At 45.2% G+C, this 144,179-nt stretch overlaps 1 protein-coding gene across 1 annotated transcript; it reads right to left on the bottom strand.

Annotated features, from left to right (window-relative positions):
* Nucleotides 1-25,904: 25,904 nt before the first annotated feature.
* On the bottom strand, nucleotides 25,905-142,496 carry LOC121547082 (zinc finger matrin-type protein 4-like). Its single transcript, XM_041858183.2, has 7 exons — nucleotides 142,129-142,496; nucleotides 106,005-106,109; nucleotides 103,631-103,723; nucleotides 83,669-83,846; nucleotides 64,531-64,812; nucleotides 53,111-53,207; nucleotides 25,905-27,343 (listed from the first exon to the last, which is right to left on the bottom strand). The coding sequence occupies exons 2-7, from the start codon at nucleotides 106,107-106,109 to the stop codon at nucleotides 27,322-27,324; spliced, it is 777 nt and encodes a 258-aa protein (XP_041714117.1). The 5' UTR covers nucleotides 142,129-142,496; the 3' UTR covers nucleotides 25,905-27,321.
* Nucleotides 142,497-144,179: the final 1,683 nt, after the last annotated feature.

The following is a 144,179-nucleotide window of genomic DNA, read 5'->3' as shown; positions in this document are numbered from 1 at the left end:
CTTTGAGACTTCAAAAGTCTCAACAAAATCTAGGAATTTTTAAAACCAACCAGTGAAAACATAATTTCATACAAATATCAGTTGACTTTGCACTTACATTATCTTTTTCAAACAGTAAGATTCAAAAGTTTCTACTCGAAATAAACAATTTAAGTGTATCCTAACACATTAAAAATATTTTAGCTTTGTTTTAACCATAATATCTATTTAAAGCAGTTTCTTGCGATTGTATAAGCAATAACAGGGCATGCTGAGAATGGTGTCAACATCTTTAGTTATTAACATACTAATAACTTACTCAAATCAATCAGTCAGTTTACAAATCATAATCAAAACCAAATTAATTATCCAAACCTAATTTAGAATGTGTCACGATCGTTGAGAGAGGGGTCAGACCAAGGCGCAGCATGAAATGCATACATGTTTATTAACGAATAAACACTCACGACAAAACAACGTAACGTGAAGTCCAAGGCTATACACAATACAAACCTAACACGGAACAAGATCCCACAAACATAATAGGCAACTGGGCTACCTAAGTATGATCCCCAATCAGAGACAACGAGCGACAGCTGTCTCTGATTGGGAATCACACCCGGCCAAACATAGAAACACAATCCCTAGATCACAAACATAGAATGCAACACACAGATTTCCACACCCTGACTCAACATACAAGAGTTCCATACGTCAGGGCGTGACAACACCCCCCCCACCCCCCCACCCCAAAGGTGCGGACTCCGACCGCACAAACCTGACATAACAGTGTAGGGTCCGGGTGGGCATTCCGCCTCGGAGGCGGATCCGGCTCCGGGCGTGCCGACCTCTCCTGACATCGGGGCCTGGATCGGCAATCCCCCCACGATGCACCAAGCCCTGTCTGGACCCTGGTGTGGGAGACCCCGAACCTGGAGAGGGGCTGACGTCTGGACCTGGATCGGCAATCCTCCCGCGATGCACCAAGCCCTGTCTGTACCCTGGTGTGGGAGGCCCCGACCCTGGAGAGGGGCTGACTTCTGGGTCTGAAGTGGAGCCGCTGACCGGAGCTGAACTGGCCCCCGGTGGAGCGGACTGCTCTGGCTCCGGAGTGTACCCGCTGACCGGAGCTGGACTAGGCACCGGTGGAGCGGACTGCTCTGGCTCCGGAATGGATCCGCTGACCGGAGCTGGACTGAGCACTGGTGGAGCGGACTGCTCTGGCTCCGAAGTGGAGCCCCTGACCAGAGCTGGACTAGGCACCGGTGGAGCGGACTGCTCTGGCTCTGGAGTGGAGCAGCTGACCGGTGCTGAACCAGACACCGTTGGAACGAGCACGGGCCGTGCCTGACTGGGAACACGCACCACTGGCTTGGTGCGAGGAGCAGGCACGGGCCGGGCCGGACTGGGAACACGCACCACTGGTCTGGTGCGGGGAGCAGGAACGGGCCGGGCCGGACTGGAGACACGCACCACAGGTCTGGTGCGAGGAGCAGGAACGGGCCGGACTGGGGACACACACCACTGGTCTGGTGCGAGGAACAGGAACGGGCCGGGCCGGACTGGGGACACGCACTACTGGTCTGGTGCGAGGAGCAGGCTCGGGCCAGGCCGGACTGGAGACACGCACCACTTGCCTGGTGCGGGGAGTAGGTACGGGGCGTACCGGGCTGGCGACACGCACCACTGGTTTGGTGCGAGGAGCAGGGACGGGCCGTACTGGACTGGGAACACGCACCACTGGCCTGGTGCGAGGAGCAGGCACGAGGCGTACCGGACTGGGAACCGGCGCTGGAGGTCTACGACTGTACCAGTCCCTTACTCTCCAGGCCCAGTCCTCCTCCAGTGAGGACTCCTCCCTGAGCCCCCACGAGTGCAGTGGTCGGGGCTCTTCTCTATCGATCCCCGACCACCCTTTTAGCCCCCCCAAAAAAAAATATTGGGGCTGTCTCGCGGGCTTCCTCCTCGGCCGACGCCTTCTGTGTTCCTCTCCTGCCTGGGCCTCCTCCTTCGCCCAGGGTCTTTTTCCTGACAAAATCTCCTCCCATGTCCAAAAACTCTTCCCCACCTGTGTCCAGGGTGTCGCTGCTTGGTCTGTTTTTGGTGGGATCTTCTGTCACGATCGTTGAGAGACGGGTCAGACCAAGGCGCAGCGTGAAATGCATACATGTTTATTAACGAATAAGCACTCACGACAAAACAACAAACCAACGTAACGTGAAGTCCTAGGCTATACACAATACAAACCTAACACGGAACAAGATCCCACAAACATAGTAGGTAACTGGGCTACCTAAGTATGATCCCCAGTCAGAGACAACGAGCAACAGCTGTCTCTGATTGGGAATCACACCCGGCCAAACATAGAAACACAATCCCTAGATCACAAACATAGAATGCAACACATAGATTTCCACACCCTGACTCAACATACAAGAGTTCCATACGTCAGGGCGTGACATAATGACAATTCTTAGTGATTCATTGGTCCTATCACTCAACGTTAAAACCCTCAACTTAGCACACATCGACACTGGCGGAATGTACATTTATATTAACATACATTATAATTATCCATAATTCTAGTATTAACTTCCTCATCAGGAGAATAACCACAGATCAGTATCTCAATGCATTCGTAGTCTAAATTACTATAAATTTAGCAGTGTGTAGAACTCCTCAATTAACCTGATACCCCCAAATAATCAATTACGGGCACAGTTGACCAACCTCTTCCTTCCCCAGCACTCAATCTTATGGCGTCTCTTCATTTTCTTCCTCAGATAGCTTTATAGTTCAAAATGGATAGCCCATGATAATGTCCCTATTTCAATGTCTCACCTGAGCTGCCACCACCTCTACCCCCTATTCTGTCGTGTCTATTTGCCAACCAGTATACCAGCAACATGAGAGATGTTTTGGAACGGATCTCTCTCCATGCTCACTGCACGTGGACTCCTGTCGTACTCCCGAGAGAAAAGGCAGTTAATAGCTTCGATGCTGGTAGAAGTGGTGCTGGACTGGGCCGTATTGAATACCTTTGTTGAACCTCTTCAGCCGGTTAGAGGGGGTTTTGAGGTTCACACCGTTCTTGACTGAATTATCCCTGCTATGCATCAAGACACCATCTGTAGTAACCTCGAGAGAGAAAAGATCAGAACAGTTTAGTTGAGTTCATTTCTGATTCAGGAAATCCAGATAAACATTGACTATATGGCGAATTACTATGTTTACCAATTATTCTTAATACCAATTTCTAATATACTCCTCTTATCACACTGTTGACTTCACCACAGAGTCACAGGATCAGCAAGTAAGACATCAATTTCTGTTAGGGGGACTAGTCAAGGGTAGAGAAATCTGGAAGATCTTGAAGTTCTTGGAGGTCTTGTAACAGGCCCCCTCTGCACCCCGCCTCCTGCAACAAATACACTTGCACATAAAACATTCCATCTATCCCATAACACATTAATTACTACCGGTCATATTCTTAATACAATTTGTATATTTACCAGAAGGCCCCAGGGGACCGGTAATTCCACCTTTGGACCAATGACTCACATCGTGATTCATGTGTCCAGTAAAACAAAACAACACTGCCCGTTAAATCAAAATAACAAATCAAATTTGAATGACAACCCTTGATAACATCTTAACTTAATTGTATCCCCTAAGGTAATTCAAGGAATAGTAAAAGTGACTAGCGACAGGTGTCCCTCGTTCAGGGGTAACGCTCTCTCTCTGTCCTCGTCATGGTCCGAATCATATATAGGACTATTGCTAAATTATAAACATCTTCCTAATCATTAGTGTTTACATATTACATGTAAATCTCACCCAATGTCTCTAGGCTCTCTAGTGAGGGTGATCAGGCCTCACCAGAAAGTCAGAACAGAGGTCAGAGGTCATTCAACCCCACTAAGTGAGTGTCTCCTTCCTTTTTTCCCCCTTGTACCTCAGACATTATTTAAAGACATTTCAATAATTTCAAACATTTTGTGTACCAGGTTTACATTGGGTTTTTCAGTACATCTCTTATCAAAGTAAATCACAGGTGTTTAATTAAAACTCACTCATAAAATAAAAACTTTAGAAGATTCCATGTGATATATAATTTCTAACCCGTGAAAAACAAACCAAAAACAAAATGAAAGACCCTACCCAACTAACAAATATTCATAACAGGTGAGTTGTGTGTGCTGGTGTGTGTGGTAAAACATGGGGTAAAAACAAACAAATGGCCTTATTTAATTTGGTAGCTCCCTTTTACGGCCTAATTATAAGACTGCTGAATTTTACTAACTGCTCCCCCCAGCCCACAGACTCGGGAAACATTCCAATGAGAGATAATGAAATCCCCATTCTCCTGGAAGAGAAAGTATGCATATCATTAACATTCACTTTTAATCAGCCATCGTGTATGTACATTGCTGTCAATTGTAAGTAAACGCAAACAAGTACATTCTTTCTTCTGCTAAAGGTACACTAAAAAATGCTCCACATAAGTCTATTATTGAGAACCATTTTGCATCTGGTGGAATGTTTGCTAACAGTGTGTGCGGATTGGGCACCTCTGCTTGGTAGTCTTGCCTGTTTTATAGTTATTTATTAGGGTATCCATTTCCTCACACACTGTCACATCAAACGTCCCTTCCTTTGGCCATTTTGTTGCTATTTTTCTGTTGTTGTTTTTTGTTGTTTTTTCACCTTTATTTAACCAGGTAAGCCAGTTGAGAACAAGTTCTCATTTACAACTGCGACCTGGCCAAGATAAAGCAAAGCAGTGCGATAAAAACAACAACACAGAGTTACATATGGGGTAAACAAAACATAAAGTCAAAAATAGAAATAGAAAATATATATACAGTGTGTGCGAATGTAGTAAGTTATGGAGGTAAGGCAATAAATAAGCCATAGGGCAAAATAGTTACAATTTCGTATAATACTGGAATGATAGATGTGCAAAAGATGATGTGCAAATAGAGATACTGGGGTGCAAATTAGCTAAATAAATAACAATATGGGGATAAGGTAGTTGGGTGGGCTAATTTCAGAAAGGCTGTGTACAGGTGCAGTGATCGGTAAGCTGCTCTGACAACTGACGCTTAAAGTTAGTGAGGGAGATAAGAGTCTCCAGCTTCAGAGATTTTTGCAGTTCGTTCCAGTCATTGGCAGCAGAGAACTGGAAGGAATGGCGGCCAAAGGAGGTGTTGGCTTTGGGGATGACCAGTGAGATATACCTGCTGGAGCGCAGACTACGGGTGGGGGTTGCTATGGTGACCAGTGAGCTAAGATAAGACGGGGATTTGCCTAGCAGTGATTTATAGATGACCTGGAGCCAGTGGGTTTGGCAATGAATATGTAGTGAGGGCCAGCCAACAAGAGCGTACAGGTCACAATGGTGGGTAGTATATGGGGCTTTGATGACAAAACGGATGGCACTGTGATAGACTACATTCAATTTGCTGAGTAGGGTGTTGGAGGCTATTTTGTAAATGACATCGCCGAAGTCAAGGATCGGTAGGATAGTCAGTTTTACGAGGGTATGTTTGGCAGCATGAGTGAAGGAGGCTTTGTTATTTCCCATTTATCAGATATTTTTCCACTCTCTTCTATATTCTCTGGGCCAGGTCGCAGTTGTAAATGAGAACCTGTTCTCAACTGGCTTACCTGGTTAAATAAAGGTGAAATAAAAAATTAATAAAAAATTTCTACTGGTGTTCCTGCCATCTCTATTCCCTGTATTCTTTGTCTCCCTGATGCTAGCCTTATGTTTGGTTCAGTGTCTATGTTAGGGTGTAAGGTCAACAATATTTTCCGTACTGTTTTCCTCGTGCCTAATTGTTCCCTTATTATTGTTGCTCGTATTTTGGAATAATCCACTGAACCTCTATCAATACTATAGTCACTGCTTTAGATTGTGCCCCTTTGCGATAATGTTATCATTGCAACATATTGCATTCATTTAGTCAGAATATAAATGTGTGGTTTAACAAATCTAGAACCTATAAAAAGTTGGTGTTGTCCCATCATCGTAATAGTCAAAGCTACCTGCAATCCACTATTCCATGTAACGGAAACAGATTATCGTTTTAAAATTCATTAACTGTTTGCATAAATCACTGGTGTTACGCAAACTATAGAATTGAGTAATAATAATTAGATATTGTCAAATAACGTTTCCGATTCAACTTCCCTATTAACTTACTTTCCTTTGTTATCAATTAAGATCATGGCCACAGCTCTATCCCAATTGCCAGTCCGCTATTATTAGAAGTCAGTAGATTTAGGTAACTGTCCGTTCTGATTAGGCTACAGGTAACAAAACAAACACTTGCTGTGGTTTACAATCACATATTCAATTAATATACATATTCAATTCAATATTTTAAATTACAACCTCATTCAAACAATTGGGCCACATAAAAAACCGTATTTCCTCGAAATTGTTCCGCTATTCATGTTCAATAACTTTGCCTCTTAATTTGAACTAAGCAAGCTGCTAAATTGTTCAGTTTACATCTTAAAATAAACACTGGCTGCTATATCAATTTAAGTAACCCATGGCCATAGTCGAATTATAATCAGAAACCCAGATTTTAGTCAGTAACACAGAACCTATGCCTATTGAAATGACAAGTAAATCCCGCAAATATCCCAATTACATTGATTTGTAGTCTTAACATCAAAGGCACTGCATTGGTAGTTAAGACATGTCTCTACTATTGTTAAGCATATTAATTGTTAACTATTAATATTAAACAAATCAGGCAAATACGTGTATTCCCCATCAAAACGGAGGAACGGTGTCCACATCACTAAGGACCTATCATGGTCCAAACACACCAAAACAGTTGTGAAGAGGGAACAACAACGCCACTTCCCCCTCAGGAGGCTGAAAAGATTTGGCATGGGCCCTCAGATCCTCAAAACGTTATACAGCTGCACCATTGAGAGCATCTTGACTGGCTGCATCACTGCTTGTCAACTGTAGCTGTATGTCAACCGTATGTCCAGGACATCTGTCCAGGCAGTGTCAGAGGAAGGCCCTAAAAATTATAAAAGACTCCAGCCTCCCAAGTCATAGACGCATGGAAAGCGGTACCAGAGCACCAAGTCTGGGACCAAAAGACTCCTGAACTGCTTCTACCCACAAGCCATAAGACTGCTGAACAGTTAATCAAATGGCTACACTGACTATTTGCATTGACCCCCTTTTTATTTGCACTGACTCTTTTACACCAGCTCTATGCATACTCACTGGACTCTACCCACACACTCACACATACTACACTGACACTCCAACAGACACACACACACACACACACACACACACACACACTACATACGCTCACACACACAAAACACACATATGGATATTGACGCCAAACACACACCCTCACACACTCACACATTGACACACTTTCACACTCTTTCACACTCTTCACCTACGCTGCTGCTACTCTGTTTATTATCTATCCTGATTGCCTAGTCACTTTTACCCCTACTTACATGTACATATTAACTCAATTACGTCAACTACTTCGTACCCCGGCACATTGACTCGATACAGGTACATTGTTATGACTTGCCCTCATGGGCTGAGGATCAAAGATTCCTGCTAGGCAAAGGTTTGAACACCCCCTTTCCTGGGGGCCAGTTTTATGACCGGTCGTAAATTCCTTGCAGAGAATTTCTCTTCCTTGCCATGAAGTATTGGGAGAAAGGACCCCTTTGTTAACAAAGGAAGTCTTCCCGTCAAAACTCCAACATCCAAAAGTGGATAATGAAACAACATTCCTACTTAAAAGTATGTGGGAAATGGTTGGTGGGGACTTAAAGAACAATCTTGTCAAATGTGTTACTATGTTGTGATGTCATTAAAGATGGTGGAACAACATAACTGTATCTCTGGGGGGGGGGGGTACACTTCCCAGTTATGAGGTTTGCATCTATTTGTTGTATAAAATAATGATTAAGTATAATAATACTTTTGTGAAGGTAACAATGTGATTTTAGCATTGTAGATGAGATGATTGTTTTCCATATTGATTTGTTCTCAGTCAGTGGCCACGCCCAGATGAGCACAAACATGATTATGCCCCTTTTACCCAGAGGGCATAAAAAGCCTTGAAAAACAAATCAACCTTTAGACCAGCAGACGTGAAGCGTGAGCCAAACGTTGCAAATTGTTGTTTTCTACTAGACGAGTAAGCCCCATGGTTTAAAATGGTTGACACTCTACAAGACCAAGAAGCGTGAAGCTGAAGCTATACGTTACAAAATGGTTAGACTAGAAAGACCAGAAACCGTGAGACGTTAGTCCACACGTTTGAAATGGAGAAACTCTGAAACTCTCAACCTCTACACGAGGTGAAGATGAAGACAATGCACTAGACCTTATCATCTCAGTCTGCAGCTGGCATGTATAGTCGTCTAGAGAACTTTCACTAAAGACACGAAGTGGGAAGGACAATCCCTCTCAGAAAACCGCTGGTACATCTGAAGTATTCGTTCTAACCACCACTACGACCAGAAACTCTACCAAGGACATTGAGATCTTTGGTGGGCAAACCAGAGTCCTACATCTACTATCAAGGACAGCAACACGTAAATATATGTTGGATTTCTAATCCGAATTAGCGTTATTAGGGTGCGTAAGTATTATGATTACTGTGAGCATAGTCTCCAAAAGTAACCACGATAGCTTGAATCTCTCTCTCCCTTCCATTCTGACCCTCCTTCTACCCAAGCGGTCATGCGATTGTTAGTCCAGTCCACTAGGGACCTGTTTTCATTGTATTACATGAATAATCAATAACCTACAGTGGCTTGTGAAAGTATTCACCCCCTTGGCATTTTTCCTATTTTGTTGCCTTACAACATGGAATTAAAATGGATGTTTTGGGGATTTGTATCATTTGATTTACACTACATGTATACTACTTCGAAGATGCAAAATATTTTCTATTGTGAAACAAACAAGAAACAAGAAATAAGACAAAAAACAGAAAACTTGAGCGTGCATAACTATTCACCTAGAGCCACCTTTTGCAGCAATTACTGCTGCAAATCTCTTGGGATATGTCTCTATAAGCTTGGCACATCTAGCCACTGGGATTTTTGACCATTCTTCAAGGCAAAACTGCTCCAGCTCCTTCAAGTTGGATGGGTTCCGATGGTGTACAGCAATCTTTAAGTCATACCACAGATTCTCAATTGGATTGAGGTCTGGGCTTTGACAAGGCCATTTCAAGACATTTAAATGTTTCCCCTTTCTCCCGAGTGGTGCAGTAGTCTAAGGCACTGTATTGCAGTGCTAGCTGTGCCACTAGAGATCCTGGTTCGAATCCAGGCTCTGTCGTAGCCGGCCGCGACCGGGAGACCCATGGGGCGGCGCACAATTGGCCCGGCGTCGTCCAGGATAGGGGAGGGAATGGCCGGCAGGGATGTAGCTCAGTTGGTTGAGCATGGTGTTTGCAACGCCAGGGTTGTGGGTTCAATTCCCAAGGGGGGCCAGTAAAAAAAAATATATATATATATAAAATAGAATAATGTAAGTCGCTCTGGATAAGAGCGTCTGCTAAATGACTCAAATGAAATGAAAATGAAACCACTCGAGTGTTGCTTTAGCAGTATGCTTAGGGTCATTGTCCTGCTGGAAGGTGAACCTCCATCCCAGTCTCAAATCTCTGGAAGACTGAAACAGGTTTCCCTCAAGACTTTCTCTGTATTTAGCGGCATCCATCATTCCTTCAATTCTGACCAGTTTCCCAGTCCCTGCCGATGAAAAACATCCCCACAGCATGATGCTGCCACCACCACACTTCACTGTGGGGATGGTGTTCTCAGGGTGATGAGAGGTGTTGGGTTTGCGCCAGACATAGCATTTTCCTTGATGGCCAAAAAGCTCAATTTTAGTCTCATTTGACCAGAGTACCTTCTGCCATATGTTTGGGGAGTCTCCCACATGCCTTTTGGCGAACACCAAACGTGTTTACTTATTTTTTTTCTTTAAGCAATGGCTTTTTTCTGGCCACTCTTCCGTAAAGCCCAACTCTGTGGAGTGTACAGCTTAAAATGGTCCTATGGACAGATACTCCAATCTCCGCTGTGGAGCTTTGCAGCTCCTTCAGGGTTATCTTTGGTCTCTTTGTTGCCTCTCTGATTAATGCCCTCCTTGCCTGGGCCGTGAGTTTTGGTGGGCGGCCCTCTCTTGGCAGGTTTGTTATGGTGCCATACACTTTAAATTCTTTAATAATGGATTTAATGGTGCCCCATGGGATGTTCAAAGTTTCTGATATTTTTTTATAACCCAACCCTGATCTGTACGTCTCCACAACTTTGTAGTGTAAATCAAATGATACAAACCCCCAAAAAATCCATTTTAATTCCAGGTTGTAAGGCAACAAAATAGGAAAAATGCCAAGGGGGGTGAATACTTTCACAAGCCACTGTATGTAGTATTGCTATTGTTATTTTATTGTGTTGCAAATTCCTTTTAAAGTTTTTGCAAATATTTCTTACTTTTTAAATCTGCGCTGTTGGGAAAGAGCTTGTAAGTAAGACTTTCACAGTAAGGTCTACACCTGTTGTATTCGGCGCATGTGACAAATACAAATAGATTTTATTTTAAATCAGCCTGAATATCAGGACGCACAACTGCAACGTGTTTCGACTACTAAATCATATGACTATTGCATCTGAAATTGTTCTTCAGAGATTGCAACCCCTCTGTCCCCTAGGAAAGCAGACAAGAGATGCGCTCTTACTGTAGAAGACTACACTGTCTAGAAGACTGAAGTACTCAGGCAACTGAATGATCAGATGATCCATGTATAAGAGACTCACTACCATCCACACAAAACAGTTTTGGCTGTAATCGAATAGACCGTCACAGAGGTATGGTGCGCAATGGTGATAATGGTGATATCACCAAAAGAGAACACAGATTATTGATGCGTAAAAACAGCTCCACACCGTTAATCTTTAGTTCTTAAAATACTGTTTAATCATGTAAATCACCAAAGGACAGGACGAATATTCTTTGCGATATCAGACCAGGTTTAGCCAAAGGGATCAAGATCTCTTCTCGGCTTCAAATGCCCTGATTGATAAATACCCACTGGGCAAATGTTATTTAAATCAACGTTGTTTCCACGTCATTTCAACAACAAACATTTTATGTGATGACTTTGAATCAATGTGGAAAACTGATTGGATTTGAAAAATGTAATCAACGTAAGGGAAGTTCGTCTTTTTTTCATGCAACTTTTAACAAAGATGCAATGACGTGAAATTTTTTGTTGATTTCACATTGAATTCACATTAGTTGACAACTCAACTAAATGTAAATCAAAATTAGACTTTGAACTGACACCTGTGCCCAGTTGGCATGCCGCTATATATTGTGACACTTTTGTTTACCAAAGACCCCACAATTAGATATTAGTTAAAATTCTTCACGCTAATAAAAACGACTCCTCACAACATTATTGTCCAAATAATCTGTGTGCACCTCAGAAATGTTTTGCCCAGTTTGTGGCTTTTGACTCCTGGTAGCTTGAAGTGTTTAAAATAGCCTTATTGGTCTGTGTCAGCCTGCGCAGAATAGTAAGGTAGTAATCATTTTTTAATTATTATTTTGTATTATTATTATTATTATTATTATTATTATTATTATTATTATTATTACTGCTACTACTGCATGAGGCTATAAAACTGCCACAGCGAGTTGATCTCTGCAATGCAATAATTTATTTTGCAACCCGTCCGCCAAATCCATCCATTATGCACAGTTCTCCCTCTCAAGCGCTCCTTCTCGAGGATGCTTTAAAAACAATATTTTTTGCTTTGCCTTATTATCAAATTAATAGGTTGTTGTCATCGGTGCTATTGAAATTCGGATATATTTCTTATGTTTCAGTAAACCATTAGCCAACGCTTCAAAGATTAAACAAAGTGTCATCATTCAAGTTTATTATCTCTTAATTTTATTTTGGTGTTTAAATGTATTTTTCCTGTTACTGTGAACTGTAGACTATAAAAAGTTAAACCATTCAATTGAAGGCCTATTATGGAGCGATTTGAATTGTATTCGAATTTTATAATTTTGAATTTGTATTAGATATTGAATTTGAATTTCATATTTTTTCATGTTTAATGCACACATTTAATCATTGAATTCATGAATTGAACTTGTATTTCATGACTGGAAACTGAATTGAATGAATATTGCATTCAGTTTTTGAATAAAATGGTCCTCTGTAGCTCAATTGGTAGAGCATGGCACTTGTAACGCCAGGATAGTGGGTTCGATCCCCGGGACCACCCATACGTAAAAATGTATGCACACATGACTGTAAGTCGCTTTGGATAAAAGCGTCTGCTAAATGGCATATTATTAATTATACTGTATATTCAGTTTCAATATGGTACATATTGCATTCATTGTTTGTGCATCAAGTTTACAAACTATCGTTTCAAGTTATTCAAAGTTTCATATATTAAACTTCTCAGATGCATTCAGATCAGTGGAGGCTGCTGAGGGGAGGACGGCTCATAATAATGGCCGGAACGGAGCAAATGGAATGGCATCAAACAAATGGAAACCATGTGTTTGATGTATTTGATACTATTCCAATTATTCCACTCCAGCCATTACCAAGAGCCCATCCTCCTCAATGAAGGTGCCACCAACCTCCTGTGATTCAGATTCAGTTTTCAAATCCAGTTTTCTAAATTCCCATTCAAACCAGAGAAAACATCCTACTTTGCCATCCAGGAAAGGTAGAGGAGAACAGATAGAATCAAACGCTGTCTGTGGTAAACAGAAGCTTCTGGCGGTTTCTAAAGCCAGGCATAAAGCATGTATTTTCTTCCTATGAACCGCATTAGCTATAAGCTATTATGACCCCATTCCTGAAAGCTAAGACTCTCTGGAGCATGGATGTGCTTTCTGTTCCTCTCTATGACGATAATAAGCAATAAAAACGCAATTTGGCCCCCATAAGAATATAGTTGAATAGCCCTGTCATAGCCCTTCTAAGGATAGCCTTTCCACTCCCTATTTAATCTTGCTCTTGTGACTGACTGTGTTCGAACGGGCCGATGTGTTAGCTAAGTGGTTTAACACAGTCTTGTGACAGTCTTGTGACTAGATTAAATAGGGAGTGGAAAGGCTATCCTTAAAGGTGCTGCATGGTCAATCCGACATCTGCATTGGCCGTGCAGCATTTACAGTAATATGGCCTCTGCAGTAGTCAGGGCATTCATAATGCTTGCGCTTCGCCGAGCTGCGCAGAGCTGTTGTGAAGGAAGTTGTCAAGGAAGTGAGATTGTGGTTAAACAGGACCTCCCGCCCTCACCTACCGTCAACCAATCATGTCAATGCGGAGCTATACGGAGCCCTCCGCATTGTTAAAACATTTTAGAGGTGCACGGCGATGCAGTATGGAGCTCAATTTGGCCTCTGCGTGCCTTCGGAGGCTACGCAATTGTGTCAGACCATCTAATCACATTTTCAGATCAAGCATAAATTGGCTCTTAGAAGGGCTATGACAGGGCATTTCATGTATACTTAATATACAAAACATTAGGAACACCTTCCTAATATTGAGTTGCACCCCCTTTTGCCCTCAGAACAGCCTCAATTCGTCGGGGCATGGACTCTACAAGGTGTTGAATGCGTTCAACAGGGATACTGGTCCATGTTGACTCAAATGCTTCCCACAGTTGTGTCAAGTTGGCTGGATGTCCTTTGGGTGGTGGACCATTTTTGATACATACAGGAAACTATTGAGTGTGAAAAACCCAGCAGCGTTGCAGTTCTTGACACACTCAAACCAGTGCACTTGGGACTTACTACCATACCCCATTCAAAGGGACTTAAATATTTTGTCTTGCCCATTCACCCTCTGAATGTCAGACATACACAATCCATGTCTCAATTGTCTCAAGGCTTAACAATCATTCTTTAACCCGTCTCCTCCCCTTAATCTACACTAATTTAAGTGGATTTAAAAGGTGACATCAATAAGGGATCATAGCCTTCACCTGGAATTACCTGGTCAGTCTATGTCATGGAAAGAGCAGGTATTCCTAATGTTTTATACACTCAGTGAATATTCTTATGGGGGCCAAATGTTGTTTTTTGTGACACTCACTTCCTGTGATCATCATAGAGGGGAACAAAAAGCACATCCATGCTCCATAGAGTCTTAGCTTTCAGGAATGGGGTCATAATAGCTCATAGCCAAAATGGTTCAAATGCTAGTGTCACGTTCGTTGAATGACAGGTCAGACCAAGGCGCAGCGTGATATGCATACATGTTTATTTTAACTGAATAAACACCACGACAAAACAATTAACTAAACGAAACGTGAAGTCCAAGGTAGTACAGAAAACAAACCTTACACAGAACAAGATCTCACAACTCAATAGTGCCCATAGGCTGCCTAAGTATTGCCCCCAATCAGAGACAACGAGCGACAGCTGCCTCTGATTGGGAACCACACCGGCCAACATAGAAATACACGTACTAGATAATAAACATAGAAAACGCACAACAAAGAATATACACACCCTGACTCAACATTTAAGCGTCCCCTGAGTCAGGGCGTGACAGTAACCCCCCCCCCCAAAGGTGCGGACTCCAACCGCACAACATAAACATAACAGGGTAGGGGCCACTGGCTTGGTGCGAGGAGCAGGAACAGGCCGGGCCGGGCTGGCGACGCGCACCACTGGCTTGGTGCGAGGAGCAGGAACAGGCCGGGCCGGACTGGCGACGCGCACCACTGGCTTGGTGCGAGGAGCAGGAACAGGCCGGGCTGTGGAGGCGGACTGGAGGTCTGGAGCAGAGCGCTGGCACAACCCGTCCTGGCTGGATGCCTACTTCCGCACAGTATGTGTGAGGCATCAGCACAGGACGCACTGGGCTGTGCACGCGCACTGGCGATACAGTTCGTAGAACTGGCGCAGGATATGCGGGACAGAGGAGGCGTACTGGAGACCAGGAGCGTTGAGCCGGCACACCCCGTCCTGGCTGGATGCCCATCTTCGCACGGCACGTGCGTGGTGCAAGCACAGGACGTACAGGACTGTGCCGGCGCACTGGCGACACAGTACGTAGCTCCGCATAACACGGAGCCTGCCCAGTCATACGCTTCCTCGCGTGAGTATGGGGAGTTGGCTCTGCTCTGACACTAGGCTCCGCCAACCACCCCGTGTGCCCCCCCAATTTTTTTTATTGGGGCTGCTTCTCGGGCTTCCTCCTCGACCTGCCTCCTCCGTGTTGCCGTTGCTCCTCTCCTGCCTGGGCATTTACCTTAGCCCATGGTCCTCTCCCCGGCAAAATATCTCTTCCCATGACCACAAATTGCCCACCTGTGACATGGCTACTCGCTCCGCCTGGGCACGCCGCTTGGTCCTCGTTTGGTGGGATCTTCTGTCACGTTTGTTGAATGACGGGTCAGACCAAGGCGCAGCGTGATATGCATACATGTTTATTTTAACTGAATAAACACCACGACAAAACAATAAACGAAACGTGAAGTCCAAGGTAGTACAGAAAACAAACCTTACACGGAACAAGATCCCACAACTCAATAGTGCCCATAGGCTGCCTAAGTATGGTCCCCAATCAGAGACAACGAGCGACAGCTGCCTCTGATTGGGAACCACACCGGCCAACATAGAAATACACGTACTAGATAATAAACATAGAAAACGCACAACAAAGAATATACACACCCTGACTCAACATTTAAGCGTCCCCTGAGTCAGGGCGTGACAGCTAGAGCCAAATTAATTGGAAGAAAATAAATTAAATATACCACATTGGCTTCAGAAACCGCCAGAAGATTCTGTTTAGCTCAGTGAGCTGGCAAAATACCAGGATGTCGTCTCTGGTTTTGAATCTGAATTTAGATAACTGAATTTGAAAACTGAATCTGAATGCATCTGAGTACTTGAATATTATGAAACTTTAATAAAATTGAAATTATAGTTGGAAACTTGATAGACAGACAATGAATGCAATATCTACCATATTGAAACTGAATATATAAATATTGAACTTGAATATTCAATTACATTTCAATTTAATTTTAAAACTCAATTCAATTGAGTTTCAAATCATGAAATACAAGTTCAATATATGAATTCAATGATTACATTTGTACATTACAGATTCAAAAATATTAAATTCAAATTCAATATCCTAATACAAATTCAAAATTATGGAATTCAAATACAATTTATGTTGGCACTGAAATCGCTCCATAGCCTATCACAAAACGTATTTTGTAGGCAATTCTAGTAGGCAAATAAAAGCATGTTGTTCACAGCATAAACCAGCCTATTATCTCTGAAGTTAATTCATTTATTGGTGATGGATACCAGTAGTGTGTATTCATGGATGCCAAGGGAAGCCAGGCTTCCCCCAAAAAATTTACAAGAAACATTTTTTTTACAAATAAAATAATAATTTATCTTTCGTTTCTCTGTGTTTCATAATTTTCCTTCAATTTGCAAGAGGCTGAATGTATCTCACCATTACAAAGCATCCAAGCGAGCGAAATAGCGCCACTCTGTCTCTGTATGTGTAGGCCATCTATCTGATGATGTCTGGTCAAAAAGAGTATGACAGCGAGCAATTGGCCTCCATTGATAAAAAATTATAAAATAATAGCCAATCAGCGTTGAGCTAAACTGAGTGAGCTCAACTGTGGATGGTCCTGGCGCACCCAAAAAAAGTGTAAAGGGAAGCCAGTTTGGATTTGGCTTCACTCCAATCAAATCACATCAAAAGCAATACATAATTGACAGAAACTTCTTGAATTATTGCATCTCATTGTGTTGTTGTACTCCGGTGGCTCGCTAGCTAGCTAAAATTGCCCCTTTACTAAATTAGCCATGGCTGGAGATAGGGATTTGGACTTGTGGTTTTACTTAATTCTCCGTACTGGCCAATGATTATAACGGTGATTCTGATCCAACCATAAATTCATACATTGTGCCCCTGGCCTGAGAGGATGGAAGTTCAATATGTAGCTACATGTAGATGTAGAAGGCTAATGTTAACTAGCTAACATTGCCCATGAAGTTAGGCCAGAAAGGAAGCATTTTAGCCAGGTAGCCTAGGACAACAAAAAATAAAAGTGTGTACTGTAAGTCATGGACTGTTTCGTCAACATGAAAGTGAGGAGGATGGCATTGGCGTTTCTCTACAAGTAGGGTGAGTCAACGTTTTTTCTACTTGCGGTAACTCTCCGTGGTTCTAAATGTCGGAAACATTAACATCCTTGACCATGCTGTAGGTCATGTAACTGTTTGTTACATGCAATATGCTTTGTGGACTTCACCGGACAGAGGTTGCTCTCCAGTTTTGTGATGAAACAAAAGTGTGGTTGAATTTATTCAGCCACTGTGTCTTCTTATTGTCTCAGCCTTAGAACTATATATTACGGTTGCAAGGCATATGAACTAACAGGTTATAGAACAAACAAAGCAATTATCACAACACATATGTTGTAATATGACATTTCCTTCTGGTTTGGCATCACTAGTGATTTTACCCATGCACGGCTGCTGATGGATACTTTAACTGTACGTTTAGGCTACTGTTAAAGCACTCATATAGGCTACATCTCTGCCAGAGTGCGTGAGATAACTAGTCCTATCGGTAAGTGCGGTCTTAGCAATTCCCTTGTGAAATCACGTTGCTACATTGATTCTATTGATGGAAAACCGTTTTTTACCTCTTGTGTTGCACACATTTCATTCAACATTTAATTCTAGCTCACAATCAAGGACAGCTGTGTATTCCCTCCAGCAGTGAAGTGTAGGCCTATGACTATGTAGCCTTGTGACACTGTCCTACTGGACTCTGTGCCGGTCCCTACTTAAATGTAATAGAGTACTGTGGTATAAAGATGACAGTATTGAGTCATGATCTGAGGGCCTACTTGTTTTCTTTCTCCAAAAAAAAAGCTCAATGGACACTGTAAGAAATATCAAACATTTTCAGAAATAGCATCCACACTTGAGCAGCTTCATCACAATGTATTTTTAAACTTTAGGCTTTTCAAATAAATTCCATTCTCCTTTCTCTTGTTTATATTATGGCTATATTCCCACTAATATTCATTTATGTAATTAAGCTTTTACATGTGTATTTTTCTGTCTTTATAATAATAATAATATTTAATTAGTAGAGAAAATGTCCCACACTCAATGCACATGTAAAGCTTTTTGGTCCTTGCTTCTGTGCGCAAACCTTTTGACTCCTGCAGTTTGAGATGATTTATTCCCTTTTATTTATGAAAAGAATTTGATACTGGCCTTTATTATTTACACTTAATTAAATTGATTTATATTATGGTGTTTCTATTCCAAGAAGAAAAGAAAAAAACATTTTACAGTAGCCTATGTATTGCCTACCTAAAAGTCCTTCAAAATAGAAATTACATATCCTAATGTTAGAAAGTAGAATATATCAACTATATATAGGCTACTGTGGGTGGGGTATGTTAAATCATTACAATTGAATAGGTGTAATTAAAAGAATAGTGATAAAGGAAATGAAAAATGCTAGGCAGAGCATGCCCAGAGCCTGTGGCTGAGCAGTAGCAGAGCGAAATTAGACAGGAGAGAAAGCCAACACAATTTTTTAAAATCTGTTTGAATTATGCTTTGCTCCTCGCTCCACACTCGCCCACTTACATGCTCTGGCATTCAAAAGCAGCCTTGCTTTAGGCTATCAAAGAACTGTCAATGAATAATCTGACACAGTCTGACAAACTGCATAACAAATTAGGCCTAATTTGACAAAATTAAGTTGTTCAAACAAGATAATAAGTTGTTCAAACAACTTAGTATCTCATTTGAATGACTTAGTATCTTGTTTGAATGACTTAGTAAATAAATAAATAAAAATACTACGTCGTTCAAACGAGATACCCAGAAGCCCAAGGTAAAAAAAAGTTTGAACGACTTACTATCTTGTTTAAACAACTTAGTATCTCGTTTGAATTACTTAGTATCTCATTTGAATGACTTACAAGATACTAAGTTGTTCAAACAAGATACTAAGTCGTTTTAATGATATACTAAGTTATTCAAACGAGATAATTCCAAGAGTCTACTTTGATGCCTTGGGCTTCAGGGCTTCCGTATCAACCCCTACAAAAATGTCTATTAACATAATAATCCACATTTCCTGTTGCTGCTGTATTATTTTCCTGCTGTAGAAAACTGGTTTAAATTACATCTGTAGTGATAGGGATAAAGGAGAGTAGGAGAGGATCATTTCTAATGAAGAAGTAAGAGTAAGGTAATGGTTTAGGAGTGTCATTACATCCAGAAATGGACTGGCCATAGATACACAAACACGCAGGCACGCACGCACACACACACAAACACACACACGTTATGTTATTCTATCCTTATGGGGACCTAAAATTAAACACACACACACACACACACAGGAGGCTTTTTTCTGTGTATGTGTTCCTGTGTGTGTGTGTGTGTGTGTGTGTGTGTGTGTGTGTGTGTGCGTGTGTGTGTGCGTGTGTGAACCCGAGAGTGTGACATTTGTAGAGTAGTAGGGGGAAAAACACTGAAAAGGAAAAGGAAGAAACATGAAAATGCAAAACCATGGCCAATTTATTCTGATCAAGCAGTAGTATTCAAAGATGTGCTTTCTGCCAAATTTTCCAAAGTAACATGAAAAGTTGTAACAAGACAGGAGAGGAGTAAGCTGCAGTTCAGGGCTGCTGAGGGGAGGGATACACACTCTCACACACATGTCAAATAACAGAGCTATTTCAAATACGTCAGTTGAGATATAACTTATAACTGAAATATAAAAGCGAGACATCACATTTTCTGTTTTGCACAAGATGAATTTATAGATTGATTTGATGAAAGTGTTAAAAATGGTGTATATTAAGTGCCCTTCTTTAATTAATCTTACATTAAATGGTGTCAAAATATTGACTGGGAAATATGGTTTATCTTATTAACCTCTATCCAGCCCACTTCATCTCTGTGAAATGAATTTTGTTTTATTTTAATCGTTTATTTGATACATATAAAACATTCACACACTGGATGATAAAAAGCCAAGTGCATTGCACCAACATTTGTGTTAGTTTACAGCATGAACTCCTCCATGTAAAATAAATTAGTGAGACCTGGTCCAAGACAGAAAAAGCTCCAATATTGTTTCCTTACTTTAATATAACATGTGCAGAACATTTGCAGACTGACAGACATTAGATAGGAGTAAAATAGTACTTCCATGTCACTATAAAAAAAGATAGTTTTTTATACAATAGGTAACGGTATAATGGATGTATATGACATATGTGTGTCATGAAACAACCACTGTGAATGACGTTTACTGAAAATCTCACGAAGAAGACAACAATTGACAAGGTAGCTTGACCTACAGTATGCTTCGATTCTGAGATGAGCAAGAGGGATAAAGTTGAGTATTAGAGAAAGAAGTATACTGTACGGATGTCAGGGAAAACGTATGGGAGTAAACAGTACATATTTTCTTTAAGAATGTAGTGGAGTAAAAGTAAAAGTTGTCAAAAATATAAATAGTAAAGTAAAGTACAGATACCCAAAAAAACTACTTATGTGTGTCTGTGTCTGTGTGTGTGTCTGTGTGTGTATGTGTTCCTGTGTGTGTGTATGTGTTCCTGTGTGTGTGTATGTGTTCCTGTGTGTGTGTGTGTGTGTGTGTGTGTGTGTGTGTGTGTGTGTGTGTGTGTGTGTGTGTGTGTGTGTGTGTGTGTGTGTGTGTGTGTGTGTGTGTGTGTGTGTGTGTGTGTGACTCGAGAGTGCTCTGACAGGAACAAAGCTCCTTGCTGTTTGATCTCTTCTTTAGAAGTCCCAGTCTCAGAGAGACACAGAGGATATAGGCCTCTGTCACAGAGCGTTGCCTTGGGAACACCTGTACACAGACATCACAGAGAAGCTATTACCCTGCATGGCTTTTCACACTACAGAGCCGAGCCAAGCTGAACTTGGCTGGCTGGCCTGGTTATGCTTAAAAAAATAGCTGCTGGAACCTTGCTGAAAAGGAAAATATCAGTGCGACCCTATACTGTGGAAAGAGTCTGTCCTTCATCCCTGCTATCTACAAGATGTAGGCTCACCCTCTAAGATAAAGCGATGGTATATTTAACAGAGATATTCACAGAACAGGTGATGCCTAACTTATGTCTAACATAACTGTCACTGTCAATGACAAAATATACCACGTTTCTTTGCAATAGTCTCTGTCGATATGTTACAGAAGTGGTCATATGTGACAGAAGTCTGGTGCCTTCTAGATCAGTTTCTGCTGAAAAGACATCCAATACTTTACGGTATTTTACTGTATGCATCCCCAACCTGGCGTCATAACAGTGTGGGTGTGATATCTCCAATCTGTCCATCTTGTCCTCTACATCTGCTGTGTGGTAGCGTCTGTCTCCCCTGTCTTAATCAGAGATCAGTGTGTCTGAGTGTGTGTGTATGTGCTATAGTGTGTCTCCCCTGTCTTAATCAGAGATCAGTGTGTCTGAGTGTGTGTGTATGTGCTATAGTGTGTCTCCCCTGTCTTTTATTTTTATTTGGGTGTAGATCAGCTTTAATATTGCAGATAGATTGCAGCTTCCATCAATGTAATTGTCTGCATCATTTCCAATCCCCCATATATTTTTTTGTAAATATATTTTGCTTTATTCTTTTCCCCTAACCCTACCACCCCTCTCCTACTTGGAGTAAACTAATGGACAACAACACTTAGGCTTCTACTTCCAGCTTAAACATACTATATACATTTTACAGACACAATGTCTCCTGTCTTAATCAGGGCTTTACTCTTCAAACTGACAGCTAAGAGATCAGGCATCGGATGGGTGACACCAGGATGCAGCTGATTGGGCTTCCAGAGTTTTAGGCAGGACATTTAAGGGAGTGTTCCTCTCAGTTGTAAGCTCTCTAATACCCAGAGTGTTTGGCTACTGAGAGAGAGAAAATGTGTGTGTGTGTTTTAGAGAGAGAGAGTGTGACGTGTGTGTGTGTGTCTGTGTGTGTGTGTGTGTGTGTGTGTGTGTGTGTGTGTATGACGTGGGAGACGGAGGAGGAGCTGTCACAGACAAGTGTGTGTGTGTGTGTGTGTGTGTGTGTGTGTGTGTGTGTGTGTGTGTATGTGTTGTGGTGTGTGACACAACCATTGGAGATAATTTAAATGTCACAGATCCACAAGGAGAGGGAATAAAGACATCAGGAGACTTAGATCTGAGATTTGAAAAATACAATATATATCATCATCATCGAGTGTGTTTCCAAATGTGCACCCAGTACAGTCTTATAGCTCCACTCCCATGGCAGTTCTCATATTCACGAACATACAGTCCATTCACCCACAAAATATTCCATTGCAGCATTCTACTGTACTCATAACAACATCTCATAACAGTATCTAACACAATGTGATTCACGGTGAATCATCGTCATACATAACCTCCACAACTCTGCAACACAAACAATAACAATGGCGGTGTGGCGGTTTCCCCCTACATCTTTAAGATTCAGTTCAAATGCCATCCATCCAGTCAATGCAACCAGCAAGTGGCCATGAACACTATCACATGCCGAATGACACAATAGTTAGCTTGAAGACATTTGGAGACTGAAATGTCATTGTGTTTGATCCAGTGTTTGTCTCTATGTTCATATACAGTGCATGAGTGAGCCATTTATTTGAGCTTACAAAGTCTCTCAGCGAACTGGTGTGTCTTCATAGCTCATAGATGACAGAGTCTGTGTGATGATTGTCCTCCCCATAAACTGTAGCTATAAAGCATGAATCAGTTAGCATGTCCTAAGATCCATTCTTACTATAACATTGCAGGCAATGTTGGGAGAACTTTACAGCTACATTGTCTCAAGGTTGACACAGTGCTGCCATGCTTGTATGGTCGTCTTCCTCAGTCCTTTAGGGTCAAATTTCAGTTCATGTTCAAGGTAAACTTCAGATTCAACACTTATTCAGACTCTGATTCAGCTCCAACCCTATCTTGTGTACTCTCCTTAACTCGTGTGTCCATGTTGAGTCAGTTTGATTATTTTCAAAAATTGATTTCACATTTGAGTTCCAATAAAGTCCTAGGGAAGGTGGTCCCAAGACAACCCAGGAACAGGCATGTAGAATGAGGCTTCAACACTGATACATTTCTATGGAGTGTGTTGCTATTTCAACCCAGCAGGCAAAGCTTGTAATGACATGGTTGGTTATAATATGGTTGTAATGATGTCATTTCAACCTGTTTTGCCCACTGGGAATGTTGTTTAGCAGACAGAAAGGATCAACCATTATGCCATTTCTACCATACATATTTAATATCTCTGTGTCATGGTTGTAATAATCGTTCAAATTACATTACCACTCATAATCACAACTCAACACAGGTCATGATGTGATGTGTTATACCCTATCAATACAAAACTATTGGTAACACTTTATTTGGCTAGTCCATCTGTAGATGCTCTACAGACTATCTGCAGACTATCAGTAACATTTCAAGTAACTATCTCCTAACCCTAACCCTTATCCTAACCCTAAACTTAAGCCTTACCCTAACCCTAATCTTAACCCTTACCCTAACCCTTATTCTAAACCTAACCCTAACCGTAACCTTAGCAAGCAGTTGCTTATCAACCGATAGTTTGTTGATAGTATGACCCTGTAGAGAATATACAGATGGACTATCCAAATAAAGTGTGACCAAACTCTTAACGGGTCTAGAAAGCCACACAATATTTTACCTATGGCTACCACATATTTACAGAAATTTAAAAAAAATGTTGCTTCATTAAAACCCATACCTTGAAACTCACATTGGCATGGTTGTTTAAAAGTCCTGATTGCATAAAACCATTCCCTGCCACAAAACAGAGTTTCAAATCAGATCAAAAACAGTTCAGACAGAAACTCTGAAATCTGTTAAAATGCAAACCAAAAATAATGAGTTTTTTAAAATGTGTTTACCACTTCACAGGGGGAAAATACATGAAACCCCCAACATCAACAAGCAGATAAACGGCATAGCATGGAACTGTGTTTTCTTAAAGGCAAGTCTGTTTGTTCTCTTGCCTTTTTGGCATAGATAGTTAAGATTTACACAGTAGCTAGAGATGTATTTCACACTATGTTGGGTTAAAAATCAAAGTATAATGCTTGTATGGATGTAAACTCCAATACATATTAATTTCATCATCATCAATCAACTGCATTACACTTAATAGCCCCCAGCTATGCTACCAGCTTATCCGAACGGGAGTTACCAGTTTGCAAAAAAATATCTAAAGCTGAAAAGGACAGCAAAACAGCCAAATACTGTATATCCAAATCAGATTTTAGTAACCACATTGTTGGCCTGTTAGAACACATAATTTATGACGGATTTGACAAATAATTACTTTGTCGGATCAGCATTTTTGAATGGGTGCCAATGACAGCGTCCTTGTGCTATCCCCCATGGTCTGCATTCCATTGATGTCTTACCATATGTTTTGGTAGTGGCAGAGTTACTTCTCATGGCTTTCTCAAGGTAAACAATTGATGTCTTACCATATGTTTTGGTAGTGGCAGAGTTACTTCTCATGGCTTTCTCAAGGTAAACAATAACACTTTGTTACTGAGGGCCACCAACCTGAAATACAGTAAGTCCTTTATTCCAGTGACTCCAGGAAACCGCAAACTGACTCCAGATCAGTATGCTCCAAAAACAAATGGTGTTGTCTCATATACAGTGGGGAGAACAAGTATTTGATACACTGCCGATTTTGCAGGTTTTCCTACTTAGAAAGCATGTAGAGGTCTGTAATTTTTATCATAGGTACACTTCAACTGTGAGAGACGGAATCTAAAACAAAAATCCAGAAAATCACATTGTATGATTTTTAAGTAATTAATTTGCATTTTATTGCATGACATAAGTATTTGATACATCAGAAAAGCAGAACTTAATATTTGGTACAGAAACCTTTGTTTGCAATTACAGAGATCATACGTTTCCTGTAGGTCTTGACCAGGTTTGCACACACTGCAGCAGGGATTTTGGCCCACTCCTCCGTACAGATTTTCTCATCAGACCACATGACCTTCTCCCATTCCTCCTCTGGATCATCCAGATGGTCATTGACAAACTTCAGACGGGCCTGGACATGCGCTAACTTGAGCAGGGGGATCTTGCGTGCGCTGCAGGATTTTAATCCATGACGGCGTAGTGTGTTACTAATGGTTTTCTTTGAGACTGTGGTCCCAGCTCTCTTCAGGTCATTGACCAGGTCCTGCCGTGTAGTTCTGGGCTGATCCCTCACCTTCCTCATGATCATTGATGCCCCACGAGGTGAGATCTTGCATGGAGCCCCAGACCGAGGGTGATTGACCGTCATCTTGTTCTTCCATTTTCTAATAATTGCGCCAACAGTTGTTGCCTTCTCACCAAGCTGCTTGCCTATTGTCCTGTAGCCCATCCCAGCCTTGTGCAGGTCTACAATTTTATCCCTGATGTCCTTACACAGCTCTCTGGTCTTGGCCATTGTGGAGAGGTTGGAGTCTGTTTGATTGAGAGTGTGGACAGGTGTCTTTTATACAGGTAACGAGTTCAAACAGGTGCAGTTAATACAGGTAATGAGTGGAGAACAGGAGGGCTTCTTAAAGAAAAACTAATAGGTCTGTGAGAGCCAGAATTCTTACTGGTTGGTAGGTGATCAAATACTTATGTCATGCAATAAAATGCAAATTAATTACTTAAAAATCATACAATGTGATTTTCTGGATTTTTGTTTTAGATTCCGTCTCTCACAGTTGAAGTGTACCTATGATAAAAATTACAGACCTCTACATGCTTTGTAAGTAGGAAAACCTGCAAAATCGGCAGTGTATCAAATACTTGTTCTCCCCACTGTATGGTTTCATAGAAAAGGGATTCTGACTGACACTGTCTCGTGTCTATGACATCATTAATCACAGAGGTACTAAACATAGGAATGTTTACTGAACCATAGATACTGACCCTTAATTTAAAATAACATTTAACTCACTACTGTATGTATGTATTATGTGGTTGTTTAAAGTTGCAATCTGTAACTTTCAATTCCAGTCCGAACTTATGTATATAAAGTGATGAAAGTGGGTTTTGGCAGATGTAACCAGTAGATTTTTGTTTAGCTTCTTGGCCAAGTGTGTTTGCAATACATTGAGTAGCCACTGAGGATATTCAAGTTACAAATTGTATCCTAAAAATGTTGTATTGAAATGAATTTACTTTATATTGCTCTGAATAAAAGTGTCATCTACAATGCATATCCCTGTCTATCTGGGTTGAATGATCAGTCATTTAGTGACAAATTCAGGACATCAGCTACCACTTTCAAAATGGCTGTGTTACAGTTTGTTTTACATAGGCACCAAAGACTTTGTGACATCACCCAAAGCTGAGAAAACCCCTTTCAATTAGCTGACATCTTTGTGATGTTTCCTCTACCTGTTTCTGCATGGAACTGGGTGCGGAAAATATAGTTGAATACATAAACGTATGTAATTATACCCTACATTTGCATATATTTACTACAGATATCAATATATGTTTATGAGCTACTCACTGAGAACCGAAGCTGTTGCACAGATAACTTCCAGGCGTTTGGAAAATATATTGTATGAATATATTTATGATATATTTGTATATATAGTACTGTATGTATTGCAGCCTGACCCTCTGGGCTGATATAGTGGTGATGATGATATTGTTTCTTCTACTCTATGACTATCATTGTAATGGTTATCACCGCTCTGGGTAACACTGACATCAGTTAGTTAGATTGTAGGATTGTGGTTCACAAAAGGAGTCTCTATAGTACACTACTTTTTAATAGAGCCCTATGGGCCCTCGTCAGAGGAAGTGCACTATAAACGGAATAGGGTGCCATTTGGGAAGCACACAAACAGAATGGCGATCGCTAGCAATATCCAATGGTTTTCTGACTGCTGTGGGTTCAAAGTACACATATCAAACACTTAGATGGTCAGTAACCTCAAAGACATCGTAAGATTTAAAACTCTCACACACACACACACAGAGACATACTCACTCACTCACTCACACACACACACACACACACACACAGTCCTCAGCCATCTGTAGAAGTCTCTCAGTCTTCCAAAATTCCACAACCAATATTATTTTCGTTTTACAAAGCTCTGTATTCCCATGTTTAGTATTCCCATTTTCCCATTCTCCACATGTCCACAGATCTCTGGTCCCAGTGCTTCACTGCTGGACCTGCTTCAAGCTGAAATAGAGAACAGAGAGAGAGAGAGAGAGAGAGAGAGAGAGAGAGAGAGAGAGAGAGAGAGAGAGAGAGAGAGAGAGAGAGAGAGAGAGAGAGAGAGAGAGACAGAGAGAGAGAGAGAGACAGAGACAGAGACAGAGACAGACAGAGACAGAGACAGAGACAGAGAAGTCAGTAAGATTTCAGCAAGTGTCTCACAACCTCAGGCCCATGGACCAGAAGCGGTCTGTGGGATATTGACGCCATTCTGAAAAAGATGATCAGCAGATTTAAAGGAGCTTCTCTGGAGAAGTCAAGAGGAAATATCTGAAATTATCAGACACATTTTGAGGTGGACTATCCCTTTAACCGTCTGTGATGATGTCATATTTAAATCACTGAAGCCTACTGAAAGTCAGCCTCAAATATACAAGTTTTGTCCTCTGCTGCGTTCACTCGGATGCCTGTTTCATTTTGAGTATATATATTTTTTAAAGCCAGACGAGAAAAGACTACAGAGTACAGAACCACCAACAGAAGGAATTATACAATAACCCGATTTCACAATCTTCTCCTTGTGACACTCTGGCTCTAGGACTTTTGTATGTGAGCTAGAGTGTATGTTGTTTTGTTGGGGATTTGGGTGTTTTTCATGTTGGAGTAGGGGGTGTACTTCTATGTTTGCAGGTCTGTGGGTTGTTTTTCTAGGTGTTGTATGTTGTAGCCAATGACCCCAATCGGAGGTAAGAGTGTCAGCTGTCGGCTCGGATTCTCTGATTGGGAGCATATTTAAACGTAACGCCGTTTTCACCTTTGTTTGTGGGTTATTGTTCCAGTTCAGTTGTGTCACTGAGGACTTCATTATCGTCATTTGTTGTTTTTTCGTGGTTGCTTTTATAAATAAAGTCATTATGTTTACTCCACGCTGCGTATTGGTCGCTCTTCCGACGATCGTGACAGAATAACAAAGCAAGGAACAAAGGGTCTGGACATGGAAGGAACTGTGGAAGGAAGGGTCCTGGACTTGGGAGGAGATCCTAGATGGTATGGATCGCCACCATGGAACGAGACGGTGGAGAGGCGACAAGAGAGGAGCAACGGCATCAGCAGGGCCATCATCGTCGGAAGGACGAGAGGCAACCCCAAGAAATTTTTGGGGGGCACATGGCTTGGGCGACGGAGCAGCAGGAGGCTGCCAAGGCAGAGCAGAGGGCTGCCAGGTTAAGGGGGCTGACGGAGAGAGAAGGGACGGATTCAGTGGCTACCAGGTCAAGGGGGCAACTGGGTAAAGCAGGGAAGGGAAAGTGTTGAGGCACGGCGTGAGGTATGGGTGTTAACCAGTTCGGTCCGGCCCGTCCTAGTCCCGTGGTGCAGCCAGTAGTGTGTGTTCCCTGCAACGGTACGGCCTGTTCCGGTCCTGCAAGCCTGCCGCCAGCCCAGCCGGCCGTTCCTACCCCGCACCAGGGATACGGTGGCACAACGGCCGGCGCGGACGCACAGGGATAGCGGCGCAGCAGCCCGGCCTGTTCCTACCGCACAGGATAGGTGGTGCGAACCCGCCCGGGCCCGTTCGCCACTCGCACCAGGGATTGGGGCCGCCAGCCCAGCGGCCGTTCTACCTCGCAAAGACAGGCCACCGGCCTGTCCCGGCCACTCACACAGGGAGCGCCGCGCGCAGCAGCAGCCCAGCCCGGCTACACTCAGCACAGGATAGCGCAGCCCGGCCCGGCCTGTCCGCGGCACGCACAGGAAGAGGAGGCGCAGCCGCCCGCCGTGTCTCCGCACAGGCGGGCGGGAGTCCGAGGAGCATGCCCCGCCGCCACCAGGGCGTTATGGAACCAGGTCAGCATGCGCGGGCCGAGAGCATGGGGAGCCCAGGGTCAGCATGCCCGCCGCCCCCCCGCACTAGGCGTTATGGGGAGTATAGATGCCCGTTCGGCTCCCGCACTAGATGTGGTCCAGGGTCCAGCAAGCCCTGTTGTTCGCACTAGCCCTGAGATGCGTGGTCCTCAGCCGCACCTCCTGTTCCTGGCACACGCACCAGGCCTATATGCGCCCAGACGGCAGATTGCCGCCAAGGGCGAATGCGCCGCCTGCCACCCGCCTGAACGTCCGCCTGCCCAACGCCGCGCTGAACTGCCCGCCGGTCACCCAACGGGCCGAACTGACCACTGAAGCCCTGCCAGCAGAGCCCTCTGCCAGACAGGATCAGGCCAGAGCCTTGCCAGACAGGATGAGCCAGAGCCTTCACAGACAGGATCAGCAGAGCCCTCCCCAGACAGGATAAACAGAGCACGAAGCAGGATAGAGGTCCAGCCAGGATCCGCCTGAGAAGCAGGATCTGCCCTCAGTCCGGTGCTGCCTTAGTGCGCCTAGCCCCGGCTGCCTCGACCGTGCGCCCCGCGCCCACAGTCCCCACTAGAAACCGGCGCCACAGCAACGGACATAAGTGGACCGTGGGGTGGGGGGGGATCAGACCCCAGAGCCACACCGGAGAGAGCCCACCAGACCCCCTGAGGGAGATGAGAGCCGGAGTGGGACCTTTAGGAAGTGACACTTGGCTCTGGAGACTTTTGTATGTGAGCTAGAGTGTATGTTTTTGTTGGGGATTTGGGTGTTTTATGTTGGTAGTTCTGCGGGGGTACTTCTATGTTGCAGGTGGTGGGTTGTTTTTTAGGTGTTGTATGTTGACAGACTCAACTCGGAGAACGAAAGGTGGCCTACTCGATTGGGAGCCATATTAAAAGAGGTATTGTTCAAGTACATGAGGACATTAAGCAGTGTTTGTTGTTTATAAATAAAGTATCATGTTCACTCAGGCGGAGGTGCCTATTATCGGACACTCATTATGCTGTTGGTCGTTAATGCTTCCCATTCCAATTGTCCCCCATTTAAAACAAAAGCAGGGAGATAGGGAGTGTAAATCCCTCTGGTTTTTAGATGCAGTAATTACCGAGGGATTCTGGGTTTATCATGTCTCTGGTGATTATGTTTAACGTGTCCTACGCTAGCCACATTCTCTGCCATTTTCACACAGAGACAAAGAGACGCCACAGGCGACCATTTTGAGAGAAAAAAAATATTAAAACAAAGAGAAGTTTGATTTAGGAGTGTTATTACGTAACAAAGATAGTTGCTAGTGAAAGTCTACACAACCCTTGCAGTCTTCACAATTTGCTGTCTTAAAATTAAATCTAAAAAGGGATTACATTAAATGTTTTTCCTATCGATCTACACAATCTACTCCACAAGTGAAAATGTTCCAAATTACTAAGAAATACAAAAATTAGGATGCATTGATTGCATATGTCTTCACACTCCAGAGTTAATACTTGGTGGAAGCAGCCATTACAGCTGGGAATAATTGTTTTATATAGATTACCAACCTTACACAACTCTTAGGGCAACATACACTATATGATCCTTCCATTCTGCTCTTTCCATGACATAGACTGACCAGGTGAATAGAGGTGAAAGCTATGATTCCTTATAGATGTCACTTGTTAAATCCACTTCAGTCAGTGTAGATGAAGGGGAGGAGACAGGTTAAAGAAGGATTTTTAAGCCTTGAGACAATTGAGACATGGATTGTGTATGTGCCATTCAGAGGGTGACTGGGCAAGACAAAATATTTAAGTGCCTTTGAACAGGCTATGGTAGTAGGTGCCAGACACACCGGTTTGAGTGTGTTAAGAACCGCAACGCTGCTGGGTTTTTCACACTCAACAGTTTCCCATGTGTATCAAGAATGGTCCACCACGCAAATGACATCCAGCCAAAGGACAACTGTGGGAAGCATTGGAGTCAACATGGGCCAACATTCCCGTAGAGTCCATGCCCCAACGAATTGAGGCTGTTCTGAGGGCAAAAGGGGGTACAACTCAATATTGGGAAGTGTTTGCAATGTTTTGTACACTCAATGTATATCCATTGTTTATGTCCAAATTGCTCCCGCTCACTACATTTGGTTGGATATAACTGTCTCTATTTTTTATGCAGATTTAAGTCCTTTTATATTTATTTTCATCCGAACAAACTCCCCAGTCCCTGCCGATGACAAGCATACGCATAATATGATGCTGCCACCACAATACTTGAAAATTCAAAGGGATCCACAACATTTAATTCACTCCACATTACTGGCCTGTATGATCAAGTGAAAAGAACGAAGCCTGTGTTAAAAAATCCACTCCAAATCATCAATTTTGTTTGCTACAAGGCCGTTAAGAAATACTGCAAGACAACACCGCAAAGACATTACCTTTTCTTTAAAGTCTCACTGCCTCCTTCTCACAAATGATCCCAAAAATATAAAAATTAAATAAAGTTGGTTCAACACAGTGGCGGGTCATTTTGACCCTAGGACAACGGGAGGGTTAAAAACTACAGGTTTGGGTCATATCCAATACAACACAGAGTGGCAGCCAACCCTTATATATTTTCAAGTATTGTGGTGGCAGTATCATGTTATGGGTTTATTTGCCAAAGCTCAGGTCAAAAGTTAAAGGAAAATCCACCTGTCTTCTGAAAACCTAACCCTGGGATAGTTTTATTTTTCAGCAAGCCGTTTAAACAGATCTTTATACCAGACACACCAGAATATCTTTCCAAGAGGTGTTGAGTGTTCCTGAGTGGTCTAGTCTCAGTCCTGACTTAAATTAGTTTGATTTTTGCTGTCCATCAATTATACCCTGATGAAGACAGCTTGTCTGTCGAAACATTGGTTATAAAATAAATGCATCTGAGCTCCTAGAGTGTGGCTCTCCTTTTCTTTTTCATCAATGATTCCCACCAAATTTACTGAGCTTGACCAATCTTTACCAAAACAATGGACATAAAGTTCCTTCGGAAAGTATTCAGACCTCTTGACTTTTTCCACATTTTGTTACGTTACAGCCTTCTTTTAAAATGGATTTAAAAAAAAAATGTCCTCAGCAATCTGCACACAATACCCCATAATGACAAAGCAAAACCAGGTTGTAATAAATTTGTGCAAAATAATTAAAAATATAAATATAAATATCTTATTTACATTAGTATTCAGACCCTTTGCTCTGAGACTCGAATTTGAGCTCAGGTGCAAAGGGTCTGAATACTTATGTAAATAAGATATTTATGTTTTTAATTATATATTTTTTGCACAAATTTATTACAACCTGGTTTTGCTTTGTCATTATGGGGTATTGTGTGTAGATTGCTGAGGACATGTTTTTATTTAATAAATTTTAGAATAAGGCTGTAACGTAACAAAATATGGAAAAAGTAAAGAGGTCTGAATACTTTCCATTGATCATCCTTGAAATATTTCTGCAACTTGATTGGAGTCCACCTGTGGTAAATTGAATTGATTGGACATGATTTGGAAAGGCACACACCTGTCTATATAAGGTCCCACAGTTGACAATGCATGTCAGAGCAAAAACCAAGCCATGAGGTCGAAGGAATTGTCCATACAGCTCCGAGACAGGATTGTGTCGAGGCACAGATCTGGGGAAGGGTACCAAAAAATTGAAGATCCCCAAGAACACAGTGGCCTCCATCATTTTTAAATGGAAGAAGTTTGGAACCACCAAGACTCTTCCAAGAGCTGGCTGCCCAGCCAAACTGAGCAATCCGGGGAGAAGGACCTTGGTCAGGGAGGTGACCAAGAACCCGATGGTCACTCTGCAGCACTCCACCAATCAGGCCTTTACGGTAGAATGGCCAGACAGAAGCCACTCCTCAGTAAAAGGCAAATGACAGCCCACTTGGATTATGCTAAAAGGCACCTAAAGACTCTCAGACCATCAGAAACAAGATTATCTGGTCTGATGAAACAAATATTTAACTCTTTGGCCTGAATGCCAAACATCACGTCTGGAGGAAATCTGGCACCATCCCTACGGTGAAGCACGGTGGTGGCAGCATTATGCTTAGGGGATATTTTTCAGCGGCAGGGACTGGGAGACTAGTCAGGATCGAGGCAAAGATGAACGGATCAAAGTACAGAGATATCGTTGATGAAAACCTGCTCCAGAGCGCTCAGGACCTCAGACTGGAGTGAAGGTTCACCTTCCAACTGGACAATGACTCTAAGCACACAGCCAAGACAATGCAGGAGTTGCTTCGGGACAAGTCTCTGAATGTCCTTGAGTGGCACAGCAAGAGCCCGGACTTGAACCCGATCGAACATCTCTGGAGAGACCTGAAAATAGCTGTGCAGCAATTCTCCCCATTCAACCTGACAGTTTGAGAGGATCTGAAGAGAAGAATGGGAGAAACTCCCCAAATACAGGTGTGCCAAGCTTGTAGCGTCATACCCAAGAAGACTTGAGGCTGTAATCGCTGCCAAAGGTGCTTCAACAAAGTATTGAGTAAAGGGTCTGAATACTTATGTAATTTATGTGTGATATTTCAGTATTATTATAATATTTATTTTTAATTAGCAAATATTTCAAAAAATTTGTTTTTGCTTTTTCATTATGGGGTATTGTGTGTAGATTGATGAGGGGAAAAAAACAATGGAATACATTTTAGAATAAGGCTGTAACGTAACAAAATGTGGAAAAAGTAAAGAGGTCTGAAAACTTTCCGAAGGCACTGTATGTGGTGGTCATCCCTAAGAGTTGTGCAAAGTTGGTAGAATATTATTCAAAATTATTCATAGCTGTACTGGCTGCCATATATATATATACCCCAAGTATTAACTCTGGAGTGTGAAGACATATGCAATCAAGACATCTTCGTTTAGTTATTTATTATTGATTTTTTTTTAAATCTCTAACTTTCTTTCACTTTGAATATGTGGAGTAGGTTGTATAGATCTGTAGGGGGAAAAAATCAAATGTAATCCCTTTTTAGATGTAATGTTAAGGCAGCAAAATATGAAGACTGAGCAAGGGGTGTCTAGACTTTAACTAGGCACTAGGGATATTGGAGCGATCACATTTATCAACAAGACATTTGCTTTTCAGCAAATGTTACATATATACACTACTGGTCAAAAGGTTTAGAACACCTACTCAGTCAAGATTTTTTCTTTATTTTTACTATTTCCTACATTGTAGAATAATAGTGAAATAACACATATGGAATCATATCGTAACCAAAAAAGTGTTAAACAAATCAAAATATGTTTTATATTTGAGATTCTTCAAATAGCCACCCTTTGCCTTGATGACAGCTTTGCACACTCTTGGCATTCTCTCAACCAGCTTCACCTGGAATGCTTTTCAACAGTCTTGAAGGAGTTCCCACATATGCTGAGCACTTGTTGGCTGCTTTTCCTTCAGTCTGTGGTCCGACTCATCCCAAACCATCTCAATTTGGTTGAGGTCGGGGGATTGTTGAGGCCAGGTCATCTGATGCAGCACTCCATCACTCTCCTTCTTGGTAAAATAGCCCTTACACAGCCTGGAGGTGTGTTGGGTCATTGTCCTGTTGAAAAACAAATGATAGTCCCACTAAGCCCAAACCTGATGGGATGGCGTATCGCTGCAGAATGCTGTTGTGGCCATGCTGGTTAAAAAAATCACTGACAGTGTCACCAGCAAAGCACTCTCACACCATAACACCTCCTCCTACATGCTTTATGGTGGGAAATACACATGGAGATCATCAGTTCACCCACACCGCGTCTCACAAAGACACAGCGGTTGGAACCAAAAATCTCCAATTTGGACTCCAGACCAAAGGACAAATTTCCACAAGTCTAATGTCCATTGCTCGTGTTTCTTGGCCCAAGCAGGTCTGTTCTTCTTATTGGTGTCCTTTAGTAGTGGTTTCTTTGCAGTAATTCAACAATGAAGGCCTGATTCACACAGTCTCCTCTGAACAGTTGATGTTAAGATGTGTCTGTTACTTGAACTCTGTGAAGCATTTATTTGGGCTGTAATTTCTGAGGCTGGTAACTCTAATGAACTTATCCTCTGCAGCAGAGGTAACTCTGGTTCCTGTGGTGGTCCTCATGAGAGCCAATTTCATCATAGCGCTTGATGGTTTTTCCAACTTCACTTGAAGAAACTGAAAGTTCTTGAAACTTTCCGTATTGACTGACTTTCATGTCTTAAAGTAATGATGGACTGTCGTTTCCCTTTGCTTATTTGAGCTGTTCTTGCCATAATATGGACTTGGTCTTTTACCATATAGGGCTATTATTCTACAATGTAGAAAATAGTAAAAATTAAGAAAAACCCTTGAATCAGTAGGTGTTCTAAAACTTTAGACCGGTAGTGTATATGTATATTTTTTGTGTGTGTGGGAAAAACAAAAACATGAAACAATGAAATGTAACTTTCATTCACTCCTTCACCTTAGTGTCCCATATCACTTTAGCCTTCCATTTCTACCATTTCTGGGATCCAAAGAGCACCTTAACACTATATCTTACATCGAGGATGCACTGATGTGTTAAATCTTCCCCCCATTTCATTCACAGACAGACAGTACATTATTTTCTTCTCTCTACCCAAAATGAGTTCAGCTGTCTCGTCTCTCTCCCCATCTCCCCCCAGGATACACTCTTAGAAAAAAAGGTGCTATCTAGAACTTAAAAGGGTTCTTCGGCTGTCCCCATAGGAGAACCCTTTGAAGAACCCTTTTTGGTTCTAGAAAGATACAAGGTAAAACTCTATCGGGCTCCATGTAGAACCCTTTCTCCAGAGGGTTCTCCGTGGAACCCAAAATAGTTCCGCTTGGAACCAAAAAGGGTTCTATCTGGAACCAAAAAGGGTTCTTCAAAGGGTTCTCCTATGGGGACAGCCGAAGAACCCTTTTGGAACCCTTTGTTCTAAGTGTGGGTAGCTACAGTTGTCTGCCCCCATTTCACCTCTCACACACACACACACGCACCACGCACACACACACACTCTTGTCTCTCTACACACACACACTCACCGCTGTCAGCATTCATATTACGGTTTGGCTTCAGACAAATATGTTTCAGGCTATGAGAGACAGCCTTTGCACTCTAACTTTCACAGTTCAGTGTGTGTGTGTGTGTGTGTGTGTGTGTGTGTGTGTGTGTGTGTGTGTGTGTGTTTGTATGTGTGTGTGACTCTCGAGACCAAACACACACAGTAAAATAAAACTGCATTGTTTTGCACTTGAAGGTGCAATCTATAAGATTTCCACATGCATCATTCAATGTCCATGTAGTCTAGGTGTGACAGAAATATTGGATGCTTTTTTTCTGCAGTCATCTCCTGACATGAATCCTGAGAAATGAATCCAACCTGAAATGTCCACCCATCCTTACCTCACCTCACCTGACCCCATTCTTACCTTATCTCCCCTCACCTCACCCACCTTAGTCCAGCCTCCGCTCCGCTCCCCTCACCCAGTCTCGCCCCTCCTCACGCAAGTCTCAGCCCATCTCCCCTCACCTCACCCCTATTCACCCTCACCCCAGTATCACACCACCTCTCACATCCCCTCCAATCTCTCACTACCTCTCTCATCCCCTCCAGTCTCTCACCACCTCTCTCATCCCCTCCACTCTGTCATCACCTCTCTCATCCCCTCCACTCTCTCACCACCTCTCTCATCCCCTCCACTCTGTCACCACCTCTTTCATCCCCTCCAGTCTCTCACCACCTCTCTCATCCCCTCCACTCTGTCACCACCTCTCTCATCCCCTCCACACTCTCACCACCTCTCTCATCCCCTCCACTCTCTCACCACCTCTCTCATCTCCTGCACTCTCTCACTACCTCTCTCATCCTCTCCACTCTCTCACCACCTCTCTCATCCCCTTCACTCTCTCACCACCTCTCTTATCCCCTGCACTCTCTCACTATCTCTCTCATCCCCTCCACTCTCTCACCACCTCTCTCATCCCCTGCACTCTCTCACTATCTCTCTCATCCCCTCCACTCTCTCACCACCTCTCTCATCCCCTCCACTCTCTCACCACCTCTCTCATCCCCTCCACTCTCTCACCACCTCTCTCATCCCCTCCACTCTCTCACCACCTCTCTTATCCCCTTCACTCTGGTACCACCTCTCTCATCCCCTCCACTCTCTCACCACCTCTCTCATCCCCTCCACTCTCTCATCCCCTCCACTCTGTCACCACCTCTCTCATCCCCTCCACACTCTCACCACCTCTCTCATCCCCTCCACTCTCTCACCACCTCTCTCATCCCCTGCACTCTCTCACTACCTCTCTCATCCCCTCCACTCTCTCACCACCTCTCTTATCCCCTTCACTCTGGTACCACCTCTCTCATCCCCTCCACTCTCTCACCACCTCTCTCATCCCCTCCACTCTCTCACCACCTCTCTCATCCCCTCCACTCTGTCACCACCTCTTTCATCCCCTCCACTCTCTCACCACCTCTCTCATCCCCTCCACTCTGTCACCATCTCTCTCATCCCCTCCAGTCTCTCACCACCTCTCTCATCCCCTCCACTCTCTCACCACCTCTCTCATCCCCTCCACTCTCTCACCACCTCTCTCATCCCCTCCACTCTCTCACCACCTCTCTCATCCCCTCCACTCTGTCATCACCTCTCTCATCCCCTCCACTCTCTCACTACCTCTCTCATCTCCTGCACTCTCTCACTACCTCTCTCATCCTCTCCACTCTCTCACCACCTCTCTCATCCCCTCCAGTCTCTCACCACCTCTCTCATCCCCTCCACTCTCTCACCACCTCTCTCATCCCCTCCAGTCTCTCACCACCTCTCTCATCCCCTCCAGTCTGTCACCACCTCTCTCATCCCCTCCACTCTCTCACCACCTCTCTCATCCCCTCCAGTCTCTCACCACCTCTCTCATCCCCTCCACTCTGTCACTACCTCTCTCATCCCCTCCAGTCTCTCACCACCTCTCTCATCCCCTCCACTCTGTCACCACCTCTCCCCACATAAAGCTCTAAAGGACCCTGTGTCTGCAGAAATGTGACAGAAAGTTTGATTCCTAAATGGGCTTTGACAAAGAAATGCCTTACTAATGCTTTTTACAGTATTGCGTATGTATTTGTGTGTGTGCACATGTGGGTGTGTGTGTGTTAGAGAGAGAGTGTGTGTAAGAGAGAGAGAGGAAGAGAGAGAATCTGTGTGTACATGTGTGCATGCGTACGTATGTACGTGTGTGTGTGTGTGTGCGTGTGCGTGTGTGCGTGTGCGTTATTAAAGCCCCTTGCAATGTCAGCATAGACTAGGCTAAAACTTGTTCGGATAGGAGGAGACAGGGCTCAGGTTTGGGTTTAGTGCTGGAGTAGGGGCAGGAAGAGGACAGGGGCAGGAAGAGGACAGGGCCAAGCAGAGGACAGGGGCAGGAGGAGGACAGGGGCAGGTAGAGGACAGGGGCAGGTAGAGGACAGGGGCAGGTAGAGGACAGGGGCAGGTAGAGGACAGGGGCAGGAAGAGGACAGGGGCAGGTAGAGGACAGGGGCAGGAAGAGGACAGGGGAAGGAAGAGGACAGGGGCAGGAAGAGGACAGGGGCAGGTAGAGGACAGGGGAAGGTAGAGGACAGGGGCAGGAAGAAGACAGGGGCAGGTAGAAGACAGTGGCAGGAAGAGGACAGGGGCCGGAAGAACACAGGGGCAGGTAGAAGACAGGAGCAGGACAGGGGCAGGTAGAGGACAGGGGTAGGTAGAGGACAGGGGCAGGAAGAGGACAGGGGCAGGTAGAGGACAGGGGCAGGACAGGGGAAGGTAGAGGACAGGTGAAGGTAGAGGACAGGGGCAGGAAGAGGACAGGGGCGGGACGAGGACAGGGGCAGGTAGAGGATAGGGGCAGGTAGAGGACAGGGGCAGGAAGAGGACAGGGGAAGGTAGATGACAGGGGCAGGTAGATGACAGGGGCAGGTAGATGACAGGGACAGGGGCAGGTAGAGGACAGGGGCAGGTAGAGGACAGGGGCAGGAAGACGACAGGGGCGGGCAGGAAGAGGACAGGGGGTGTTAGAGGACAGGGGCAGGTAGAGGACAGGGGCAGGTAGAGGACAGGGGCAGGAAGAGGACAGGGGCGGGCAGGAAGAGAACAGGGGCAGTTAGAGGACAGGGGCAGGTAGAGGACAGAGGCAGGAAGAGGACAGGGGCAGGTAGAGGACAGAGGCAGGAAGAGGACAGGGGCAGGTAGAGGACAGGGGCAGGAAGAGGACAGGGGCAGGAAGAGGACAGGGGCAGGTAGAGGACAGGGGCAGGTAGAGGACAGGGGCAGGTAGAGGACAGGGGCAGGAAGAGGACAGGGGAAGGTAGAGGACAGGGGCAGGTAGAGGACAGAGGCAGGAAGAGGACAGGGGCAGGTAGAGGCAGAGGCAGGAAGAGGACAGGGGCAGGTAGAGGACAGGGGCAGGTAGAGGACATGGGCAGGTAGAGGACAGGGGCAGGAAGAGGACAGGGGCAGGTAGAGGACAGGGGCAGGTAGATGACAGGGGCAGGTAGAGGACAGGGGCAGGTAGAGGACAGGGACAGGTAGAGGACAGGGACAGGGGCAGGTAGAGGACAGGGGCAGGTAGAGGACAGGGGCAGGAAGAGGACAGGGGCAGGTAGAGGACAGGGGCAGGACAGGGGAAGGTAGAGGACAGGTGAAGGTAGAGGGACAGGGGCAGGAAGAGGACAGGGGCGGGACGAGGACAGGGGCAGGTAGAGGATAGGGGCAGGTAGAGGGACAGGGGCAGGAAGAGGACAGGGGAAGGTAGAGGACAGGGGCAGGTAGAGGACAGGGGCAGGTAGATGACAGGGACAGGGGCAGGTAGAGGACAGGGGCAGGTAGAGGACAGGGGCAGGTAGAGGACAGGGGCAGGAAGACGACAGGGGCGGGCAGGAAGAGGACAGGGGGTGTAGAGGACAGGGGCAGGTAGAGGACAGGGGCAGGTAGAGGACAGAGGCAGGAAGAGGACAGGGGGGCAGGAAGAGGACAGGGGCAGGTAGAGGACAGGGGCAGGTAGAGGACAGAGGCAGGAAGAGGACAGGGGCAGGTAGAGGACAGAGGCAGGAAGAGGACAGGGGCAGGTAGAGGACAGGGGCAGGAAGAGGACAGGGGCAGGAAGAGGACAGGGGCAGGTAGAGGACAGGGGCAGGTAGAGGACAGGGGCAGGTAGAGGACAGGGGAAGGTAGAGGACAGGGGCAGGTAGAGGACAGAGGCAGGAAGAGAACAGGGGCAGGTAGAGGCAGAGGCAGGAAGAGGACAGGGGCAGGTAGAGGACAGGGGCAGGTAGAGGACATGGGCAGGTAGAGGACAGGGGCAGGAAGAGGACAGGGGCAGGTAGAGGACAGGGGCAGGTAGATGACAGGGGCAGGTAGAGGACAGGGGCAGGTAGAGGACAGGGACAGGTAGAGGACAGGGACAGGGGCAGGTAGAGGACAGGGGCAGGTAGAGGACAGGGGCAGGTAGATGACATGGAGAGGGGCAGGAAGAGGACAGGGGCAGGTAGAGGACAGTAGCAGGAAGAGGACAGGGGCAGGAAGAGGACAGCGGCAGGTAGATGACAGGGACAGGGGCAGGAAGAGGCCAGTAGCAGGTAGAGGACAGGGGCAGGAAGAGGACAGGGGCAGGAAGAGGACAGGGACAGGGGCAGGTAGAGGACAGGAGCAGGTAGAGGACAGGGGCAGAAAGAGGACAGGGGCAGGAAGAGTACAGGGACAGGGGCAGGAAGAGGACAGTAGCAGGTAGAGGACAGGGGCTGGAAGAGGACAGGGGCAGGAAGAGGACAGGGACAGGGGCAGGTAGAGGACAGGAGCAGGTAGAGGACAGGGGCAGGTAGAGGACAGGGGCAGGTAGAGGACAGGGGCAGGTAGATGACAGGGGCAGGTAGAGGACAGGGGCAGGTAGATGACAGGGGCAGGTAGAGGACAGGGGCAGGTAGATGACAGGGGCAGGGGCAGGAAGAGGACAGGGGCCGGAAGAGGACAGGGGCAGGTAGATGACAGGGGCATGTAGAGGACAGGGGCAGGTAGAGGACAGGGGCAGGGTAGAGAACAGGGGCAGGTAGATGACAGGGGCAGGTAGAGAACAGGGGCAGGTAGATGACAGGGGCAGGAAGAGAACAGGGGCAGGTAGATGACAGGGGCAGGAAGAGAACAGGGGCAGGTAGATGACAGGGGCAGGAAGAGAACAGGGGCAGGTAGATGACAGGGGCAGGAAGAGAACAGGGGCAGGTAGAGGACAGGGGCAGGTAGATGACAGGGACAGGGGCAGGAAGAGGACAGGGGCAGGAAGAGAACAGGGGCAGGTAGATGACAGGGGCACGTAGAGGACAGGGGCAGGTAGAGGACAGGGGCAGGAAGAGAACAGGGGCAGGTAGATGACAGGGGCAGGTAGAGGACAGGGGCAGGTAGATGACAGGGACAGGGGCAGGAAGAGGACAGGGGCCGGAAGAGGACAGGGGCAGGTAGAGGACAGGGGCACGTAGAGGACAGGGGCAGGTAGAGGACAGGGGCAGGGTAGAGTGAGAAAGGGGGAGAGCAGGATTTCCCAAAATTGACAAAACAGAACGTGAACTCAATCTTAAAATGTAAATAAATATTTTTCCAGTGAGGATTTAAAATCCTAAACTGTTTTAAAGCCACAATATCACATAATGCATTCGCTCGATTGGTTAAATGATTGTACTGGCACACTCTACTCATTGACAGTAGCTGTGTTTTTTAAGTTACAGATGTAGGACCTTCATTTGAGCCAGTTTGCTACAGCAGGAAAATAATAGTCCTACAGCAACGGGAAATGTGAATTATTATGTGGATTATAAATTACATTTTTGTAGGGGTTGATACATTGTTCATAAGGGAAAATCAAGTCTGAAATTTCAAAGTGGAAATTACAAACTTCAGAAGCCTTTTGAAACCTCAAAATACACTACATGTTTAAAATGTCCTGTATTGCAGTAAAGTTATCCTGCAAAAGGATGATAACTGTCACAAACGAGACTCCCGCTGTTCCTCCTGCTCACCACCAGAGGGAACCCTCTCCTGAGTATTAAACCCCTGAACTACATTTCCCACATACCTGGCTCTGATTACCGTTGCACCTGACTCCCATCAGTAGACTATTTAGGTGCTCTCAAACTCTCTCTCTTTGCGAAGTCTTGTTTACCCTGGTGATCATTCCTGAGCGTTTTTCGCCTGTGTCTGTCTACCCGTGGATTTACTCTGGACTGTTTTTCCCTCCTTGATTCTTTGCTGCCTGCCCTGGACTATATTCTTTACTGGACTGATTTTTTGTAAGCTTGCTGCCTGCCCTGACCTTATGCCTGTACCTGGATTACGAGTTGCCTTATCCCTACTGTTGTGTCTGCTGGCGATTGACCCTGTTTGTACGACCAAGATTGTAATAAAACTGCAAATGGATCCTCACTCTCCTGGAGCGTCATTACAGAAGACTTCGCCAACACACGATCCAGCAGCTCTGGTTCAGATGTCCACGGAGATCTCCACTCAAGCTCACCAACTGCGCCATTCATCAACAGCAGCTAACCCATTTAACTACAGTAACAGAGGAACTCGTCAGGGCGCTACAGAGGTTGCCGGTGTCGCTAACGAACCCAGCCCCTCCTCCACCGAACGCGAGTGTGGGCGCTTCTCCACCACCGTCACTCACAGTTAACCCACGTCTGGCTCTCCCTGATAAGTTCGACTGCAACCCAACTAAAAGTAAGGGATTTCACTGCAATGTTCATTATTCATTGATCAACAACCAGCTATGTATGTCACCGATGCCAGCAAGATTTCCTTGGTATGCTCACTCCTCGCTGACAAGGCGTTAGAGTGGGTGACGGCGGTTTGGAGAGGATGGCACTGCTTTTCCATCGTTTGGTACCTTTCTTCAACGCTTCCGGGGAAATATTTGAACACCCGGAGGGAGGTATGAGAGCTGATGACCGACTACTTGCGTTGAGCCAGGGCAGGAATACCGCAGCAGAATATGCTTTGACATTTTCGCACTCTAGCAGCTCAAACCGACTGGGTGGAGAGCACTTAAACTGCTTTTCGCAAGGGACTCAGCTTGGGTTGCAATCCGAACTGGCCTGCCGAGATGAAGGGAAATCGCTGAATCAATTCATCGAACTAACCATTCAGATTGACAATCTGATTCGTTCACGTCGTCCACTCAGAACGGTACCCACCAGCACACAATACCCGGTCACTCTGTCTCAAACTGAACCCATGCAGCTCGGATATACTCACCTGACTCCGGAAGAACAGAAACGCCGCATACGTCAACATCTCTGCCTCTATTGTGGTCAACCGGGCCATCTGAGGGCGTTTTGCCCCCACAAGACCACCTCCTCGTAATCCCTCTTGGTGAGTCCTTGTGTTCAAGCACATCATTCCAGTTCTTGCATCAAAGTACCTATAGTATTATCTCTAGAGGGCAATCATATATCCACATCAGCTCTAGTAGACTCAGGAGCAGCCGGGAACTTTATGTCTCACGAGTTTGCCCAACAACAACTCCCATTAATCTCCTGTAACTCTCAATTGGCAGTGGAGGCGCTAGATGGGACGGCCTCTCGGCGTGGGAGGGTCCTGCACACCACCGTGGACCTTCAACTACAGACCGGTACCCTTCACACTGAGGTAATTCGTTTCTACGTCATCTCATCACCTCATAACCCGGTTATTCTTGGACTCCCTGGCTACGTCAACATAATCCCCTCATCTCTCATGGAGGAGGGTCGTATCATCAAATGGGACCCGTCATGTCACTCCAACTGCTTAACTGGCAGCCCTTCACTCTCTCCATTCAGACCGTCACGCTAAAGGGCGAGCCGGCCCTTTTCCCCACTCTTCCCATTGAATACTCTGACCTCATCGAAGCTTTTAGCAAGACCAAGGCGATGGAACTCCCCCTCACCCGATCAAGCGACTGTTCCATCGAACTATTACCAGGCACAACACCACCGAGGGCCGAATCTTCCCCCTATCACAACCCGAATCAGAAGCCATGAACAACTACATCGAGGAGGAACTTTCGAAGGGGTTCATTAGAACGTCGACATCACCTGCAGCCTCTGGCTTCTTCTTTGTTAAAAAAAAGAGCGGTGGCCTACGCCCTTGTATCGACTACCGGGGGTCTCAACGACATCACCGTCAAGTTTCGATATCCTTTACACGCTGGTACCAGCTGCCCTAGAACAACTCCCGTGAAGCCAAGTACTTCTCCAAACTGGACCTCCGCAGCGCCTACAATCTCATTCGCATCCGGGGACGGTGATGAATGGAAGACAGCCTTCTCTACCAGCACTGGGCACTATGAGTATTTGGTGATGCCTTTCGGGCTGTCCAATAGTCCGTCCGTATTTCAGTCGTTTATCAATGGCGTCTTTCGGGACATGCTTAATCGTTGGGTAATTGTTTACATCGATGACATTCTCGTCTATTCCAACACCTATGAGGAACACGTGCAACACGTGAGAACAGTATTACAACGACTCATTGATCACCAATTATACGCCAAAGCAGAGAAGTGCGAATTTCACCAGACTTCCACGTCTTTCTTGGGCTACATCATCAACCAGGAGGGAGTCGCCATGGCCGAGAAGAAGGTCAAGGCCGTTCTAGACTGGCCACTGCCAGTAACCTTAAAGGAGTTACAACGCTTCTTGGGATTTGCGAACTTCTACCGACGCTTCATCAGGAATTTCAGCTCGGTAGCCTCTCCCTAACCTCTATGACTAAGAGAAATGCACCACACCTCACCTGGTCAACTACAGCACAGGAGGCTTTCGCAGAATCTCAAGTCACGTTTCACATCTGCCCCCATCCTCCACCACCTAATCCTGAAATCCCGTTTACAGTTGAGGTGGACGCTTCTAATACGGGCATTGGAGCCATCCTCTCACAGCGGCACGGATCCCCACTCAAGCTCTATCCGTGCGCCTATTACTCCCGCAAACTTAGTCCAGCCGAACAGAACTACGACGTCGGAAACCGAGAACTGTTGGCCATGAAAGCAGCTATGGAGGAGTGGCGTCATTGGCTGGAGGGAGCTAAACACCCGTTTGTGATTCTAACTGACCACAAGAATCTGGAATACTTGCGATCTGCCAAGAGACTGAATCCCAGACAAGCGAGGTGGGCTCTCTTCTTTACACGATTTGACTTCACCGTTACCTATCGTCCCGGTTCAAAGAACACCAAAGCAGGCGCATTATCACGCCAACACGACGGTGTAGTTCCCACTGAATCCAAGGAAACCCTGCTTCCTGAGTCTTAATCGTGGCCCCTATTCAGTGGGACATCATGACAGAGCTCACCCAGGCCAATTCACAAAAAGACCCCTCCTCCCGAATGCCCCCTAACAAAACTTTTGTACCTCAGGATCTCTGTCAGAAAGTGCTACAGCAAGTTCACTCCGTACTCAGCTCCGGTCATCCTGGAATCGCTGCCACTGTTCACCTGCTTCAGAACAGCTTTTGGTGGCCAACCTTGCAGGGCAGACACAATAAAATTCATTAACGAATGCACCACCTGTAACACAAGCAAACATCTCAGACAACTACCATCGGGCCTACTGCAACCACTGCCAGTTCCCCACCGACCATGGTCCCATCTTGCCATAGACTTTATTACCGATCTTCCCAAGTCCAATGGGAACACCACAATACTCACTGTCATAGATCGCTTCTCCAAGGCCTGCCGGTTGATTCCACTTCCCAAACTGCCCACAGCATTGGGAAACAGCCCGAACTCATGTGCAACCTTGTGTTTCGCTTCTATGGCCTGCCTGAGGACATCGTGTCGGACCGGGGCCCCAATTCACATCCAGAGTATGGTCAGCATTCTTCCAACAACTCAACATCAACATTAGCCTCACTTCAGGATATCACCCACAATCTAATGGTCAGACAGAACGCCTCAATCAGGAGATCACCCGGTTTCTCAGAGCCTACTGTCATCAGAACCAAGCAGACTGGAGTCGATTCCTCATGTGGGCGAGTATGCACAGAACTCACTCAGAAACCCTCCACCGGTCTAACTCCATTCCAATGTGTAATGGGCTTCCAACCTCCCCTATTTCCATGGTCAGGGGGAACCCACCGAGGTACCCTCTGTCAACGATTGGCTCCAGAGAAGCGAGGACATCTGGAGTCAGGCTCACACCCACTTGCTACGTGCTGTCAGGAGACTGAAGTTGCAGGCCAATCGTCACCGTCGCCCCCAATCCCGAATATACTCCAGGTCAATGGGTCTGGCTATCCACTCGAGACCTACGCCTCAGACTTCCTTGCAAGAAACTCAGTCCCAGGTATGTAGGTCCCTTCCAAATTGTTAAACAGATTACACCAGTTTCCTTCCGTTTGGCATTACCCTCTAATTATCGTATCTCTCCCACTTTTCATGTATCACTTCTCAAACCCGCTGGTGGTCCGAGAGCGGAGGAGGAGGAGCAGACCAGTGATCAGGGCCCCCACCCATCTTGGTGGACGGCGAGGAGGCATATCAGGTTCGAGATCTACTCGATTCCAGACGCCGGGGCAGGCTCCTCCAATATCTGGTGGATTGGGAGGGCATGGACCGGAAGACGATCCTGGGTTAATACAGAGGACATACTCGACCCCGCACTCATGACTGAGTTCCACAGGACGCACCCGGAGAAACCGGCCCCCGACCTCGAGGAAGACCCCGGCGTCGTTCGCCTCTTCGCGTCAGGAGCCGCTCGCAGGGGGGCTCTGTCACAAACGAGACTCCCGCTGTTCCTCCTGCTCACCACCAGAGGGAACCCTCTCCTGAGTATTAAACCCCTGAACTACATTTCCCACATACCTGGCTCTGATTACCGTTGCACCTGACTCCCATCAGTAGACTATTTAGGTGCTCTCAAACTCTCTCTCTTTAGAAGTCTTGTTTACCCTGGTGATCATTCCTGAGCGTTTTAGCCTGTGTCTGTCTACCCGTGGATTTACTCTGGACTGTTTTTCCCTCCTTGATTCTTTGCTGCCTGCCCTGGACTATATTCTTTACTGGACTGATTTTTGTAAGCTTGCTGCCTGCCCTGACCTTATGCCTGTACCTGGATTACGAGTTGCCTTATCCCTACTGTTGTGTCTGCTGGCGATTGACCCTGTTTGTACGACCAAGATTGTAATAAAACTGCAAATGGATCCTCACTCTCCTGGAGCGTCATTACAATAACATTAAGATCTTACATCAACAACTATATTCTGTAACACTGGAGATCTACCTTTTCAAGCCTGAGGCAATGATAGAATTTAAAGTTGTTTACTTACTATTCTGATCATTTTGACATTTATATCATGGCAAATAAACCTCCAATTGAATCAAGAGAGATATCAGGTGTGTTTGATTTAAGGTGTGTGTTGTGTGTAGAGCGAGAACGCCTGAGAGGAGAGAGAGTGTGAGAGAGATGGCAGGTGTGTGTTTGTGTTGAGTGCAGGTGCCCAAGGACAACTCTTCTCTTATTTCTCCTCAATCTTTTGATTTCCTCTCCTCCACTTCCTCTCCTCATCTCCTCTCCTCTTCCCCCTCTCCTCTGAAAGCTTTGGCCTCGATATGGAGCTTTGATATTAAAGAAGCAGTGCACCTGCAATAATCTGTGCCGTGAGGTGTGTGTGTGTGTGTGCTCTCAGCCCTCTAACAAACGGACAGCACTGTCAATGTTATTAGAGCAGTATAGAGAGAGAGCTCTGTAGACAACAAGATCTCATAGTTTTCCTTCGAAATTCAACTTAGTATGGATGGACGTCTATTTGTGTGCTTACAGGGTTAATCTGAATCTGAAACAACTAAAACGGTTAAGTTTAGGTATTAATTCCGAGTGGTTAAGGTTAGGGCTATGGTTTGGGGAAGGCTTAAAACAAAGTACGCTCCCAGTGCTCTTTTGTTTTGTGAGCGCTGAGGAAAGGCATATATCGACGTTCTGGGGATCTTTTAAACGTCCGAAATCGCCATCTATTTCTATTGATCAGTCTGCTTTAGAGGCCAGCGACCTCTCCTCCTACATACGGGTTAATGTGATAGTGTCGTTGTGTCTGGAGAGTGTGTGTGCTTGTGAACGTGTGCCTGAGTGGGTGTTTTGTCCAGATATATAGTTGTTTCTGTTTATTTTTGGGCTGCTGGCTGAGGGTATCTTTTGCATCCTCACTTGTCAGGCTTTAAACAGTAAGAACGCTCTGTTGCTGGATGGATGGAGGGAGGGAGGGAGGGATGGATGGAAGGAGAGGGGGCGTGTGGGATGTGTGAGCCAGCAGTAGTCCTGAATTAACCTTACACCTCGCCAGGGGCTGACAGGAGAGAGAGAGAGAGACAGAGAGCAGGCAGAGAGAGAGAGAGAGAGAGAGAGAGAGAGAGAGAGAGAGAGAGAGAGAGAGAGAGAGAGAGAAGAGAGAGGAAAGGGACAGAGGGGAGAGAGAGAGATCATTTTTCAGTGAGTTTGGACATCTGTGGGGGATGCGTGTGTCGATGTGTGTGTTTGTGAATGTGTGTGTGTGTCCACTCAGTGATGGTGTCCATGGCTAAAAGAGGTAAATACCTTGTCCTCAGTCTCACCACCATCTACCCTTAGGACAGGCACTCACATTACCACTGAGAGGTTACACACACACACAAACACACCTTTAGCCGTGGACAAGAGGTCAGTAACAGTGTGAGGTTATCATAATCACGAATATGTATGAGCATTGTACTGTACACAATGACAATAAAACGATAAGTCTGTTGTTATAGAGTTGAGTTGACTGTGTGTGTGTCTGCTACAGTCAACTCTCGATAAATGGAACAGATTCTAACTGGTGTGACAGTGTACACTGAACCAGAGTATCAGGAACAATTGGAAAGAATGTACTTGAATTGGGACACAGAGTTTCCATTTATAAGGGCTCAACTGTACTGCTTCTTTACTGAGTTGGTTGTGTGAAGGAAAGTTTACTTTGTGAAGAAACAGTCTTGAAAATGTTAATCTTTGTTGTCATAAACAATCCTTGGTTCCTGCCTGTGCCTGGTAAAGATATGAGGGGGGCCGTCATGACCTCCTCCTTACGACCATCTGGCAGAACGGCCAGAATATGTTCCATAAGTTATGATAGGAGACGGTGCCAGACACATGCCGGAACCAATCATATGAACTATGCCTATGTAACGTGTCTGTAACCAGTATATAAGGGAACTAACGGGACTGCCCCGTTAGAGCTCCTGATCGACATGTGTACTTGGTGCATTGAGTTGGTTGGAACCTCTCCAGCGCGTTAATAATAAACAATTATTAATTTAAGATTGACTTTGAGTGTCCCTGTGTAAGAATTTCCATGACAGTTGGTTTCAGCATCAGTATTCTCAGCCAGGTCACCCATGATAGAAGTAAGTTTTCAACGTCCATCCATGTCTGAGGGGACGACGGGAGATGACGTGGAAACCCGCCACTAGGGGGCAACAATGAGCGCTATTACCTTCAAATAGGTTTGGGTTTTGCTAGGGCGTTGTGGACGGGGATGGCGGATGGGCATAAGCGTTTGCCTCTGTAAGCATCTGCCTCTGATTCCAAAGGTTGCAACTCTTCTCAGCCCCCCTTCCTCTATAGCCTCTCTTTCATCACCCCTCCCCCCTTTCCTTTAGTCCCTCTTTTCTCCATGGGGTTGTTTCTGGACTGGGCCTTAATATTTATTTGATGCCTCATCAGTGAGACAGACCATAATATGAATGTTCTTGACAGGGCAGAGTGTGTTTTGGGAGTCACTTTTGTCAAATAATAAAAAAAGTAAAAGCTAAGTGCTTCGACAGCTGGATTCACACAAACACACACACACACACACACTCTCTCTCTCTCTCTCTCTCTCTATCAGTAGCCAAACATTCTTTAAGGCTGTTTCTACGCTTACAGATAATCCTCCGCCACTGTCAGCTGAACTCTCATCTCCTCCACAAAGCTCCTTACAAGAGTCGAAGCTTGTCACAGACACACACACACACACACACACAAACACCGACAAACAAACACACACACACACACACACACGCAGGGCAGAGTGTCTAGCGTAAAACCTTGACAAACCTCTGAATATCCCCAAGACACAGACGAGTAAGCCTCTCTCTCAGCACACACACACACACTTTCTCTCTCTCTCTCAGTAGCCAAACACTATGTGCATTAGACAGCTTACTCCTGAGGGAGAGGAACACTCATTTAAAATCTCCTGCCTAAAACTCTGGAAACCCAACAACCTGACACACTCACAGAAACACACATCCGCACGTACACACACACACCCTAACACACACACAAGCACGTACTTTCAGCTTAAATGAGAAGCCTTCCCCATGGAACAAAGTTGTGCTTCGGGATAAAACCTCTGTTTTGCGTCTCTCTGTGTGTGTGTGTGTGTGTGTGTGTGTGTGTGTGTGTGTGTGTGTGTGTGTGTGTGTGTGTGTGTGTGTGTGTGTGTGTGTGTGTGTGTGTAATGTGACAGCTCACACACTGTGCAGCACAACAGGCTGTGACAGGGGCATTATTTGCTATCACACAGTTCTCTGCCCCCTGACTATAATCTGCTAGAAGAGGTACACGCTGATGTGCTATGATGCAGGAAGACACACACACACAGCCTCAGTGGTTACTCAGTTGTTTGGGCAGAGAAGGGCCAATGTGTGGCTAGTGAGGTGAAACCTCCTGTCTTGTTCTAGGTTTCCCTGTGGATTGATACAGGAGTGCACACAGCTAAACACATTTACAGTGACTGGAGATTACTCTTCTGACACTTCATCAATTCACACACCCTTAACACACAGACTGCTTCATACAACTCCCTCCCTCATCTCCATAACTCCCCCTCTCTCCTTTGTCCCTCAACCTCTTTTTTGTGATGACTGGAGTGTGTTCACCTGATATTCTCTCTCTCTCTCTCTCTCTCTCTCTCTCTCTCTCTCTCTCTCTCTCTCTCTCTCTCTCTCTCTCTCTCTCTCTCTCTCTCTCTCTCTCTCTCTCTCTCTCTCCCTCCCTCCCTCCCTCCCTCTCCCTCTCCCTCTCCCTCTCCCTCTCCCTCCCCTACCTAGTGACGGGATACATTTTTTATACACTTACATATCAAGATATTATTTTTTATTTTCGTATCGTTTTGACAGTTTCACAATATTCTTTTTGCGGTAGTTGGCTGTACCTGCACCAAAACTCCAGTATTATTCCTTCATAGCTTGTTCTCCATCTTCTTTTTAAATAGGGAGCCAATTTTCTTCAGCACTTTATTTCCATGACTGATCAAAACACGTTTACTCATGATTCTCTCTTGTCCCTCTGCAGCAGACATACGGTGAGCAACATGTTTGGAACATTGAATCACAATAAAATCACAGTATCGAATCGCAATACATATAAAATTGTGAGAATCACAATATATATCGTATCGACACCTAACAGTCGATTCCTAGCCCTACTCCCCCCCCCTTCCCTACACCACCACCCTCCCTCTATCCTCTCCATCCCTACCTCTCCATCCCCAACCCCCTCCCCTCTCTCTCTTCCTCTTTCCTCCCCTCTCTGTCTGTGAGAGGTAGTTAAACTGTCACAGTGAGTTTGGCTGGCACCACCAATTCCATAATTCATTATGACAGCAACGTGAGCTGGAGAATCTACTCAGACATTTAAGCAAAGTCATTCCAACTCTCCCCAAAAGCCACCATGAAAGATCTGCTGTCTCATGTACTTTGTTTCAGGCAGATCTGTCTTTAAAAGGCCTTTCATTCCCATCACTTTATACATCATTAGGGATACTGCCTCAAACCACAAACACGCACGCACGCACACACAGACATGTATAACTATCCTTGTGGGGACACACAATTCAGTCCCATTCAAAATCCTATTTTCCCTAACCCTAAACCTAGCCCTAACCTTAACCCTAACCTCAACTTGAAAATCTAACCTTAACCCTAACCCTAAATCTAACCCTAGCTCCTAACCCTAAAACTAAAACTAACCCTAGCTCCTAACCCTAACCCTAACACTAACCTTAACCCTAACCCTAACCCTAAACCCCTTAGAAATAGCGTTAAAACCTTGTGGTGACCAACAAAATGTCCCCAGTTGGTCAAATTTTTGTTTGTTTACTATTCTTCTGGGGCCTTCTGGTCTCCACCAGTATAGTTAAACACGTCCGCACACACACACACACACACACACACACACACACACTGCCTCCAACCACAGTCACAGCTGAGTTCCTAATGAATTCATGTCTTATATTAGACGGCTATCATTATCTTTTCAGGCCTCCAGAAATCAATTTCTCTCACATTAGTGCTTGTTCCTGTCTGCAGATAAATCCCTGTAACTTCATTTACCAGCTCCAGAACGATTTAATAGTCTGCTGTATGGAATTGGTCTGTTCAAGACAGTTTCAGTTTACACACACACACACAAATGTAAAGCATTTGCACACACACACACACACTGATAGATTCTTCCTTGACAGGCAACATGTTGCTGAGCAACTCATTGAGGATGCAGAGAGCAGAACCGTGTGTGTGTGTCGTGTAATGATTTTGTTTTCTTATCTGTATTAGATGAGCCATTTTTACACCAACACATTATTAAAGTTGATCAGCTTCACGTGATCACAACATTATAGTGTAGACTATTACTATTCTCTGAGCACTTACTGCCACAGCACCTAGACCTACCTGGACCTGGTAACTCATTCTCTCTCTCTCTCTCTCTCTCTCTCTCTCTCTCTCTCTCTCTCTCTCTTCTTCTCTCTCTCTCTCTCTCTCTCTCTCTCTCTCTCTCTCTCTCTCTCTCTCTCTCTCTCTCTCTCTCTCTCTCTCTCTCTCTCTCTCTCTCTCTCTCTCTCTCTCTCTCTCTCTCTCTCTAGTGTTCTCAACTTCTCTCCATAGTTAGTGTTATCAACTTACTTGTTCTGGTGCTTGGAGCCCTGGAGGTGTGCGTGGTACTGTTCAATGGAGTTCAACACAACACTACAGACACTGCAGGAGTATTTGCTACGGAGACCTGATGAGAGACAAACACACAGACGTCATCATCACTGTCGTCGCCATCATCACCACTATCATCATCATTATCGTCGTCATCGTCATCATCATCATCATCATCATCATTGTGAAGCATATTTACTGTACAAAGGAAGAATGGAGGGGACCCAGGCATGTGATAGGTGTATGTGTCTGTGTGTGATGAGATGAGATGAACAGCGCAGAAACAGACGTGAGCTAATTAGGGCCGGTTTTGCAGGTGGTCGAGAATGAAGGACCAAAATAGACAGAGGAAGAAGAGATGGAGAGAAAGAAAAGAGAGAGGAGAGGGGACAGAGAGAGAGAGAGGGAGGGAGGAAAGGAGAGATGAGAGAGAGAAGAGAGAAGAGAGAAAGAAGAAGAGAGAGAGAAGAGAGAGAGAGAGAGAGAGAGAGAGAGAGATCTAGGTGCTGCTGTAGGCACTCTTGGTTGGTGACAGAAGCACCAGATCATCAGGACAAAATACAAACCCTCCAACCCAAAAAGGCCTGTGGTGTTGATGGTATCCTCAATGAAATGATCAAATATACAGACCACAAATTCCAATTGGCTATACTTAAACTCTTTAACGTCATCTTTAGCTCTGGCATCTTCCCCAATATTTGGAACCAAGGACTGATCACCCCAATCCACAAAAGTGGAGACAGACAGCGAGAGAGAGAGAGAGAGAGAGAGAGAGAGAGAGAGAGAGAGAGAGAGAGAGAGAGAGAGAGAGAGAGAGAGAGAAAGAGAAAGAGAGTGTGTGTGTGAGAGAGAGAGAGAGAGAGGCAGAGTGAGTAAGCTAGATAGACAGTAGCAACAGGTTGTAAACAGGCAGAGATCAGCCCGTGTAAGGGGTAATAATTATTAAATTTTTACAAAACCCAGCCCTAGTAAGAAATGTAATCAGATATCACTTTGCACACATAATTTCATGGGGAAAGACACGCCATGCATTGTTAATGAGTGTCTAGGAGGCAGTCTGAGATGTCTCACTTATAAGCCCAAATATATCATACTTTGAATAAAATGATGACTTGTCAATTTTAAATTGTTGTACAACATCATGGGTAAGCTCTGGGCATGGTCTTTCAGCTGAACAACTAGATTTTTTGCTTTAATACTCACAACTAATATTTTTGCCATTTGAAAGAAAACATGTACTGTATGTGCACAAGGTATCTTTTGAATAAAGTGGCCCCTTTGTATTTTACCTCTGCACTGAGAGGGTATAACTAGACAGGGTTAGGATTTTCTTCATGGACCTCCGCACTGAGACAGCTGGTATAACTAGAAAGGCAATGTCATCCAGAGGACACAATGCTTCTAAGTGACAACACAGTGTCGTGCACATTCACGTAATCAGAAAATAATTGGTTGGAGGTCCTTTACTGTCCCTACAATCATTGTGTGTGTGTGTGTGTGTGTGTGTGTGTGTGTGTGTGTGTGTGTGTGTGTGTGTGTGTGTGTGTGTGTGTGTGTGTGTGTGTGTGTGAGAGATTTATGAGTTGTTGATGTGCTCCGTGACTCTTTGACCTTTCGTCGTGGTAATTGGCAAAGCATGATGAAAGATGAAGTACTAATATACACACACCACTCTTGGAGGAAAGACAGGTCACTGCCAGGATTGTATAATATAGCATATCACTATCCCACATCCCTCAGATTGGTGTGTGGTCACACAAACACACACACACACACACACACTTAATGTCCCTTTCTGAAGCTATTGAAGACATGTTGTCTTTAAGAAGACAAACTAAGCCTGGCGAGAAATGTTTGGGCTTGTACCTGTTCGTGTGACTCTACACAATCCTTGCTGTTCCATAACGTGAATTTTAATCTGTTTTTTGAATCTGATTTTACTGCTTGTGTGATTTACTTGATGTGGAATAGCCTGGCTAGCTTCCATGAATAATTGGTAGCTAGCTACCCACGAAAATGTACATCTACCTTGCATAACATTTGTTTTAGATCATTTGTGCCTGTTTTATTAGCTGGCTAGCTAGATTATTATGATTCACATATAGCTAGCAGATAATTATGAAGTAAAATCTTTGCTTTGTGTATATCTTGTTTCATCTCTATTGTTACCATTGTCTTGGCTGGAAGAAGATTCAGTGAACGGAGAGGTGCAGCTTCAGGTAATACAGTAGGGGGAGTGTGAGTGCTTCTCAAATGTAATGTTTTATGCGTTCTCCAAACTCTTGCCCTCAGAAGAATGTACTCAAGAGAACATACTTTTTTTTAGAACTAACTTATTTCTTGACACCCGTTCTGAAACTGACTGCAGCTCTTTGTTAAGTGTTGCAGTGATTTCACTCACTGTAGTAGCTCACGTGTATATTGTTGAGTCATCCGCATAGATAGACACACAGGCTTTACTCAGAGTTAGTGGCAGGTCATTAGTAAAGATTGAAAGTAGTAAGGTGCCTAGACAGCTGCCCTGGGGAATTCCTGATTCTACCTGGATTATGTTGGAGAGGCTACCATTAAAGAACACCCTCCATGTTCTGTTAGACAGGTAACTCTCAATCCACAATATAGCCTGAGTTGTAAAGCCATAACATATACATTTTTCTAGCAGCATACTATGATCGATAATGTCAAAACCCGCACTGAAGTCTAACAAAACAGCTCCCACAATATTTTTATTATCAGTTTCTCTCAGCCAATTATCAATCATTTGTGTAAGTGCTGAGCATGTTAAATGCCCTTCCCTATAAGCGTGCTGAAAGTCTGTTGTTAATTTATTTACTGTAAAATAGCATTGTATCTAGTCAAACACCATTTTTTCCAAAAGTTTACTAAGGGTTGGTAACAGGCTGATTGGTCAGCTATTTGAGCCAGTAAAGGGTGCTTTACTATTCTTGGGTGCGGGGAATGACTTTTGCTTCCCTCCAGGCCTGAGGGCACACACTTTTTTGTAAGCTTAGATTGAAGAGACGGCAAATGGGAGTGGCAATATCGTCTGCTATCATCCTCAGTAATTTTCCATCCAAATTGTCAGACCCAGGTGGCTTGTCATTGCTTATCAGAGCACATGAATCATTTTGGGGTTCTTTTTTAGAGGGGAAATGTATGTGTGTGTGTGTGTGTGTGTGTGTGTGTGTGTGTGTGTGTGTGTGTGTGTGTGTGTGTGTGTGTGTGTGTGTGTGTGTGTGGTGTAACTTTACTATCATTTTGGGTTCCAAAAGTCCTCACAAGGACAGTAAAACAAGGAACATTTGAAAAGTGGGGACATTTCGCCGGGCACCAAACGGAAAAATGCTATTTTAGGCTTAGGGGTTAGGTTTAGGGTTAGGGTTACAATTGTGATTAGTGTTACAATTAGGGTTAGGGGTTAGGACTAGGGTTAGGAGTTAGGGTTAGGGTTAGTTTTAGGGTTAGGGTTAGGGGTTAAGATTAAGGTTAGGTTAAGGGTTAGGGTTAGGTTTAGGGGTAAATGAAAATAGGATTTTGAATGGGAATACATTTTTTGATCCCCACTTGGATAGTAAAACCAACATGTGTGTGTGTGTGTGTTTGTGTGTGTGATGTCCATGCTGCGTGTTTGTTTCCATTAATAAGCTGTTTTTTATTAATGTTTCCGACACGACGGACCCAAGCTGACCACATGCTCTTCGTAAATAAACACATACACACACACACACACACCCCGTGTGTGACCCTGTGGTGCGTAGTTAATAAGGTACTCATGCTAATTACACACAGAGAATGTGTGTGTGAGTGTGTGTGCTGGTGTGTGGGTGGGTGTGTTTGTTATAATTCAAGCGTAGGAGTGGCGACTCTGCAGCTAAATCACTCCAGATAAAGCAGTGTGTGTATGCAGATGTAGGAGATTGTGTGCGTATGTGTGTGTGTGTGTGTGTGAGTGTACACACATGCGTGCACACACACAGACAAACACACATGTCACGGTTTCGGCCGAGGCTGCTCCTTCTCCTTGTTCGGGCAGGCTTCGGCGGTCGTCGTCTCCGGAGTACTAGCTGCCACCGTTCTATGTTTCGATGTTTGATTGGTTTTGTCTGTTTTGTTACACCTGTTCCTTGTTAGTGTTAATTATGCGTCCTATAAGTTCTCTTGGGTTTTGTCATGTGTTGTGTGGCATTGTTCGTGTCATTTTGGGATGCTAGTTCGTTTATTTCTCTCTGTGTTGTTTTGAAGAGAGTTCCGCACAGTGTGCGCCTTTTGTTTGTACTTTACCGGTGTGCGTAAAGTTTCGCTTGCCTGTCTGGTTGTATTTAGCCGTGTTTGGCTTGTTCCTTTTTGTCTTCACTAAAGACGTTAGTACGAAGCCTCTGTGTGTCCTGCGCTTGATTCCACACCACATCTACACTCAACCTTGACAGAATTACACACCTTTCACCATGGAATCAGCAGGAGCAGCTGCACCTACCGAGGTTATTGAGGAGTGCCTTCGTGGACAGGAGGACAGGATCAACCAGATCGGGCACGCTCTGGATAGAGTGATGAACACCCTCCATCGTTGGGAGACCAGCGGGGTACCCACGCCCCCACCTACCACACCATCACCATCGGTCAGTCCACCTGTCCAACTTCCGGAACCAGTGGGATTCGGCTCTCGCTCCCGAGGGCGTACGACGGCACCGCTGCCGGGTGTCAGGGTTTCCTGTTGCAAGTCGAACTCTACCTCGCCACCGTACACCCGGCGCCCTCGGGACACGAGAGCGTTTCCACCCTCATCTCCTGTCTCACCGGCAAGGCGTTGGAGTGGGCCAACGCCGAATGGAGGAGGATAGACGCCGCAACGATCACCTATGCGGAGTTCTCCCGCCGCTTCCGGGCAGTGTTCGACCATCCACCTGAGGAAGGCGGCGGGGAGCGTCTATTCTACCTCCGGCAGGGGATGAGGAGCGCTCAAGAGTTTGCCCTGGAGTTTCGGACTCTAGCGGCAGATGCAGGGGTGGAATGAGCGGGCCCTCATAGATCACTTCCGCTGCAGCCTCCGGGAGGACGTCCGTAGAGAGTTGGCGTGCAGGGACACCACTCTTACGTTTGACCAATTGGTTGACATGGCCATTCGGCTAGACACCCTGCTCGCCACCCGCGGTACGTCCTGGGTGGGGGGTCGCCCATTCCATCCTCCAGCACCTCCGAGCCGAGTCCCATGGAGCTCGGGGGTGCTGGCGCTAGAGAACGGAGGAGAAGGAGCCCGAGGGGGGCCGTCCCCTGCACCAACTGTGGCCGTAGAGGGCACACCGCGGCTAGGTGCTGGGGAGGGTCTCCTGGAGGACGAGACGGCAGGCCACACATTGGGGAGTCCTCCCAGGTGAGTAGGCGCCCCACTTACCCAGAGCTTTCTGTCGTGCACATAACCATACCTGTTTGTTTTTCACAGGTTGCACCTCGTTCCCAGCATAAGGCGCTAGTAGATTCAGGCGCAGCTGGGAATTTTGTAGATCGTAAATTTTGTATAGAGTTAGGGATCCCTCTCCTTCCGGTTAATAATCCCTTCCCTGTACATGCCCTAGATAGCCATCCGTTAGGATCCGGGTTGATTAGGGGAGGTCACAGTGCCACTTAGGATGGAGACGCAGGGGGGTCATGAGGAGACGATTCAGCTATATCTGATCGACTCTCCTGCATATCTGGTGGTGCTGGGGCTTCCCTGGTTGATTACTCATGATCCTACCATTTCGTGGCGAGAGAGAGCTCTTAAGGGGTGGTCTGCCCAGTGTGTGGGGCTATGTCTGGGTGTTTCCGTAGGGGCGACCTCGGTGGAGAATCCAAACCAAATGCCCGCAATGCACGTTCCCCCCGAGTATGAGGATTTAGCACTCGTGTTTAGCAAGGCGAGGGCGGCGCGATTGCCACCTCATAGACAGGGGGGTTGTGCGATAGACCTCCAGGCAGGAGCTACGCTCCCGCGGAGCCACGTGTATCCTTTGTCACAAGAGGAGAAGAGGGCAATGGAGACATACATTGCCGAGTCTCTGAGACAGGGATACATACGGCCCTCCACTTCCCTTGCGTCCTCGAGCTTCTTTTTTATGAAGAAAAAAGATGGAGGTTTGCACCCGTGTATTGATTACCGCAGTCTCAATCAGATTACTGTGAAATATAGTTATCCACTCCCTCTGATTGCGACTATGACGGAGTCATTACACGGGGCACGGTTCTTCACAAAATTGGACCTCAGGGAGCGCATACAACTTGGTGTGCATTAGAGAGGGCGATTAATGGAAGACAGCATTTAGTACTACCTCGGGTCATTACGAGTATCCGTCATGCCATACGGGTTAATGAATGCTCCATCAGTCTTCCAATCCTTTGTGGATGAGATTTTCCGGGACATGCAGGGGCAGGGAGTGGTCGTGTACATAGACGATATTCTGGTGTACAGTTCTACCCGAGCCGAGCATGTAGCCCTGGTGCGCCGAGTGTTGAGGAGGCTGTTGGAGCATGACCTGTATGTCAAGGCAGAGAAATGTCTGTTCTTCCAGGAGTCGGTCTCCTTTTTGGGTTATCAGTTGTCCACGTCAGGGGTGAAGATGGAGGTTGACCATGTGTCAGCCGTGCGTAATTGGCAAACCCCAACCACGGTTAAAGAGGTGCAGCAGTTCTTGGGCTTTGCGAATTACTACCGGAGGTTTATCCGGGGTTTTGGACAGGTGGCAGCTCCCATAACGTCCCAGGTCCGGTGCGCTTGCGGTGGTCAGCTGAGGCGAACAGGGCTTTTGGGAGACTGAAGGACCTGTTTACTTCGGCTCCGGTGCTGGCGCATCCGGATCCCGCTTTACCATTCCAAGTGGAGGTGGACGCGTCAGAAGCCGGTATCGGGGCCGTTCTCTCATAGCGGTCCGGCACACCACCTAAACTCCGCCCCTGTGCTTTTTACTCGAAAAAAGCTCCAGTCCGGCGGAGCGAAATTATGACGTAGGGGACAGGGAGTTGTTAGCCGTGGTACAGGCCCTAAAGGTGTGGAGGCATTGGCTTGAGGGGGCTCAACACCCTTTTCTCATTTTGACTGACCACCGTAACCTGGAATACATTCGGGCAGCTAGTAGACTAAATCCTCGCCAGGCTCGGTGGACTATGTTTCTAGCCCGGTTCGTGTTTAAGATCACTTACATCCCTGGGTCCCAGAACGGGAAGGCAGACGCCCTGTCTCGGCGGTATGACACAGAGGAGAGGTCCGTTGAGCCCACTCCCATACTACCGAAGTCTTGTCTGGTGGCACCGGTGGTGTGGGAGGTCGATATGGAGATCGAGTGGGCGTGCACGCACTGACCCTAGCCCTCCACAGTGTCCGGTGGGTCGGACGTACGTTCCGCTCGAGGTTCGGGATCGACTCATTTATTGGGCTCACACGTCACCCTCCTCTGGGCATCCAGGTATTGGCCGGACAGTGCACAGCCTTAGCACAAAGTACTGGTGGCCAACGTTAGCCAGGGATGTGAGGGTTTATGTCTCCTCCTGCTCGGTGTGTGCCCAGTGTAAGGCGCCCAGACACTTGCCCAGGGGTAAGTTACAACCCCTGCCCGTTCCACAACGACCCTGGTCTCACCTCTCGGTGGATTTTGTTACAGACCTTCCCCCCTCACAGGGGAATACCACCATCCTGGTCGTTGTGGATCGGTTCTCGAAGGCCTGTCGTCTCCTTCCCATGCCGGGTCTTCCTACTGCCCTACAGACCGCTGAGGCACTATTCACCCACGTCTTCCGGCATTACGGGGTACCCGAGGATATAGTGTCTGATCGAGGCCCCCAGTTTACCTCCAGAGTCTGGAGTGCGTTCATGGAGCGTTTGGGGGTTTCGGTGAGCCTTACCTCGGGTTACCACCCGGAGAGCAATGGGCAGGTCGAACGTGTAAACCAGGATGTGGGTAGGTTTCTGAGGTCGTATTGCCAGGGCCGGCCGGAGGAGTGGGCGAGGTATGTTCCCTGGGCCGAGATTGCACAGAACTCTCTACGCCACTCCTCCACTAAACTAACTCCTTTCCAGTGTGTGTTAGGGTACCAGCCGGCTCTGGCACCTTGGCATCAGAGCCAGCTCGAGGCCCCTGCGGTGGATGAGTGGGTGCGGCGCTCGGAGGAGACGTGGAACGCTGCACACGTCCATCTGCAGCGGGCCATCCGTCGACATAAGACGAGCGCCGATCTCCACCGCAGTGAGGGGCCGGTGTACACACCGGGAGATCGAGTCTGGCTCTCGACCAGAAACCTGCCCCCTCCGCCTGCCCTGCCGGGAAGCTGGGTCGGCGGTTTGTGGGGCCTTTTAAAGTCCTGAGGAGATTGAACGAGGTGTGTTACAGGTTACAACTGCCAATTGATTACAAGAATATTAACCCCTCGTTCCATGTGTCTCTCCTCAGGCCGGTGTTAGCTGGTCCACTCCAGGACTATGAGATAGAAGAGACTCCTCCGCCCCCGCTGGACATCGAGGGGGCTCCGGCGTACACTGTTCGGTCCATCCTGGATTCGAGACGCCGGATGGGGGGTCTCCAATAGCTCGTGGAGTGGGAGGGGTACGGCCCGGAGGAGCGGTGCTGGGTGCCGAGGAGGGACATCCTAGACCCGTCTCTTCTGACCGAGTTCCATCGTGGTCATCCCACGCGCCCCTGCTCCGCGTCTTCCTGGTCGTCCTCGAGGCCGGGAGTCGGCGCACGGCTGGAGCCAGCGCGTCAAGGGGGGTACTGTCATGGTTTCGGCCGAGGCTGCTCCTTCTCCTTGTTCGGGCAGGCTTCGGTGGTCGTCGTCTCCGGAGTACTAGCTGCCACCGTTCTATGTTTCGATGTTTGATTGGTTTTGTCTGTTTTGTTACACCTGTTCCTTGTTAGTGTTAATTATGCGTCCTATAAGTTCTCTTGGGTTTTGTCATGTGTTGTGTGGCATTGTTCGTGTCATTTTGGGATGCTAGTTCGTTTATTTCTCTCTGTGTTGTTTTGAAGAGAGTTCCGCACAGTGTGCGCCTTTCGTTTGTACTTTACCGGTGTGCGTAAAGTTTCGCTTGCCTGCCTGGTTGTATTTAGCCGTGTTTGGCTTGTTCCTTTTTGTCTTCACTAAAGACGTTAGTACGAAGCCTCTGTGTGTCCTGCACTTGATTCCACACCACATCTACACGTAACCTTGACAACACACAACACTTTTCTGTGGTAATTCAGTGCCTCCAGAGTCATTACATTAGCAGCTATCGCAGTGATTTTAATCCTCGCCTCAACTCACACGAGAGAGAGAGATAGAGAAGGGACATCATGCTGGCTCTGTCTTTAAGGGTTTTCACTTTGGGATTCTGTATGCTGTGTGAGGTTTGTGAGTGTGTGAGAGAGAGAGAGAGAGAGAGAGAGAGAGAGAGAGAGAGAGAGAGAGAGAGAGAGAGAGAGAGAGATGTGTGTTTATGTCTCTGTGTGTGTGTGTGTGTGTGTGTTTGTTTGTTTGTTTGTGTGTGTGTGAGAGAGAGAGAGACAGAGAGAAAGAGAGAGAAATGTGTGTGTATGTCTGTGAGTGTGTGTGTGTGTTTGCGTGTGTGTGTGTTTGTGTCTGTGTGTGTGTGTGTGTTTGTGTGTGTTTGTGTGTGTGTGTTTGTGTGTGTGTTTGTATGTCTGTGTGTCTGTGTGTGTGTGTTTGTGTTTGTATGTCTCTCTGTGTGTGTTTGTGTGTGTGTGTGTGTATTTCATGCTGAAATCCTCATATAAAACACCAATGGTATTCACCAAGTTGATGGTTTACTCTGAGTGTACAAAACATTAAGAACACCTTCCTAATATTGAGTTGCATTCCCCCTTTTGCCCTCAGAACAGCCTCATTCGTCGGGGAATGGACTCTACAAGGTGTCGAAAGCGTTCCACAGGGATGCTGGCCCTTCCCACAGTTGTGTCAAGTTGGCTGGATGTCCTTTGGGTGGTGGAACATTCTTGATACACACGGGAAACTGTTGAGTGTGAAAAACCCAGCAGCGTTGCAGTTCTTGACACAAACCTGTGCGCCTGGCACCTACAGTACTACCATACCCCGTTCAAAGGCACTTACATGTTTTGTCTTGCTCATTCACCCTCTGAATGGCACACATACACAATCCATGTATTAATTGTCTCAAGGCTTAAAAATCCTTATTTAACCTGTCTCCTCCCCTTCATCTACACTGATTTGAAGTGGATTTAACAAGTGAAATTAATAAGGGATCATAGCTTTCACCTGGATTCACCTGGTCAATCTATGTCATGGAAAGAGCAGGTGTTAATAATGTGTTTTCTCCCAAAATCATCTTATTTAATGATTTTATATATTGTACTTGTGATAATACCACACAGAGGGCCAGAGATAATTACAGACACCTGTGACAATCTGAAGTCCCCTAAAGGGCCAGTGAATGTATTGTGATAGATTACATAAAATCCTTGAAAGATACCAAAATTCTGGTAGTTTCCAGTTATATACCCTCCCTTTGCAACCCTAATCAGGCCCTTGCTACGGCTGTTAGCCAAATATTGTTCCGTTAACTAGAGGGTCTCTGGTTCAAGTCCCACTCTTGCTGATCCCAACTCAGTCGCTACATCACTATGATATAACACAGTGTTATATAATACACTGTGTAAACATACTGTTGCAGTCACTCACTCATATCTGATTATTATTATCATATTAGTCTTGATTGCGTGGCATCAGGGGCACACAGAGTACTCAACCGGGCAGCTATCCCCCTCATTCACCATCTCTCTGTGTGTGTGTGTGTGTGTGTGTGTGTGTGTGTGTGTGTGTGTGTGTGTGTGTGTGTGTGTGTGTGTGTGTGTGTGTGTGTGTGTGTGTGTGTGTGATAGGAAAATAACACTCAAGCCGTTCACCATGGAAACAGCTCATAACAAGCCAGTCTGCCAACAGAATAAATGTCAAGTTATGTACAGATGTAGGATACAAATTTGATCACTCTTTTGTTGCTGGGAATTTGTAGTGTATTTGAGGTTTAAAAAGCCTTCTAAAGTTTGTGATTTCCACTTTGAAATTTCAGACTTGATTTGCCCTGACCAAAAACGTATCAACCTCTAAAATAAAATGTCAATTAATTATAATCCACATAATAATTCACATTTCCTGTTGCTGCAGGTTTATTTTGCTGCTGTAGCAAACTGGATCAAATCAAATTATGTGTGTGTTTCTGTGTGTGTGTGTGTGTGTGTGTCTGTGTGTGTGTGTGTGAGTGAGTGAGTGAGTGGATCCTATCTCTACCATCCAAATTTCCTGCCAGTTGCTCCAGTTTTATCATGATGTGTTCCTGTAGTGTTTATTCCCCTTGTAGTGCTGATAAGCCTAAATGCAACCCTTAATAACCCCTTGACCCCTGACCCCTGACCTTGTCTCCTCACCTGTAGTTTCGGTAGCGTCCAGACTGCCAGCTAGCTGCTCCAGTAGTTGTGCTCTGGCTGCGTTCCTGCGATGTTTTTTCCCCTCATAGTGTTGTTGGGCCATAATAGGGTTGTTGAACCAGGCTCCACACAGACAGCAGTACTTCCCTGTCTCACCACTCCCACCGCCACTACCCACCACCACCACCGGGGGTGCTAGAGAGGAGGGCCATGGTAGGGCAGGTGGGGCAGAGGCAGGGGCAGGGGTGGAGTCGCTGGGCTGGGGAGTGGAGGGGGATGAGTCTGGGAGAGGGAGGGAAACGGGGCAGGAAGAAAGGGGAGGTAGGGAGGAAGTTATGAGGAAAAAAAGGTGGGTGATGGATAAGGTTGAGATTAAAGGGGAATGAATGAGATGAGAAGAGACAACAATAGTAATAGAAGGACAGAGGAAAAGATGGAGGAAAGGACAGAGGAAAGGACGGAGGAAAGGACGGAGGAAAGGACAGAGGAAAGGATGGAGGAAAGGATGGAGGAAAGGATGGAGGAAAGGACAGAGGAAAGGACGGAGGAAAAGATGGAGGAAAGGACGGAGGAAAGGACGGAGGAAAATATGGAGGAAAGGACGGAGGAAAGGACGGAGGAAAGGATGGAGGAACGGACAGAGGAAAGGACGGAGGAAAGGATGGAGGAAAGGTTGGAGGAAAGGATGGAGGAAAGGATGGAGGAAAAGGACAGAGGAAAGGACGGAGGAAAGGATGGAGGAAAGGACAGAGGAAAGGACGGAGGAAAGGACGGAGGAAAGGATGGAGGAAAGGATGGAGGAAAGGATGGAGGAAAGGATGGAGGAAAGGACGGAGGAAAGGATGGAGGAAAGGATGGAGGAAAGGGGCAAATAATAGCATATTAAAATCATCTCATATAAACACACAGAGGTGATTATAGACCATAAACATCAACCAATAATAATTGTTGTAATTATTATTGGTTGATGTTTATGGTCTATACCACTATCAAGATATTTTTTCCATGGCAAAAATGAAAACATGAAGCAGACCTAATTCTTTGGTCCTTTTGATATCTGCTGTATGTAAAATATTGTGTGCTATTTTACATTTTACATTTTAGTCATTTAGCAGACGCACTTATCCAGAGCGACTTACAGTTAGTGTGTGCTATAGCTTGGAAAATAAATAAATGTAACTCTGTATATGATGTTTGTTTCCAACATTATGACTGTTTTCCTAAAGAGTTTCAATCCGCCTCGTGTTTTGTTTCCTTGCCACAACACTATCGAGTATCGCTATACTGGTAACGTCCCGGACCTAGAGACATCCACATAAAAACACTAACGCAGTCTCGAGATTCACACGGACACACACACACGCACACACACACACAGAGCGATAAATTGCTCCAGGCCTGATCTATGGAGCCCAGATGAGGGTAAGAGAAAGGTCAACTGCACTCCTGAGTGCCATCCTACTCTCAGACTGTGGAGGCAATGTGTGTGTGTGTGTGTTTCGCTATATGTACAGTTTATGTGTAAATCACATGTCTGTCAGTGAATGACATAACAAGAAGAAAACTGCCAATGCACTTAACAAACTTCAAAAACTGCACCTTGTGTATGCTACTTTTACAATTCTCGACCGCATTACATTGAAGCCCGACTGAGTTTGAGAGCCGCGGTCTTTATTGACCCGGTATTGACCCATTTCTGGGTCCTGTTGAGTATGGCTGTAACAGACCATGAACATTAATCAATAAATATTGTTGCAATGAGTCCATTGGAAATTACATCCACAGTAAAACACTAACGTGGTCTCGAGAGTCACACACACACACACACACACACACACACACACACACATACATACAAAAACACCCGCACGCCCAGATGAGGGTAAGAGAAAGGTCAACTGCACTCCAGAGAGCCATCCTACTCTCAGACTCTGTGGAGGAAATATGTGTGTGTGTCCATTCACCAGACTTTTCCTCTCATCTTCCCATCTTCAGAAAAAGAAGCGGAAGTCTTTCAGGTGACCCTGTTAATACAATGGCAGCCTGGTTACCATGGAGACAGGCCTTTAATGGCCCTGGTGTGTGTGTGTGTGTGTGTGTGTGTGTGTGTGTGTGTGTGTGTGTGTGTGCGTGTGCGTGTGTGTGTGTGCGTGTGTGCGTGTGTGTGTGTGCGTGCTTACCTGGACGGATGTCGAATTTCGCAGTGGATCTTGAGCGACCTGGCTGGTGTGTGTGTGTGTGTGTGTCTGTGGCATGGAGCAATACAACAGGTCACTCAGGACTATCAGAGGCCAGACACACAGGGGAGTGTGTGTAAGTGTTTGTTTGCGTGTGAGGATGATTGCATGAGGGTGTGACGTGTGAGGGCATGCATTTGAAAGTGTGAGCTGTGTATGTGCATGTATGCATGTGAAGGTGTGTGTGTGTAAGTACGGGAGTGCATGCATTGACCGTGTATGTTTACAGAGAGCAGAGGGAGGGGTGTGTTAGGTCCATAGCCAAATACTGTAGTGTGAGAAAGCTATGATGCCAGATGGCTTGTCCAACTGTCTACTTCTACCATCTACACTGTGCTAGTGTCTCTACAGCTCTCCTCAGAAAATACCATTGCATTTTTCACTTCATATCTTCATCACATATTTCACATTTTAAGTTTTATATTTCATACAGTATACCACATCTGATGGCTCCGTAGGCTACATTATACAGTTGAAGTCGGAAGTTTACATACACTTAGGTTGGAGTCATTAAAACTTGTTTTTCAACCACTCCACAAATTACTTTGTTAGCAAACTATAGTTTTGTGCATGACACAAGTCATTTTTCCAACAATTGTTTACAGACAGATTATTTCACTTATAATTCACTGTATCACAATTCCAATGGGTCAGAAGTTTACATACACTAAGTTGACTGTGACTTTAAACAGCTTGGAAAATTCCAGAAAATGATGTCATGGCTTTAGAAGCTTCTGAGAGGCTAATTGACATCATTTGAGTCAATTGGAGGTGTACCTGTGGATGTATTTCAAGGCCTACCTTCATACTCAGTGCCTCTTTGCCTGACATCATGGGAAAATCAAAAGAAATCAGCCAAGACCTCAGAAAACAATTGCAGAACACAAGTCTGGTTCATCCTTGGGAGCAATTTCCAAACGCCTGAAGGTACAATGTTCATCTGTACAAACAATAGTACGCAAGTATCAACACCATGGGACCACGCAGCCGTCATACCGCTCAGGGAGGAGATGCGTTCTGTCTCCTAGAGATGAACATACTTTGATGCGAAAAGTGCAAATCAATCCCAGAACAACAGCAAAGGACCTTGTGAAGATGCTGGAGGAAACGGGTACAAAAGTATCTATATCCACAGTAAAACGAGTCCTATATCGACATAACCTGAAAGGCCGCTCAGCAAGGAAGAAGCCACTGCTCCAAATCCGCCATAAAAAAGCCAGACTACGGTTTGCAACCACATGGGGACAAAGATCGTACTTTTTGGAGAAATGTCCTCTGGTCTGATGAAACAAAAATAGAACTGTTTAGCCATAATGACCATCGTTATGTTTGGAGGAAAAAGGGTGTGGCTTGCAAGCCGAAGATCACCATCCCAACCGTGAAGTACGGGGGTGGCAGCATCATGCTGTGGGGGTGCTTTGCTGCAGGAAGGACTGGTGCACTTCACAAAATAGATGGCATCATGAGGAAGGAAAATTATGTGGATATATTGAAGCAACATCTCAAGACATCAGTCAGGAAGTTAAAGCTAGGTCGCAAATGGGTCTTCCAAATGGACAATGACCCAAAGCATACTTCCAAAGTTGTGGCGAAATGGCACAAAGTCAAGGTATTGGAGTGGCCATCACAAAGCCCTGACCTCAATCCTATAGAAAATCTGAGGGCAGAACTGAAAAAGCGTGTGCGAGCAAGGAGGCCTACAAACCTGACTCAGTTACACCAGCTCTGTCAGGAGGAATGGGCCAAAATTCACCCAATTTATTGTGGAAGGCTACCCGAAACGTTTGACCCAAGTTAAACAATTTAAAGGCAATGCTACGAAATACTAATTGAGTGTATGTAAACTTCTGACCCACTGGGAATGTGATGAAAGAAATGAAAGCTGAAATAAATCTTTCTCTCTACTATTATTCTGACATTTCACATTCTTAAAATAAAGTGGTGATCCTAACTGACCTAAGACAGTGAATTTTTACTAGGATGAAATGTCAGGAATTGTGAAAAACTGAGTTTAAATGTATTTGGCTAAGGTGTATGTAAACTTCCGACTTCAACTGTATATTAGGATATATTCTTGGGTGATCCATGTCTTGTTGAGCATATCATTCATAATTCGCTCTTAATCATTCTTTGTCTCTGTCTCTATTCAATATTCAATGAATGCTTTATTGGCATGAATGGGTGGTTGCAACATTTACCAAAGCAATGTATATGAAGTATTACACAAATATGTTTGAGCAACATGTCTTCTACAGTATCTCTGTCTTTGTGGTAGTCCTGGAAACCAAAGTGGTTTGCTACAGAACAGTGTGTGTGTATATGTGTCTGTCTGTGTGTCTCTCTATGTGTGTGTGTGTGTGTGTGTGTGTGTGTGTGTGTGTGTGTGTGTGTGTGTGTGTGTGTGTGTGTGTGTGTGCATAGAGATAGAGAGGAGTGTGTGTATGTGTTGGTAATGCCGTGAGCTCGTTAGTTAATCACACATTGGCTAAAAGGGGTCTCGTTCACATAGTTACAGTATCTAGGGCCGTCTCTCTGTACCTCTCACCACCTCCCACTCTACACACACACACACACTTTTTAATAAAACATTTACTGGCATGGACAAATAATGAATGACATTCAGGGATTTTGGTGGGAATTCAGGTATTGTATATGTTTTGCTTAGAATGCACTCATACATAACATTTGTTATTGTATCAGGTATTTGTTTTATATTTTGTGTTAAAATAAAGAAAAGGGTGTGCCTCATTTGCATAAATTCATAAATTAACATAAAGGGGTGGAACAGGGCTGCAACCACCAAACACTTGCTCCTTCTACCCTACCTGCACTCACACACCTGCGCTGTCTAGACTGCCTCATTATTTACTGTTGTTGTCACGTTCTGTTTCAATAAGTGTGTCAATAGCAGGATACCCTATGTGTAAAAATCAACACGCTTGGTTCTAGATTACACCTATCTAAACATACTTTACATTGTTTGCGAGATCAGACATAATATCACTATAATCTGAGTGTTCATTTTCAGAAGTTGCTTTCATTTCAGCACATTTAATTTGAAAACCTTTCAACTGTTAAATTATTAATTGTTTAATTCAACAAAAAATTATCATCAAAATAAAGTTATCTTTCTTATTTTTCTTGAGATGTACAGTACCAGTAAAAAGATTGGTTTTTCTTAATTTTTACTATTTTCTACAATGTAGAATAATAGTGAACATATCAAAACGATGAAATAACACATATGGAATCATGTAGTAACCAAAAAAGTGTTAAACAAATCAAAAATATATTTTATATTTGAGATTCTTCAAAGTAGCCACCCTGTGCCTTGATGACAGCTTTGCACAGTATTGGCATTCTCTCAACCAGCTTCATGAGGTAGTCACCAGAAATACATTTCAATTAACAGATGTGCCTTGTTAAAAGTTAATTTGTGAAATTTCTTTCCTTCTTAATGCGTTTGAGCCAATCAGTTGTGTTGTGACAAGGTAGGGGTGGTATACAGAAGATAGCCCTATTTGGTAAAAGTCCATATTATGGCAAGAACAGCTCAAATAAACAAAGAGAAATGACAGTCCATCATTACTTTAAGGTCAGTCAATCTGGAAAATTTCTAGAAATTTGAAAGTTTCTTCAAGTGCAGTCACAAAAACCATCAAGCGCTATGATGAAATTGGCTCTCATGAGGACCGCCACAGTAAAGGAAGACACAGAGTTACCTCTGCTGCAGAGGATAAGTTCATTAGAGTTACCAGCCTCAGAAATTGCAGCCCAAATAAATGCTTCACAGAGTTCAAGTAACAGACACATCTCAACATCAACTGTTTGGAGGAGACTGTGTGAATCAGGCCTTCATTGTCGAATTACTGCAAAGAAACCACTACTAAAGGACACCAATAAGAAGAAGAGACTTGCTTGTGCCAAGAAACACGAGCAATGGACATTAGACCGGTGGAAATCTGTCCTTTGGTCTGATGAGTCCAAATTTGAGATTTTTGTTTCCAACCGCCGTGTCTTTGTGAGACGCAGAGTAGGTAAACAGATGATGTCCGCATGTGTGGTTCCCACCGTGAAGCATGGAGGAGGAGGTGTTATGGTGTGGGGGTGCTTTGCTGGTGACACTGTCTGTGATTTATTTAGAATTCAAGGCACACTTAACCAGCATGGCTACCACAGCATTCTGCAGCGATACACCATTCCATCTGGTTTGCGCTTAGTGGGACTATCATTTGTTTTTCAACAGGACAATGACCCAACACACCTCCAGGCTGTGTAAGGGCTATTTGACCAAGAAGGAGAGTGATGGAGTGCTGCATCAGATGACCTGGCCTCCACAATCACCCTTCCTCAACCCAATTGAGATGGTTTGGGATGAGTTGGACCACAGAGTGAAGGAAAAACAGCCAACAAGTGCTCAGCATATGTGGGAACTCCTTCAAGACTGTTGGAAAAGCATTCCAGGTGAAGCTGGTTGAGAGAATGCCAAGAGTGTGCAAAGCTGTCATCAAGGCAAAGGGTGGCTACTTTGAAGAATCTAAAATGTAAAATATATTTTGATTTGATAACACTTTTTTGGTCACTACGTGATTAAATATGTGTTATTTCATAGTTTTGATGTCTTCACTATTATTCTACAATGTATAAAATAGTAAAAATAAAGAAAAACCCTTGAATGAGTAGGTGTGTCCAAACGTTTGACTGTACTGTAAGTGACTGGTACATTAACGCTCTTATAGCCTAACCCTAACCCTAACCCTAACCCTATGTATTCCATTAAGCCCATTTCAGCCAATACTGGGGTTTGTTTGACAGGTCATTACAAACATTTCCGCAGGTCGTAACGTTAACGGGGGAAAACGACAGGCACAAGCAAGAGTATGAAAGAGTCGCAGGAGTAAAATCAAAGTAATTAATCCAGCGAGATTTAATTGACAAGTACATTTTGCACCCCTCAAACACAGGAAATAAATGTCTGAAAAAGACAGATCCTCAGGTGGGCAGGGCATGCACATTGCTAATGTTTAGCGGAGATCTTCTGTGTATAAAGTGATGTGGAAGGGCAGAAAAGCATATAACGACACTGAGGACGTTGGTGAATAATGAACGTTGCAACTTCAGTAACAATGTTTTTGGCAAATTTTACGATTTAACGATGCTCCTACGAAGGTTCTAACGATTAACTTAAGATGCTTTTGGGCCCTGAGCAGGATGAGGAATAGTTTCCTGAAGCACCTCAAAGATAGAGAAAAAAACATTTGAGGGAGAGGTGTGAGAGAGAGAAAGAGAGAATTTGAAACTATAGAAGATGAAGAAAAATCTAATATTTATTGGGTGAAAAGCCAAAATGTGCAATATGTGTCTTCCTGCCACAACCTGAGGGACATCCAGTGAAAAGTGCAATGTAATGTCAATAATATTTCCCATTTTGGTTTTGTTTTGGCTTTCATACCATATCATGTGGCTTTTCAGTCATGTTGAGACTGGGCTTCTACTATCACTTTAATGTATTATTATTCTCATTAATATTGTTGTTGTAGTTGCTGTTAATAGTAATCACATTTCCACTCCTACTATTATTATTGATGCCTTATTGCTGTTGGTCCTGCCATTTTTTGTTATATGTATACTTTGACAATGTAAGTAATTTAACTTGCCATGTCAATAAAGTCGACTGAATTGAATTGAAAGTGAGAGAGAGAGCGAGAGATAGAGAGAGAGAGCGAGAGATAGAGAGAGAGAGAGACAGAGAGAGAGAGAGAGAGAGAGAGAGAGAGAGAGAGAGAGAGAGAGAGAGAGAGAGAGAGAGAGAGAGAGAGAGAGAGACCCAGGAAGATGGTAGGTGTATTTGAGAAGCGAGTACGAGAATGTGCTTGCCTGTATGTCTGTGTGTTTGTGTGTTTGTGATTTTGTCTGTGAGAGCAACAGTGGGGTTCGATGCGTTGACAGTTCAGAGGAACAGCGCATGCTGAGCAGCAACTTTGTTCTCCAAACTCCTTTTTTTCTATCACTCACCTTTTCCACTCTCTTTCTCTGTGTGTGTTCTGTGCACAGTGGAGTAAAAGGAAGTGCTTTTTACAGAGAGGGCTGGAGGGCCTGACAATGACAGGAGAGAGAGAGAGAGAGAGAGAGAGAGAGAGAGAGAGAGAGAGAGAGAGAGAGAGAGAGAGAGAGAGATGTGTGTGAGAGAGAGAGATAGGTGTGTGAGAGAGAGAGATAGGTGTGTGTGAGAGAGAGAGAGAGAGAGAGAGAGAGAGAGAGATGTGTGTGTGAGTGTGCTGAAGGTTACTTTTGATTCTAATCTCTCCTGATCTATCCTTCTATCCTCCACTTGTCTTCCTCTCTCTCTTTCATTCTTTCCTTCCTCCCAGGTCTGTCTGTCACTAAACCATGGCAACTTCCCTGAAAGCGCCTTCACCAAACTGACACTTTATATATATGTGTGTGTGTGTGTGTGTGTGTGTGCGTGTGAGCTAATCGAACTGACACTTTCCAAGAAGTAGAACAAAGTTATTTCAAAGTTAACCCAAACTTTCATTAACAGCCATTACTATATGCAATGATCGCTTACTTTTCTAGATTGTTTTGCCTATTGTAAATATCTGCCACTCCCTAGACACTGGTTTCCGTCTGGCTGCAAGTCAAATCCTAATGTTTTTACACCCTATTAATTACCATAGCTGTTAGTGAGGATGAGTGTGTGTGGTGTGTGTGTGTGTGTGTGTGTGTGTGTGTGTGTGTGTGTGTGTGTGACTGTGTATAAAATCAAATCAAATCAAATGTTATTGGTCGCATACACATGTTTAGCAGATGTTATTGCGGGTGTAGCGAAATGCTTGTGTTTCCAACAGTGCAGTAATATCTAACAATACAAAACAATACACACTAATTTAAAAGTAAAAAATTGAATTAAGAAATATATAAATGTTGTGGTCCTCTGTAGCTCAGCTGGTAGAGCACGGCGCTTGTAACGCCAAGGTAGTGGGTTCGATCCCCGGGACTACACAAAAATGTATGCACACATGACTGTAAGTTGCTTTGGATAAAAGTGCCTGCTAAATGGCATATTATTATTATAAATATTAGGATGAGCAATGTCGGAGTCCATTGCTCATCCTAAATGACTAAAATGTAAATGTAAATATATAGTATATGTGGATATAATATTATGTACAGCAATAGTTGAATAGGGTGGACTTGACCAGAATGCATCATTATACATATAAAGTGGGTAAAACAGTATGTAAACATTATTAAAGTGACCAGTGTTCCATGTCTATGTACATAGGGCAGCAGCCTTTGAGGTGCAGGGATGAGTAACTGGGTGGTAGCCGGCTAGTGACAGTGACTAAGTTCAGGGCAGGGTAATGGGTGGAGGCTGGCTAGTGATGGCTATTTAACAGTCTGATGGCATTGAGATAGAAGCTGTTTTTCAGTGTCACAGCTTTGATGCATCTGTACTGACCTCGCCTTCTGGATGATAGCGGGGTGAACAGGCCATAACTCGGGTGGTTGATGTCCTTGATGATCTTTTTGGCCTTCCTGTGACACCTGTCCGTGCTGTAGATGTCCTGAAGGGCAGGCAGTGTGCCCCCGGTGATGCGTTGAGCAGACCGCACCACCCTCTTTAGAGCCCTGCGGTTGCAGATGGTGCAGTTGCTGTACCAGGCGGTGATACAGCCCGACAGGATGCTCTCAATGGTGCATCTGTAAAATTTTGTGAGGGTCTTATGGGCCAAGCCAAATTTCTTCAGCCTCCTGAGGTTAAAGAGGCGCTGCTGCACCTTCTTCACCACACTGTCCGTGTGGGTGGACCATTTCAGACTCAGTGATGTGTACGCCGAGGAACTTGAAGCTTTTCACCTTCTCCACTGCGTCGATGTGGATGGGGGCATGTTCTCTCTGCCCTCTCCTGAAGTCCACGATCAGCTCCTCAGTTTTGTTGACGTTGAAGGAGAGGTTATTTTCCTGGCACCACTCCGCCAGGGCCCTCACCTCCTCCCTGTAGGCTGTCTCGTCATTGTTGGTAATCAGGCCTAACACTGTTGTGTTGTCTTCAAACTTGATGACGGTGTTGGAGGCGTGCCTGGCCACGCAGCCATGGGTAAACAGGGAGTGTTGGAGGGGGCTGGGCACACACCCCTGTGGGGCCCCCGTGTTGAGGATCAGCGTAGTGGAGGTGTTGATGCCTACCTTCATCGGCCCGTCAGGAAGTCCAGGACCCCGAGCTTAATGATGAACTTGGAGGGTAATATGGTGTTGAAGGCTGAACTGTAGTCAACAAACAGCATTCTTACATAGGTATTCCTCTTGTCCTGATGGGATAGGGCAGTGTGCAGTGTGATGGCAATTGCATCATCCGTGGATCTATTAGGGTGGTATGCGAATTGCAGTGGTATTTGGTATTTTATTAGGATCCCCATTAGCTGTTGCAAAAGCAGCAGCTACTCTTCCTGGGGTCCACACAAAACATGAAACATGACATAATACAGAACATTAATAGAGAAGAAAAGCTCAAGGACAGAACTACATATCAATACATACACACAAACTAGGTCAAATAGGGGAGAGGCGTTGTGCCGTGAGGTGTTGCTTTATCTGTTTTTTGAAACCAGGTTTGCTGTTTATTTGAACAATATGAGATGGAACGGAGTACTGTACGCTTTCTTGAATTTGTTCTGGATTTGGGGACTGTAACGTGTTGAAAATCCCAAATTGTTTGCATAGTCAACTTACACACAGATCTGACACACACATTTACACCACCAGACATGCCTGTGTGTAAATTGACTATGCAAACAATTTGCGATTTTCAACACATTAATGTTTCTTATAAAAAGAAGAAGTGATACAGTCAGTCTCTCCTCAACTCTTAGCCAAGAGAGACTGGCATGCATAGTATTCATATCAGCCCTCTGATTACAGTGAAGAGCAAGACGTGCAGCTCTGTTCTGGGCCAGCTGCAGCTTAACTAGGTCTTTCCTTGCAGCACATGACCATATGACTGGACAATAATCAAGATAAGATAAAAACTAGAGCCTGCAGGACTTGATTGTGTGGTGTCAAAAAAGCAGATAATCTCTTTATCACGGACAGACCTATCCCCATCTTTACAACCATTGAATCTATATGTTATGACCATGATAGTTTACAATCTAAGGCAACGCCAAGTAATTTAGTCTCCTCAACTTGTTCAACAGCCACACCATTCATTACCAGATTCAGCTGAGGTCTAGAACTTAGGGAATGATTTGTACCAAATACAATGCTCTTAGTTTTAGAGATGTTCAGGAGCAGTTTATTAGTGGCCACCCATTCCAAAACAGACTGCAACACTTTGTTAAGGGTTTCGGTGACTTCATTAGCTGTGGTTGCTGATGCGTATACGGTTGAATCATCAGCATACATGGACACATGCTTTGTTTAATGCCAGTGGCAGGTCATTGGTGGGTCTAGGGTGTTGGGTAAGGTCGAGTGATATGATCATTAACTAGCCTTTCAAAGCACTTCATGACATGACTTTATGACAGAAGTGAGTGCTACGGGGCGATAGTCATTTAGTTCAGTTACCTTCGCTTCTTGGGTACAGATAAATGGTGGACATCTTGAAGCAAGTGGGGACAGCAGACTGGGATAGGGAGAGATTGAATATGTCCATAAACACTCCAGCCAGCTGGTCTGCACATGCTCTGAGGACGCGGCTAGGGATGTCGTCTGGGCCGGCAGCCTTGCGAGAGTTAACACGCTTAAATGTCTTACTCACATCGGCCACGGAGAACGAGTGCGCGTGTATGACTGTGTGCTTGACCTTGGTGGTTAGCGGGGATTATGTTGGCTTGTTAGGAGCAAAATGGAATCCAATAGAAGTATTGAACAGTTTGGGGTTGAGGGCTGGTTTCTAATATGAGCTATGGATGGGCCGAATGAACTGAACACACGCACACACCCACACAAACACACATGAACACACGCGCTCCGCCCCACGCACGTACACACACACACACAGACACGCACGCACCCACTGTCTAGAAAAGCTGTCTGATAGTGACTTTGAATTAGTGGAGAATACTGCTTAGGTAAACCTATTATCAATCAATGTCTATGTTGAATCAGTCAGTAAATTAAGCCCTAAATTTACATTATGGGCGATTCAATGCGAGGATAGCCCAAAAATATGTTAGACTTTAAAAAAAAAACTTTTGTATCAAATCAAGTTGAAAGTGGCCATTTTAGGCCCTTTTTAGCAGCCAGGTCACACTAGATCAACTTCAGTATACAATGTCTGTCCAGGTCCTCAAGTCGTCAGATGATGCCTTCAATCCCCTGTTCACTAGGGGCAACATGAGTGCCTATTATCATCTAAGAGGCTCACGGCTTGCTAGGGCGTTATGGCTCCCAGGATCGCAGGTTCAATCCCAGTGCTAAGCACTCAATTAAATGTTTGCTGTTTTAACCCTATCCCAAACACATTTTCCAGTAATATTCTTATCATGTAACTGAATGTATCTAGAGTATTTTCAGATTTCGTTATCAACAATTGCGGTGAAAAGGACACCAGAAACAAAATTGTAGACCCGCACCAGGCTGGGAAGACTGAATCTGCAATAGGTAAGCAGCTTGGTTTGAAGAAATCAACTGTGGGAGCAATTATTAGGAAATGGAAGACATACAAGACCACTGATAATCTCCCTCGATCCGGGGCTCCACGCAAGATCTCACCCCGTAGGGGTCAAAATGATCACAAGAACGGTGAGCAAAAATCCCAGAACCACACGGGGGGACCTATGTGAATGACCTGCAGAGAGCTGGGACCAAAGTAACAAAGCCTACCATCAGTAACACACCACGCCGCCAGGGACTCAAATCCTGCAGTGCAGGACGTGTCCGCCTGCTTAAGCCAGTAAATGTCCAGGCCTGTCTGAAGTTTGCTAGAGTGCATTTGGATGATCCAGAAGAGGATTGGGAGAATGTCATATGGTCAGATGAAACCAAAATAGAACTGTTTTGGTAAAAACTCAACTCGTCGTGTTTGGAGGACAAAGAATGCTGAGTTGCATCCAAAGAACACCATACCTACTGTGAAGCATGGGGGGTGGAAACATCATGCTTTTGGGCTGTTTTTCTGCAAAGGGACCAGGACGACTGATCCGTGTAAAGGAACGAATGAATGGGGCCATGTATCGTGAGATTTTGAGTGAAAACCTCCTTCCATCAGCAAGGGCATTGAAGATGAAACGTGGCTGGGTCTTTCAGCATGACAATGATCCCAAACACACCGCCCGGGCAATGAAGGAGTGGCTTCGTAAGAAGCATTTCAAGGTCCTGGAGTGGCCTAGCCAGTCTCCTGATCTCAACCCCATAGAAAATCTTTGGAGGGGAGTTGAAAGTCTGTGTTGCCCAGCGACAGCCCCAAAACATCACTGCTCTAGAGGAGATCTGCATGGAGGAATGGGCCAAAATACCAGCAACAGTGTGTGAAAACCTTGTGAAGACTTACAGAAAACGTTTGACCTGTGTCATTGCCAACAAAGGGTATATAACAAAGTATTGAGAAACTTTTGTTATTGACCAAATACTTATTTTCCACCATAATTTGCAAATAAATTCATTAAAAATCCTACAATGTGATTTTCTGGATTTTTTTCCCTCATTTTGTCTGTCATAGTTGACGTGTACCTATGATGAAAATTACAGGCCTCTCTCATCTTTTTAAGTGGGAGAACTTGCACAATTGGTGGCTGACTAAATACTTTTTTTCCCCACTGTACATGCCTCCTGTATGATCCGAGAAACGTACATGATACAGACAACATATTGGTTTCATTAGACTACATATAGTGTGCTATAACATGTGGAGTGTGTCTAGATTGTAGGCCTAAAATGTCCACTTTCATCATGACTTTATAAGAAATAGTTTGTGATACAAATGTAAAAAGCATGTCAAACATCCTTTGTCCCAATTAAGTTTCTTTGTGAGAATTGCCAGAACAATTTGAGATACCAAAAATATTGTTGGGCTATACTGGCATGCAATCACCCGTATACTGTATACTGTAGCAAACACACATTTGGTATTTTAATGGGTTCAAGCAGCAAAGCTGGGTAAAACCCTATTGTATATGTTGTCATTCATTATTCTGGTTCTCTGTGGTTTTAATGAAAAATGCTAATTCCTGTGTAAGGTCTAGGACGGTGCAACTTGGCATGGTGGTAAAGGCCCATGGGCCACACCCTCTCATGCAATGCAATGCCAATTGGCCAGACTTTGAAAGGTCTCACCACCCCTCACCCCGTTTGACCTAGATTCATGAAATTAGGTACATAGGTCTCCTCACAAGGCACAAATTTGGTGACATGTTTATATCTCTTGATCTGTTTGATTTGAAATGTGGCACACATGCTCTGGGATGTGAGTCTAGCCAACCTGTAGAGTATGGTTCAGTTTGGCCGCATGGTGGTGCTGTTTAACAGAGAGAAAGAAAATCATACAAGCTTATTGGCTTGTAGCGGCCATGTTGTTTGAGCTAGACTCTTGGGAAATATTGTTTAATAGACGTTTAAAGTACTCAACATCATTAAAAATTGTCCAAAATACATCAAACGCATATTGCATGGTTTGATTTTGAGTTCTGATATTTGGCAAGCGTGGTAAAGAGTACAGAATTAGCTCATCTTAGGGTGTTGTGTCCAATTTGTCCTGATGGTGGCACTGTGGGGCCATAGCTTGAACCCCGCAATGGCTGCTTGCAGCTATATTTCAATCTGTCTTTATTTTTTTCTAGCAATGAATTTGCTACTGCTACTGATGTTTGAAGAGGATTTACTTCCAATGCTCATGCTACATTGTTTCACCTTCCTCAGTTGTATGATTGTAAGCCACTCTGGATAAGAGTGTCTATTGAATGATTGAAATATAATTACGGAATATAAATAAATGCAAAACATTAAGAACAGCTGCTATTTCCATGACACAGACTGACCAGGTGAAAGCTTTGATCCCTTAATGATGTCACTTGTTAAATCAACTTCAATCAGTGTAGATGAAGGGGAGGAGACAGGTTAAATAAGGATTTTTAAGCCTAGAGACAATTGAGACTTGGATTGTGCATGTGTGCCATTTAGAGGGTGAATGGGCAGGAAAAAAGATTTAAGTGCCTTTGAACGGGGTATGGTAGTAGCTACCAGGCACATCGGTTTGTGTCAAGAACTGCAACGCTGCTGGGTTTTTCACACTCAACAGTTTCCCGTGTGTATCAAGAATGGTCCGCCACCCAAAGAACATCCAGCCAACTTGACACAACTGTGGGAAGCATCGGAGTCAACATGGGCCAGCATCCCTGTCGAATGCTTTCGACACCTTGTAGAGTCCATGCTCTGACGAATTGTAGCTGCTCTGAGGGCAAAACAGTTCTGAACTGGTTCCAACCCCCCAAGATTCCTTTCTTTCTTTTTAAACCTCTGAAATATACATTTGTTTTACATTTAGCTCAACATTAAATTACTTCACCAATCAATGCATATAGAGTAGCTTGCTGTGGAGTGGGCAAGTGATTTAATCTGTATAGGAAAGTTGTTAAGAGCAAATTGTATTTTGCCGTAACAGCATGGTTTAATCATAATGAAAGACGCGAGAAGCAACTGACATTTTTAGGTTGAGGAAAGAGTGAGAGAGGATGGAGGAAGCTTGCCTTGAAGAGCTGGGCATCTTGTTATGACATGCATTATCTGAATAAGGCCCACAGAATTATACCAAACGGAGGAGCGGCTTCAATGGAGGAACTTTGAATGTCTTTGAACTTCTGAGTTGGTTTAATGTCGGAACAGAGCAAACATTAGCTAGCTAGCAAGCTTGTGTGTCCAGAGGCACTAGAATTAAAAACACGTCTTACCTTTTTGTAGTTAATAAACGTGATAGCTATAGTATCCTTAACTAGCATTGAAAAAGTCATTTCATTCTTCTCTAATTAAACGTCTCTCCCTAATTTCTGAATTACGCTGGTAACGTCATCAGTAGGCTACAGTAACCTATACTTCAAAGGGGAGGGGCAGGTAGCGTACACACTCATGCACAACCACTGGCAAAGATTTCCAGCTTGCAGGCAGACGCTGGAATACGTTTTTGAGTGACAGAGTGAGGGCTTTGCATAGGCGCTTTGCTGCGTTTTTTTGTGGGAAGAAAATGTCCGGAATGTAAATTTACTTTGTTAACCGGTTCCCATGCTTTTAAAATAACGGTTCTGTTCCGGAACAGTATAGATCACTTTCATTTTCGGTTCGGGTTCTGTTTCTCAAATAATTTAGTTATTTCCCCATTTTCTGTTCTGTTCCCTGAACCGGTTCCAACCCTTGGTCCCTAATGGCACCCTATTTCCTATATAGGCCTATGAGCCCTGGTCAAAAGTAGTGCACTATATAGGGAATAGGGTGCCATTTGGGAATCAACCATAGTCTCATGAGACTGAGTTGAACACACAGCTGTTTCAGGATTAAACAGTGTTGAGAGGGTCTGTCCACTATGTGGTCCAATATGGCCCAGCCCAGCTCTGGCCTGGCAGAGGGTTACCCTATGGCTACTGTCCAGGCCCAGGTTTTTGTGAGAGCGAGTGTTTTAAAGATCCATCATTCCTTTGTGTCTGTGTCACAGGAAGTTGGTGGCACCTTAATTGTGGAGGACGGGCTCGTGGTAATGGCTGGAGTGGAATGGTATCAAATACATCAAACACAAGATTTCCATTAGGCTTGGGCGGTATACCGTATATACCCCTCAAACTCAACTCTGGACATCAAAGCCAGTTCCACTGTGTTTTTTCATTGTTGCCCTCTAATCAGGGAGTGATTTAGACCTGGGACACCAGGTTGGTGCAATTAACTATCAGGTAAAACTAAAAAACTGCAGGCTCCGGACCTCGTAGGGTAAGAGTTGAATACCCCTGGTATACAGTATACCGTATAGCGGGGTATTTGGAAAAAGCCAAGGGATGGTTTTTCAATACCCTCAATACGTCAATTATTTCTTAGAAGTTTTTCAATAAATGTGAATATTTGTAGACACTTTTTAAGTTAATACCTGCAGTCAACTTGTGCAATATGTTAGGCGAAAGCGGGAGCTTGTGAGTCCATAGCGTTCTATATTGGCGAGCCTCTGTTGTGTGGCGCACATGAGGTGATGAAGTTACACTTGTATGCAATTCACTACTAAATGTTTGCCTTCAGATCTCTTATAATGGCTTTCTGCCAGAGGTCAAAGAGCTCTGTTATTTTAGTTATTTTTAGTCCTCCGTTCTCCTCCCCTCTGCTCCATGTACACATGCTGATCTTCCTTCAGAAAAGCATGTGTCACAACATTGTTCATTTGCACAATTCTCCCTTTCACTTTTGCCTGTAAATGTCCACACTCACCAAAAATGACATTCGGTAGCTGCTAGCTATGCTTCTATAACTTTATCAGCTGGATTTGCCTGTCTTTGCAATGAGTTTATGTTCGTTTTTGCTCGTTAGCATTTAGTTAACAGCGTCAGTATGATTTCGCAATTATTTGTGAAAATGTTGTTCGCATTATGGTAATAGAGGCCCAACTGGCTTTTTTTTGCATTTTTATCACCCCCCTTGTATGCTATGCTGGAAATACCGTAAATCCCGAAGTGGCATAACGGTATGGATACTGCCTAAGCCTAGTTTCCATGTGTGGTGTGGTGTGGGAGAGAGAAAGCGAGAGAGTGAAAGACAGAAAGAAAGCGAGAGAAAGTGAGAGAGAAAGCATGAGTGAAAGCGAAAGAGAGCAAAAGTGAAATAGAGTGAAAGTGAAAGAGAGAGAGAAAAGGATTGTAGTTGAAAGGCTGCCCAAGCTGTTGGGCATGGAGAGTGAACAATGCTGTTTCCCCATGGGTATTGGGGATTAAAGCTTTCCTCAGCCGATAGATTGTATGTCATGCTATCATATGGATGTTGTTGCAAAGTTGCATGCATATGTGAATAGCAAGGACAAACCTTAAACCATCCAGAGAACAGTGTACAACAGTATATTGTACCCTACAGCACTCTGTTATTCTGGCACATAGGTAGACAAATGGGCAAGTTCCAGTAAAGCTGTTGGCTGTGTCATTTAGGACCTTGGTCTGATGTATGTGTCAACTGGCATGGATTGTGTTTCGTACGCATACAAATACACACACACACACACACACATGCACACACATACACACACACACACACACACACACACACTTCGTTCAGGGATATATGAAAGCTGTTGTTTTATCACATAGAAAACCATGCTGAGGATGTGTGTCCAGGGAAGAGGTCACTTAACGTCGTTATCACTTAACGTCGTTACATAAATCCACACACACACACTAAAAGGCATTGTGACATAAATCCACTAGCAGACGGCAGCGGTTTTATAGCAGCCTTATCGATTCAGTAGTAGTTGGTTTGGGGTCAACAGTTCAATCAGTCTATGTGTGTGTGTGTGTGTGTGTGTGTGTGTGTGTGTGTGTGTGTGTGTGGGGTGGGGGGTGCAAGCTTGTTTGACTGTGTCTGGTGTGTGTATGAGTTTGTGTGAGTGTATGGGGCACCAGGTAGCCTAGCGGTTAAGAGCATTGGGCCAGCAACTGAAAGGTTGCTTGTCCGAATCCCTGAGCTGACTAGGTGAAAAGTTGGTTGATGTGCCCTTGAGCAAGGCACTTACATTTACATTTTTGTCATTTAGCAAATGCTCTTATCCAGAGCGACTTACAGTTAGTGCATTCATCTTAAGATAGCTAGGTGGGACAACCACATATCACAGCCATAGTAAGTAAACATTTTCCTTAATAAAGTAGCTATCAGCAAAGTAAGCGTCTGGTCAAGAGCGTCTGCTAAATGACTAAAATGTAAAATGTGTGCGCAAACGTGTGTGTTACCTGTGGTGGTAGGGCTGTTGGTAGCAGTAGGTAAGCTGGGTGTTTCTCCCAGTACCAGTCGTACTCTCTTGGCGTGTGTCTTGCCCTGGTAGTGAGACTGGGCCACGATGGCCGACGTGAAGAACATATTACATAACGTACAGCACTTATTGCTGTCCACCTCTGTCTCTGCACTGTCCTGAAGGGAGGAGAAGCGAAAGGGATGGAGATCCAGAGAAGAAGGAGGGATAAGAAGAAAGAGAGGAAAACATGTTAGACAGAAGTATTGCACTTATGGCTGTCCACCCCTTGGTCCTAAAGAGAGGAGAGGAGAGAGGGATGAAGGGGTGATAGTGAGGAGAGGAGAGGAGAGGAGAGGAGAGGAGAGGAGAGGAGAGGAGAGGAGAGGAGGAGAGGGAGAGGAGAGGGAGAGGAGAGGAGAGGAGGGGAGAGGAGAGGAGAGGAGAGGAGAGGAGAGGAGAGGAGGGAGAGGAGAGGAGAGGAGAGGAGAGGAGAGGAGAGGAAGTGGGTGATAGAGAGGAGAGCCATGAAGAGAAGAATAGGACAAGGGAAGGAAGAGAGAGAGAGCAGAGGAATATACTGTAGGAGGGTAGAAGGTGAAAACAAAAAAAACAAATAAAACTTGGCCCAAACAAGATGGCACCATGAAAGTCAAGACTTTTGCATCTCTGGCTGGCTCTCAGTGCTCTGATCCCCCCCACACAGGACATATCAAATATGAATCTGTTCCAGTGAGACTAGGTCTCAGTCAACACCACTGTTTTATTATTAATGAGCTAGAGTTTGGACACAGCTGAAGATGAAAACACACAAACCACCAGACCGTCTGGGTCTGACTGGGTTTGAACCTGACTAAATTATTCCTCCATGTCTGCCTTTTCACACCTCTCCCTGATTTTCTCACCCTTTCATTTTCTTTTCATGCAGAGTCTCTTTTGGCTCTTTCCCCCCTTGTTCTCTCTCTTCTTCCTGTCTACGCATTTCCACACTTGTTCTCGCTCTCTCTCACTCTCTGCTCAGTCTGTTGGCGCAGTTCTCTCTCTCTCTCTCTCTCTCTCTCTCTCTCTCTCTCTCTCTCTCTCTCTCTCTCTCTCTCTCTCTCTCTCTCTCTCTCTCTCTCTCTCTCTCTCTCTCTCTCTCTCTCTCTCGCCAAGGTGTCAAATTGAGTCAGAGGAGAGAAACCTCAGAGGACGATAAAGCGCAATAATAGAAATGTGTCTCCCGCGATGGTATGGTACCGTGTGTGTGTGTGTGTCTGCCGCTGTGTCAGTGTGTGTTAACATCAAATACTGTAGAGGATCTGAGAGTTTGGTACACCTCTACCTTCCAGCGCTCTGTTTTCTCTCTCTCCATTCTCAGTCTATCTCTCTATCTGATCTTCCTTTTATTTTCTCCCTCACTCCTTTTTTTCTGTCTCTGTTTGTCTCTGTTTATCTTGTCTAATGGGTAAATGGGCACTCTCTCCATCTCTGTCTATGTCACTGTTTATCTCTGTTTTTGGTGAAGATAGTTTTCTCTCTCTCGGTCCATATCGTTCTCTCTCACACACACACACACACACACACTCTCTCTCTATCCTCTCCTATCGGAGGATTTAGCAGATGCTCTTATCCAGAAGTCGGTTCTCTCAGTCTCTCTCCCTCTCTCCTAGAGGGGATGAAGTGGGTTCTGTCTCTCCAGTATCAGTCTCAGTGAATCTCGCCTCTTTGGGATGAAATATTTATCTGTATTAGCAGCTCTGCCACCTCTCCATCTAACCCCCCTCCCCTCACCATCCCTTCATCCCTCTCCTCCTTCTCCCCCGGGTGGTCTCCTGCTATGATCTTGTTAGAGTTAGCCCCTCTCTGAACCAGACATATTCCTTCCTCTATCTCTGTCCCTTTCTCTTTCATTCTCCCTCTGTCTCTCCCTTTCTCTCTTATTCTCCCTCTATCTGTCTGTCCCTTTCTCTCTTATTCTCCCTCTATCTATCTGTCTGTCCCTTTACCTGTCTTAGTCTTTCTCCTTTACTGTCTCTCTCTGATCGTTTGCTTTGGTCTTCCTTCCCTGTATGTGTCCTACAGAGTGACAACTACGGTACCTCTGAGTATTAGTTTGTGCATAATGACTTGAATGTGTGTGTTGGTGTCCTTCAAATCATTCACAAGCTGTATCAAAACAAAACAGACTGTGTTTTTATATCATTATTTCTGGGTTTATCACGGGAGCTCTAGTCCTCATGAGGATGGTTCATTGTGTGTGTGTGTGTGTGTGTGTGTGGATGTGTGTGTGTGTGTGTGTGTGTGTGTGTGTGTGTGTGTGTGTGTGTGTGTGTGTGTGGGGATGTGGATAGCTCTTTCAGCTTTCTGCTATCCCTCCCCTCTTTATCCCTGCTTCCTCTCCTCTCTAAAAGTGTCCTCTCTTTTAGCTTCCCGCTCTCATTTGATCAATTCCCGCTCCTCTACATGATGGTCCCAGCCTCCTGTGGCTTTGAGACAACCCATACAGAGATACTGTCAATGATATGTGACATTTTAGAAACAAAATAGTTCCGAATGAGTGAAAATAAGTGTATTAAACTAAAGTCGGGAAGACAACTGTGAATTTGTTTATTTGCGATTGTTTATCTATTTGTTATTTGTATATTTACGACTGTAACAGCTAAAGGGGATCCCAAAAAAGGAATAAAAAATATATGCAACTAGACAACTATGATGTTAGAGTATAATGAGTTCAACCGGATAAACCACACACACACACACCTGATATACACTATAAACGCTGCTGTGGAAGGCAGGAGTGTCATTCATTATTTGGAACAGATGAAATCCAGCAGGAGTGGTCTCATATCCTTCCTGTCTAAGCAGAGAAGTTCTGTACTTGTGGCGGAAAACCAAAATAAACACGAGAGAGAACGGAGAGCCGTTACTCCCTGCGGTGGTCCATATGGGATTGAAGTCTTGTTAGGAAAGGTTTTTGACAATGAGGTGTTTGTTTGTGTGTGTGTGTGTGTGTGTGTGTGTGTGTGTGTTTGTGTGTACGTGCGTGCGTGTTTGTGTGCGTGCATGTCATTTTTGTGACATCTGAATAACTGACAGCTCATTATTGTTGTTCCTGGAGGAATGTCTTGACTGACACTAGGACTGGTTTTACTGAAATCTCTCACTCCCCCTTTTCTCTCTCACTCTCTCTATCACGCAGCCAACGTAACTCTTTTGTTCCTGTGCCTGTCCCACACTCTCAATCACTTTTCCTGTCTTTATCTTGTTTTTCTCTGTCAGACAAACATCTGGTGAGACTCATTTACATGTGACCTATTTGTGTGTACGTGTGTGTGTGTATCTGTACACAAACAGTGTGATGTCTGTATATGTGTGTGTGTGTGTGTATCTGTACACAAACAGTGTGATGTCTGTATATGTGTGTGTGTGTGTGTGTGTGTATCTGTACACAAACAGCGTGATGTCTGTATATGTGTGTGTGTGTGTGTGTGTGTGTATCTGTACACAAACAGTGTGATGTCTGTATATGTGTGTGTGTGTGTGTGTTTGTGTGTGTGTATCTGTACACAAACAGTGTGATGTCTGTATACAGTGGGGAAAAAAAGTATTTAGTCAGCCACCAATTGTGCAAGTTCTCCCACTTAAAAAGGATGAGAGGCCTGTAATTTTCATCATAGGTACACGTCAACTATGACAGGCAAAATGAGAAAAAATAATCCAGAAAATCACATTGTAGGATTTTAATGGATTTATTTGCAAATGATGGTGGAAAATAAGTATTTGGTCAATAACAAAAGTTTCTCAATACTTTGTTATATACCCTTTGTTGGCAATGACACAGGTCAAACGTTTTCTGTAAGTCTTCACAAGGTTTTCACACACTGTTTCTGGTATTTTGGCCCATTCCTCCATGCAGATCTCCTCTAGAGCAGTGATGTTTTGAGGCTGTCGCTGGGCAACACAGACTTTCAACTCCCTCCAAAGATTTTCTATGGGGTTGAGATCTGGAGACTGGCTAGGCCACTCCAGGACCTTGAAATGCTTCTTACGAAGCCACTCCTTCTTTGCCGGGCGGTGTGTTTGGGATCATTGTCATGCTGAAAGACTCAGCCACATTTCATCTTCAATGCCCTTGCTGATGGAAGGAGGTTTTCACTCAAAATCTCACGATACATGGCCCCATTCATTCTTTCCTTTACACGGATCAGTCGTCCTGGTCCCTTTGCAGAAAAAACAGCCCCAAAGCATGATGTTTCCACCCCCATGCTTCACAGTAGGTATGGTGTTCTTTGGATGCAACTCAGCATTCTTTGTCCTCCAAACATGACGAGTTGAGTTTTTACCAAAAAGTTATATTTTGGTTTCATCTGACCATATGACATTCTCCCAATCCTCTTCTGGATCATCCAAATGCACTTCAGACGGGCCTGGACATGTACTGGCTTAAGCAGGGGGACACGTCTTGCACTGCAGGATTTGAGTCCCTGGCGGCGGAGTGTGTTACTGATGGTAGGCTTTGTTACTGTGGTCCCAGCTCTCTGCAGGTCATTCACTAGGTCCCCCGTGTGGTTCTGGGATTTTTGCTCACCGTTCTTGTGATCATTTTGACCCCAAGGGGTGAGATCTTGCGTGGAGCCCCAGATCGAGGGAGATTATCAGTGGTCTTGTATGTCTTCCAATTCCTAATAATTGCTCCCACAGTTGATTTCTTCAAACCAAGCTGCTTACCTATTGCAGATTCAGTCTTCCCAGCCTGGTGCAGGTCTACAATTTTGTTTCTGGTGTCCTTTGACAGCTCTTTGGTCTTGGCCATAGTGGAGTTTGGAGTGTGACTGTTTGAGGTTGTGGACAGGTGTCTTTTATACTGATAACAAGTTCAAACAGGTGCCATTAATACAGGTAACGCAGTGGAGGACAGAGGAGCCTCTTAAAGAAGAAGTTACAGGTCTGTGAGAGCCAGAAATCTTGCTTGTTTGTAGGTGACCAAATACTTATTTTCCACCATAATTTGCAAATAAATTCATTAAAAATCCTACGATGTGATTTTCTGGATTTTTTTCCCTCAATTTGTCTGTCATAGTTGACGTGTACCTATGATGAAAATTACAGGCATCTCTCATCTTTTTAAGTGGGAGAACTTGCACAATTGGTGGCTGACTAAATACTTTTTTTCCCCACTGTATGTGTGTTGCCTCATCCTCCCTCCAACAATAAACGTCCAATTAAACATGTTTATTTGTCTCGTTTCTCCTCTCCTCTCCCTCTCCCCTATCGTTTCTCCTCTCCTCTCCCTCTCCCCTATCGTTTCTCCTCTCCTCTCCCTCATCGTTTCTCCTCTCCCTCTCCCCTATTGTTTCTCCTCTCCTCTCCCTCTCCCCTATGGTTTCTCCTCTCCTCTCCCTCTCCCCTATCGTTTCTCCTCTCCTCTCCCTCTCCCCTATCGTTTCTCCTCTCCTCTCCCTCTCCCCTATCGTTTCTCCTCTCCTCTCCCTCTCCCCTATCGTTTCTCCTTTCCTCTCCCTCTCCCCTATCGTTTCTCCTCTCCCTCTCCCCTATCGTTTCTCCTCTCCTCTCCCTTTCCCCTATCGTTTCTCCTCTCCTCTCCCTCTCCCCTATCGTTTCTCCTCTCCTCTCCCTCTCCCCTATCGTTTCTCCTCTCCTCTCCCGCTCCCCTATCGTTTCTCCTCTCCTCTCCCTCTCCCCTATTGTTTCTCCTCTCCTCTCCCACATGAAGAAATACTACAGTGTATACTATGGTAGGAATATCATTGAGTGGGAGGAGGAGGTGGTGGTGGAGGGGGAGGTGGAGGGGGAGGAGGAGGGGGTGGTTGTCACGCCCTGACTTATGGGACTCTAGTATGTTGAGTCAGGGTGTGGAGTTCTATGTTGTTATTTCTATGTTCTCATTCTAGGTGTTGTATTTCTATGTTTGGCCGGGTGTGATTCCCAATCAGAGACAGCTGTTGCTCGTTGTCTCTGATTGGGGATCATACTTAGGCAGCCTGTTTGCAATCATTAGTTGTGGGATCTTGTTCCGTGTTAGAGGCTTGTATTGTGTTTAGCCTGAGGACTTCACGTTACGTTGTTTTGTTGTTTTGTTGGTGTGTTTATCGTTTGAATAAACATGTATGCATTTCACGCTGCGCCTTGGTCTGACCCATCCTTCAACGAACGTAACAGAAGATCCCACCAAACACGGACCAAGCAGCGTGCCCAGGAGCAGCAGACACCCTGGACACAGGTAGTGGAGCAGAGATCATGGACTTGGGGGGAGATAAGAGAGGATCTGGCCAAGCAGATGGAGGCCCTGAAAGGGATGAGGGTGGAGAAGGAGAGAGTAGCCGGTAGAGGACCCTGGGCGAAGGAGGAAGCCCAGGCAGGAGAGGAGAAACGGCGACCCAAGAGGACGTGGTTACGCCGAAAGCCTGAGAAGCAGCCCCAATAATATTTTTTGGGGGGGCACACGGGGTGGTTGGCGGAGCCTGGGTTCAGAGCAGAGCCAACTCCCCGTACTCACGCTAGGAAGCGTGTGACCGTGCAGGCTCCGTGTTATGCGGAGCTACGCACTGTGTCGCCAGTGCGCGGCACAGTCCAGTGCGTCCTGTGCTAGCACCACTCACGTGCCTGCTCCTCGCACCAGACCAGTGGTGCGTGTTCCCAGTCCGGCCCGGCCTGTTCCTGTTCCTCGTACCAGACCAGTGGTGCGTGTTCCCAGTCCGGCCTGGCCCGTTCCTGTTCCTCGCACCAAGCCAGTGGTGCGTGTTCCCAGTCCGGCCCGGCCCTTGCCTGCTCCCCGCACCAAGCAAATGGTGCGTGTCGCCAGTCCGGCCCGTTCCTGCTCTTCGCACCAGACCAGTGGTGCGTGTTCCCAGTCCGGCCCGGCCTGTTCCTGTTCCTCGTACCAGACTAGTGGTGCGTGTTCCCAGTCCGGCCCGGCCCTGTTCCTCGCACCAGGCCAGTGGTGCGTGTCGCCAGTCCGGTACGGCCCGTGCCTGCTCCTCGCACCAGACCTGTGGTGCGTGTCTCGAGTTCGGCCCGGCCTGTGCCTGCTCCTCGCACCAGACCAGTGGTGCGTGTTCCCAGTCCGGCCCGGCCCGTTCCTGCTCCTCGCACCAGGCCAGTGGTGCATGTCGCCAGTCCGGCCCGGCCCGTTCCTGTTCCACCGGTGCCTGGTCCAGCACCGGTCAGCTGCTCCACTCCGGAGCCAGAGCAGTCCGCTCCACCGGGGTCAAGTCCAGCTCCGGTCAGCAACTCCACTCAGGAGCCAGAGCAGTCCGCTCCACCGGTGCACAGTCCAGCTCCGGTCAGCAGCTCCACTCCGGAGCCAGAGTAGTACGCTCCACCGGTGCCTAGTCCAGCTCCAGTCAGCAGCTCCAGTCCGGAGCCAGAGCAGTCCGCTCCACCGGTGCCCAGTTCAGCTCCAGTCAGCGGCTCCAGTCCAGACCCAGACGTCAGCCCCTCTCCAGGTTCGGGGTCTCCCACACCAGGGTCCAGACAGGGCTTGGTACATCGTGGGAGGAAGGAGAGGGGAAGCAGCGCGCCGAGGTCCAGACCAGACCAGGGGCGCAACGGGGAGGCTGAGAGAATGTGGTCGTCACGCCCGGAGCCGGATCCGCCTCCGAGGTGGAATGTCCACCCGGACCCTACCCTGTTATGTCAGGTTTGTGCGGTCGGAGTCCGCACCTTTGGGGGGGGTACTGTTCTCCTTTTTTCTTCCTCAACTTGATTTGATTAAAACAAACTTTCATTGATTTAAAATGTAAAGAAGTAAAGTAAAAAAAATACTTAATAATATTAATAAAAATAGAGGAGGGGTTGGGTAAAGGATACGAACCTGGTTTAGGGTAAAGGTTTAAAGGGAAGGGTTGGGTTGGGAATAGGACACAAACCTGGTTAAGGGTAAGGGTGTCACGACTTCCGCCGATGCTGCCTCCCCTCCTTGTTCGGGCAGGTTTCGGCGTTCGTCGTCACCGGCTTACTAGCTACTGCCGCTCCCATTCTCATCACTCCACTTGTTTTGTCTTGTCAATCACACACACCTGATGTTCATCCCCTAATTAGTCTGTGTATAAGTGTTCCTCCACCTCTGGCCTGCTGGCTCCCCTACCTCTGCGGAAGCACAGTTCCCGCTCAGCCCAGTCAAACCTGTTCGCTGCTCTGGCACCCCAATGGTGGAACAAGCTCCCTCACGACGCCAGGACAGCGGAGTCACTCACCACCTTCCGGAGACATTTGAAACCCCACCTCTTTAAGGAATACCTGGGATAGGATAAAGTAATCCTTCTACCCCCCCCCCCCATAAAAAAAAAAAAAGTGGTTATCCCACTGGCTATAAGGTGAATGCACCAATTTGTAAGTCGCTCTGGATAAGAGCGTCTGCTAAATGACGTAAATGTAAATGTAAAATGTTCCCTCTGCCCCCTTGTCTTTGTGAGTGATTGTTCTATGTGGGAGGAGAGTAGCTCGGTTGAGATACCATCTCATTTATTTTGCCAGGGTTGATTTTCCCCTGTGTCATTACATTTATTGTATTTTCTGAGACTGTGTTTGGTCAGGGAGGATTGTTTCCCCTGTACCTGTTTCGATTGCCGCTGTAGGCGCATTGTAGGCCTCCCGAGTGGTCTAAGGCACTGCATCCCAGTGCTAGCTGTGCCACTAGAGATCCTGGTTCAAATCCAGGCTCTGTCGTAGCCGGCCGCGACCGGGAGACCCATGGGGCAGCGCACAATTGGCCCAGCGTCGTCCAGGGTAGGGGAGGGAATGGCCGGCAGGGATGTAGCTCAGTTGGTAGAGCATGGCGTTTGCAACGCCAGGGTTGTGGGTTCGATTCCCACGGGGGGCCAGTATGAAAAAAATATATATATTGTATGCACTCACTAACTGTAAGTTGCTCTGGATAAGAGTGTCTGCTAAATGACGTAAATGTAATGTATGTCTGGAAGGAATAAATCTGCATCTGGTTATTTTACTCATGCGCCTGACTCCGTCCATCATTCACCACAGAATCACTCACACGCTGATATGGAGTCAGCAGGAGAAAACCACATGCCTGGAGTCGTGGCAAGGGTCCAGGAGCATTCCACGATGCTGGCCAGCTTGGGGGAAGCGATGGATTGGGTTCTTCAGGTCGTCCAATGCCTGGAGAGGAGAGGACCTGATCTGTCGAGACCAGCTGGCCAACTGGATCCAGCCACCTACACCCCAGCACCCGGAGGGATCCAGATATCCCGTGGTTAGCCCTTCACAACCCCGATTTCTCATGGCCGCAGGGGGTTCTTACGGGGTGGTCGCGAGAGTGTCCGGGTAGGTGTCTAGGTGTTTCCGTTGGTGCAACCACGTCGGAAAGTCCAGACGGTACCCCCACCGTGCGCATTCCCCCCAAATACCATGATCTGGAGCTCGCGTTTTCCAAGACGCAGGCGACTAAATTACCACGTCATCGGGAGGGGGATTGCGCGATAAACCTTCGGGTAGACGCTGTACCTCCCAGGAGTCATGTGTATCCCCTGTCGCAGGCTAAAATGGAGGCTATGGAGACATACGTCACTGAGTCCCTGGGCCAGGGGTATATACAGTGAGGGAAAAAAGTATTTGATCCCCTGCTGATTTTGTACGTTTGCCCACTGACAAAGAAATGATCAGTCTATAATTTTAATGGTAGGTTTATTTGAACAGTGAGAGACAGAATTACAACAAAAAAATCCAGAAAAACGCATGTCAAAAATGTTAGAAATTGATTTGCATTTTAATGAGGGAATTAAGTATTTGACCCCCTCTCAATCAGAAAGATTTCTGGCTCCCAGGTGTCTTTTATACAGGTAACGAGCTGAGATTAGGAGCACACTCTTAAAGGGAGTGCTCCTAATCTCAGCTTGTTACCTGTATAAAAGACACCTGTCAGAAGCAATCAATCAATCAGATTCCAAACTCTCCACCATGGCCAAGACCAAAGAGCTCTCCAAGGATGTCAGGGACAATATTGTAGACCTACACAAGGCTGGAATGGGCTACAAGACCATCGCCAAGCAACTTGGTGAGAAGGTGACAACAGTTGGTGCGATTATTCGCAAATGGAAGAAACACAAAATAACTGTCAATCTCCCTCGACCTGAGGCTCCATGCAAGATCTCACCTCGTGGAGTTGCAATGATCATGAGAACGGTGAGGAATCAGCCCAGAACTACACGGGATGATCTTGTTTAATGATCTCAAGGCAGCTGGGACCATAGTCACCAAGAAAACAATTGGTAACACACTACGCCGTGAAGGACTGAAATCCTGCAGCGCCCGCAAGGTCCCCCTGCTCAAGAAAGCACATATACAGGGTCGTCTGAAGTTTGCCAATGAACATCTGAATGATTCAGAGGAGAACTGGGTGAAAGTGTTGTGGTCAGATGAGACCAAAATCGAGCTCTTTGGCATCAACTCAACTCGCCGTGTTTGGAGGAGGAGGAATGCTGCCTATGACCCCAAGAACACCATCCCCACCGTCAAACATGGAGGTGGAAACATTATGCTTTGGGGGTGTTTTTCTGCTAAGGGGACAGGACAACTTCATCGCATCAAAGGGACGATGGACGGGGCCATGTACAGTCAAATCTTGGGTGAGAACCTCCTTCCCTCAGCCAGGGCATTGAAAATGGGTCGTGGATGGGTATTCCAGCATGACAATGACCCAAAACACACGGCCAAGACAACAAAGGAGTGGCTTAAGAATAAGCACATTAAGGTCCTGGAGTGGCCTAGCCAGTCTCCAGACCTTAATCCCATAGAAAATATGTGGAGGGAGCTGAAGGTTCGAGTTCCAAAAGTCAGCCTCGAAACCTTAATGACTTGGAGAAGATCTGCAAAGAGGAGTGGAACAAAATCCCTCCTGAGATGTGTGCAAACCTGGTGGCAAACTACAAGAAACGTCTGACCTCTGATTGCCAACAAGGGTTTTGCCACCAAGTACTAAGTCATGTTTTGCAGAGGGGTCAAATACTTATTTCCCTCATTAAAATGCAAATCAATTCATACATTTTTTTACATGCGTTTTTCTGGATTTTTGTAGTTGTTATTCTGTCTCTCACTGTTAAAATAAACCTACCATTAAAATTATAGACTGATCATCTCTTTGTCAGTGGGCAAACGTACAAAATCAGCAGGGGTTCAAATACTTTTTTCCCCTCACTGTACGTCCCTCCACTTCACCTGCTTCCTCGAGTTTCTTCTTTGTGAAGAAAGATGGCGGTTTACGCCCTTGCATTGATTATCGACCACTGAACAAGGTGACAATACGATTTAGTTATCCTCTTCCCCTCATTCCTTCAGTGATTGAGTCAATGCATGGGGCCCGCTTCTTCTCGAAATTAGATCTTAGGAGTGCCTACAACCTGGTGCATATTCGGGAAGGGGATGAGTGGAAAACAGCATTCAGCACAACCTCGGGGCATTATGAGTACCTGGTGATGCCCTACGGTTTGATGAATGCTCCATCCGTCTTCCAGTCCTTTATGAACGAGGTGTTTCGGGACATGCTTGGTCGCGGTGTGGTGGTCTACATCGATGATATCCTGGTGTCCCTGGGAGGGGTGCGTCACTTGAGTGGGTTGAGTTACTGACGTGATCTTCCTGTCTGGGTTGGCGCCCCCCCCTTGGTTTGTGCTGTGGTGGGAGACCTCTGTGGGCTATACTCGGCCTTGTCTCAGGATTGTAAGTTGGTGGTTGGGGATATCCCTCTAGTGGTGCGGGGGGGCTTGGGCGGAGTGGGTGGGGTTATATCCTTCCTGTTTGGCCCTGTCCGGGGTTTCTTCGGATGGGGCCACAGTGTTCCCGGACCGCTCCTGTCTCAGCCTCCAGTATTTATGCTGCAGTAGTTTATGTGTCGGGGGCTGGGGTTAGTTGGTTATACCTGGAGTACTTCTCCTGTCTTATCCAGTGTCCTGTGTGAATTTAAGTATGCTCTCTCTAATTCTCTCGTTCTCTCTTTCTCTCTGAGAACCTGAGCCCTAGGACCATACGTCAGGACTACCGGGCATGATGACACCTTGCTGTCCCCAGTCCGCCTGGCCTTGCTGCTATTCCAGTTTCAACTGTTCTGCCTGCGGCTACGAAACCCCTACCTGTCCCAGACCTGCTGTTTTCAACTCTAAATGATCGGCTATGAAAAGCCAACTGAGAGACCTGAGCCCTAGGACCATACGTCGGGACTACCGGCCGTGGTGACTCCTTGCTGTCCCCAGTCCGCCTGGCCTTGCTGCTATTCCAGTTTAAACTGTTCTGCCTGCGGTTATGGAACCCCTACCTGTCCCAGACCTGCTGTTTTAAACTCTAATGATCGGCTATGAAAAGCCAACTGAGATTTATTCCTGATTATTATTTGACCATGCTTGTCACTTATGAACATTTTTGAACATCTTGGCATGGTTCTGTTATAATCTCCACCCGGCACAGCCAGAAGAGGACTGGCCACCCCTCATAGCCTGGTTCCTCTCTAGGTTTCTTCCTAGGTTTTGCCTTTCTAGGGAGTTTTTCCTAGCCACCGTGCTTCTACACCTGCATTATTAGCTGTTTGGGGTTTTAGGCTGGGTTTCTGTACAGCACTTCGAGATATTAGCTGATGTAAGAAGGGCTATATAAAATAAAATTGATTGATTGATTGATGGTGTATTCTGCTACGCGCGCCGAGCATGTGTCCCTCGTTCGGAAGGTACTGGTCCGACTGCTGGAGAATTACCTTTATGCCAAGGCAGAAAAGTGTGAGTTTCCTTCCTCGGTTACCACCTTACTACCTCAGGTGTGGAGATGGAGAGAGATCGAATTTCAGCTGTGCATAATTGGCCAACTCCAACAGCGGTTAAGGAGGTGCAGCACTTCCTTGGCTTTGCCAACTACTATCGGAGGTTTATCCGGGGCTTTGGCAAGGTCGCAGCTCCCATTATCTCCTTGTTGAAGGGTGGGCCGTCCCGGCTCCGCTGGTTTGCTGAGGCTGACCTGGCCTTCAGTAGACTGCGGGGTCTGTTCACCTTAGCCCCGGTACTGGCCCACCCTGATCCATCACTACCGTTCATAGTGGAGGTGGATGCGTCCAAGGTAGGGATAGGCGCTGTCCTGTCTCAACGCTCGGGCACGCCACCCAAGCTCCGCCTCTGTGCCTTCTTCTCTAAGAAGCTCAGCTCGGCAGAGCAGAACTACGGCATTGGTGATCAGGAGCTGCTGGCTGTTGTCTGAGCTTTGACCGTGTGGAGGCATTGGCTCGAAGGGGCGAAACACCCTTTCCTTGTCTGGACAGACCACCGTAACCTGGAGTACATCTGGGCAGTGAGGAGGCTGAATCCTCGCCAGGCCAGGTGGGCCCTGTTCTTCACCCGGTTTGATTTCACACTATCATACATTCCAGGTACGAAGAACGTGAAGGCAGACGCACTGTCCCGGCTGTATGACACAGAGGAGAGGCCCAGAGACAAAACCCCCATACTCCTGGCCTCCTGCATCGTGGCGCTGGTAGTATGGGCGATGGACGCACAGATCCATCTCCACCTCAGTGTCCAGCTGGGCTGAGGTACGTGCCTGCTCTTATCCGTGATCGTTTGATCTACAGGGCACACACGTCATCCTCCTCTGGTCACCCAGGTATCGGTCGTACAGTGCGCTGCCTGACCGATAAATACTGGTGGCCTACCTTGGCTAAGGACGTGAGGGTGTACGTCTCCTCCTGCTCGGTGTGCGCCCAGAGTAAGGCACCAAGGCACCTCCCAGGGGGTAAGTTGCAACCATTACCAGTTCCACAACGACCATGGTCTCATCTAAGTATTGATTTTCTTACTGATTTTCCCCTCTCCCAAGGTAACACCGCTATCCTGGTCGTTGTGGACCGCTTTTCAAAGTCCTGCCGCCTCCTTCCTCTGCCTGGTCTCCCCACGGCCCTACAAACTGCGGAGGCCCTGTTTACTCACGTCTTCCGGCACTACGGGGTACCAGAGGATATAGTGTCTGACCGAGGTCTCCAGTTCACGTCTAGGGTCTGGAAGGCGTTCATGGAACGTATGGGGGTCTCGGTCAGCCTGACCTCTGGATTCCACCCCGAGAGTAATGGGCAGGTGGAAAGCGTTAATCAAGATGTGGGTAGGTTCCTGCGGACCTACTGCCAGCACCAGCCGGGGGAGTGGTCTGTGTTCTTGCCATAGGCAGAATATGCCCAGAACTCTCTCCGCCACTCCGCCACTCCTCCACTAAACCTAACACCCTTCCAATATGTTTTAGGTTAGCAACCGGTTCTGGCACCGTGGCACCAGAGCCAGACCGAGGCTCCTGCGGTGGATGACTGGTTTCGGCCCGAGGAGGAGACTTGGGATGCTGCCCACATTCACCTCCAGCGCGCCGTGTGTCGTCAGAAGGCCAACGCTGACCGCCACCGCAGGGAGGCCCCGGTCTTTTTCCTGGGGGATCGGGTCTGGCTCTCGATCCGGAATCTTCCCCTCCGCCTGCCCTGCCGGAAGCTGAGCCGGCGGTTTGTGGGGCCGTTTAAAGTCCTGAGGAGGATAAACGAGGTCACATACAGGTTATTACTTCCCCCTGATTACCGTATTAACCCCTCGTTTCATGTGTCTCTCCTCAGGCCGGTGGTGGCTGGTCCGCTCCAGGAGTCTGAGGTGCGGGAGGTCCCTCCACCTCCTTTGGACATCGAGGGGGCCCCGGCGTACTCGGTCCATTCCATCCTGGATTCGAGGCGTCGGGTGAGGGGCCTTCAATACCTCGTGGAGTGGGAGGGGTACGGTCCGGAGGAACGGTGCTGGGTCCCGGAGAGGGACATCCTCGATCCCTCCCTGTTGTGGGATTTCCACCGTCGCCATCCGGCTCGCCCTGCTCCGCGTCCTCCTGGCCGTTCCGCGCTGCTGGAGCTGCGCGTCTTGGGGGGTACTGTCACGACTTCCGCCGAGGCTGCCTCCCCTCCTTGTTCGATAAGGTTTTGCCGTTCGTCGTCACCGGCTTACTAGCTACTGCCGCTCCCATTCTCATCACTCCACTTGTCTTGTCTTGTCAATCACACACATCTGGTGCTCATCCCCTAATTAGTCTGTGTATAAGTGTTCCCTCTGCCCCCTTGTCTTTGTGAGTGATTGTTCTATGTGGGAGCAGAGTAGCTCGGTTGAGATACTCTCTCATTTATTTTGCCAGGGTTGATTTTCCCCTGTGTCATTACATTTATTGTATTTTCTGAGACTGTGTTTGGTCAGGGAGGATTGTTTCCCCTGTACCTGTTTCGATTGCCGTTGTAGGCGCATTGTATGTCTGGAAGGAATACATCTGCATCCGGTTATTTTACTCCTGCGCCTGACTCCGTCCATCATTCACCACAAATGTTTTAGGTTTAAAGGGAAGGGTTGGGCAGAGGATACGAACCTGGTTTTGGGTAAAGGTTTAAAGGGAAGTGTTGGGAATAGGATACGAACCTGGTTTAGGGTAAGGTTTAAAGAGAAGGGTTGGGCAGAGGATATGAACCTGGTTTAGGGTAAAGGTTTAAAGAGAAGGGTTGGGTAGAGGATACGAACCTGGTTTAAGGTTTAAATGGAAGGGTTGGGAATAGGATACGAACCCGGTTTAGAGTAAGGGGTCTTGGGTTGTGGGAAGGGGTAAATAACTTGATTAAAAATAGAAAGTAGGGGATGGAAACTTATTCTTTAGGATACTGGGAGGGGAGTGGTGGTTTGTGATTTTTGAAAAGTGGATTCATGGTTGTAGTTATTGTTGATATTGTTTGTGTTTCCATTGAGCTCTGTTAAAAAAAATAAAAAAAACGTACAGTGCAGAAAAATACGGTGTTTGTTAAAATGTCTGCTTCTATTGTCTGCTTCTATTCTAGTGTGTTTATGTATGTGGGGAGTCTGTATGACATCTTTTTGATGGTTTTTAATGGTCTGAGGTTGTCTGACATGAGACCTCCCCACGTTACATCAGGCTGGTGTAGCATATTCAAATAGCGGCTGGATGTAGCTCTGGTACACTGATGGCTGTTCCTGGGGAGGCACCTCCTTTTCTTCTGCAGAGTACCCTCGGGTGGTTCAGGTGCTTCCTTCCGTCGTTCTCCAGGCACCCTATGTGGGCACTCATCTGGAATGTCTGTCCATACAGTTTAAGGTGCACTTGCTTTGTCTTTTTTGAGGTGCCTGGAGACGAGGACGCACTGGGTCTTCAGGGGGTTGAGCTTGACCCGCCACAGATTGGCCCAGTTCTCGATCTCTGGGCCCAATAACAGAGATCGTCTCCGAACTGGGCCACTTGTCCCTCTCTTGGGTAATAAATATCACAGACGTACATTAAAAACAGTAGAGGACTGAGGGCGGAGCCTTGGGGTAATCCCACCTCTGGAGAGAACCTGAATGATGTGGCTTCTCCTGCCCTCACCGCTATCTCCCGCTGATTTAAAACGCTGTTATAACCATAGGGAACACAATATACGGTATATACATTGTTTTTTTTATTTTTTATGTCACCTTTATTTAACCAGGTAAGCCAGTTGAGGACAAGTTCTCATTGACAACTGTGACCTGGCCAAGATAAAGCAAAGCAGTGCGATAAAAACAACAACACAGAGTTACATATAGGGTAAACAAAACAAAGTCAAAAATACAAACAGAAAATATATATAAAGTGTGTGCGAATGCAGTAAGTTATGGAGGTAAGGCAATAATTAGGCCATAGTGCAAAATAGTTACAATTTCGTATTAACACTGGAATGATAGATGTGCAAAAGATGATGTGCAAATAGAGATAATGGGGTGCAGATTAGCAAAATAAATAACAATATGGGGATGAGGTAGTTGGGTGGGCTAATTTCAGAATGGCTGTGTACAGGTGCAGTGATCGGTAAGCTACTCTGACAACTGACGCTTAAAGTTAGTGAGGGAGATAAGAGTCTCCAGCTTCAGAGATTTTTGCAGTTCGTTCCAGTCATTGGCAGCAGAGAACTGGAAGGAATGGCGGCCAAAGGAGGTGTTGGCTTTGGGGATGACCAGTGAGATATACCTGCTGGAGCGCAGACTACGGGTGGGTGTTGCTATGGTGACCAGTGAGCTAAGGTAAGACGGGGATTTGCCTAGCAGTGATTTATAGATGATCTGGAGCCAGTGGGTTTGGCAACGAATATGTAGTGAGGGCCAGCCAACAAGAGCGTACAGGTCACAATGGTGGGTAGTATATGGGGCTTTGGTGACAAAACGGATGGCACTGTGATAGACTACATCCAATTTGCTGTCACAGCACAGCATTCTGTCACAGCAATTTGCAATACTTGGCATTTACTGTAGGTTTCTCACTTACAGGAGGCACACATTGGGACATGGGGGAGGGGAATGGGCAGGGTAATTGCATTTATTGTGAGGATAGTGAAGCTCGGTTGAACTCCTTGTATTTTGTATCGCCGGGTTATTTTCCCCGTGTGCCTTGTTGGTTCCAGTGCGCCTGTTACTGCATAACTCTGTACTCCGGAATAAATCCTGTTATTCTGTGATTTACCCTGCTGCGCCTGACTCCTTCAAATCACCCATCACAGAGAGAGTGAGAGAAAGAAAGAGAGAGAGAAAGAAAGAAAGAAAGAAAGACACCGACAAAAGGTGCCATTCCAGAGCTGTATATACTAAAAAGAGGATGAAGTCACCTAAAATGCATAATTTATTTTTCATTCAAGTTTCCAGTGACACTTCTAGTAACATCATTACTGACGTAAAGCATGTGAAGTGTGTGTGCGCCCTGAGTGTGTGACAGCATTACTGATGAAGTGTAAGCCAGTTTGTGTGTGTGTGTGTGTGTGAGCCACCACTCCTGTGAAGCACTATCCACTGGGAGCAGCATTCACAGTGACCGTGTCCGAATATATGTACTTGCGTGCTAAACAGTGGTAATTTAAGGTACGTTTTATACTGTGTGAAATTTCAGTATGCTTTAAATGCCAGGTTCTCATACTCATTTTGGCTTTTCATCTAGTAGAATTTGCTACACACTATTGAGGAAGAGAATCGTATTTCGAGACCCACGTGTGTCTGACAACAGCTGATAATCAGTTGAGGGGACACGCTGTACCAAAATGGAATCAATACTACTGCGCATTAGATGAGGCATTCTCAGTATGATGAGTCTAGTATGCTGTAATTTATTTGTTGCTTACTGCATTAGTTTTTACTAAACAGTACATTCTAAATAGTATATGGTACAATTAGTACAGAGTATGCCGTTTAAGTAAGTCAAGATAGATTTTGGACACGGCCACTGTGCCAGTGACGTCACTCCTGTGTAGCATTAGCAAGGAGTATATGAGTCACACTGAGGCTCTAGGAGTACTTCCGTCACTCCATTCACTACACATATGGATGTGCATATGTGTGTACGTGTGTGTGTGTGTGTGTGTGTGTGTGTGTGTAGGATAAACGGACGTACGGATTGAAGGAGGGGAAAGCCTGAGGATATTGGCCTCTCTCTCTCTCTCTCTCTCAAACACACACAAACACACATATACGCACTCACACACGCCTGGAGTACCTCCATGATGTCCTCTCCTCTGGCACAGAGTTAGTTTGATCAGCTCTATTTTTCCACCAGCTGTGTCCTCAAGGTGTGTGTGTGTATGTGTGTGTGTCCTTGAGGAGAGTCTAGTAAATGGAGCAGTCCCTCTCAGAAGTACACACACACACACACACACACACACACACACACACACAGACACAGACACACACAGACACAGACACAGACACAGACACCCCCCAACCATTTCCCTAATGAGCTACTTGAGAGCAGGAGAGACAGAGAGGACAGATGATGATGAAGAAGGCAGATGAAGGGAAACTAGGAGAGGAAGAGAGCAGGGTAAAGGGGATAAAATGGGAAATTAAATATTAAACTGTTTACGTGTTTACAGTAAGTGTCCCTCCTGTTATGTGAGAAAGTTGAATAATCTTGGGGGGCTAATGTTGTTGTTGCCTATTATCTGTCTAGAGGTCTGCTGGTAGGAGACACTGGTAATGTGTCAACAAGATCTCATAATTTCACTTAGAAATTCACAGTCTTTTTTTAACCATTAATTCTACGTGGTCACAGGGTTAATTCCGCGTGGTTACAGAGTTAAAACAGAAACAGGGTTACGTTTAGGTATTTATTCTGAGTGGTTAAGGTTAGGGCTATGGTTTGGGGAAGGCTTAAAACAAAATAATTAAAAACAACATGCTGTTTCCATCAAGTATCATCAAGTATTCTCCCGGCTTGCTAGAGCATTGTAAACTGCTGTGGTGCAGTGTTCAGAGCAGCACGCTTCCCCTCCAAGCATCATGAGTTTGCACCAGTGCTGGGCAATAGTTTTACATTTTTGGGGTCAGCGCCGAGGAAGGCATATATCGACGTTCGCAGGACCTTTTCAAACGTCCGAAATTGAAGAATATTTCTAGTGATCAGCCTGGTATGTGTTTGCCTGTATGTGTGTGTGTACATGTCTTTCTGTCTGCCTGTCTGTGTTTGTGTTGCCCAGTGCCTTCAGATTGGAGCACAGCTGCCAAACTCTCTATCTGCCTACTGCAGGCCATGGCAGGGGAGGTCACTGCACAACCTGTGTGTGTGTGTGTGTATGTGTGTGTGTGTGTTTCAGTGTGTATGTGTGTGTGTGTGTATGTGATTCGGTGTGTGTGTGTGTGTGTGTGTGTATGTGATTCGGTGTGTGTGTGTGTGTATGTGATTCGGTGTGTGTGTGATTTGCTGTGTGTGTGTGTGTGTGTGTGTGTGTATGTGATTCGTGTGTGTGTGTGTGTGTGTGTGTATGTGATTCAGTGTGTATGTGTGTGTGTGTGTATGTGATTCAGTGTGTGTGTGATTTGCTGTGTGTGTGTGTGTGTGTGTGTGTGTGTGTGTGTGTGTGTGTGTGTGTGTGTGTGTGTGTGTGTGAGAGATTCTGTGTGTATGTGTGTGTGTGTGTGTATGTGATTCGGGTGTGTGTGTGTGTGTGTGTGTGTGCACATACCGGGTTGTCTGGTCTCAGTCTCTTGGACGGTGGGCCTCCGTCTTCTGGATGTAACATGTAGAAGAGACGGACCTTATTGGCATGTTTCTTACTCTGAGAGAGAGAGAGAGAGAGAGAGAGAGAGAGAGAGAGAGAGAGAGAGAGAGAGAGAGAGAGAGAGAGAGAGAGAGAGAGAGAGAGAGAGAGAGGTTATGAGAGGTATTATTTGCAAGTTTCTTTTCGTTCACTGCAGTGGTCAGTATTTCAACAGATATTCCATCTCTTCTCACCTGGATATACACTGCTCACGGGAACCAATTATAACCACCGGTTTGACCTCAGGACTAACCATTCAGAAACATTGCTACCTCACAGCGGGCCAATGAAACACATTGGTTTACCTCACAGCGGCCAATCAAAAACACTGTATGACCCTGTCATAAGCTGACTGAATCCCCAGTGACTTACATCAGAACCCATATCAGACCGTTATACAGGGGGGTGTACAGTATGTGTGTACGTGTGTTAGTCCGTGCGTGATTTAAACCGCCAGTATAGCTTTATGTGAAATGACAGTGGAACGTCCTTAAAGCTGATAACCTTCACATTTATGCAGAGCAATGAAAATGACTGGGTACCCACTGGGTACATAATGCGAAATAGATTACGGGTGTGTGTGTGTCATAGCTATCCATAAACCCATACTGATATCTCATTACATTGCCAAGCAGTCACATTCAGTCCCTGCTAATACCCAGCATTTGTGTGCCTATTCCTAAGGAGGCATGACTTCCATAGCAAGCTTAAAGGTATTCTTCCATCTCCACAGTTACACAAAGACTACATTCATACTGTATGGCAGACTGGTTTGATATGGGCTGGAGAGAGAAGAGTGGAGATAGGGGAGCAGAGTGGTACTGTGTAGGATGGAGAGAGAAGAGTGGTGATAGGAGAGAGGGAGAAAAGAGGAGAGTGGTAGAGAGATAGGAGGGAAGTGGTGGGTGTAGGAGAGAGAGAGAGAGAGAGAGAGAGAGAGGAGGAGAGAGAGAGGGAGAGGAGGAGAGAGGGAGAGGAGGAGAGAGAGAGGGAGAGGAGGAGAGAGGGAGAGGAGGAGAGAGCTAAATAATGGTTGAAGTGGGAGATGGAAAGAGGGAACGAGTGGTAGGAAAGTGAGGGAGAAAGCAGGAAGGAGGGGGAAAGAGGTAGAGAAAAAGAGGAGAGAGCTGAGGAAGAAAAAGATAGAGAAATAGGTAGGTACAAAGATAGGTTGTGAAAGGTTGAATAAGGGAGGACTATAGTGAATGAAAGAGGGAAAGACTGATAGTGGTGGAGGAGAGAGGGAGAGACTGATAGTGGTGGAGGAGAGAGGGGGAGACTGATAGTGGTGGAGGAGAGAGGGGGAGACTGATAGTGGTGGAGGAGAGAGGGAGAGACTGATAGTGGTGGAGGAGAGAGGGAGAGACTGATAGTGGTGGAGGAGAGAGGGAGAGACTGATAGTGGTGGAGGAGAGAGGGGGAGACTGATAGTGGTGGAGGAGAGAGGGAGAGACTGATAGTGGTGGAGGAGAGAGGGGGGAGACTGATAGTGGTGGAGGAGAGAGGGGGAGACTGATAGTGGTGGAGGAGAGAGGGAGAGACTGATAGTGGTGGAGGAGAGAGGGAGAGACTGATAGTGGTGGAGGAGAGAGGGAGAGACTGATAGTGGTGGAGGAGAGAGGGGGAGACTGATAGTGGTGGAGGAGAGAGGGAGAGACTGATAGTGGTGGAGGAGAGAGGGAGAGACTGATAGTGGTGGAGGAGAGAGGGAGAGACTGATAGTGGTGGAGGAGAGAGGGAGAGACTGATAGTGGTGGAGGAGAGAGGGAGAGAGGAACAGGAGAGTATAAGTGGTGGATTGTGAAACTAACAACAGCAATGTGCGGTGAAGGGAGAGAGTGATCATGGAGAAATACAGAAAGAAAGAGGAGAGGGGAAGGTGGGAGGGAAAAAGAGAAGAGGGAAAAAATTGTACTAGGGACACACACACACACACACACACACACATACACACACCCTCCTGCATTGTGATGGACAGAGGAGCAGGCAGGGAGGCAGGCAGGGAGATGATGGTATTTGACTCCCAGGGGAAAGATCTAACAGGGCAGTGGAGCAGCATGACTGGACTGGACACAGGCATGTTATCACCCACTAGCAGCACTCCATTATCTATCCATCCATCCCTCCACCTGGCACTATCTTGCTCCCTCTCATAGTAACTCCCTGCACCACAGTCTCCCCTCTTGATTACCCCACACTCATACCCCCTGTCCTCCTCCTCTCTCTCAGGCCTCTTCCTCTGTGTGTGTGTGTGTGTGTGTGTGTGTGTGTGTGTGTGTGTGTGTTTGTGTAGACTCACCTCATAGTGTGCTGTGCGTTGCGACTCGGAGATGAGTTGGGCGTTACAGATGTTGCAGTAACTCTCTGTGAACAGTCCTCCTTCCACGACCCCAGCCGACTTCATCTTTAGACACACACACACACACACACACACACACACAGGATACAGTGCATACACACAGTTAGTACACACCAAATCAGAATGTGTCAAAATCGGAATACTCTAGAACAAATTCAACCAAATTAGTCAGAAAACCAACTTCATTAGTCAGAAAAATACCAGGGCCCGTATGTATCAAGCATGCTGATTTAGGATCAGGGACCCTCTATCCATGTAAACAACTGCAAAACTGTGTACGCGACCAATACACTTTGATTTGATTTTAATATTAATTGTATCACAAGCATTGTATCAAATGCATTGTAGATCAGTTGTACAACTTGATTGTGTACAGGGCCAGAGAGACCAACACATCCCTATGGGTCTATAAAACCCCTTTATTAGAGACAGGAATTAATGAGCTCTTGGACCTATCTGAATACCTTTTAAATCCATGGACCATAAACCTGTTAGAGTCAATAATGAGAGACTGATACAGTCCAAGTCTCAAATTACACCCTTATCCCCTTATAATGACTCTGGTCAAATATAGTGCACTACATAAGGAATAAGATGTCACACAGCATAGGGGATAGGGTGCCATTAGAGACAAAGACTAAGACAGGCACTAGTCTAACTGTATGTAGGGAACCGAGAGAAACAGAGAATACACACACACACACACACTAAGCCTCAATGTACAACTAGCTGCTGCACACACACACACACACACACACAGTATTGTACAACTAACCTTGTGGGGACATACAATTTAGTCCCATTCAAAATCCTATTTTCCCTAACCCCTAACCCTAAACCAAACCCTAACCCTAGCCCTAGCCCTAGCCCTAGCCCTAGCCCTAGCCCTAACATTAACCCTAACCTGAAAACCGAACCTTAACCATAAACCTAACCATAGCTCCTAACCCTAACACTAACCCTAAAACTAATTCTAACCCTAACACTAATTCTAACCTCAACCCTAATCCCAGAAATAGCATTTGCCTTGTGGGGACCAACAAAATGTCCCCAGTTGGTCACATTTTTGTTCGTTTAATACACACACACTTTCACACTATGCAATTAACCCTTCACTTCTCTTAGCTCTCATCACAGTAGAGTGGACCATCTCATGATCTAAAGCAACTTGTGAGAATTTAATCGAAGAGAATAAAATAGATCCTCATCCATTATCTAATTGAACATGTGGTCGACTCATTAACTCTTAGCTACTGCACTCAAATGTCATATCCTAAACACCTTGGGGGGTGGGAAACAATCTATATTCAGATAGATTTATGCTGTTTAGAACATACATTCTCTGTCATGTACTGTAGAATAGGAAATTATGTAGACATGTCAGTTCTATACATAACATTTCTACCTGCAATGTTCTGAACATTGGACGAGATACAGTAATGTAGTGATAGAAACACACTTATGAGAGAGGTGAAGGTAAGAAAGGTAAAGTTGACAACAATGACAAGCATCATTCTACTCCTGAGAGAATATATGCCAATCAAAGCATCTCTCACATTATGTAGTTAAATAACTTATATTGACTCTTGATTGACAGGCAGGATGCAACCAACCTGCAAATTAAACATTATAATTTAATATTTTCGTTAATTAAGATGACGTCACAAACTTCATAATCTGCCCAAATATCTCAACTCCTCCTGTGGGTATAACATGTTGCATGGAGGTCTGTCTGGGTAGACTGACTCATTTATGAAGGCAATCTGTGACAAGATTAATGCCTAGATAGTGGGAGAGAAAGGGGGGAGAGAGACAGCGAGAGAGAGAGAGGGAGGGAGAGCGAGAGAGGGAGGGAGAGAGACAGAGAGAGAGGGGGGAGAGAAAGGGCAGGAGGGGGAGAGAGACAGAGAAGGAGGGGGGAGAGAGTGGGCGGGTGAGAGAGAGATGGGGGAGACAGAGTGATGCTTGGAGAGGGAGGGGGGAGAGAGGGAGGAGGGAGAGACCGAAAAATGGAGAGCAAGAAGCATTAGATAGCTAGTGAGAGAAACAGAATCCTTCCCCTTGAATTCTGCTTTGCTAATCAGAGATGATGGAACTCATTCAGAAACAAGAAATGTCTAGCAGGAAGGTCGGATGGCGCCATAACAACAAAAACAACAATCACAAATTATTTAAATAATTTAAACAACAAAAATGAGCTAAATACATGCTAATTGTCGTACCATCAGCAAAGATTGCTCAATTAATTGGTTAAATAACAACTAAAACAGCAGTGGAAGAGGAGAAGTCTGCCTGGGGCCTTGGGCATCTGGAGACTGAATGAACTATAATAGGATTCTGTTTCAAGACCACATCAACAGATTAACTCCTGACTGAACCGTCATACACTCGCACACTCGCACGCACACAAGTCCTGGGCACGCAAGCACACAAAGGCAGGCAGACGCACACACACACACATACACACCAGATGTCCCTTTTGTTCTGTCTGATAAATACTAAAAATATTGGTATTTTTTCACCACATTAAAATATTCATAGATATTAAATATTTGATATTTCATATTAATAATAGTGAGTGGCTACCCAGGGTATGTGTAGCGGTGGAAGAAACAGTATTTCTTTAGAGAGAGTGGAGATACGCTGCTTTATTCCACTGGGGAGATTCACACACTCAGTATCTGTACTTTAGTACAAAACAACTTTTCACCTTAAACGGTGTGAAATACTGACCATATCATTGCAAACAGTGGTTCCCAAACTTGTTCACTTTTGTGACCCATGAAAAACACAAGTTTGCCGACACCACCAAAAGATTTTGTAGGAAATAGGGTGCTTATCTAGGTGAGGTAATAAACCACATTTAAAAAGTATTGCACCTGTTGATGTCCATTTTATTTTTTGAAAGATGAAGAACTCAGTATAGCCTCTAATTTTGTGACCAACCAAACATACAAAACAATGTCCCTAGCAAATGCCAAAAAGAAACTGTGACGCGGAAATAATATTCAAAGCCTTAGTTGTAAGAGAGAGAGAGAGAGAGAGAGAGAGAGAGAGAGAGAGAGAGAGAGAGAGAGAGAGAGAGAGAGAGAGAGAGAGAGAGACAGAGAGAGACAGCGAGAGCGAGAGAGAGCGAGAGAGAGAGACAGAGAGAGTGAGAGAGAGACCGAGAGAGAGAGAGAGAGAGACAGAGACAGAGAGAGAGAGTGTTAATCTCATTTTGAAGGTAAAGAAAAAACAGTTATGAAATCTTTTTACGTTGCATGTTGGAATTTACAAGGTTTGAAGTCCTCTGCTTTTGGGCTAAAGAGCAGAAACCCAGACTTCCTGAAATAAATGGATGATGTTGATATTGTAGTACTACAGGAAACATGGTGCAGAGGTGATGTTTCCACTGGCTGTCCACTAGGTTATAGGGAGATAATCGTATCGTCCACCAAATTCAAAGGAATCACACAGGGCAGAGCCTCAGGGGGAATGCTAATATGGTATAAATCTGTACATAGTCAATGGTAGGCTAAGAGGGGACTCTTTGGTAGGTACACCTACAGCTCATCCCTTGGCAGCAGTACTGTAGACTACTTCATCACCGACCTCAACCCAGAGTCTCTCAGAGCCTTCACTGTCAGCCCACTAACACCTCTCTCAGACCACAGTAAAATCACAGTGTATCTGAGAAGAGCAGAACCCAACCATGAAGCATCACGGCCCAATAAATTATATGGTACTAAACAGGCCTATAGATGGAGTGCAAACAGTTCAGAAATCTACCAAAAAGCAATTAGTAGCCAAAAAATGCAATCTCTCCTGGACAACTGTTTAGCCTTAACATTCTCCTACAGCAATGAAGGTGTCAATTTGGCCGTTTGGAACATAAACTTAATATTTGATAAATTAGCCTCCTTGGCTAATCTAAAGAAACATAAGAGCAAACCAAAAATAATAGATAATGAAAAATGGTTTGATAATGATTGCAAAAATCTAAGAAAGTCATTGAGAAATATATCTAATCAAAAACACAGAGACCCAGACAACAGAAATATACGCCTTCAATATGGGGAAACACTGAAGCAATAAAAACACACCCTAAGAACAAAAAGGAACAGCACATTAGAAATCAGCTGGATGTAATTGAGGAATCCATAGAATCAAACCACTTCTGGGAGAATGGGGATATGTGGAGAAATCACTTTGCAAACCTCTACAGTAATATAACAAAGAGCTCAGAACAACAAGATATCCAGGAATCCTTGAATCAGCAGTCAAAGACTATCAGAATCCTGTGGAAACTACAATTACAGAACTTTAATTATTGGAAAAACTATGCACTCTCCAACCCCAAAAAGGCCTTTGGTGCTGATGGTATTTACATTTACATTTTAGTCATTTAGCAGACGCTCTTATCCAGAGCGATTTACAGTTAGTGAGTGCATACATTTTTCATACTGGCCCCCCGTGGGAATCGAACCCACAACCCTGACATTGCAAGCGCCATGCTCTACCAACTGAGCTACAGGAGGCCTATTTCAAATTAAATGATCAAATATACAGACCACAAATTCAAATTGGCTATACTTAAACTCTTCAACATTATCCTCACTGCAGGTATTTCCCCCGATATTTAGAACCAAGGATTGATCACACCAATTTGACCCAAATAATTACAGAGGAATTTGCGTTAACAGCAACTTGGGGAAAATTCTCTGCAGTATCATAAATAACAGACTACATAATTTCCTTGATGAACACAACGTCCTAAGCAGAAGCCAGATCGGATTTGTAAAAGATTATCGTACAACAGACCACATTTACACCCTCCAAACTCTAATTGACAAACAAGTAAACCAAAACAAAGGCAAAATCTACTCGTGTTTTGTAGACTTCAAGAAAGCATTTGATTCAATTTGGCACAAAGGTATTTTTTATAAACTAACAGAAAGTGGTATTGTAGGGAAACATATGATGTAATTAAATCAAAGTACACTAAAAACAAATGTGCGGTTAAAATTGGCAACAAGCAAACAAACCTCAGGGACATGGAGTGAAACAGGGCTGGCCAATAAGTCCAACACTATTTAACATCTACATTAATGAATTGGAAAAAACGCTAAAGGAGGGGTTACAGCAGCACAGGTTCTGTCAGACCTGGGTTATAACAAATATAATGATATTCCAAAAAAGGTCAGGAAATCAGGATGACAAATATACAGTTGAAGTCAGAAGATTACATACACTTAGGTCGGACTCATTAAAATTAGTTTTTCAACCACTCCACACATATCTTGTTAACAAACTATAGTTTTGGCAAGTCGGTTAGGACATTGTGAGAGTGTGATTTGAAGGAGTCAGGCGCAGGAGGGTAAATCACAGAATACATAGTTTATGCCGTAGGACACAGTTACGCTGGATAGTGTCAACAAAATACAGGCACACAGGGAACAATATCCGCGGAAATACAAGGTACGGGTAGCTCAACCGACCTACACTCAACTCACAATAAACAATCACCCACAAGGACAAGGGGGCAGAGGGAACACTTATACACGGACTAATGAGGGGATATGAACCAGGTGTGTATAATTGACAAGACAACACAAATGGAATGATGATATATGGAGCGGCAGTGGATAGTAAGCCGGTGACGACGAACGCCGAAACCTGCACGAACAAGGAGGGGAGGCAGCCTCGACGGAAGTTGTGACAGAACCCCCCCCCCTTGACACGCAGCTCCAGCAGCGCGCCGACCCCTACCTCGGGAACGGCCAGGAGGACGCGGAGCAGGGCGAGCCGGATGGCGACGGTGGAAATCCCACAACAGGGAGGGATCGAGGATATCCCTCACTGGGACCCAGCACCGTTCCTCCGGACTGTACCCCTCCCACTCCACGAGGTACTGAAGGCCCCCCACCCGATGCCTCGAATCCAGGATGGAATGGACAGAGTATGCCGGGGCCCCCTCGATGTCCGGAGGAGGTGGATGGACCTCCCACACCTCAGACTCCTGGAGCGGACCAGCCACCACCGGCCTGAGGAGAGACATATGAAACGAGGGGTTAATACGGTAATCAGGGTGAAGTAATAACCTATAGGTGACCTCGTTGATTCTCCTCAGGACTTTGAATGGCCCCACAAACCGCGGGCTCAGCTTCCGGCAGGGCAGGCGGAGGGGCAGATTCCGGGTTGAGAGACAGACCCGATCCCACGGTACGAAGACCGGGGCCTCACTGCGGTGCCGGTCAGCGTTGGCCTTCTGACGACACACAGCGCGTTGGGAGGTGAACGTGGGCAGTGTCCCACCTCTCCTCCGAGCACCGAAACCAGTCATCCACCGCAGGAGCCTCGGTCTGGCTCTGGTGCCACGTGTCAGAACCAGTTGGTAACCTAAAACACATTGGAATGGTGTTAGGTTAGTTGAGGAGTGGCGGAGAGAGTTCTGGGCATATTCTGCCCATGGCAAGAACACCGACCACTCCCCCGGCCGGTCCTGGCAGTAGGACCGCAGGAACCTACCCACATCCTGATTTACCCGTTCCACCTGCCCAATAGACTCGGGGTGGAACCCAGAGGTCAGGCTGACCGAGACCCCCAGACGTTCCATTAACGCCTTCCAGACTTTGGATGTGAACTGGGTACCTCGGTCAGACACTATATCCTCTGGTACCCCGTAGTGCCGGAAGACGTGTGTAAACAGGGCCTCCGCAGTTTGCAGGGCCGTGGGGCAACCGGGCACAGGAAGGGAGCGGCAGGCCTTTGAAAAGCGGTCCACAACGACCAGGATGGTGGTGTTACATTGGGAGAGTGGAAGATCAGTCAGGAAATCAACACTTAGGTGAGACCATGGTCGTTGTGGAATTGGTAAAGGTTGTAACTTACCCGCTGGGAGGTGCCTAGGTGCCTTACTCTGGGCGCACACCGAGCAGGAGGAGACATACACCCTCACGTCCTTAGCCAAGGTAGACCACAAGTACTTTCCGGTCAGGCAGCGCACTGTATGACCGATACCTGGGTGACCAGAGGAGGGTGACGTGTGTGCCCTGTAGATCAGATGATCACGGATAAGAGCAGGCACGTATCGCAGCCCAGCTGGACACTGAGGTGGATATGGATCTGTGCGTAATGCCTGCTCTATATCCGCGTCCATCGCCCATACTACCAGCGCCACAATGCAGGAAGCCGGGAGTATGGGGGTGTTGTCTCTGGGCCTCTCCTCTGTGTCATACAGCCGTGACAATGTGTCTGCCTTCACGTTCTTCGTAACAGGGATGTACGACAGAACCGGGTGAAGAATAGGGCCCACCTGGCCTAGCGAGGATTCAGCCTCCTCGCTGCCCGGATGTACTCCAGGTTACGGTGGTCCATCCAGACGAGGAAAGGGTGTTTTGCCCCTTCGAGCCAATGCCGCCACACAGTCAAGGCTCGGACAACAGCCAACAGCTCCTGATCACCAACGTCATAGTTCTGCTCCACTGGGCTGAGCTTCTTAGAGAAGAAGGCACAGGGGTGGAGCTTGGGTGGCATGTCCGAGCGTTGAGATAGGACAGCGCCTATCCCTACCTCGGACGCATCCACCTCCACTACGAATGGTAGTGATGGATCGGGGTGGGCCAGTACCAGGGCTGAGGTGAACAGACCCCTCAGTTTCCTGAAGGCCAGGTCAGCCTCAGCAGAATAGTGGAGCCGGGATGGTCCACCCTTCAACAGAGATGTAATGGGAGCTGCGACCTTGCCAAAGCCCCGGATAAACCTCCGATAGTAGTTGGCGAAGCCCAGAAAGCGCTGCACCTCCTTAACCGTAGTGGTTACAGGTACTTCACCCTGATTACCTCCTCATCCCTCTCTCGGACACGCACCGGGTTGTACGCACTCCGGAGATCTAATTTTGTGAAAAAGCACGCCCCATACATTGACTCGATCACAGATGGAATGAGGGGTAGAGGATAACTAAATCGTATTGTCCCCTTGTTCAGTGATCGGTAATCAATGCAAGGGCGCAGACGTCCGTCTTTCTTCTTCACAAAAAAGAAACTTGAGGAGGCGGGCGAAGTCGAGGGACCTGTAAACTCCTGGGGCAGGGACTCGCAGCCTGCGACAGGGGATACACAAGACTCCTGGGAGGCACAGCATCTACCCGGTGGTTTATTGCGCAATCCCCTGCCCGATGAGGTGGTAATTTGGTCACCTGCGTTTTGGAAAATGCGTGCGCCAAATCGAGGTTTTCGAGGGGAATGCGCACGGTGGAGGTACTGTCTGGACTTTCAACCATGGTTGCACCAACGGAAACACCTATACACCTACCCTGACACTCTCGCAACCACCCCATGAGAACCCTCTGTGGCCATGAAAAGGTGGGGTTGTGGAGTGCTAACCAGGGAAGACCTAACACAACAGGGAAATCAGGAGACTCAATAATTTAAAAAGTGACTTGCTCTCGATGAGTCTCATGCGTGGAATGGATAGGGGAACCAATGTATTGCCTAGACTATGTGAAAATGACCTGTCCATAAAGTTCCCAGCTGCGCCTGAATCGACCAGCACCTTACACTGGGCAACTACAATGTGGTCCTCTGTAGCTCAGCTGGTAGAGCATGGCGCTTGTAACGCCAAGGTAGTGGGTTCGATCCCCGGGACCACCCATACACAAAAAAATGTATGCACGCATGACTGTAAGTCGCTTTGGATAAAAGCGTCTGCTAAATGGCATATTATTATTATTATTACAATGTAATCAGGAAAGTGGATGGGTAGGGTACAGTGCACAGCAGAGGGCTCTGAACGAGTGTGGTTGTTCGATACCTGGGGTGATGCGAGAGTGCCCTGCCTGCCGCCTCCAGACCTTACGCTGATGACAGTGTGCAGTGAAATGTCCTCTCGTGCTACCAGAGTGACATTGGCGCTGTCGTCCGCCGCTCCACCCAGCTCCATCAGCTCGTGATCCGGGTTGGGGAGGGGGGTGGAACGGGCAGGCCCCCTCCAGGACGTCCTCTGGCCGCCAGCAGGTTGTCCAACCGGATGGCCATGTCCACCAGTTGAGTGAAGGACAACATGGTGTCCCGGCAGGCAGCTCCCTTCGGACATCCTCCCGTAGATGGCACCAGAAGTGGTCGATGAGGGCCCGCTCGTTCCACCCGGACCCAGCTGCTAGAGTCCGGAGCTCCAGGGCGAAGTCCGGAGCTCCAGGGCGAAGTCCTTGCGCGGCCCTCGTCCCCTGCCTCAGGTGGACCAGCCGCTCGCCCGCCTCTCTACCCTAGGGCGGGTGATCGAAGACAGCCCGAAAGAGGCAAGCGAACTCGCTGTAGTTGTCCAACGCGGCTCTTCCTTCACTCCAAACCGCATTGGCCTTCTCCAGGGCTTTCCCCGAGAGGCAGGAGACGAGGGTGGACACCTTCTCCCACTCCGATGGGGCCGGGCTGATGTTTGAATAGTATAGCTCCAGTTGGAGGAGGAATCCCTGGCAGAGAGCTGCTGTCCCGTCGAAATCCCGTGGTTGGGATATCTGGATCCCTCTGGGTGCTGGGGTGTGGGTGGCTGGATCCGGTCGCCCAGCTGGTCCCGACAGATCGGGTCCTCTCCTCTCCAGGCGTTGGACGACCTGGAGAACCCGATCCATCGCTTCTCCCAGCCCCCCTAGCATCGTCGAATGCTCCCGGACCCGTGCCACGACTCCAGGCATGTGCTCCTCTCCTGCTGACTCCATGGCGGGTGTGTGATTCTGTGATTGGTGATTTGAAGGAGTCAGCCGCAGGAGGGTAAATCACAGAATAACAGGATTTATTCTGGAATACAGAGTTACACAGTAATGCGTCAAAACAGTCCAGTGCGCAAAACAGGCGCACTGGAACCAACAAGGCACACAGGGAAAATAAACCGGCAATAGAAAAATACAAGGAGCTCAACCGAGCTTCACTATCCTCACAATAAACAATCACACACAAAGAAAAGGAGGCAGAGAGAACACTTATACAGGTACTGATGAGGGGATATGAACCAGGTGTGTATAATAAACAAGACCAAACAAATGGAATGATGAGATGAGGAGCGGCAGTGGCTAGAAGGCCGGTGACGACGAACGCCGAAGCCTGCCTGAACCAGGAGAGGAGGCAGCTTCGGAGGAAGTCGTGACAGAACGAGCTGAGAGACAAAGCAAGAAGAGCATTCTATGCCATTAAAAGGAACATTAAAATCGAAATTCCCAATTAGAATCTGGCTCAAAATATTCCAATCAGTTATAGAACCAATTGTTCTATATGGCAGCGAAGTATGGGGTCCGCTCTCTAATAATGAATTTACCAAATGGGACAAAAATCAGATCGAAATACTGTATGTAGCGTTTTGCAAGACTGTATTGCAAGTGCAAAGAAAAATTCATGTAGTGCAGAATTGGGCCAATACCCACTCCTTATTCAAAAAAAAAAAAAGTCACCAAGTTTTACAACCATCTAAAACAAGTGACCCCAAAACATTCCATCACACAGCTCTACTATGTCAAGAGATGAAACAAGAGAAGAGTCCCCTCAGTCAGCTGGTTCTGAGGCTCAGTTCACTAACCCAAACCAACCTCATAGAGCCTCAGGACAGCACTCAGAAAATCTGGCCCAAATCATCACAAAACAAAAATAAAAATATATCACCTATTGGAAAGACACCACAAAAAATCTAAGTAAACTTCAATGCTATTTGGCTCTAAACAGACAGTACATGGTGGCAGACTATTTGACCACTGTGACTGATAGAAAACTGAGGAAAACACTGACTAGGTACAGACTCTGTGAGCATAGTCTGGCTATAGAGACCGGTTGTCACAGGCAAACCTGGTTGCCCAGAGAGGACAGGCTGTGCTCACTCTGCTCCAGGGGAGAGGTAGAGACAGAGCTGCATTTCCTATTACACTGTAACAAATACTCAGACCTAAGAGAATATTTATTTCCCCAAATTATCATTCAGTAAAAATAAACTATAAAAGATGAAGAAAAAATCTAATATTTATGGGGTGAAAAGCCAGAATGTGCAGTTTTGGCAGCCAAATATGTGTCCTCCTGCCACAACCTAAGGGACAGCCAGTGAAAAGTGCAATGTAATGTCAATATTATTTTCCTATTTAGTTTTGTTTTGGCTTTCATACCATATCATATCATGTGGCTTTTCAGTCATGTTGAGCCTGGCCTACTACTATCGCTTCAATGTATTATTATTATCATTAATATTGTTGTTGTAGTTGCTGTTAATGGTAATCACATTTCCACTACAACTATTATAATTGCTGTTGGTCCCACCATTTTTGTTATAAGTATAGTTTTGTAATTTTTTTAATTTTATTTTATTTTCTTAATTTAATTTTTTTTTTTTCTGTTCAAATATTTTTTATTGAACACACACAAGAATGGTGTATAGGTATGAAAGACATGTGTACAGTTCTTATCTAAACATAAGAGAACAGACATGAACAACAAGACCCAGAGTTCTGGACACAAAACAAATATTACAAAACACGACATACAGAACAGGGACAGGTAGAAAGAAAACGGGTAGATGTAACCCCCCCACTTATACCCCCCTTTATCCCCCCCTTATTCCACCCTATTCCCCTCCCGACTGCTCGAGTGTCGGGGCCAGCACACGCTGCCCAAAGGTAGGTTACAATATGACAATTGAGAGTGCGTTAAAAAGTACAAATTCACAGCACCGACTGGTCCAGGTAAGAGAGGAAAGGCTGCCAGATTTGATCAAATGTTGATAATTTATTGTTCAGAATATATCTAATTCTTTCTAAGTGTACAGTTTTTGCCAATTCGCTGAGCCATAATTTGGTAGAGGGCGCTTCCCTCCTTTTCCAAAACAACAAGATAATTTTTTTTGACGAAATGAGACTGTAAGAGATGAGTTGTTTTTGGGAGTTGGTTAATCCGTTTAGGGAATCGGACACTCCCAGGATTATCAGAAGTGGGTCTGGGTCTATTGAAGTCTCCAGAACTTCAGAGAGGACTCCAAAAATTCCACACCAATAACCATACAGACTAGAGCATAGGGCAAAGCAGTGGAGTAGTGTACCCTGCTCAGCCTGACATTTATCACACATAGGGGATGTATCAGGAAATATCCTATGCAGTTTAGTTTTGGAATAGTGTAATCTGTGTAATACCTTAAATTGTATGAGACGATGTCTGGAGTTAATGGAGCAGGTGTGGATATACTCCAAGCTATCCTCCCAGTCTGCCACCGAAATATCAGTCCCTAGTTCTTCCTCCCATTTTGCCTTAATGACATCTGTAGAGGGTGCGCTAACAGATTGAAAAGCGTCATATAGACGAGATATCAGTTTGTCTGAGGTGGGGCATATTTTTATGCATCCGTCGAACATGGAAGGTTTAGCATTCTCAAATGTTGGGAGGAAGCAAAGGTCCCTCCTATATATAAATCCCCTATGGTACTTATCCCCAACTCTCCCCATCGCTCAAAGGTGTTATCAAGGTTAGAGGGGGCAAAGGAGGGATTCCTGGCAACAGGGAGCATGAATGATATTGGTCTAAGCTCAAAGTGGACTTTAATTTGCTTCCAGATTCGGACTGTGCTATGTATAATAGGATTGTTATGGTAAAGTGACATCTCCAGATTGACAGGTGACAAAATCACGGCACCAATAGAGAAGGGGTGACACTCCTCCCGCTCCATGCTAAGCCAGCTGGATGGCGGGGGTGCGTCATCCAGCAAAAACGTAACAGCGCGGAGGTTAGTGGCCCAATAGTAAAATATAAAATTTGGGAGAGACAATCCTCCTTCCATCTTGGATTTACATAGGTGTTTTTTACCTATCCTGTGTGTTTTATAATCCCAGATGAAAGGATTGATAAGTCCAGTTGTTTATGAAAGGATGTAGGTATGAATACTGGGATGTTCTGGTATAGGTAGAGCAGTTGTGGGAGGAAGACCATTTTAATGGCATTAATTCTTCCGAGCAGAGAAATTGGGAGAGTTCTCCAAAATTGTATGTTTGCCTTGAGATTTTGCATCAGAGAAGGGAAATCCTCTTTAAATAGTAAGGAGTATTGTTTGGTAACTACAATTCCAAGGTAGATACATTTTTCTGAAGATAACTTAACTGGAAGATGTTCTAGCCAGGAGGTGTTTTGCAACCGTATGGGCATTAATTCACTCTTGTTCAATTTATTCTGTATCCCGAGAAGGTACCAAACAAATTAATCACCTCAAGAATAGCTGGAATACTAGCTTGGGGTTCTGTTACATAGAGGAGAATATCATCTGCGTATAGGGAAATCTTATTTAGAGTATCTTTAGTATTATAGCCGTGTATTGCTGAATGAGATCTGATCGCTTGAGCGAGAGGTTCAATAATTAGGGCGAAGAGCATAGGCGACAGCGCACAACCCTGCCTTGTCCCTCTGTGAAGGTTAAATCGGGGCGACATTGATTGGTTAGTGAGTATTCTCGCACAGGGGTTCCTATATAAAAGCTGGATCCAATTTATGAACCCAGCTCCTATATTACATTTCTGTAGGACCTTGAATAGATAGGGCCACTCAACTTGGTCAAAGGCCTTTTCGGCGTCAAGAGATATAACGGCAAGGTCCACGTTAGGTAACCTCTGAGAATACATAATGTTGAAGAGGCGCCTGAGATTGAAGAATGAGTTTCTATTAGGGATAAAGCCGGTCTGGTCCGAATGGACCAATTTGCCAATTAAAGTGCTAAGCCTGTTAGCCAGAGTTTTTGCTAAAATCTTTTGGTCTGTATTAAGGAGGGATATTGGTCTGTATGACCCTACCTCTTCCGGATCTTTACCCTTCTTATGTATAACTGTAATAAACGCCTCATCCAAAGTAGATGGGAGAGCTCCATCCTCATTGGCCCGAACCAACATTTTGTGCAGGTATGGAGAGAGCATGTTGCTGAATGTTTTATAGAATTCACCAGGGTATCCATCTGGGCCCGGGGTCTTGCCACTCTTTAGAGATTTAATTGTTTCTCTCATTTCTTCAAGAGATATTTCCTTATTCAGGAAGTTAGAGTCTTCCTGGTTCAGGGCAGGAAGATTACAGTCCTCCAAAAAGTTTTGCATAATTAAGGGGTTAGGATCCGCTTTAGATGTATATAGAGTCTCATAAAACTGACGGAATCTGTCATTGATGTCTTTGGGGGAGGAGAGTAATTCCCCAGATGCAGATTTAACTTTGTGAATCATTCGGTCACTCACGTTTTTTCGAAGTTGTCTGGCGAGTAATTTGTGTGGTTTGTCACCAAACTCAAAATATTTTTGCTTGGCATAGAGAAAATATTTAGCAATTTTAGCCGAGAGGATCTGATTGTATTTAAATTTTAAAGACATAATTTTTTTATGTTTCTCCATAGATGGATGTCTAGCATTCTCCCTATCCAGTAAGTTAATTTGTCCCTCCAGTTCTACCAATTTTTTTCTGTTTTGCCTACTCCTGGCAGTCTGAAAGGAGATGATACAGCCTCTCAAATAAGCCTTCAGCGTTTCCCACAATAATGCTGGGGAAGTCTCTGTGTTGTCGTTGGTATCAAAGAAAAATGTAATTTGGTCTTTAAGATGTTCACAGAATGTTGGTTCTGTGAGGAGCTGAGATTCAACCTCCAGACCCTCTCGTTTGGTACGATGTCACCCAATCTCAGGGAGAAGGTGAGTGGACTGTGGTCAGAGATTATAATATCATGATAACTCACATTACAGGTATAGGGGAGTAGTTTAGCATCAACCAAAAAGTAGTCAATTCGAGTATATACATTGTGAACATGAGAGTAAAAGGAGTATTCCCTACCCGTAGGATTAGAGATCCTCCATATATCAAATAAGTTTGATTTTTTTATGTAGGTATTCAAGAATTCGCTTGAATAGGAGGTAGGGGTTCGCCGGGTAGAGGATCTATCCAAATATTGGTCTAGTACACAGTTAAGGTCCCCTCCAATGACCAGATTAGTATGGGAGATATCTGGAATCAGGGCAAGGACTCTTTTGAAAAAAGAGGGGTTATCAATGTTTGGCCCATAGATATTTAGTAGAGTTACAGAAGTAGAATGGATCTCTCCTATTACGATCACATAACGACCCTCTTTATCCACAATAGTGGTTTTATGTAGAAAGGGAATTCCTTTCCGTACCAGAATCACTGTGCCTCTCGTTTTGGCAGAGAAGTTAGAGTGATACACTTGCCCCACCCACTTACATTTAAGTCTGTTATGAGATTTGTTTTTCAGATGGGTTTCTTGCAAAAATATAATATCAGACGAAAGTGCTTTCAAGTGGGCTAGGACCCTGCCTCTCTTAATTGGTTCGTTTAAACCCTTGACATTCCAGGAAGTAAATGTAAGTCCCGCCCTCCTCTCATTTGTAGTTCCTATGGTGGCCTGCATAACATGTAACTCACTAAAAAGGTAAGAAAGCGCACCAAACCATCACGATCAGCATATGTAGCACCTACACCCTAGCAGTATCCAACCCACCCCCCCGCAAGCACCTTTACTCTCCACCCTGTTCCCCTACTTTCCCCAACCTTTACCCCCCCCCCCATTAACCCACATTTAACAGGCATACACACATAGGACAGAAAAAAATATGAAAATAAAAATAACAAACACATTGTCTGGCCGATGCCAAAAAAGCACGGCGCGACCTCGAACAAGAGGTAAAACAAAAATAAAATCCCAACTATACGCTCACCTCTCACTATCCTAGAACTTCTACTAACATATGAACTGAGGAGGCTCCCGCACTTAAAGTGTTCAATTAGCATCTAATAAACCTAAACAGAATAAGTTGCAACTTAAACATATTGCGCACTTAAGGTTCATCTTGGGTCAATCCCTGAGATAAGCAAGATGTATCATCACAAGATTCTATTGCTAAGCAATACCGGTCTAAACATAAACCATCAGTAACCGACATAGACAGCAGTACAGTTACATATTGTGGTTTAGGAGAAGGGAACAAGGATTTTGATAAATTGAACGTACCCCCCAATCACAAAAATAACAAAGTTTTTAAAAAATTGTAAAAAAAAAAAATTATGTCAAAAAAATAATAATACATTATTTTCTAATAATTTTAAAATAGAGATTTATATATATACACATATGTGCACACATACACATATACACATCCACACACACATACATACATGTGCATACCTACATACATACACACACACGTATATATATATACGCACACACACACACACACACATACACACGTATACACGCACACATACATACACACACACAAACCCCCCCCCCAAAAAATATACATATAAAATAAATATTCTTAAATATATACAGATACATACACACGCATACACACATACACACATACATCCATACACACACATCTACATACACAAACATGCATACCCCAGAATAATAATCTATACTAATTTAAAATATACACATACATAATACTAAAATGCTAAGAGAAAATAATAATAAAGTACAAATAATTATTATTATATGTACGCACAGGAATAATGTAAGAATTGAAAAATAAATAACGAAACAAAACAAGTGTCAATGATCCGACCTGGAAGGCCTCCCAAACAGGCATCGCTCTAAACCTAGTCGGACTGAAAGTGAAATTAACGTTAAGTGAGAGCTCTGACCGCCCTCCATTGGTCAGCTCATCGTATTACATGTTCGGTAGCCCTTGCTGAGACCGTTTAATACGGTTTCACCCGTTATGGTATGGTATGGTATGGATTCGAGTCCATGAACAGACCTTAACATGTATATTCCCGGATAAACTTCTCTGCGTCCAAAACCGAGGAGAGCCAAATCTTCTCCCCGGAAGGCGGGGTAATTCTTAGTCTTGCAGGGAAGAGCAAGGCTGGGCGAAGATGGAGTTTGTAGAGTTTGGTCATGACATCTCTGTAGCCAGCGCGGTGCTTTGCCACATCGGGCGCATAGTCCTCATAGACACGAAAGGGGTGCCCTTTATGTAACAGGTTGCCCCTCATTCGAGCCTCGCGCAGGATAAGATCCTTGGTCTTGAAACTGTGACAACAGATGATTACTGGGCGAGGACGCTGGCCCGGTCCAGGCACTGGGACAAGGGCGCGATGTGCACGGTCCAGTAGGGGATCCGATGCCAAAACATCCGGTCCCATTGCATCCTTCAGTAGCTTGGCGAAGAAGTCGGTGGGGCGAGAGCCCGCCTCCACCCCTTCTGCCAGACCCACAACGCGAAGGTTATGACGCCTGGATCTGCCCTCCAGGTCGACCACTTTCACAGAAAGCCTCTGCACATTATCCTGCAATGACGTGCATAGCTTCTCTAACTAGTCGATCCTACCAGCGTTGAATTCAGAAGCTTTCTCAAGGTCCACAATACTCTGGCCCTGCGAAGCGACCGTTCGAATGGTGCTCTCGATTTTTGTGTCCAGTTCAGCAATAGTAGCCTTAAGATCCTCCGCTATAGCAACACGTAGTTCTCCCAAAGCCCGGGTAAGTTCTGTAAGTGTCACGTTGTTACCTGTGCCTTCCGCCATGTTTGTCTCGTTGTTTGGTGGGGAGTTAGGCCTCTGATGTGGATTTATTGTCCTTTGGTGGCTTATTACTAGGCATTTTCACATAGAAAGTTACAATATTGTATTAGAAAGAAAAGTTTGTTGTAACAAGTGCAATAAAGTAAATTAGGTTAGATTATTTCGCAAAAAAGTTGCGGGAGCCTCTCACACACAGCCGTTCACTCCAACATGCTAGCTCCGCCCCTCTGTTATAAGTATACTTTGACAATGTAAGTAATTTAACTTGCCATGTCAATAAAGTCTATTGAATTGAATTGAACTGAATTGAGAGAGAGAGAGAGAGAGAGAGAGAGAGAGAGAGAGAGAGAGAGAGAGAGAGAGAGAGAGAGAGAGAGAGAGAGAAAAAAAACAGACAGAGAGAGAGAGAGAGACAGACAGTGAGAAAGAGAGAGAGGGAGAGAGAGACAGACAGAGAGAGAGAGAGAGAGAGAGAGAGAGAGAGAGAGAGAGAGAGAGAGAGAGAGAGTGAGAGAGAGAGAGAGATAGAGCGAGAGAGACAGAGAGAGAGAGAGAGAGGAAATAGAGACTGTCTAGCTGTTTAGACCACTCCTGCCACTCAAATGACTATTTGAGGCTTAAACCACACAAAAACAACACTAGACACTATGGAATACAAGGTCTGAGGTTATCTGCCTTTGGCCTAAAGAGCAGGAACCCAGACTTCATCAAATACAGACATTGTCATCCTACAAGAAACATGGTATAAAGGAGACAGACCCACTGATTACCCTCTAGGTTACAGAGAGCTGGTAGTCCCATCCACCAAACTACAAGGTGTGAAACAGGGAAGAGACTCAGGGTGTATGCCAATTTGGTATAAAGCAGACTTAACCCACTCTATTAAATTAGTCAAAACAGGCTAGAAAGTAATAAGGAAATTATCTCAACAGAGAAAAATGTCCTCATGTGTGCTACCTACAGTGAGGGAAAAAAGTATTTGATCCCGTGCTGATTTTGTACATTTGCCCACTGACAAAGAAATTATCAGTCTATAATTTTAATGGCAGGTTTATTTGAACAGTGAGAGACAGAATAACAAAAAAAAATTTGATTTGCATTTTAATGAGGGAAAAAAGTATTTGACCCCCTCTCAATCAGAAAGATTTCTGGCTCCCAGCTGTCTTTTATACAGGTAACGAGCTGAGATTAGGAGCACATTAGGAGTGCTCCTAATCTCAGTTTGTTACCTGTATAAAAGACACCTGTCCACAGAAGCAATCAATCAATCACATTCCAAACTCTCCACAATGGCGAACACCAAAGAGCTCTCCAAGGATGTCAGGGACAAGATTGTAGACCTACACAAGGCTGGAATGGGCTACAAGACCATCGCCAAGCAGCTTGGTGAGAAGGTGACAACAGTTGGTGTGATTATTCGCAAATGGAAGAAACACAAAATAACTGTCAATCTCACTCGGCCTGGGGCTCCATGCAAGATCTCACCTCGTGGAGTTGCAATGATCATGAGAACGGTGAGGAATCAGCCCAGAACTACACGGGAGGATCTTGTCAATGATCTCAAGGCAGCTGGGACCATAGTCACCAAGAAAACAATTGGTAACACACTACGCCGTGAAGGACTGAAATCCTGCAGCGCCCGCAAGGTCCCCCTGCTCAAGAAAGCACATATACAGGGCCGTCTGAAGTTTGCCAATGAACATCTGAATGATTCAGAGGAGAACTGGGTGAAAGTGTTGTGGTCAGATGAGACCAAAATCGAGCTCTTTGGCATCAACTCAACTCGCCGTGTTTGGAGGAGGAGGAATGCTGCCTATGACCCCAAGAACACCATCCCCACCGTCAAACATGGAGGTGGAAACATTATGCTTTGGGGGTGTTTTTCTGATAAGGGGACAGGACAACTTCACCGCATCAAAGGGACGATGGACGGGGCCATGTACAGTCAAATCTTGGGTGAAAACCTCCTTCCCTCAGCCAGAGCATTGAAAATGGGTTGTGGATGTGTATTCCAGCATGACAATGACCCAAAACACACGGCCAAGGCAACAAAGGAGTGGCTCAAGAAGAAGCACATTAAGGTCCTGGAGTGGCCTAGCCAGTCTCCAGACCTTAATCCCATAGAAAATATGTGGAGGGAGCTGAAGGTTCGAGTTGCCAAACGTCAGCCTCGAAACCTTAATGACTTGGAGAAGATCTGCAAAGAGGAGTGGAACAAAATCCCTCCTGAGATGTGTGCAAACCTGGTGGCCAACTACAAGACGTCTGACCTCTGTGATTGCCAACAAGGGTTTTGCCACCAAGTACTAAGTCATGTTTTGCAGAGGGGTCAAATACTTATTTCCCTCATTAAAATGCAAATCAATTTATAAAATGTTTGACATGCGTTTTTCTGGATTTTTGTTGTTGTTATTCTATCTCTCACTGTTCAAATAAACCTACCATAAAAATTATAGAATGATCATGTCTTTGTCAGTGGGCAAACGTACAAAATCAGCAGAGGATCAAATACTTTTTTCCCTCATTGTATATCCCCTCAATAGAATCCCCATACTTTAACGATGACAGCACCTCCATCCTAGAGGGGAGATCAACCATTTCCAGGCCCAAGGACATGTACTAGTCTGTGGCGACCTAAATGCCAGAACTGGACAAGAACCTGACACCCTCAGCACACAGGGGGACAAACACCTACCTGGAGGTTACAGCATTCCCTCCCCCATATGCTCCCCTAGACATAATTACGACAACATAACCAACAAAAACGGGTCACAACTCCTGCAGCTCTGTCGGACGCTGGGCACAGTGGCTTGCAAAAGTATTCACCCCCTTGGCATTTTTCCTATTTTGTTGCCTTACAACCTGGAATTAATTAATATTTGGGGGGTTTGTATCATTTGATTTACATTACATGCCTACCACTTTGAAGATACAAAATATTTTTTATTGTGAAACAAACAAGAAATAACACAAAAAAACTGAAAACTTGAGCGGGCATAACTATTCACCCCCCCCACCCCCCAAAGTCAATACTTTGTAGAGTCACCATTTGCAGAAATTACAGCTGCAAGTCTCTTGGGATATGTCTCTATAAGCTTGTCACATCTAGCCACTGGGATTTTTGCCCATTCTTCAAGGCAAAACTGCTCGAGCTCCTTCAAGTTGGATTGGTTCCGCTGGTGTACAGCAATCTTTAAGTCATACCACAGATTATCAATTGGATTGAGGTCTGGGCTTTGACTAGGCCATTCCAAGACATTTAAATGTTTCCCCTTAAACCACCCGAGTGTTGCTTTAGCAGTATGATTAGGGTCATTGTCCTGCTGGAAGGTGAACCTCCATCCCAGTCTCAAAACTCTGGAAGACTGAAACAGGTTTCCCTCAAGAATTTCCCTGTATTTAGCACAATCCATCATTCCTTCAATTCTGACCAGTTTCCCAGTCCCTGCCAATGAAAAACATCCCCACAGCATGATGCTGCCACCACCATGCTTCACTGTGGGGATGGTGTTCTCGGGGTGATGAGAGGTGTTGTGTTTGCGCCAGACATAGCGTTTTCCTTGATGGCCAAAAAGCTCAGTTTTATTCTCATCTAACCAGAGTACCTTCTTCCATATGTTTGGGAAGTCTCCCACATGCCTTTTGGCGAACACCAAATGTGTTTGTGTATTTTTTTCTTTAAGTAATGGCTTTTTTCTGGCCACTCTTCCGTAAAGCCCAGCTCTGTGGAGTGTACGGCTTAAAGTGGTCCTATGGACAGATACTCCAATCTCCGCTGTGGAGCTTTGCAGCTCCTTCAGGGTTATCTTTGGTATCTTTGTTGCCTCTCTGATTAATACCCTCCTTGCCTCGTCCGTGAGTTTTGGTGGATGGCCCTCTCTTGGCAGGTTTGCTGTGGGGTCATATTCTTCCATTTTTTTATAATGGATTTAATGGTGCAACGCGGGATGTTCAAAGTTTCAGATATTTTTTTATAACCCAACCCTGATCTGAACTTCTCCACAACTTTGTCCCTGACCTGTTTGGAGAGCTCCTTGGTCTTCATGGTGCCGCTTGCTTGGTGGTGCCCCTTGCTTAGTGGTGTTGCAGACTTTTAGAACAGGTGTATATATACTGAGATCATGTGACACTTAGATTGCACACAGGTGGACTTTATTTAACTAATTATGTGACTTCTTAAGGTAATTGGTTGCACCAGATCTTATTTAGGGGCTTCATAGCAAAGGGGGTGAATACATATGCATGCAACACTTTTCCGTTATTTATTTTTTCGAATTTCACTTCACCAATTTGGACTATTTTGTGTATGTCCATTACATGAAATCCAAATAAAAATCCATTTAAATTACAGGTTGTAATGCAACAAAATAGGACAAACGCCAAGGGGGATGAATACATTTGCAAGGCACTGTATGTACATAGTCAATGGGGTAGGCTTCGAGGGGACTCCTACAGTAGGTAAACATATAGCTCATGTCTTGGCAGTAGTACTGTAGACTACTTTATCAATGACCTCAACCCTGAGTCTCTTTGGGATGTCAGTGGACTGACTGTGTCTCTGAAGCTGGAGACTCTTATCTCCCTCAATAACTTTAAGCATCAGTTGTCAGAGCACCTTACCGATCACTGCACCTGTACACAGCCCATCTGAAATTAGCCCACCCAACTACCTCATCCCTATATTGTTATTTATTTTGCTCTTTTGCACCCCAGTATCTCTATTTGCACATAATATCTTGCACATCTAGCATTCCAGTGTTAATACTATTGTAATTATTTTGCACTAAAGCCTATTTATTGCCTTACCTCCATAACTTGCTACATTTGCACACACTGTATATATATTTTCTGTTGTATTTTTGACTTTATGTTTTTTACCCCATATGTAACTCTGTGTTGTTTTTATTGCACTGCTTTGCTTTATCTTGGCCAGGTCGCAGTTGTAAATGAGAACCTGTTCTCAACTGGCTTACCTGGTTAAATAAAGGTGAAATAAAAAAAATTAAAAATAAAAATGGTAGGCTTCGAGCAGACTCTTACGGTAGGTACACCTACAGCTCATCCCTTGAGTCTCTCAGAGCGTTCACAGTCAGCCCACTGACACCCCTATCAGATCACAGCAAAATCACACTCTACTTAAACAGAGCTATGCTCAATCATGAGGCATCAAAGCCAAAGGAACTGAATAATATTAAGAAATGCTATAGATGGAAGGAATCTAGTGTTGAAATCTATCAAAAAACAATTAGGCAACAACAAATTCAATCCCACCTAGACAATTTCCTGGACAAAACGTTTCACTATAATAGTGAAGGTGTAAACTTGGTAGTAGAAAACCTAAACAGTATATTTGACCTCTCAGCTTCCCTATCAAATCTAAAAAGTCTAGCAGAAAACGTAACGACAATGAAAAATGGTTTGATGAAGAATGCAAAAACCTAAGAAAGAAATTGAGAAACCTCTCCAGCCAAAAACATAGAGACCCAGAAAAACCTGAGCCTATGCCTTCACTATGGTGAATCACTAAAACAGTACAGAAATACACTACGGAAAAAGAAGGAAGAGCACGTCAGAAATCAGCTCAATGTAATTGAAGAATCCATAGACTCTAACCAAATTGGAAAACACTAAACAAACAACAACACGAAGAGTTATCTATCCAAAATGGAGATGTATGGGTAAACCACTTCTCCAATCTTTTTGGCCCTATTACAAAGTACAAACAGCAAAAACATATACATGATAACATACAAATCTTAGAATCAACTATTAAAGACTACCAGAACCCACTGGATTCTCCAATTACCTTGAATGAACTACAGGACAAAATACAAACCCTCCAACCCAAAAAGGCCTGTGGTGTTGATGGTATCCTCAATGAAATAATAAAATATACAGACCACAAATTCCAATTGGCTATACTTAAACTCTTTAACATCATCCTTAGCCATGGCATCTTCCCCAATATTTGGAACCAAGGACTGATCACCCCAATCCACAAAACTGGAGACAAATTTGACCCCAATAACTACCGTGGGATATGCGTCAACAGCAACCTTGGGAAAATCCTCTGCATTATCATTAACAGCAGACTCGTACATTTCCTTAGTGAAAACAATGTACTGAGCAAATGTCAAAATTGCTTTTTACCAAATTACCAAACGACAGACCACGTATTCACCCTGCACACCCTAATTGACAAACAAACAAACCAAGTCTTCTTATGCTTTGTTGATTTCAAAAAAGCTTTTAACTCAATTTGTCATGAGGGACTGCTATACAAATTGATGGAAAATGGTGTTGGGGGAAAAAACATACAACATTATAAAACCCATGTACACAAAAAAGTGTGTGGTTAAAATTGGCAAAAAACACACACATTTCTTCCCACAGGGACGTGGGTTGGGACAGGGATGCAGCTTAAGCCCCACCTTCTTCAACATATATATAAACTAATTGGCGAGGGCACTAGAACAGTCTGCAGCACCCGTCCTCACCCTACTAGAATCTGAAGTCAAATGTCTACTGTTTGCTGATGATCTGGTGCTTCTGTCCCCAACCAAGGGGGGACTACAGCAGCACCTAGATCTTCTGCATAGAATCTGTCAGACCAGGGCCATGACAATAAATATCAATAAGACAAAAATAACGGTGTTCCAATAAAGGTCCAGTTGCCAGGACCACAAAAATCTAATTCCATCTATACACACAAAAGACTTGACATACCTCGGCCTAAACATCAGCGCCACAGGTAACTTCCACAAAGCTGTGAACTATCTGAGAGACAAGGCAAGAAGGGCTTTCTATGACATCAAAAGGAACATAAAATTCAACATACCAATTAGGATCTGGCTAAAAATACTTGAATCAGTTATAGAACCCATTGCCCTTTATGGTTGTGAGGTCTGCGGTCCGCTCAACAACCAAGAATTCACAAAATGAGACAAACACCAAATTGAGACTGCATGCAGAATTCTGCAAAAATGTCCTCTGTGTACAACGTAAAACACCAAATAATGCATGCAGAGCAGAAAGGCCAATACCCGCTAATTATCAAAATCCAGAAAGAGACGTTAAATTCCTCTGCCTGCCTTGACCCTGAGACTGCCTGCCGTTCTGTACCTTTTGGACTCTGATCTGGATTACTGACCTCTGCCTGCCCTTGACCTGTCGTCTGCCTGCCCCCTGTTTTTGTAATAAACTTTTGTTACTTCAACACTGTCTGCATCTGGGTCTTCTCCTGAAACGTGATATATCTATTGGGTGAAATACCACAGTGTGCAATCACAGCAGCAAGATTTGTGACCTGTTGCCACAAGAAAAGAGCAACCAGTGAAGAACAAACACCATTGTAAATACAACATATATTTATGTTTATTTATTTTCCTTTTTGTACTTTAACTATTTACAAATCATTATAACACTGTATATAGACATAATATGACATTTGTAATGTCTTTATTCTTTTGGAACTTTTGTGAGTGTAATGTTTACTGTTAATTATTATTTCACTTTTGTTTATTATCTATTTCACTTGCTTTGGCAATGTAAACATATGTTTCCCATGCCAATAAAGCCCTTACATTGAGAGAGAGAGCGAGAGAGAGCGAGAGAGAGAGAGAGAGAGAGAGAGAGAGAGAGAACAGCAGATGGTAGTGAATCCTGGAGGTTTTCTATCAAAGTCTCCTCCTTATTTTCTCTCTTTAAACATCCCTCCATCCTCTCCTCTGCCTCCTCTCTTCACTCCATCACTGTTGAAGGGTGTGTGTGTGTGTGTGTGCGTGCGTGCGTGTGCACGCGCGTGTGCGTCCTCGCATTTGTGCATGCTTTTATTTGTGTGCAATGGGACTAAGAGGCCCTTTCGAATGGTAGGAGTAATGGGCGAAATAAATAACATTTAGGGGGCAATCTGCAGTTGCTACATCCATTTTTGTATTATACTGTCCCTACAGAAAGTATTCATACCCCTTGACTTATTTCACATTTTGTTATAGAATACACACAATACTCCATAATGCAGAGTTTCCCAAACTCGGTCCTCGGGACCCCAATTTTGGTTTTTGCCCTAAGACTACAAAGCTGATTCAAATGATCAAAGCTTGATCATTAGTTTATTATTTGAATCAGCTGTGTAGTGCTAGGGCAAAAAACCAAACCATGCACCCCTTGGGGTTCTGAGGACTTTTGGGATTTTCTCCTATTCTTCCTTGCAGATTTTCTAAACCTCTGTTAAGTTAGATGAGAAGCGCCAATGAACAGCAATCTTTAAGTCTTTCCACAAGTTTTCAATGGGATTCAAGTCTGGCCTTTGGCTGGGCCACTCAAAGAAATATGTTTTATTTTCATATACACCAGATAGGTGCAGTTAAATGTGTTATTTTACAGGGTCCACCATAGTAGTACAGTGCCCCTGGAGCAAATTAGGGTTAAGTGCCTTGCTCAAGGGCGCTCGACAGACTTTTCACCTTGTCGGCTCAGGTATTAGAACCAGTGACCTTTCGGTTACTGGCCCAACTCTCTAACCGCTAGGCTACCTGCCGCCGAGCAAGGACTTTCACATTCTTGTTCTGAAGCCATTCCAGCATTGCTTTGGCTGTATGCTTGGTGTCCTTGTTCTGTTGGAATGTAAACCTTCGCCCCCAGTCTACAGTTGTTTGCACTGAAGCAGGTTCTCATCAAGGATTTGCCTGTTTTTTGGCTCCATTCATTGTACCCTCTATCCTTACCAGTCTCCCAGTCCCTGCCGCTGAAAAGCATCCCCATTGCATGATGCTGCAACCATCATGCTTCACGGTAGGGATGGTGTTCGATAGGTGATGTGCTGTGCCTGGTTTTCTCCAGACATAGCGCTTTGCATTCAGGCCAAAGAGTTACATTTTTGTCTCATGTCAGAGTGGTCATTGGGTTCTTGGTCACCTCCCTGACCAAGGTCCTTCTTGTCCGGTTGCTCAGTTTGGTCAGACAGCCAGCTCCAGGCAGAGTCTGGGTAGTTCCATATTTTTGGAGAGCAAAAATCTCTGTGCTCTTGGAAACGTTCAACACTCTAGCAATAGTTTTATACCCTTCCCCAGATATATGCCTCATCACAATTCTATCTCGGAGATCTAAGGACAGTTCCTTAGACTTCATGGTATAGTTTCTGCTCTGGCATGTACTGTCAACTGTGGGACCTTATATAGACAGGTGTGTTTCTTTCTAAATCATGTCCAAACAATTGAATTGGCCACAAGTGGTCTCCAATCATGTTGTAGTGACATCTGAAGGATGATCAAAGGAAACTGGATGCACCTGAGCTCAATTTGGAGTGTCATAGCAAAGGGGCGTAAATACTTATGTAAATGAGATATTTCTTTATTTCATTCTCAATACATTAGCAAACATTTCTAAAAACATGTTTTCACTCTGTCATCATGGGGTATTGTGTGTAGATGGGTGAGAAAACAAATATATCTAATCCATTTTGAATTCAGGCAAAATGTGGAATAAGTCAAGGGGTATGAATACTTTCTGAAGGCTCTGTATATACCCATTGATTCTTGAAGAATATAACTTATATATAAAATGCCTCATGACCTTATTTCAACAGTCGTACCCCATCAGAACCCAAAATATTAGCTTGTTTTTTCTCCAACGCTCCGAGGACTTTTGGAAATGCTTAAAACTATAATTTGTATATCTTTGATGGTCAGTCCTTGCATCCATAGCTCTGTCTATGAATTTCTCCAGGCCCATCCCTCAGCATTTTACCAAAACAGAGGTGGGGTGATACTTTGTTAATGTTTCAACTGTGGATTGCCCCTTTAAAGAAATCCATGACTAATCTTATGTTATGAATATGGTTACTTTTAAAAACAACAAAATTGTTTTGCTTATCACCATTTAATGACTGTTTTTGTAATTGTTATCTTGGAGCTATTTGAATAAAATTCAAAACATGACTAAGAAATCACTCGATACGCTTCTATAAAGCCGTCCCACAAGTCAACAGAAAGAGAGGTGCCCAAAAAAACTACGGTAATGTCACTTCCTCTGAGACCTTGTAACTGGTTACAATACACACAGCCAATTATTATACACACATTATTCACACACATGCACACACACACACAGACTACACTCATACATGTGCACACACATGTCCGCACAATTACAACATCACACTGTGTATCACACTGTGCAAGTTATGAGAACAAAACTCCTTCTTAGCCTTGTGGATCAGTGTGAGAGCTGCTGGGTAAAAATAGTTAAATCACTAAGAGATAGAGAGTAATGATGGCCACAAACACACACACGGTGTTAGCGCTCTGCTTCTGCTCAAGTGTTCTGTCTGTTCCGTAGGATATAAAAGACACAACTTACCATTAGTGTGTGTGTGTGTGTACCCTATCAATAATATAACAGTGATATTATCACAATCACACATCCATATTGACATACAGTGCATTCGGAAAGTATTCAGAACCCCCCCCCCCCTTTCCACATTTTGTTACATTACAGCCTTATTCTAAAATAGATTAATTTAATGTTTTTCCTCATCAATCTACACACAATACCCCGTAATGAAAAAGCGAAAACAGGTTTTTAGAAATGTTTGTCCGTAGCGCTCCGAGACAGGATTGTTTCGAGGCACAGATCTGGGGAAGGGTACCAAAAACATTATGCAGCATTGAAGGTCCCCAAGAACACAGTGGCCTCCTTCATTCTTAAATGGAAGAAGTTTGGAACCACCAAGACTCTTCTTAGAGCTGGCCGCCTGGCCAAACTGAGCAATCGGGGGAGAAGGGCATTAGTCGGGGAGGTGACCAAGAACCCGATGGTCACTCTGACGGAGCTCCAGAGTTCCTCTGTGGAGATGGGAGAAGTTTCCAGAAGGACAACCATCTCTGCAGCACTCCACCAATCAGGCCTTTATGGTAGAGTGACCAGACGGAAGCCACTCCTCAGTAAAAGGCGCATGACAGCCCACTTGGAGTTTGCCAAAAGGCACCTAAAGGACTCTCAGACCATGAGAAACAAGATTCTCTGGTCTGATGAAACCAAGATTGAACACTTTGGCCTGAATGCCAAGCGTCACGTCTGGAGGAAATCTGGCACGATCCCTACGGTGAAGCATGGTGGTGGCAGCATCATGTTTTGGGGATGTTTTTCAGTGGCAGGGACTGGGAGACTAGTCAGGATCGAGGAAAGATGAACAGAGCGAAGTACAGAGAGATCCTTGATGAAAACCTGCTCCAGGGCAAAGGTTCACCTTACAACAGGACAATGACCCAAAGCACACAGCCAAGACAACGCAGGAGTGGCTTCGGGACAAGTCTCTGAATGTCCTTGAGTGGCCAAGCCAGAGCTCGGACTTCAACCCGATCGAACATCTCTGGAGAGACCTGAAAATAGCTGTGCAGCGACGCTCCCCATCCAACCTGACAGAGCTTGAGACGATCTGCAGAGAAAAATGAGAGAAACACCCTAAATACAGGTGTGCCAAGATTATAGTGTCATACCCAAGAAGACTTGAGGCTGTAATCACTGCCAAAGGTGCTTCAACAAAGTACTGAGTAAAGGGTCTGAAAACTTACAGTACCAGTAAAAAGTTTGGACACACCTACTCATTCCTGGGTTTTTCTTTATTTTTACTTTTACTAAGTGTTAAACAAATCAAAATATATTTTATATTTGAGATTCTTCAAAGTAGCCACCCTTTGCCTTGTTGACGGCTTTGCACACTCTTGGCATTCTCTCAACCAGCTTCATGAGGTAGTCACCTGGAATGCATTTCAATTAACAGGTGTGCCTTGTTAAAAGTTCATTTGTGGAATTTCTTTCCTTCTTAATGCGTGAGCCAATCAGTTGTGTTGTGATAAGGTAGGGGTGGTATACAGAAGATAGCCCTATCATGGCAAGAACAGCTTAAATAAGCAAAGTGAAATGACAGTCCATCATTACTTTAAGACATGAAGGTGAGTCAATACTGAACATTTCAAGAACTTTGAAAGTTTCTTCAAGTGCAGTCGCAAAAACCATCAATCGCTATGATGAGGACCGCCACAGGAATGAATGGCCCAGAGTTACCTCTGCTGCAGAGGATAAGTTCATTAGAGTTACCAGCCTCAGAAATTGCGGCCCAAATAAATGCTTCACAGAGTTCAAGTAACAGACACATCTCAACATCAACTGTTTAGAGGAGACTGTGTGAATCAGCCCTTCATTGTCAAATTGCTGCAAAGAAACCACTACTAAAGGACACCAACAAGAAGAAGAGACTTACTAGGGCCAAGAAACACGAGCAATGGACATTAAACCGGTGGAAATGTGTCCTTTGGTCTGATGAGTCTGTGGAGGAGCAGGTGTGATTGTGTCGGGGTGCTTTGCTGGTGACACTGTCAGTGACTTATTTAGAATTCAAGGCACACTTAACCAGCATGGCTACCACAGCATTCTGCAGCGATACGCCATCCCATCTGGTTTGGGCATAGTGGGACTATCATTTGTTTTTCAACAGGACAATGACCCAACACACCGACAGGCTGGGCTATTTGACCAAGAAGGAGAGTGATGGAGTGTTGCATCAGATGACCGGGCCTCCACAATCCCCCAACCTCAACCCAATTGAGATGGTTTGGGATGAGTCAGACCACAGAGTGAAGGAAAAGCAGCCAACAAGTACTCAGCATATGTCGGAAAATCTTCAACTGTTGGAAAAGCATTCCAGGTGAAGCTGGTTGAGAGAATGCCAAGTGTGTGCAAAGCTGTCATCAAGGCAAAGGGTGGCTATTTGAAGAATCTCAAATATAAAATATATTTTGATTTGTTTAACACTTTTATGGTTACTACATGATTCCATGTGTTATTTCATAGTTTTGATGTCTTCACTATTATTCTACAATGTAGAAAATAGTAAAAATAAAGAAAAATCCTTCAATGAGTAGGTGTGTCCAAACGTTTGACTGGTACTGTATGTCAAGGGGATATTTCAGTTTAACTTTTTTTATGCATTTGCAAAAAAATCTAAAAACCTGTTTTTGCTTTGTCATTATGGGATATTGTGTGTAGATTGATGAGGGGGAAAAAACGATTTCATCAATTTTAGAATAAGGCTGTAACGTAACAAAATGTGGAAAAAGTCAAGAGGTCTGAATACTTTTCGAATACAAGAGATTAATTGAAGATAGGAAATACAGTATTACTTAAAATGTATGACTATGCCTTTTACATACACACACAAACGCGCACACACACACCGCAAAAAAGGTCACCCCACGCTGTGTGTGATAGATAGTCAGACAGAAGATGCAGCTTGTTGCCATGGAGCAGTCTTAGACAAATGAGAGTGCTGCACTCACACAAGAACAGTAGGTGGGACTCCAGTTAGAGTAATGAGAGCAACAGTATGGTAATGACAGCAGACACTTTTCAAGAACAAGATCACTGGCCGGTCTGTGTGTCTTAGTATGTGTGTGTGGTGTATGTTTGGTGTGTGTGTGTGTGTGTGTCATTTCTAAGTTCCACACAACACCTTTTTTTTATGGTTATGGCCTGTTATTATATGTCTGTCTGTCTGTCTGTCTGTGTGTGTGTGTGTGATGGTGTTAATTTATCCTTGTTGGCCCTCTGTGGTTTATCAGTGGAGAGCAGGAATGGCTGTGTAACCCCTCTACTGTCCATCACGTCTGACTCATACACCTGACTTACAGCACAGAGGGAGGGAGGGAGGGAGGGAGGGAGGGAGAGAGAGAGAGAGAGAGAGAGAGAGAGGGAGGGAGGGAGGGAGGAGGGAGGGCGGGAGGGACAGAGAGAGACAGAGAGAGAGAGACGGATAAATAATGTGTCTGTGGAGAATATGTGACCATGCACAAACCAAGGCCTCTCCTAGACATGTGTCTGAACGTTTGAAAGGATAAAATGCACATTGATATAATTGGCTTTGGATGAAAAAAGTGGAGGAATAGAGGAGATATTGAGTATGTCTACCACTTTATTGTGCTCGCTATCATGACTGACCAGGTGGAAAATATGCAACTATAGAAAACGAAGGACTTCCCTAGAAGTTTGAAAGGGTAAAAAGGCCTATTGACAGAGAGATAGAAAAGTAATGGCACTGGATGATAGATGTGAGGGCATTCTTTACAGTTACCCCCCCATCTCATTCCATAGGAAGACCCCTATTATACTGTATTCTATTATTTTCTATTCTGTTCTATTCTGTTCTGTTCTGTTCTATTATGTTGCTGTCCTCTCACCCCTAATTGACTGAGGTGAATTGATCGAATGGGGATAACAGGGCTGTGAAATACATTCTAACCCTTTTGTTGACGAATAAATAGACTACAAACAATATATACAGTCAGTTTCCCCTGCTGGTCAATACCAGTCAATCCTGTACATAAGTACGCTCCAGGATAAGATTCCCCTAGGTGCAGATCTAGGATCCGTTTCCCTTCCCACAATCCTAACCTTAACCATTAAATAGGGAAAATGCTAAACTGACCAAAGATCAACATCTAGGGGCAACTTCACCAAACACACCCAAAGGGCTGGCTCTATACCTCCACAGGCTGCTTGACCTAACACATGTTTGGGGTAAAAACATCTACAATTTACATTTTAGTCATTTAGCATTCATCTTAAGATAGTTAGGTGGGACAACCACATTTCACAGTCATAGTAAGTACATTTTTGATCAATAAAGTAGCTATCAGCAAAGTCAGAGCTAGTAAGGGGGGAAGAAAGTCAAGTGGGAGTGTTTTTTTCCCCAAAACCTAGATTAAGCCTATGCTGCTCCATTGAAAGAGTTATATTCAGGCTTAATCTCTGTCTGGGAAACCGTCCTCTAAACTATAAAAGTGCTCAGATTGTTTTACCACAAGAGTAAAAGGTCCGATGATAAAGTACTGTTAGCATAAGACCAGCTAGTCAGCACCACTGATGTGGACAGCGACGGAATCGGTGTCTCCATGTTCAGCACCACAGTAAGGTGGACAGGGACAGACAAGCTGCAGCCAGGAGAATCCTAACCAGGAGGGCATAAGCGAAGAAACACAGAAGTGACTGTTGGCTCAAATATATAGGTACCAGTTGGGCGAAAGCAGATTAAAATAGTTGTATTTAAAAAATAAACCACAAAAACAAAACATCATTAATTTCTCTACTGCTGTAAAAGTGGCTGTCCCTGTGTGAAGCAGCATATCTGTCTGTGTGTGTGTGTGTGTGTGCGCATGTTCCTGCGTGCTTCCATGCAATTGTGCGTGTGGGACTAGCACTTCAGGTCATGAGAGCTGTGTACACACATTTCTATGTATTTTTTTGGCCTGAGGATTTAGCCGGCAGGTGTATCTCTGTATCTCTCCAGCTAGAGAGTTGACGCTACAGCTGTTTCAGTAGCTGGCTCAGTAACAGACGCATCTCTCTACAGCTGTTTCAGTAGCTGGCTCAGTAACAGACGCATCTCTCTACAGCTGTTTCAGTAGCTGGCTCAGTAACAGACGCATCTCTCTACAGCTGTTTCAGTAGCTGGCTCAGTAACAGACGCATCTCTCTACCTCTGTGTGTGTAGTTGCATGCCTGCGTGGCTGTTTAAGTAAGTATGTGAGAGCGCTGCAGATGCTTAAGCTGGTATCAGATCGACTCTTGGGATGAAATGCTGCACGACAGAGTTCCATTTACAGTGGAGGAAAAAAGTATTTAGTCAGCCACCAAGTGTGCAAGTTCTCCCACTTAAAAAGATGAGAGAGGCCTGTAATTTTCATCATAGGTACACGTCAACTATGACAGACAAAATGAGAAAAAAATGTCCAGAAAGTCACATTGTAGGATTTTTAATGAATTTATTTGCAAATGATGGTGGAAAATAAGTATTTGGTCAATAACAAAAGTTTCTCAATACTTTGTTATATACCCTTTGTTGGCAATGACACAGGTCAAATGTTTTCTGTAGGTCTTCACAAGGTTTTCACACACTGTTGCTGGTATTTTGGCCCATTCCTCCATGCAGATCTCCTCTAGAGCAGTGATGTTTTGGGGCTGTCGCTGGGCAACACGGACTTTCAACTCCCTCCAAAGATTTTCTATGGGGTTGAGATCTGGAGACTGGCTAGGCCACTCCAGGACCTTGAAATGCTTCTTACGAAGCCACTCCTTCGTTGCCCGGGCGGTGTGTTTGGGATCATTGTCATGCTGAAAGACCCAGCCACGTTTCATCTTCAATGCCCTTGCTGATGGAAGGAGGTTTTCACTCAAAATCTCACGATACATGGCCCCATTCATTCTTTCCTTTACACGGATCAGTTGTCCTGGTCCCTTTGCAGAAAAACATCCCCAAAGCATGATGTTTCCACCCCCATGCTTCACAGTAGGTATGGTGTTCTTTGGATGCAACTCAGCATTCTTTGTCCTCCAAACACGACGAGTTGAGTTTTTACCAAAAAGTTATATTTTGGTTTCATCTGACCATATGACATTCTCCCAATCCTCTTCTGGATCATCCAAATGCACTCTATCAAACTTCAGACGGGCCTGGACATGTACTGGCTTAAGCAGGGGGACACGTCTGGCACTGCAGGATTTGAGTCCCTGGCGGCGTAATGTGTTACTGATGGTAGGCTTTGTTACTTTGGTCCCAGCTCTCTGCAGGTCATTCACTAGGTCCCCCCGTGTGGTTCTGGGATTTTTGCTCACCGTTCTTGTGATCATTTTGACCCCACGGGGTGAGATCTTGCGTGGAGCCCCAGATCGAGGGAGATTATCAGTGGTCTTGTATGTCTTCCATTTCCTAATAATTGCTCCCACAGTTGATTTCTTCAAACCAAGCTGCTTACCTATTGCAGATTCAGTCTTCCCAGCCTGGTGCAGGTCTACAATTTTGTTTCTGGTGTCCTTTGACAGATCTTTGGTCTTGGCCTTAGTGGAGTTTGGAGTGTGACTGTTTGAGGTTGTGGACAGGTGTCTTTTATACTGATAACAAGTTCAAACAGGTGCCATTAATACAGGTAACGAGTGGAGGACAGAGGAGCCTCTTAAAGAAGAAGTTACAGGTCTGTGAGAGCCAGAAATCTTGCTTGTTTGTAGGTGACCAAATACTTATTTTCCACCATAATTTGCAAATAAATTCATAAAAAATCCTACAATGTGACTTTCTGGAATTTTTTTAAATCAATTTGTCTGTCATAGTTGACGTGTACCTATGATGAAAATTACAGGCCTCTCTCATCTTTTTAAGTGGGAGAACTTGCACAATTGGTGGCTGACTAAATATGTTTTAGAAATATACAGTGGGGGAAAAAAGTAAATTGACATTATGCTGTTGGTGCTTCCTGTTGTCAAGACCTTTTGATAAATTGCCCAAAGTGTCCAAATCAATAATCAATATGCAGAAACAGTTCGTGATATATTGAAAACAAACATAAAATGTAGCCTACTAGCTACACATACATGTGCCACAATAGTAATAGGATTTGTAGTTTTTTTAAACGAGCACCTTATAAACTGCATATACACCAAAAAAAGGTGGCAATTATTTACTCATATCTATTAGCGGGGAATCAGGTTGTATGCCCTGTTGAAACTAACACAGCTCAAAAACCACACGGAATCTGGACATGTGTTTTACATGACTGGTTAGCCTGCCGATTTACGATGGAGTTGAGCATAGTCGGCTAATGATTAGAGGACAACCTGCATGCAGAACACAGCCAGCAACATTTTGGAGTGTTGGATTTTGATTGGGGGTTGCCAAAATGGAAAGGGAAACGGGGTGTATAAGACACCGGTGCCTTCCGAATCGACAACGAATGGACCATCGGATCAACGGCTATCACAGGCTAGTTAGCCATGCCGATGGACGTTTAGATCAGCGGTGACTTTGCAGCAGCCCTTTCAATTTGCCCTCCCTACTAATAGGTGGGTAAACCCTATCACACAGTAAAAAGATGGGTAGGCTTGGCTACATGAGTTTAGAAGTGCATACCCTCTAAATCACTGATTTCAACCATACAAAATCTGACACAAGATCACTGTTCAACTTCATTCCACTGCGAGAGCAACAGCTCAGAGTCAAGTCAAGTTGGAGAGCATCATCACACTCTCGCTTCTAGATTGGGTGCCACGCTCACTGACATGCCAAACTAACTCACCGTGTGAGATAGACCTATATAAAACCGCATCACTCAATCATGTCCAAACATAGGCCCGTGTTGTGATACATGTAATGAATCAAATCCTACTGGTGTCAGTGACATTAATTTAAACTGAAAATAGTCTGCTGCTCATCACACAGACACCTGCTGTAGGACTAACGGACCGAGCCAAGACTGTCAACACTGTCATAGCCTATGGTGATTTGCGGTATTATCATGACCAACAAGCTCACCGACCCAACGTTGTAAAAATTCAACAATTCCTAAACGGTGAGTCTATCCAACCAACCACTTACAAATAACTGTTAACACGATGTTAGAAATGACAAAGCCTATTGGCTACTATCTCCTCAGACCCATGGCTGTATATTCTAGTGAATATTATAGGCTAATTAATCAATAGGCCTACCATCTGAAACTTTCACTCTCACTCACCTTCTTACTCCAGTAACGTTAATTTGCCTCCTCGCGAAACCGACAGCACCGGTCCCGGACGCTTATCATCCGCCGGGCAGTCTACTCACTTATGTTCGCTAAATCATCAGTCCAACTTCAATAAACATTCCTCCCGTTGTCCTGTCAATGTGCTCCCGCCGCCGGTGAAACCTCAAACGTGAGTGTTGCTGTGGGTAGCCTATATTTTCCCTGGTTCCAATGCGCTCTGGCAGTTGTGGGGTTTGATGTTCTTCTCTTTCTAACCGTGCTCTTTCGCTCAGTACGGAACAGGCAAAACGCTCTGTTGATATCATTCACCGGGTAACGGGAGCAGGAGAGGGAGTGGGAGCTCGAGCTAATAGGCTACAGTACAGTGCACCCACATGCGCAGGGATCATCTTACATTAAGTGCTCTTCTGAAAGAGAGCGAGAGAGAGAGCGAGAGAGCGAGAGTACTATGAAGTGTCACGCCATTGAATGCGAAATGACACCCCAAGAGTGAAAAGGTTTCTATTTAATTATCTAATTACCTACCTATCTATCAACCTGCATAAAGCTTCAATAAACAACGGCGAGAGAGAAAGAGCAGGAGTGAAAGAAAGCGTAAGAAAGAGAAAAAGAGAGAATGAGAGAGAGGGTGGGGGGTTGGATGGGGTGAATTCTAAAATATAATTTCTAAGCAATTTACATGTGCGATGCCTAATGTGTATCTTCATTGTATTATCAGTCGAATGTTGGCTTATACAGTTGAAGTCGGAAGTTTACATACACCTTAGCCAAATACATAAACTCAGTTTTTCACAATTCCTGACATTTAAACCTAGTAAAAATTCCCAGTCTTAGGTCAGTGAGGATCAGCACTTTATTTTAAGAATGTGAAATGTCAGAATAATAATAGAGAGAATTATTTATTTCAGCTTTTTTTCTTTCATCGCATTCCCAGTGGGTCAGAAGTTTACATACACTCAATTAGTATTTGGTAGCATTGCCTTTAAATTGTTTAACTTGGGTCAAACGTTTCAGGGAGCCTTCCACAAGCTTCCCACAATAAGTTGGGTGAATTTTGGCCCATTCCTCCTGACAGAGCTGGTGTAACTGAGTCCGGTTTGTAGGCCTCCTTGCTCGCAAATGCTTCTTCAGTTCTGCCCACAAATTGTCTATAGGATTGAGGTCAGGGCTTTGTGATGGCCACTCCAATACCTTGACTTTGTTGTCTTAAGCCATTTTGCCACAACTTTGGAAGTATGCTTGGGGTCATTGTCCATTTGCGACCAAGCTTTAACTTCCTGACTGATGTCTTGAGATGTTGCTTCAATATATCCACATAATTATCCTTCCTCATGATGCCATCTATTTTGTGAAGTGCACCAGTCCCTCCTGCAGCAAAGCACCCCCACAGCATGATGCTGCCACCCCTGTGCTTCACGGTTGGGATAATGTTCTTCGGCTTGCAAGCAACCCCCTCTTTCCTCCAAACATAACGATGGTCATTATGGCCAAACAGTTCTATTTTTGTTTCATCAGACCAGAGAACATTTCTCCAAAAAATAAGATCTTTGTCCCCATGTGCAGTTGCAAACCGTAGTCTGGCTTTTTTATGCAGATTTGGAGCAGTGGTTTCTTCCTTGCTGAGCGGCCTTTCACGTTATGTCGATATAGGACTTGTTTTACTGTGGATATAGATACTTTTGTACCTGTTTCCTCCAGCATCTTCACACGGTCCTTTGCTGTTGTTCTGGGATTGATTTGCACTTTTCGCACCAAAGTACGTTCATCTCTAGGAGACAGAACGCGTCTCCTTCCTGAGCGGTATGAAGGCTGCGTGGTCCCATGGTGTTGATACTTGCTTACTATTGTTTGTACATATGAATGTAGTACCTTCAGGCGTTTGGAAATTGCTCCCAAGGATGAACCAGACTTGTGGAGGTCTACACATTTTCTTCTGACGTCTTGGCTGATTTCTTTTGATTTTCCCATGATGTCAAGCAAAGAGGCACGGAGTATGAAGGTAGGCCTTGAAATACATCCACAGGTACACCTCCAATTGACTC

This window comes from Coregonus clupeaformis, chromosome 31 (assembly GCF_020615455.1).
Source record: "Coregonus clupeaformis isolate EN_2021a chromosome 31, ASM2061545v1, whole genome shotgun sequence".
In the NCBI taxonomy this organism is placed as follows: domain Eukaryota; kingdom Metazoa; phylum Chordata; class Actinopteri; order Salmoniformes; family Salmonidae; genus Coregonus; species Coregonus clupeaformis.
Note: the sequence above shows the minus strand (reverse complement) of the source record. Positions and strands in the feature narration are given on the sequence as shown.

Bases quoted from the DNA above. Each gene is read 5' to 3' on its own strand.
- LOC121547082 (XM_041858183.2), bottom strand. From the start codon at position 106,109: ATGAAGTCGGCTGGGGTCGTGGAAGGAGGACTGTTCACAGAGAGTTAC. The intron at 103,724-106,004 runs GTGAGTCTACAC...TCTCTCTCTCAG, and splicing joins AACGCACAGCACACTATGAG to AGTAAGAAACATGCCAATAA. The intron at 27,344-53,110 runs GTAAGTTGATAA...TCTCTATTTCAG, and splicing joins GGCTCCAAGCACCAGAACAA to CTTGAAGCAGGTCCAGCAGT.